This window comes from Trifolium pratense, linkage group LG1, assembly GCF_020283565.1.
Source record: "Trifolium pratense cultivar HEN17-A07 linkage group LG1, ARS_RC_1.1, whole genome shotgun sequence".
Classification (NCBI taxonomy): Eukaryota; Viridiplantae; Streptophyta; class Magnoliopsida; order Fabales; family Fabaceae; genus Trifolium; species Trifolium pratense.
This window is the reverse complement of record NC_060059.1, coordinates 3,017,811-3,159,914: the sequence shown is the minus strand read 5'-3', so window position 1 is coordinate 3,159,914 and position 142,104 is coordinate 3,017,811. Positions and strand designations below refer to the sequence as shown.

The 142,104-nt window shown below is 33.1% G+C and overlaps 16 protein-coding genes and 1 long non-coding RNA gene across 27 annotated transcripts; 6 read left to right on the top strand and 11 right to left on the bottom strand.

Annotated features, from left to right (window-relative positions):
- Positions 1-5,560: 5,560 nt before the first annotated feature.
- On the top strand, positions 5,561-18,887 carry LOC123903209 (DExH-box ATP-dependent RNA helicase DExH5, mitochondrial). 2 transcript variants are annotated; one of them, XM_045953137.1, is made up of 19 exons: positions 5,561-6,077; positions 6,168-6,322; positions 6,445-6,532; positions 6,740-6,985; positions 9,182-9,277; positions 11,602-11,790; positions 11,912-12,071; positions 12,155-12,285; positions 13,261-13,428; positions 13,516-13,788; positions 13,926-14,120; positions 15,247-15,450; positions 15,593-15,662; positions 15,758-15,906; positions 16,091-16,396; positions 17,239-17,298; positions 17,398-17,550; positions 17,674-17,784; positions 17,972-18,887. In XM_045953137.1, exons 1-19 carry the CDS (start codon positions 5,766-5,768, stop codon positions 18,431-18,433), a joined length of 3,528 nt encoding a protein of 1,175 aa, XP_045809093.1. In that variant the 5' UTR covers positions 5,561-5,765; the 3' UTR covers positions 18,434-18,887. The 2 variants fall into 2 exon arrangements, 1 of the variants encoding a protein (XP_045809093.1); XR_006807867.1 differs by having other exon boundaries at positions 5,663-6,077; positions 17,495-17,550; positions 17,972-18,112.
- Positions 18,888-19,550: 663 nt separating this feature from the next.
- On the top strand, positions 19,551-23,448 carry LOC123903208 (PKS-NRPS hybrid synthetase cheA-like). The gene is made up of 3 exons (XM_045953136.1): positions 19,551-19,888; positions 20,217-22,036; positions 22,139-23,448. The coding sequence occupies exons 1-3, from the start codon at positions 19,855-19,857 to the stop codon at positions 23,171-23,173; spliced, it is 2,889 nt and encodes a 962-aa protein (XP_045809092.1). The 5' UTR covers positions 19,551-19,854; the 3' UTR covers positions 23,174-23,448.
- Positions 23,449-24,785: 1,337 nt separating this feature from the next.
- LOC123911407 lies at positions 24,786-25,178 on the top strand. Its single transcript, XM_045962814.1, has one exon. It carries the CDS (start codon positions 24,786-24,788, stop codon positions 25,176-25,178), a length of 393 nt encoding a protein of 130 aa, XP_045818770.1.
- Positions 25,179-25,514: 336 nt separating this feature from the next.
- LOC123911397 lies at positions 25,515-31,801 on the bottom strand. Its single transcript, XM_045962803.1, has 8 exons — positions 31,669-31,801; positions 30,787-31,286; positions 29,977-30,696; positions 29,757-29,886; positions 29,229-29,636; positions 27,472-27,995; positions 26,671-27,393; positions 25,515-26,574 (listed from the first exon to the last, which is right to left on the bottom strand). Exons 2-8 carry the CDS (start codon positions 31,282-31,284, stop codon positions 25,786-25,788), a joined length of 3,792 nt encoding a protein of 1,263 aa, XP_045818759.1. The 5' UTR covers positions 31,285-31,286; positions 31,669-31,801; the 3' UTR covers positions 25,515-25,785.
- Positions 31,802-32,787: 986 nt separating this feature from the next.
- On the bottom strand, positions 32,788-36,020 carry LOC123907587 (fructose-bisphosphate aldolase 3, chloroplastic). Its single transcript, XM_045957908.1, has 6 exons — positions 35,704-36,020; positions 35,110-35,379; positions 34,636-34,745; positions 34,450-34,540; positions 33,761-34,030; positions 32,788-33,399 (listed from the first exon to the last, which is right to left on the bottom strand). Exons 1-6 carry the CDS (start codon positions 35,860-35,862, stop codon positions 33,121-33,123), a joined length of 1,179 nt encoding a protein of 392 aa, XP_045813864.1. The 5' UTR covers positions 35,863-36,020; the 3' UTR covers positions 32,788-33,120.
- Positions 36,021-37,714: 1,694 nt separating this feature from the next.
- Positions 37,715-44,424, top strand: LOC123907596 (2-oxoglutarate and iron-dependent oxygenase domain-containing protein CP2-like). Its single transcript, XM_045957922.1, has 9 exons — positions 37,715-38,117; positions 40,726-40,773; positions 41,046-41,222; positions 41,317-41,467; positions 41,559-41,645; positions 43,059-43,183; positions 43,346-43,464; positions 43,664-43,775; positions 44,211-44,424. Exons 1-9 carry the CDS (start codon positions 37,812-37,814, stop codon positions 44,244-44,246), a joined length of 1,161 nt encoding a protein of 386 aa, XP_045813878.1. The 5' UTR covers positions 37,715-37,811; the 3' UTR covers positions 44,247-44,424.
- A 10,655-nt stretch (positions 44,425-55,079) lies between these two features.
- On the top strand, positions 55,080-56,071 carry LOC123922465 (E3 ubiquitin-protein ligase RHA2A-like). Its single transcript, XM_045975185.1, has one exon. The coding sequence runs from the start codon at positions 55,237-55,239 to the stop codon at positions 55,729-55,731; it is 495 nt and encodes a 164-aa protein (XP_045831141.1). The 5' UTR covers positions 55,080-55,236; the 3' UTR covers positions 55,732-56,071.
- Positions 56,072-77,490: 21,419 nt separating this feature from the next.
- On the bottom strand, positions 77,491-81,027 carry LOC123902645 (zinc finger CCCH domain-containing protein 15). The gene is made up of 3 exons (XM_045952423.1): positions 80,819-81,027; positions 79,844-80,606; positions 77,491-78,221 (listed from the first exon to the last, which is right to left on the bottom strand). The coding sequence occupies exons 2-3, from the start codon at positions 80,585-80,587 to the stop codon at positions 77,895-77,897; spliced, it is 1,071 nt and encodes a 356-aa protein (XP_045808379.1). The 5' UTR covers positions 80,588-80,606; positions 80,819-81,027; the 3' UTR covers positions 77,491-77,894.
- Positions 81,028-83,168: 2,141 nt separating this feature from the next.
- On the bottom strand, positions 83,169-90,636 carry LOC123912986 (DEAD-box ATP-dependent RNA helicase 10-like). Of its 3 annotated transcripts, none has more exons than XM_045963585.1 (14): positions 90,348-90,636; positions 89,727-89,876; positions 89,441-89,564; positions 89,252-89,321; positions 89,026-89,088; positions 87,744-87,818; positions 87,226-87,345; positions 86,659-86,700; positions 86,054-86,128; positions 85,239-85,385; positions 84,932-85,069; positions 84,609-84,720; positions 84,425-84,513; positions 83,169-83,476 (listed from the first exon to the last, which is right to left on the bottom strand). In XM_045963585.1, the coding sequence occupies exons 2-14, from the start codon at positions 89,860-89,862 to the stop codon at positions 83,360-83,362; spliced, it is 1,308 nt and encodes a 435-aa protein (XP_045819541.1). In that variant the 5' UTR covers positions 89,863-89,876; positions 90,348-90,636; the 3' UTR covers positions 83,169-83,359. The 3 variants fall into 3 exon arrangements, with proteins under 3 accessions (XP_045819541.1, XP_045819550.1, XP_045819556.1); XM_045963594.1 differs by having other exon boundaries at positions 89,727-89,871; positions 90,348-90,571; XM_045963600.1 differs by having other exon boundaries at positions 90,390-90,571.
- Positions 90,637-92,756: 2,120 nt separating this feature from the next.
- Positions 92,757-96,169, bottom strand: LOC123912975 (putative zinc finger protein At1g68190). Its single transcript, XM_045963575.1, has 4 exons — positions 95,490-96,169; positions 94,014-94,618; positions 93,545-93,865; positions 92,757-93,283 (listed from the first exon to the last, which is right to left on the bottom strand). The coding sequence occupies exons 2-4, from the start codon at positions 94,503-94,505 to the stop codon at positions 93,047-93,049; spliced, it is 1,050 nt and encodes a 349-aa protein (XP_045819531.1). The 5' UTR covers positions 94,506-94,618; positions 95,490-96,169; the 3' UTR covers positions 92,757-93,046.
- A 999-nt stretch (positions 96,170-97,168) lies between these two features.
- On the bottom strand, positions 97,169-99,801 carry LOC123902973. Of its 6 annotated transcripts, XM_045952818.1 has the most exons (8): positions 99,757-99,801; positions 99,621-99,705; positions 99,462-99,531; positions 99,267-99,343; positions 99,000-99,163; positions 98,637-98,844; positions 98,221-98,393; positions 97,169-97,455 (listed from the first exon to the last, which is right to left on the bottom strand). In XM_045952818.1, exons 2-7 carry the CDS (start codon positions 99,624-99,626, stop codon positions 98,226-98,228), a joined length of 693 nt encoding a protein of 230 aa, XP_045808774.1. In that variant the 5' UTR covers positions 99,627-99,705; positions 99,757-99,801; the 3' UTR covers positions 97,169-97,455; positions 98,221-98,225. The 6 variants fall into 6 exon arrangements, with proteins under 6 accessions (XP_045808774.1, XP_045808772.1, XP_045808775.1 ...); XM_045952816.1 differs by lacking the exon at positions 99,757-99,801 and having other exon boundaries at positions 99,621-99,754; XM_045952819.1 differs by lacking the exon at positions 99,757-99,801 and having other exon boundaries at positions 99,267-99,340; positions 99,621-99,728.
- An 8,555-nt stretch (positions 99,802-108,356) lies between these two features.
- Positions 108,357-109,485, top strand: LOC123897365. Its single transcript, XR_006805001.1, has 3 exons — positions 108,357-108,621; positions 109,011-109,124; positions 109,364-109,485. It is a non-coding gene; the product is annotated as an uncharacterized LOC123897365 (long non-coding RNA).
- Positions 109,243-114,167, bottom strand: LOC123897356 (amino-acid permease BAT1 homolog). The gene is made up of 8 exons (XM_045947961.1): positions 113,886-114,167; positions 113,534-113,794; positions 111,140-111,158; positions 110,789-111,008; positions 110,502-110,683; positions 110,045-110,334; positions 109,818-109,947; positions 109,243-109,688 (listed from the first exon to the last, which is right to left on the bottom strand). The coding sequence occupies exons 1-8, from the start codon at positions 113,978-113,980 to the stop codon at positions 109,347-109,349; spliced, it is 1,539 nt and encodes a 512-aa protein (XP_045803917.1). The 5' UTR covers positions 113,981-114,167; the 3' UTR covers positions 109,243-109,346.
- A 2,883-nt stretch (positions 114,168-117,050) lies between these two features.
- LOC123912594 (amino-acid permease BAT1-like) lies at positions 117,051-121,089 on the bottom strand. The gene is made up of 9 exons (XM_045963232.1): positions 120,956-121,089; positions 120,097-120,245; positions 119,745-120,005; positions 119,573-119,591; positions 119,216-119,435; positions 118,811-118,992; positions 118,294-118,583; positions 118,070-118,199; positions 117,051-117,548 (listed from the first exon to the last, which is right to left on the bottom strand). Exons 2-9 carry the CDS (start codon positions 120,207-120,209, stop codon positions 117,201-117,203), a joined length of 1,563 nt encoding a protein of 520 aa, XP_045819188.1. The 5' UTR covers positions 120,210-120,245; positions 120,956-121,089; the 3' UTR covers positions 117,051-117,200.
- On the bottom strand, positions 120,677-126,800 carry LOC123912568 (amino-acid permease BAT1-like). 2 transcript variants are annotated; one of them, XM_045963230.1, is made up of 8 exons: positions 126,203-126,800; positions 125,851-126,111; positions 125,679-125,697; positions 125,327-125,546; positions 124,927-125,108; positions 124,410-124,699; positions 124,186-124,315; positions 120,677-123,561 (listed from the first exon to the last, which is right to left on the bottom strand). In XM_045963230.1, the coding sequence occupies exons 1-8, from the start codon at positions 126,313-126,315 to the stop codon at positions 123,214-123,216; spliced, it is 1,563 nt and encodes a 520-aa protein (XP_045819186.1). In that variant the 5' UTR covers positions 126,316-126,800; the 3' UTR covers positions 120,677-123,213. The 2 variants fall into 2 exon arrangements, with proteins under 2 accessions (XP_045819186.1, XP_045819187.1); XM_045963231.1 differs by having other exon boundaries at positions 123,114-123,472.
- A 194-nt stretch (positions 126,801-126,994) lies between these two features.
- On the bottom strand, positions 126,995-132,993 carry LOC123912610 (lipid phosphate phosphatase 2-like). Of its 2 annotated transcripts, none has more exons than XM_045963233.1 (8): positions 132,842-132,993; positions 129,988-130,219; positions 129,785-129,872; positions 129,587-129,696; positions 129,373-129,466; positions 128,483-128,671; positions 128,335-128,394; positions 126,995-127,461 (listed from the first exon to the last, which is right to left on the bottom strand). In XM_045963233.1, the coding sequence occupies exons 2-8, from the start codon at positions 130,201-130,203 to the stop codon at positions 127,247-127,249; spliced, it is 972 nt and encodes a 323-aa protein (XP_045819189.1). In that variant the 5' UTR covers positions 130,204-130,219; positions 132,842-132,993; the 3' UTR covers positions 126,995-127,246. The 2 variants fall into 2 exon arrangements, with proteins under 2 accessions (XP_045819189.1, XP_045819190.1); XM_045963234.1 differs by having other exon boundaries at positions 129,988-130,209; positions 132,842-132,992.
- Positions 132,994-136,898: 3,905 nt separating this feature from the next.
- Positions 136,899-141,701, bottom strand: LOC123897211 (lipid phosphate phosphatase 2-like). Its single transcript, XM_045947758.1, has 9 exons — positions 141,406-141,701; positions 141,174-141,250; positions 140,036-140,254; positions 139,480-139,567; positions 139,186-139,295; positions 138,887-138,977; positions 138,409-138,597; positions 138,267-138,326; positions 136,899-137,344 (listed from the first exon to the last, which is right to left on the bottom strand). The coding sequence occupies exons 2-9, from the start codon at positions 141,213-141,215 to the stop codon at positions 137,130-137,132; spliced, it is 1,014 nt and encodes a 337-aa protein (XP_045803714.1). The 5' UTR covers positions 141,216-141,250; positions 141,406-141,701; the 3' UTR covers positions 136,899-137,129.
- Between the last annotated feature and the right edge of the window lie 403 nt (positions 141,702-142,104).

Here is a 142,104-nt window from a genome sequence, read left to right as displayed (position 1 = left end):
TCTTTTCAAATTCATGTTATGGAGACTCGTCCTAGTGGGATCTCAAGTCTCCTTTTTGATGACATTTCCGAGGCTTGCATGCCTAGGAACATTCGTGTAATTGTTTAGTTTTCTTTTGGGCTTTGGTCCTCTTTCTTTACAAAAAAAAAAAAAAATATAACAATGCTTAATCATTTAGGAGAAAAACATCATGCCTCACCACCTTGAACAAAAGTTTAAAACAAAGTCAATATATATAGATTACACATAAAAAAATAACCACATCCGAACAATCAACTTCAATGATCACTGAACAATAATCACTAAAGCAAGAAGTTGAACCAAACAAGCCATGATTGTAGCTAGCAATAGCATGCATTACTTTTTTTTTTTGAAACAAGCAATAGCATTACTTAAATAGTGGTACTTATATTTTGTTACTAGTACACAAACACACTCGAGTCTTCATTATTTTGCATTGTAATCATTTTGTATATGATTTATTATATGAATTAGAGTACCCTTGTATTCCCATTAAAAAAACTAGTTCACAATGACACCAAAAAATTGTGAATCGCATCACAAGAAACATCAATTATATATTTATTCTGTATCTCTCTACTAGTCTAATGACTAAAATTTTACATTATAAGATAAATAAGTGGAACTACCAGGGTTTCAACCCTAATATTTGCATATTACACATAAATTGCAGTGCTGATAGTGATTTATATCCGCACAATATACTGAAAAGTAAGAAGAAGCTTATTAATATATTATGTATACATTTCTTTTGCTAATTTACCTTTAAGCATTTTTTGTAATTGATGTTAATGTATAGAGGCATCCAAAGAAGGAAGTAACAATATCCTCTATGATAGTTGTACAACCTACGAGTTTTTTTTTTTTTTTCTTTGTACAATACAACCTACGAGTTTATTTGGAACATATGTGGCTAGTCTCTCAACCGTTACAAACAAATGTATATACAGCTATCACAAGATTGGATATGGATAATAATTAATGAACCAGAAATTATTCTAGAATAATAATGTCCAGCTAGGGGAATATCATTTCGAGTTGTTGCACATAAATTAATTAGTTGCCATCGATCAACAAAAAGCCCCATGGTCCCAATTTTTTTATTGTATAAATTGATATTTTAAATAATTATTGGTCCCGCACCTCTTGTAATAAATCCAATTAATAATATTGTTTGTAAGTACAACTCATATAATAACCAACGAATTTTATGGAACTTGTGACTTAAATGAGATTTCGACTTTCATCGTAGCATGCTATAACCCGTGGACCTGGAGAAACAAAAAAAAAGTTTGAAGAAGATTTTCGGCGTCTAACTACTGACATTACTTATGTTATTCTCAAGATGGCTAAAAGAGATTGACAACTATTTCCATAATATGTGAGTGACAATCAATATGAAACTATCTTCATTTGGTGGAAAAGACCTAGGAAAGGGTGTGTGAATCTCAATTGTGATGGATCCAAAATGATAGGTTCGGGACTTGCTGGTTGAAGTGGTTTGTTGAGGAACTCATATGGCACTTGGCTAAAGGATTATTTGCAGATGCTAGGAATTTGTGATGCTCTTCACGGGGATGTGGGATATGTAGCTAGGATTAGACCTTATTCGGAGAGGGGATCATGTATCTTTATGTTAAAAGTGACTCTAAAATCTTGATTGATATGATAACAAATAAAACCAACTTAAAAAAACTTATAACCTCTATTGAGTTTGATGGACTCAAATGTATCATCCATCCATTTTTGAGGATTTTGTCCTCTATTTTACAATGTTAGAATGAAATATATCTAAAAATTAAAAATTTGAAACTAAGTAAACTTTAAAATTCTCTCTGATTTTTTATTTGTATATATGTATATTGAACAGTGATTAATACTACTACTACTACTATGATTCATGAATTTGACTTTAAAAATTATTGACACCAATCCAAATTACATCAATGATATAAGCTACTAGTTGAAAAGAACATTCTGATTCACTCACCTAATAATGAATGAGGACATGCCTCCAAATTAGACATGTTGAAGACAATAAATCACTCACTACCCCCAAATATTAGTGCGCCACTTTTTTCAGTCTTTCAAATTGCACGCTACTAAATTCTAACTCACATATATATGGGCCAATGTTTTCCCTAACCACAACCAACCAGCCCAATGCATGGCCCATCACACCGGCAACTAATTTATAGTCATACATTTTTTGTCACATTAATTCTTACCTTATAATTAAGACCACTGCATGCATATAAACCTTACAAAAATAATATTATAATATTTTCTAGTGGTTTCATTGAGCTTGAGTTGAGACAATAGCATAACAACAAAACACTAAACTCTAGTACCTAGCAATTATTAAGTGTTCCGATCTAACCTCAAGTTCACATTTTCGAAAGATTCACTGTTTTTGAGTTAACCCGTCACGATTTTGTTCTTTGTAAAAAAAGCGTCTCGGTGGTATGGAAGGTGTTGTATATAAATACTTCTTAGTCTTGATTACCAAACGATGTGAGACTAGTGTATCCTAAACGTTAAGATTTATTTTAATGTGTGATTCAAATATTTTCTTATGAAGTATTAGGGACACTAAAAAGGGGCACAGAGACCCCTACCCAGGCTGTCTCATACTTATCAACATGGTGGATTCCATTATTTTTGAAATTATTTACCTAATCTTAAAAGCATACCACGACAAATAATTCAATGTCTTATTTCAATATTTGTCTCCTCCTTGTATTTTTATAAATAAATAACACTGTCTACTTAAAATAAAATAAGTATAAACACTGATCCGACATCTATAATCACAGTTAGGACGTAGAAAATTTGTTTGTTCATTTCCTGACGGCAGCAGAAATTTGTATATAAAAAATGGATTTGATCTGGATGTTTTAAAATATTAAAATTTATATATTAATGTAATTTTTTTTTTTTTTTGATAATATATATTAATGTAATTTTTTTTTTTTTTTTTTGGTCAGGTAGCCTAGTGGCTTGAAATTCCACCTTTAAAGATGGATAAGTGGAGTGTCCAGGGTTCGAACCCTAGCTCCTGCATATAAAATGCTGATGTCCCAACCAATTGAGCTAAGCTCATGGGGACAAAATGTAATTTTAAATATAATGAAATGGCATTGGGAAAATAAATTCGTCATTATTATAAATTAAAATGGTCAATGAACCATTTCACCGCCATTACAATTGTCATTGTCACATGCCACATGCAACAAGTTTTCTTCAGGTTGTTTCTTTAACAGAACAAATAATTAATTTAAACTAAAATAAAAAAGAATATCAATTGTCATAATATGTTTTTCAGATCATGTTGTGGAGTATCTTTCATTATTGGGTCTTCTTAAATTGATTGGGATACAATTCGGGCAGCTTCTATTATGTACAAGTTGATCAAGTGGTGCATCGTCAATAACTTTATAACGAATACGAATTTTATAAAATTCATCGTTTGATAGAAAATTTATATCACATAGATCATGCATATAAATTTTAAAAAAAATTGAAAATCATTTTATGTATTATCGAGACATAACAAAATTAACGATATTTAATAAAAATTCATAAACCGTTAATCTTGATGAGTCTCAAAAACATATCAAATGATTTTCAATTTTTTTTAAAATTTATATGGATGGTCTATACGATATAAACTTTATATCCAACGGTGAATTTTATAAAATTCGTATTCGTTATATAGTTATCGACAACTGGTGCACCGTGCACCACTTGTCTAACTCTTTCATTTTAGCCAAAACCTACTATTTGTGCATTCATTGCATGGTGTTTCTTTTTTTCTTGATAGCAATAATTAAATTAAATTCTAAATTTTACTTGATAGTACTTAGATTAAACGACACAAATTTCTTCAATAACTCGACAGTTGAATGTAGTTATGGTTTCAGGGATTTTGGTTGGGAGAAGTAACTCGATAGTTGAATGTAGTTATGGTTTCAGGGATTTTGGTTGGGAGAAGTATCTCGTGTACTTATTCTACAAATGTGAGTACAATATTTTTTGTATTTTTTTTTATATGTTCGTTTGTACTTGTTCTAAATCATTCTCTTTGTTGTAAAAAAAAAAAAACTTCTAGCTTAAGCATGTAGCATTATTAAAATTCTTAGGGAGAGTTTGTCATTCATTTGGATCTTACAAAACTTAAGGGATTAGTTTCTTCAATTGCGCACAGAAGATACTCGATTTATGGAGAAAAAAAAATTAAATTCTAAATCTTATTAATTAAAGTAAAGAAAAAATTGGTCAAGAGAAAAATATAACTTAATATTTAATACTTTCCGACTATGAATGTGTTTGATTCGTAAAACAAAAAGTATTGTACATAACAATACAGAATACAACAAAAGTTGTCTAGTTTAATTCCTTACTATCTATTTTGTCTAATTATAAAATCAGTTTCTACTTCAAGCAGAGTACAATAAAAGTTGTCTAGTACAGTCCCCTATTTTTTAGCAGATTAAAAAAAAATTTCTGTCCTTGCTAAAAAAAATTGAATGTATTCTCCCAAAAAAATTTACCTTTGAAAATAACATTTTACGCTAGAAAATTTCGAAAAATATATTTCAAACTTTTATACAAGGGTAAAAAAATCTTTTTAGGGGGAAGTAAAGAGTCTTGGGGGAGAGATTTTTTCATGCGATTTTTGTTAAGCCCACAAAGTGAGGGTGTGAATGTAAGGCCCGTCTATACAAAGTTTGGAGCATACAAGTCTACATAGTAATTATGGACTTTGGCCATTTTACAAAAAATTTGAGGAAAAAAAATTTGAGGAAATAATGTGTATCTAGACGATTGACTTATAGATGTAAAATAATATTTAAGTTGAAAAATATGGAGAAAAGTTAATTAAGGGTTGCGATGTGAAAAATGAGAAAAATTGAGGAAAAAAAACTTGAGAGGATCCATTCTCATCTCACCATTTGATTTTTGTGTGCTCTTATGCAACTAAAATGTGAAATTGGTCAGTCTAAAACTTCAATTGTTGGGAATCACACAAGAAAACCCGCTTCATTTTCAATAAGAGAATTCTCTATTTTTAAAACTTTTAACCTGAGCCCCTTTCCATTAAGAAAGTGTTTTGGCAACCTCCATTAACTTAATGGATTAAATATAACAGTGATGACTTAGGTTCTCCTGTTTATTTGTTATAAGGTAAAAACTAAAGATTATCTTATAAATTACTTTTTTTTTTTTTTTGAAAACTTGGTATCCGGCCTTAGGACCGACTAATCTTATAAATTACTTAATATAAATTCAACCACTACAAATTAGTTTATCAATTATCAACAATTTTTACGAAATAAAACTAAACTACCGCACTCCAATTTATAAAAATTGCCATAAAATCATTCACAGTTAATGGACTTCAACCATCATATCAAGGAAAATTCTATTATAAACACAACCCCAAATCAATAATATTTAGACACACACATTAAAAAAATATTTTTTTAAAAAATAATTAAGTCACATAAATTAATATTAATCAATTATTTTATCTATTGTGGCAGTACTGTGACAGCGTCAGCCGTAAAGGCACGCACGCACGCACGCGCCATTAGAAGAGCGTGAAAGAGAGATCTCATCGTCTCTTTTCACTTGAGAGTTGTTTGAGTTTATTCTTCCGTTCCGTCACAGTTCAGTTCACACTGACACACACACGCACGCACAAAATCAATCGAAGACGACGCCGTTTTATCCAACCTTGCATGCTCTCAACTCCATCGTTTCCCAAAACCCTAAACCCCTCATTTCATCTTCCATTTCTCGCCATGAAGGACCGCCCTTCGCTGTCCTCCCATGGCGCCATCTATGTTCCTCCTCACCACCGTCTACGCTCCGTCATTACCTCCACCAACTCCACCGCTCCGGTTTCCGCCAAATTCCGCGAAAATCACACACCCGCCCCACCTACCACTCTTCAAACTCCCTTATCAGCAAATTCGCGCTTCGTTTCTGCTTACGATGACGTCATTTCCGAGGATTGGTCCCATCGTGAAATTGAGCTTCCTTCACTACCGGTGAGTCTATATTTTTCCTGAGAATTGAGACTTTGAGTTTGAGTTGGATGTTAATTTTTCTGTGTTAATTGTTCGAAATTTGTTTGGCAGAGTGGTTTTCCCAATGAGGTCATGGTGGAGTGGAAGAGGAAATTTACAATGCTATTAAATGATAAGAGTAAACAAGAGTTGATTTCTAGGGAGAAAAAAGATAGGCGTGATTTTGATGAAATATCAGTTTTGGCAACTAGAATGGGATTGTATAGGTGTGTTTTCTATTATCTGATTTCACTACTAATGTGTTTGAATTGAATTAATCACAAGTACTAGTATTGTTTGGTTTGGTATTGATTGTTTAATTCAATTCAATTGTACTTGTTTATGGCAGCCAAATGTACTCGAAGGTCGTTGTCTTCAGTAAGGCGCCACTTCCAAATTACAGATATGATTTGGACGAAAGACGGCCCCAGAGGGAGGTAGATATCTTGCTCTGTGATTTCTTTTCGCAACTTTCTTGTTTTATATGATTTTGGATATTATACAATAGTTTAGGGTTCCTTTAATATTTACCTTTCTACTCCAACCCCCTTTTATTATTCTTCTGCTTGAATGCATGTGAAGCATATGTATTTTAGATCAAATTTCATGAGAGACACCTTAGTAAAGCTTTCCGTAATTGATAGGTGAGCATGCCTATCACCGTGTTTACGCGGGTTGGTGCATATTTTGAAGAATACCTTAACCAAAAGTCCAGGATAAACAAAAGCTTTTCAGCTTTGTCTTTTGCAAGATCAAGCAGTGACGGCAGTCTTGGTACAGATGAAGGGCTTTTTGTGCAACCTGAGCCGCTAGCATCGACTAAGGCTGTTGTGGAGAAAATTTGCTGGCAGATAAGTTTACAAATGCGTGATCAACAACAAGCTCGGCAGGTTAGTTTAACTTGGATATAAAATAATGTCATGTCTTCCTTGTTCTGCACTGTGATATAGTTCGTCTGCACTTTTAATTTTTTCACATTTATATTGTTTCACAATATTGTTTCACAATTTAGATTCATAAGATATTGATATTAACTTCGTTACTACTTAGTAATTTTTATTCCATGTAAGATGCTACCCAAGGTGTTGCAACATTTTATTGGGGAAAAAGAAAAGAGAAGGTCTTTTCGTGTATAATCCTCTGTTTTCTTTGAACTTCAATTTTAAGAGATGGGGGCTTTGAAAATGGCTATTGTGGTCATGCCTAACTTATCTGGTAATAGGTTAAAAGAAAAAGTTTCGATGGTTCTTTGTGTTCATTAGTCATTGTTATTAAGATCACAACTTAGATAGTAGGATCAGGTGATTTTATGACCTACGACCACTAGGCGATATAACTCGCAAGATCTCACACGATCCCAAAAGTAAGTATGTGTGTGTGCGTGTATATATTGACAATAAATCTCATCCCTTTATTTCTGTTAAGCTAAAGGCTCACGTTATTTCACTAAAATCATCATGTGACCTCGTCTCTGCTCCACTTCACTAATAGAATTTCCGAAAAGTTTGCGCTCTTTGATGCTCTCCATCGGCACCATCATTGCCATTCTCGATCCTGCAGCAAAGATGATGAAGCAAGCACTTTTTCTTCTCCTCCCCCGTCATTTACTTTTTCCTTTAAGAATCTAATTTGTACTATCTTTTTTCCCATTGAATTAGTATTTTTGCGTGAAAGTGTTATAGGGATAAGCAGAATGAAACACGAAGAGGAATGAAAAAAGTAGAATTCAAAATTCACATTCTTAATGTTGTAAATCTTATTTCTGAAAATTATCCATGAGCAAATCTGCTAGTAGAATAAATGGCTATGGCTGAAAAAGACAGATGCAAAAGCATGTGAAATAATTCTTACATCCCAAAATAATAGAAATAAATAACATAAACAATTGTTTTATTCATATTGGTTTATGAAGTTTTTGGAAAGTTCATTTGTTGATATTAAAAAATGTCAAATAATTTTTATACCCCAAGATAATTAAAATCAACAATTGTTTTATTAATATTTATTTATAAAGTTTTTGGAAAGTTCATCTGTTGTTATTTAAAATATATGTGAATTGATTAAATTGATTGGGTACTTTCTCGTTCTTCATGTTCGTTTTTTAGGATTCTGGATTTTTATTTTTATCAGGAGCACACCGAACTCATGAAAGGGTTCTCGAGAACTTACTCGGTGGAAGAGAAAGAGGGATAACACTGATAGGGCACACAAGGAGGTAGGAAGATTAGGTCATCGTTTTTTTTTTTGGCGATTAAAAAAAATGAGGAAATTAAATGAAGAGATCATGTGAGCACTATAACCGTTGATTTAAGTGAAATAGACAGATGCGATTTGGTGTCACCGTGTTCTGGCCAGAAAGATGATGGAGACACTGGAGTATTAGTTACGCAGAGGAGTTTGGCATGCGTCTCACATTAGATAGTTGCATTCCACAGATTTCATTCAGAATGCTCTAGTCTTTTTGTGAACCCTGAATTTCTGTCTGAATCTTAATAGTAAATGGCTTTCTGGGGTTTTTGAGAGACACTCTAAAAAATTGTGTGCAATAGGATGCAATGGTGCCCACAACCACAACTGTTTTTATATATAGCATCTAGGATGTTTGGTTAACTTTTGAAAGAAAATTAACAAAAGAATCTGAAAATTTTCTAATTATTGTGAGAATATTTGGGTGTTAGAATACAGCATCTAGGGTCTAGGGTGTTTGATTAACTTTAGTAAGCTTTAGCTTGAGATAGTGTTAGAATATATGAAAAATATATTATAATATTTGGGTCATGTCTTGGACTAATCTAAGATATCTTAAATTTTCTCAGGATTAGTTTTGCTATTTTTGATATTTGATGAATATTTTCCTTATATAATTAGAATTAGTAGTTTAATGTTTGTTATAATTATTTTCCTTGTTTAATTAAGCATTACAATTTACAAGTGCTTAATCTTTTTATAAACCATGATTACAATTCAATTCAAAGTCTTTGTTCTTTCTCTTCTTCCATATTTAAATCCTTATAAATTAACACTTCAGAAACCATTTAGACAACAAAATAGCTTGAATGTTCTTGACACTTCTCTTTTCATTTCAGGAATTACCTGAAGGAAGAAAAATGCTAGAATTTCGTAGCAATCTCCCTGCTTATAAAGAGAGAGAAACAATATTATCAGTCATATCAAAGAATCAGGTTTGTTGAATAGTGGTATAAAGCATTTCATTGGGCTATTTATTTTATGGATTAAGCCTCTTTGGTTTATTAACTGCATTATAGGTTGAGTTGTGTATCCCAAAAATGACTTCTATAATATGTTCATGTCAGTCTTGCGATAGTAATGTTGAAAGGTCGATTCATGTTGGCCAATTTGACTGGCTTACATGCTGAACAGTTGTGAGTTGGTTCGGAGGTTAAATTCAACGCTTTTATGCAAACTGAAAACTTTATTGTGAAATTCACAAGTCTGAAAAAAATTTATTGGAGTTTTGGTGGTCAAAATTTCAAACCAACGATATCAGGTAAAATTATGGAGGCTATTCTTTTATTGGAGAATGAATGGTTTTAATATGTTGGTGGTATCGTTGAATTTCTGTAGCTGCTGCCTGCAGTTGTCATTAAAGAGGGGGTTGTTTTGGGGGGTAGAGGTTGGCTATTGGTAGAACTGTATCGTGGATTCATTGTCATATATATATATATATATATATATATATATATATATATATATATATATATATATATATATATATATATATATATATCAGGAATATGATCTGGATTTATTATTTTGTCCAGAAGATAAAAAAAATTCTATTAGATCAATTGATCTTGTTATTCTTTATCGGACACATAAGTGATAATGTGAGTCGTATAATCATGTCTTGTGGCATTGTGTCATCCTATGTGAAGGGGCAGCTGCCAAAGTGGTTTAAATGTGACCCAGATAGGAAATTAGGGTTCAGTGTTAATTTTCAACATTCTTTTACACTTGACCAAATTTGATTCACGGAAATGAAAATTGAAAAGAATCACATCCATAAGATTATCGTAAACTGTCCTAAAACACAATAGTTTATGATTTCAAAGTAAAAGAAAACAAAGTTAGAATAAAAAATGAAATGATCAAACCTTGATTAAACACAGTGGAGCTCTCTGCACCTGCACTAGAATAAGATATAAAATTAGAATTAATAAATAATGAAATGATCAAACCCTGATTGAACAAAGAAGCTCTCCGCAGGCGCACAGGCTCTGGAGTCCGACAAAGCCAACTTTCTGCCATCAGCTAGTGCTCCGGCTCAAGACATTATTTGCTTTGGATGATGTTGTTTGGTAGGATGTGGGAGAATATTGTGGTTTGTGTGGACTTTATTGGAAAGGATCTCTCGTGGGGAGTGAGCAGCATCTTTGGATGTGGAAGAAAAGTGTGATACTGGTAAAGGAGGCGGGGTTGTGAAACAATTATGGCACATCAAATTGCTGGTGGCTGGGTTATCAGTTTCACCATTGTTGTCGACGCAAGGGCTGATGTTTCAGGTATCATAAACTCAGTTCCTTCTCACTCTTTTTTCTGAGCCGCCATTCTTCTATTGATTATTACAGGTTGTGGGTTTTCGTGTAAGGAATTAGATTGATTTATGGAAATAGGAAGGTAGAAATGTTGGTTATTTTCATTTTACTTTTTCCATCAGAGGGAGAAACAAATGAGTAGAAAAGTTGGTTATTCTCTTCCCTCTTTAAAGATCAAGATATCTGCAGAGTACTTGCATTCATGGACAGCAAAGGTAAAAGTGAGGATGACGGCAGAAAGGAGGGAAATGTCTCTGTGGACTATGGCTGGCTGTGTGGGAAAGAAGGGTGTGGAGTGTGGTAGGCAGCGCCATTAGAAGTGTTGGAAAGAGGAAACTCGGTACATAAGGGTTGGAAGTAGAGAGGAAGATGACATTACACTTTAAGTAATTTTTTTCCACATTTTAGTCCATGCAAGATAAATTTGGACACGTGGCAACACTGACATGACATTCTCATCCGTACGTGGCAGACAAGGAAATATGTCAGCAAGTCAGAGGGAATAAAAGTCCCCACTCTAAAACACCGAGGGATCGAAATGGTAATAAATACTTCAGGACTAAACCAAATTATATTTAAAGTGACTAAAAAAATAATTAGTCTCTTTGAATGATATAGTTATGTCCTTGGCAGTATACGTGGGATCCTTGAGACCCTTGGAATTATACAAAATATTTTCATCTTTTATTTGCCACTGATAGTGTGACCAGAAATTCTTTTGCTGGGTGACCAATGTTTTATTGGGACAATAAATGATTTTATTAATAATAAATAAATTAAAATGTTGTATGCAGCTTGTTTAAATACTTTGTTATCCTATGTGTTGGCTTGTTGCTGCCAAATATATTTTTCAAGTAGTTCATAGTCTTAATTTCAAATTCTATTTTCAATCTTTTTGTAAATTGGCATCTATAACTCAATTGTCAATTACTGAAAGACATATTTTGCAGGTAGTCGTCATTTCAGGTGAAACAGGTTGTGGCAAGACAACACAAATTCCACAATTTATTTTGGAGTCTGAGATAGAATCAGTTCGTGGAGCTGCTTGTAATATTATATGCACACAGCCAAGACGCATTTCAGCCATGTCTGTTTCGGAAAGGGTTGCTTTTGAGAGAGGGGAGAAATTGGGCGAATCTGTGAGTTGGTCTGCCAATGACAATTACTTTCAATATAATATCTCAACTAATTACTGTGATATGAAAACTAAAAATTTTCTCTAATGGTGGCTCACGCGCACACACTCTTTTTCGTTGAAAGGTTGGATATAAAGTTCGTCTGGAGGGAATGAAAGGGAGGGATACCCATCTTCTCTTTTGCACCACAGGCATCTTATTAAGAAGATTACTAGCGGATAGAAACCTAAAAGGTGTAACTCATGTTATTGTGGATGAAATTCATGAACGTGGGATGAATGAAGGTTAAACTCTGAATCTAATCAAGTCTTTGACTTTCAAAAGATTTCTTCTGAATATTAATGTTCTTGCCCTTTTTATATAACAGATTTTCTGCTTATTGTCCTTAAAGAGCTCCTTCCCCATCGGCCCGAACTGAAACTGATTTTGATGAGTGCCACCCTAGATGCAGAGCTCTTCTCTTCGTACTTTAATGGGGCACCAATAGTGAACATACCGGTGTGTTTCAGAAACTAAATGATATTCATTATTTATGATGTAATGTGTGCTGGTGTGTCTTTTGGAATATCTTATGATCAATGGATCATGAATGTTGGAGTCAAACATACCATTGATCTGGTAGAATTGGGGTAGTTGTCTGATAGATTCTATAGTAAACTGGTCCATGGCAGGTTTTGTCGGGCCAAATATACCGTCGATCTAAAAATTGCTTTTAGAACTGTTGAACTGGCTGTATGATTGGTGAACTGTATAAACGGTCTTCCAGTCCTTAAACTGATTTAATGTTTTAAGTTGGAAAATCAGCGAATCGTTATTTTAGTCCCTTAAATTGTAGAGGTTAAGCAATTTGGTCACAAAATTAACAAAATTCCTAAGTGATCCCTGAAATTGAAAATCCTATCATATTTATCCTTTTGAGCCATCCAATCCTATCATTGATAATGTATTTCAATGCACTAATTTTTATAGAGAGTAAGCTATCATTTCCATGATGATTGTGTTTCAACAATCAACTACAAAATATTGCTAATCGGATGTGGTAACAAGATATTTTAGGGTTTTGAATTGATTGAAACAAAATAACAATGCAAATAAGATGTTTTGGGGGGTTGGTTTTAAAATATTGTTTGAAAGAGATAATAAAATTAGATGATTTGGAAGAAGATAGAAAATGGGTTTGTTGAGAGTTCCACACCTGATGTGATATGACCGGAAAAAGAGTTTATAAGCAGAAGACATTCCTCACTTTACGAGTAAGTTTTGTGAGGTTGAGTTAGGTCTATCCAAACTAAGTATAGATGGGAATGAAATTGCTCAAGAATTCCAAGTTGTTTCTATGTCAATTTTAAATTTTGACTACCTTTCTTAGAATAGATATTTTAAATATTTTCTGATGGAAAGGCTAATACTTTGGTGCCAAGGAATATAAGTTTCCCTTTTCTTATTGTTTCGGTTGATTTGCTTATTAATTAGGGATCTACACACCCTGTTAGAACACTTTTTTTGGAGAACATTCTTGAAATGACGGGCTATCAATTGACTCCTTCTAATCAAATTGATGATTATGGTCAAGAAAGGGCGTGGAAAATGAACAAACAGGCCCCAAGAAAGAGGAAAAGCCAAATTGTTTCTACTGTAGAGGTATGTAAGAAATTATGAGCTGCGGTTGCTTCAGTACTTGTTTAGTGTTTTCTTAATTTTCCTTCATTTTTCAAAATTTGTAACCAGGATGCAATTAGATCTGCTGATTTCAAAGAGTACAGCCTTCAGACACAGGAATCCTTGTCATGTTGGAATCCTGACTGTATTGGTTTTAATCTCATAGAATATCTCCTGTGTGATATTTGTAATAATAAAAGGCCTGGTGCTGTTTTGGTTTTCATGACGGGGTGGGATGATATAAGCTCTTTGAAAGAGAAGCTCCAAACACATACCGTCTTGGGAGATCCGAAGCGTGTTTTGTTGCTTACGTGTCATGGTTCGATGGCTAGTTCAGAGCAAGTAATCTTCTGTCTGTTGACTACTAAATGTTAAACTTTGCATTATTACCTAACCTATTAGACACTTAGTTAAGCAACAAAATTTGCAAAACCTTGTGCACCCAATATTTATATAAATTGTATATATGGGATATGCAGAAATTAATATTTGAAGAGCCTGAAGATGGAGTAAGAAAAATAGTGCTAGCAACCAATATTGCTGAAACGAGCATCACAATAGATGATGTTGTTTTTGTTCTGGACTGTGGAAAAGCAAAAGAAACATCATATGATGCACTGAATAACACACCTTGTTTGCTTCCTACATGGATCTCTAAGGCTTCTGCTCATCAAGTAATGTTATACTTGTGTTAATTATGCATCTGGCATTGATCACTTATATAATATGTTCAATGTTGCTGGACATTGTTTTCCATGCTGTCATTATGTTATATGTGTATGTATGTTTGTATATTGGTTAACTTTTTGCAAGTATTCTGCCTAGTTCCTATCAGTTTAGTTTGGCTGAATGCTATAGACTATTGACGATTGGAACCATTTTTACAATTTAGTAGGTTTGAGTTCGATTTTTGGTATGATAAATAACAATGCATATTTTGCATGATAAATCAGAAGTGGTTGTTAGAATATAAAATAAATCTCATAATATCTTGATTTTATATCTTGCTTTGTCTCTTAGGATCAGTTTTCAATCTTAGCATATCTTAGATTATCTCCTAGGATTGATTTCTATATTTTTATTATTATCTGTTTCCTGATTTCTCTACATATTTAGGATTGAGTTTATGTATCCCTACAAACAGGGTTATATAGGCTTTTGTATTAAGTCAATATCAAGTTAATATCAAACATATTTCACTTTTCACTATAATTATACTTCTTATTATTTCTCTCCTTTTACGTAAAATTTCACTGCTTCAACAATAGTAATAAAGGAAGAACATTATGTGGGTATTCAAAAGAAGATAGAAGTTGTAGACAGAAAAAATGAACTATAGGGCAGAACGCTTCAAACACCCTCAGTCCTCAGATATGAAGTTTTCTGGTCTTCCCTATAGAAGACTTATTATTATTACTACCAATAACTAGTATCCCGACCCTCCATTGCATATGTGTGATATAAACAACAATCATTTAAGTTCACTAAGAGGTTTCATGCTATTGACATGACTTTTTAAACTGATTGGTACAACGCCATTTGGCTGTGGTCCTTATACCATCATTTACACATTGAAGAGGCTAAGGACAATTTGAATACTTTTTTAGTTCGGGGAAGGGGGTTGGTGCATGATTACATGTCCAGGTTCAGTGCATTGTGAGAGTAAAGGTATTCAAATAGAAATTAATATTTTGTTCTCTAGGCTTTGTGTTTAGGGGGAATTTGTGTGAGGGTATTAATCATGAAACTGTTTGACGTTGAACATTAATATTATTCTGTTTTCCCTGTCCTTTTTTCTAGAGAAGAGGAAGAGCTGGCCGTGTTCAACCTGGAGAGTGTTACCATCTCTATCCTAGATGTGTATATGAGACTTTTGCAGAGTATCAATTGCCTGAAATTTTGAGAACACCTCTGCAGTCTCTCTGTTTACAAATCAAAAGTCTAAGACTTGGAAGTATATCAGACTTTTTGTCTAGGGCTTTGCAGTCTCCTGAGATACTCGCGGTAATGAAATATTTGATTAATTCTTTTGAAATCCATCAAATCGTGCTCACCTTTGTTTTTAATTAGCCAAGTTATTTTATTCATTTATTGTTGATTATTTTTATATAAATTGTACGTCATTTTTCTTTTATTATGTATTCAGGTACAAAATGCAGTTGAATATTTAAAAATAATTGGGGCTTTGGATGAGAATGAGAATCTGACTGTTCTAGGTAGGTTGATACTACCTTACTCAGTACTGGAAAATTTGGCTTATTAATTTTCCCTCAAAATGATGAAACCTTGTGCTTGGTTTTCCAATTGACAGGACGCTATTTGACAATGCTTCCTATGGAACCCAAACTTGGCAAGATGCTTATCTTAGGTGCCATATTCAATTGCTTGGACCCCATATTAACTATTGTTGCTGGACTTAGCGTAAGAGATCCTTTTCTAACACCACTGGATAAAAAAGATGTAAGTTGCTCCTGTTTCAGACGATTGACTAATGATTGAAAAGCTTTCTTTTTTTGAATCATAGGTTGCTTGAAATTTAATGTATTCCTCTCTTCCTAACTTCTTCCCTCTGTTCCTCTATTCCCTCTTATCTTTGTCCTGAACTTGATTTCATTATTTGAGTTCAAAGTTCTTTATTGTATAGCTTGCAGAGGCAGCAAAAGCTCAATTCTCGGGTGCATACAGTGACCACCTAGCACTTGTACGTGCTTATAAGGGTTGGAAAGATGCGGAGATAGACCTGCGTGGATATGAATATTGCTGGAAAAACTTTCTTTCTTTCCAATCCATGAAAGCCATTGATGCTCTTCGGAGGGAGTTCATAGGCCTGGTTACAGATATTGGATTAGTTGATAGCAACACAACCACCTGTGACACATGGAGCTATGATGTGAATCTCATCCGAGCAGTTGTTTGCTATGGTCTATATCCTGGAACTTGTTCTGTGGTGGTATGTCTTTTTATATGACACCTTAATATAAAAGTCATGTCCCCCCTTAATCAGTGTTTGATATATATTAGATCCAAGAGTAACACGCTTCTTCAGACCATCTCCTTTTTTCTTCAACATGGCATCCACTTTCTACATGTGCACTGCACGCACAAGATCTTTTTCCCTATTTCCCCCTTCCTTTATAATCTAATATTTGTTAAATCCAGATTGTCTTTTTCTAACAAGAGTCACAACTAAGTTCCATTAAAAAAAAGACAATTCTTGTATGAGGTCTGCTTCCATTGAGTTTCTGCACCCATCATTTTTTATTTTCACTTTAAGCTCACAAATTGGATATAAGTGGACTCAAACCACTGACATCTGCCACAGGGTAAACCACAACCTCTTAGGCCCCGGTTAATAAAAATTTACTTAAAATTAATGTTAACGACAATATCTTTTATCATTTTTCATATACCCTCAGAGGTTTTAGTATCACTTGTTCGGTAGTAGAAAAGTTTGAAATTTTTGTATTTCCAAATTTTCTTACTTGATTATATATAAAAAAGAATTAATTAAATATAATTTAAAATAAAAATAATTGGTGTTCTTACTATAAGTTGTGATACTTGATGATACTTTTTTAGATTTGAGTTAAATATGGAAATCATCGTGATTTAAACTGTTAATCATCAATTTCTCATTAAACTTTGCTCATCTGGAATTTTATTTTTTGTAACTGTTTTCAGAAAAATATTTTACTGCTTGGAGTTGTGCAATGTGTTAATTTAGTATATAGTATAATTAGCATATTCTTATGTTTTGGGACTGAAATAAGTAAGATGTAATTTCATTTGTAGCATAATGAGAAGTCATTCGCATTGAAAACAATGGAGGATGGTCAAGTGCTCTTATATTCGGTCAGTCCTTTAATCATTATAATTGCTGGTGGTTATGAAACTATTGACATACTCTTACCAAGGTTTTTATGCTGTCTTTTGATTCAATTTCCCTCCTAGAACTCGGTTAATGCTCGGGAAACTAAAATTCCATATCCGTGGTTAGTTTTTAATGAGAAGATAAAAGTGAACTCGGTTTTTCTTCGTGACTCAACAGCTGTGTCCGATTCAGTGCTGCTTTTGTTTGGTGGAAGCTTATCAAAAGGAGATGCTGTAAGTGCCATGTGATTTTTTATTGGTTCTTGTGAGTAATATATGTTCTATAAAATGTCATATTTTCAAATTGCAGTCTAAGTTTTAATTGTTATGGTTTCTGAATTCAATCTTTTCTATCAGGATAATCACTTAAAAATGTTAGGAGGGTATCTGGAGTTTTTCATGGAACCTACTGTTGCCGACATGTATCAGAGTATAAGGAGAGAACTTGATGACTTCATTCAAAGCAAAGTAGGTGCTCTTGCGCAAACTAGCTTTTCCTTGATATTTAAAAATTAAAGTTTGAATAGTCAGAACAAACTTGAACATAGTTTCTAATGCAAAAGGAAGTAGCATTGTTTTAGTGTCTATTCTCTTGGCCACATTACAGTAATGGTATGGACAATGATTTTTAATCTTATATTGTTGTGCTTGACAGCTACTTTCTCCAAGAATGAGCATACACTCATATCACAGCCTCCTATCTGCTGTACGGTTTCTGATTTCCAACGACCCATGTGAAGGCAGATTTGTATTTGGTCGCCAGGTCCTTAAACCATCAAAGAAATCTGTGATTGCCTCACACCCAGTATCATTGGTCTCAAGGACGGAGAGTGGACCTGGGGGTGATAATTCTAAAAGTCAGCTCCAAACTTTGCTTACAAGAGCAGGACATGCTGCACCCATCTACAAGACTAAACAGTTGAAGAACAACCAGTTTCGGACTACAGTTGAGTTCAACGGGGCGGAGATAATGGGCCAACCTTGTAACAATAAGAAGAGTGCAGAGAAAGATGCTGCAGCTGAAGCGCTGCAATGGTTGATGGGCAAGCAAGCTGGCTGTGAGTATATTGATCACATGTCGATGTTTCTTAAAAAAAGTAAGAAGAATCACAATTAAGTAATCAACGAGCTTAATGCCAAGGTAAAGGAACCCCAAGTATATACTTTACCTTAATCTCGTGGTTCCTACTCGTATTCTAGAGGGACAAGAAGGTTTGGTGGTGGCCTGTACGCAACTTCAGACTGGTTCAATTTGAAGTTGTAAGATCATCGATGAATATGAAGCAAGGAATTGCCCATCAAACCTTGAAGATATTTTCAGCGAGAAAATACTTAGTTAGCTGGTTAGTGGTAAGGTCAGTTTGCAACAGGAGGACATTTTACATGGCATTCATTTATTGGGCGATGTGCATATTCAGCTAGAAATTGATGCCGCAATTATAGTTCTGATATCTGAACTCATTTTTTGTACAGTACTCTGTTCTGCGTCTCGCAGTGAGTAATTCATAAAAGAAAAAGATTTAAAATGAATGACCATTTTAATTTCCAATCTAATATTATTTATTCTTGAATTGTTGTATCATATAATTAATACTATTTTTTCCACTCAAGAAATTTTTTAAAAACTGGATCGACAATTGAACTGGTGAAATCTTTGGGCCATTGTGAATCGGATAATAAATAAATAATAGATAAACAATAAATAAAATCTATATAGTCTAAATCTCAAATAAAAAACCTGGGCTATATTAATTTGCATATGTTGATGGGTTTCAGTGGGGATTATTTGTTCGGGGCAACAAAGTTGCAAGGATTTTTCCTGTTCTCTCGGGGATGGGAGAAAGATTTCGACCAAATGATTTAACTATCCTTAACTTATATAAAGTGATGATAAGTGATCTTTTATCAAAAAAAGTGATGATAAGTGATCATTCTATATTTCAATTCTTTTCTCTAATCCAACGTCCAACCCTAGGAAAATGTACCCCACATTCTATAGAAATTTTATTATTTTTTTATGTTCATGGATCTCCACGGATACCGTGTGGGTCGGACGGGATAGGGGAAAAAATCATTCAAAGTGGGGGACGGGAAACATATTCGAGGGCGGGAATCAGAGGAGCATCATCCGTGGAAAAATATTCGAGGGCGGGAATCAGAGGAGCATCATCCGATCATTCCTTGTCTCATTGACATCCCTAATGCAAACCACTCTTTTTTGTAAGGATTGTTGCTGGAAGTTTTCTCTCCCGACCCCCCTCATTTCTTTTATACCCCCCGAAAATCCCATTTTGCCCTTTGCGGTATAAAAAAATTTTGTCAAGAGACTTCGGTTTTTACGAACCGCAGGCCATGGACTTCGGTTTATATAAACCACTCGCTGAATTACTTCGGTTAATGTTAACCGAAGTGTTTCTATATATAAATACTCTGCTGTCAGTTCTTATTATTCACAAAACGAGAATTTGAAAAGCTTACGGAAAGAAGATCAACTTTTGACGCATTTGAGGCTTGAAATCGAGATTGAAGCATCATCTAATGGATTCAACACGCACCAAAGCACAAAACTCAGGTAACCACCGATTTAAATTCGTTTTTTCTTGCTATCATAGACTCTGTTCTCGCAAGGTTTCTGACAGTATTCCTTCGGGGAATATAAACCGAAGTCAGGTTATGTGACCTTCGGTTTATACGAACCGAAATGTTGATCATCTTTGTTAGGCTTAGGCTTGGCTTGACTTGACTTTATATTGACTTATAAACTGTACTTCATATTGACTTGGCTTTATTTTGGCTTCATATTGACTTCATAGTGTCCTATGTGTTTAATTAGTGTTGTAATAGGATTGTAAATATTATGTGTGGTTGATTGATTGTTTTTTCATTTGCGTATGCTGTAGTTACGGAAGGCGAAATTAACGAAGTTGTCGAAGTTAGGCGACCTGTTGTGCTTGGCCTTTTTGCAACGGGCATTGTTCCAGCTGGTCAACCAAGAAGTCCTCCTAATGTGCCGCAGCCGATAGAAATTGACACATCGTCTCATTTTGCGACTGATAGGGAAGAGAACGACAGAGATGAGTTGATCAAATGGGCTCGAAGCGTGTCGCAAAGTTTAAGGTTCGCAATTATAGTTAGGCGATCCGATTCGGGCGAGAAGAGAAAGGCTCAATTGGTGTTAGAGTGTGAACGTAGTGGGAAGTATGTTCCAGCCAAGAAGAAGTTGAAATCCGATACCTCCGGAACAAGAAAATGCGAATGTCCTTTCCGACTCCGTGGGTATTACAACAAGGCAACAAAACTATGGCGTTTGACTGTTGTCAACGGTATGCATAACCACGAGTTGGACAAAGGGCTTGAAGGGCATCTCGTGGCGGGGCGTTTGAAACCACAAGAGAAGGATTTTATGGACGAGATGACAAGGAATGCGGTGGCTCCAAAAAACATATTGTCCACATTAAAGGAGAGAGATCCGGAAAACAAGACCTCTGCAAAGCAAGTGTACAACGCTCGTCATAGGTACAGAGTTAAAATGAGGGCGTCCATGACTGAGATGCAACACTTATGCAAGAAGCTTGATGATAACAAGTACTACTACAAGTATCGGACGGTTGTTGAAAATGGAGTAGAACATCTTCAAGATATATTCTTTGCACATCCGAGGTCCATAACTTTATTCAACTCTTTTCATACTGTGCTGATGATGGACTCCACATACAAAACCAGCAAGTACAAAATGCCGCTGTTTGAGATAGTCGGATTCACTTCGACCGAGAAGACATTCAACGTTGCTTTTGCCTGGCTCAGTAACGAAAAGGAAGACAACTTTATATGGGCTCTGCAACAACTACGTTGTTTGTTAAGGCGTGAGACAAATTTGCCGAAGGTTATCTTGACGGATCGAGATTTAGCTTTGATGAATGCTATTCCGGCTGTGTTTCCAGAAGCGGCGGCGTTGGTTTGTCGGTTCCATGTTAAGAAGAATGTGAGGAGCAAGGCAGTCGAGCTGGTCAAGGTGAGGGATGGGGAAAAGGTCAAGGCGGCGGACATGAGGGAAAGAGTCTGTTTGGCGTTCGAGGATGTGTTAGATTCGTCTACTGAGGCCGAGTATACTGAAAATGTTATGGCTTTTAGGAAGTTATGTGAGAGGTGGCCAAAATTTGTTCGATACGTTGAAGAGACAATTTTGGACACCGACAAAGAGAAGCTCGTGAGTGCATGGGTGGACAAGCATATGCACATGGGCAACCATACGACAAATAGAGCCGAAAGCGCACACGGTGTTTTGAAAAGTTACTTGACCGACGGTCTCGGTGATTTGGTGAAGGGTTGGGAATCGATCCACAGAATGTTAGGCAATCAATTCACCCAAGTGCAAACTGAATTTGGCCAGAACATGTCTGTGTATGGACACACATACCGGAAGAAAACACTTTACTCGACTTTGATGTTTAAAATCTCTAGACGTGCAATGAGATACATCCACACTGAATCAAAAAGAGTCGAGTTTACTGGTATGGATAGCATGAAGTGTGGTTGTCTGATGAGGACTAACTACGGGCTGCCATGTGCGTGTTTGATTGCCAAGAAACTGCACCACAATAGGCCTATTAGACTCGATGAGGTTTACAAACATTGGAAGATAATTTGTTTCCAAGATGAAGAAGTTGGTGGTGACGTCGAGGACGATTATGCGTGCACGGCAGAGTGGCAAGCAATTCAGGTGCGTGTTTATTAAAGGCATAATACACTTATTTTACGATTTTACGATCATTATGCGTTGGTTTTTAATTTTTAATGGCATATTTTTTTTTGTTTGTTTTAGGAACGATTGAGGACAGCTGATGTAAGCATGAAAAATGAGATCCGAGATCAACTCCGCAAGATTGCGTATCCTACAACCACCGATGTGGAGCCTCCGAACACAAATGTAAAATCAAAAGGGGCTAAAAAGAAAAAGGTGGTCCGTGGAACAAGATCCACCAGCAGAGATAAGTCTCGATGGGAGCATGTTGAAGAATATTTCACGGAGACACAAGCGTCGCAATCGTCAAAGCCGTCTCCGTCAATTCCATCCCACTCAAGGCCATCATCATCACAACCTACCGCATCAAACCCTATGCCTACGGTGTCTGAAGCTCCGCTCACTGTGTCCAACCCATTGCCACTAACCTCATCATCTCAAATTTTTGGAATTAACCACATGCCAAAATTCATGCATCCCTTCATTGAAGATATCATCAACGTGGACGGCGACGGCTATTGTGGTTACCGTGCCGTTGCATTGGCTCAGAGAGGCAACGAAGATGATTTTGAACTGATACGGTGCAACATGAGCAGGGAGTTGCGATTGAATAAGGATATGTATGTTGCTATATTTGGTTGCGAGGAGCGTTACCAATATATCTGTGATGCACTACTCCCACCCCCGAGGACGAGACAACGTACTAGTATTAGGAATAGTGTTGCACCGATGGATAAATGGTTCACGTTGCCGGATATGGGACATATCGTGGCCACCATATTGGATAGAGTAGTTGTTCAGCTCTCCATACTTCAAAACGGCCCTTGTGAAACTTTTTTCCCATTGCGTTCCATTCCGTCACCAAACCCGTCTTCAAGGGTTATTTGCCTTGGCGCGTTACCGGATCACTATGTTTTGGTAAAGCTTAAAGTTGGGTGTCCGATACCCAAATCAAACAAGTCGTGGAAGCAATATTGTGCTAAACAAAGTTTGGGTTGGGAAGATTCATTCATAGCTGCGCAACATAGGTTCGAGGAGATGATGAGCACCGAGAACGTTGTCCCCATCCAAATAGTTGGTGCAGGCAGTAGAGAAACTCCATTGGTGATTGACTGATCATTTGGCCTATTTTAATGTATTTTACGTTGTTATATATTTTGATGTAAAGAACATCCATTTTGTAATGATATGAATCGAGATGTAATGACATCCATTTTGTAATGAAATATATTGAAGTGATTTGGTGTTGTGTAATTGTTTGTGTCAATATAATGATATTGGTTGAAGTAATCTTGATGTTGTGTAATTGTATGAATAATTTTTCCAATATGAATGTGTCTGGATGAACAGCATTAACAGTGGATTTCGCGTGGATGTCATTCCATGGAAGGTCGTGAGTTACAATATCATTGGTTGTCATGAAAATATATTTCGGTAACTAAGTACCGGAATTTACCCAGATTTCGGTAAATATCTGCCGAACCAGCCTATTTCCAGTGAACAACCGAAATTTTCGGTAGATTGGTACCGAAGTATGCTGTTCTTTCGGCAAATAGTTACCGAACGAAAATTTCGGTAAACATATGCCGAACCGTACAAATTCCAGTGAACCACTGAAATTTTCGGTAGATAGGTACCGAAATAAGGGGGTATGACAGTCAACTTCGGTGAATATTAACCGAACTCATAAACTTCGGGGAATGCGAACCGAAATGTGTTTAAATTTACAACTGTTTACTGGGGGTATAAAAGAAAATTGGGGGGTAGAAAAGATGTAAGCATATGCCTGAAAACTTGTTAAAAATCATATAAATAACTTAATCGATACGAACCCGTCAAATAATTTATATTTGAGATTACACCGACACTTTTTGTGGTTGAGATTGGACCGACAATTTTTATTTTTATTTAATTTTTTTTTTTGTGGTCAAGATTACACCGACGAAATTATGTGGCCGTAATTAGATTGAATGTAGTATAAAACCGCCGTATGTGTATAGTTGTGAAAAACACGTTTGAACAATTTCACAAAATGAGTGCTTCAAATCGGTCTGTTAATAACAATAGGGCGACATCTCATGCATTTTCAGTTAAGTTTCGCGGTAACAACGAGTTGTTCTGCGTTGACCTGTCGAACAATTTGACGACTATTCAAGCTCTTAAACGCCAGATCGAAGTCATGTATCGCTTCAAATACGGCAGACAAATCAAAATAGAAAAAATTGCGTATTACGAATCGACAATCGATCTGGCCAGTGATAATGTCGGTGGATATGATGAGCAACCCCGAAAATACGAGTGGAAGGAGTTGAAAAATGATGACGATGTGAACGACATGTTCAATGGGGTAGAAGTTGATCCGAAGTATCCACGTTTGTATGCTACCTTAGTAGTTACAAACTGAAATTTGGTTACTCATGTTGTTGAATTCTCAGTTATGTTGTCGTTGCATTTTCGTTTACGTTATCGCTTATTTTTCAGTTATGTTGATGTGACCTTTTAATTAATGAATGCTTTTATGTTGCACGTTTTTTATGCTCCATCTAAATTTTATAAACGCTCGCCAAACGAATCAACACCCACCTACCGCATTTAAGCCCACCTAACTCCGCTAACTACCAATCCACCTCATTAACGCTCACCTACCGCCATAATGTGCACCAAACCCATCTTTAAATTCACGTGTTTTGTTGAATTCAACACTCGACAGAAAAAAAATAACGGGAAAATGGATGTCTCACTCACACAACGAATGAGATCTACTCTTGCGGCAGTTTACTTCGGCGATGGAAAACCGCATTTGTTTCGAATCAATGACGGTGAAACGTTCGAAGGTCTGAAACAGCAGCTGTACCAACTGAATCGCACCGTCAACAACCCGAACGACAATAGAACGGTATCAAATCTCCTGTATCGAAAGCCATCAATTGGTTCTGACGGACGCGTTGCTTTCACTCGTATGGCTGTTGAAAACAACGATGATGTTGAAACTATGTTTTCAATCTTCGAGCAGTACTCCTCCACGGGACCTATCGAGCTAGATGCGACACTGACAAGATCAGTTGAAGCCATCCTTGCTTGTCTTGTTGGGCCGGAAGACCCAAATAGGCAAACTAAGTGATGCGACCGTGTTGTTATCGTTTTGTTTTTTAATTTGCCTAAGTGTGTTTTCCTTTTCATCTTTGTTGTGATTTTTAGTTTGCCTAAGTGTGTTTCATTTTCTTGAAGTTATAATTAATACTATTTCGGTAAAAGCATACCAAAGTTTTCCCAGATTTCGGTATTTAGGTACCGGAATTTTGACTCGGTCACTGGAAATATGTAATTTCGGCACAACTTTACCGAACTAGTAATTTCGGTAACTGCAACCCGAATATTACCCAGATTTCGGTAATATCCTCCCGAATTTTTGTCTGGCTCACTGTTTTAGTATGTTTCGGCAAAGTTTTACCGAAATATATCTTTTCCCAACAAATGACTTTAAACTATGTATCACCCGTGGGATCATATCCACGCGAAATCACCTGTTCGGATATAATCGTATTTCAAATGAAATTCATACATTCCAATCCAAATCCAATAAAAAAACAAATTAAATGGAAACCGCATTCAATATAAATCCATGTTCATACATCCCAAGCAAAACGAAATTATACGGACAAGTTGTTCCATTGTACACGGCAGGATTTAAAAAAAAATAAAACATAGCGAAAACAAAAAATAAAAAACTACAAGCTGCTTGTTCCGGCATCTTCCGTTGTTGTCTTCTTCTTCTTCTTCCTCTTCTTTGTTCCTTCACCCGAGTCTCTTTTCCTCTTCCGTCGCACCAAATATGCATCTACAGGCTCCAAATCAGTGTAGGCTTTTTCAATAACCACCAAAGCATCGGCCAAATTGAGTTGACCATCGAGCGCTTTCCTCAAATCCGCTCGAACCTTCTTAGTCACTTCAGACACGTCGCATTCACCACTCACGTTGTCCTCATCAAGGTTAGCATGTGTTGGTGGATCCGCTTCAACCGGTGGCAATATCTTCGGATGAGAAACACGGTATAACCATGGAATGTATCCGGGTACGGTATCAAATGCACGCACAACTTTTGGTCCTCGCATCTCCTCTGTCACATAGTTGGCAGTCAGGTAGGAAGCAAATGCATCAGCAATCGTAAACCGATTCATACCAGCCTTTGCAGATACATCAGGGTGCCTAGGGATAGACTGGACATGTCCAAATTGTCGGAGGACACGTTCTGGCAAGTGTGGATTGATAATAGCACTTCCACACATAATCCAACCAGTGTACCAACTGATATCTTGAAAGGGTCTGGTTTGCCGGTGCTCCTCATATGGGCAAAACACCACTTCATCCATGCGCATTGTATCCAATGCGGACCTATGCTGCCCTGGAAATTTTGGTCCTTTTAAAGGCAAAAATCTTGCCGCATAGGGATTGTCGTGGGTGTATCTCTCATCAACAAAACGTCCACCAAAAGTTTTGAAATGCGCCATAATCCAGGCCTATTGAAAACACATGATATGGGTAAGCAAAATATTTAATTATAACAACCGACATTCAGTTAAAAGGCAAAACGCATTTTGAGTTTGTATGTATACCTGAAATAGACAGTTATAACCACCATGATTTCCACATCTCGGGCGGCTTGCAGCATCCAAGTAGTTGTACAGATATGCCAGCCCAGAAGCACCCCAATTCCACGTGTTAACTAAACTGAGGTCTCGCAAGTAGGTAAGAAAAATGACGTCCACGTACTGCATACTTTTGTTGGTGAAAATGGTTGCACCGATCAAGTAGAGCAAATAGCATCTAATGGTGCATTCCCTGAGGAATTCCACATCTTCAGCAGGCTTCTTTAACCTTTCAGCTTTCAAGGCATCCTTCAAATTATCGAGATACAAATCCTTCAACGCCTTAAACCCTATATGTGCTCCTTTCATTTTTTGAAACTCTTTCTTGCACTTACTAATAGGGAAGTTCAGATACTCTACGCACATCTCTTCACCATCTTCCTTTGTACATGACGTTCCGTTGTGGTCGAGCATTTTTCCGGTAATCGGAATATGAAGCAATGAGGACACGTCGTCCAAGGTTATAGTCATCTCACCAATAGGAAGATGGAAAGTTCCGGTCTCAGGATGCCATCGCTCTGCAAATGCCGTCAACAGACCCCAATCGGTGTGATTGTAATTTGTCCGCCGCAGAGTTTCGAGTCCGGACGCATTAACGACATTCCAAAACCACGAGTACTCTTTCGGACATATCTTGAAATTGTTGATTTTTTTCCCGTTGTTCATTACCCTCAAATACCGGGATTGGAGCTGCAAAACATTACACTTCATTACACTTCATAACAATCGACATCGAAAATAAATAGTGTTATATGAATCGTAACTTACCTCTCCTTTCCACAACGGTACAGCAACATGTTTTCCAAATCCCGGCAACAAAGACAAGTCAGACGGACCACCATCATAACATGTAACTGGTGGTGGTTTTACTCGTGGTGGGTTCCTTCCTTGTGTTACTCGCGTAACCTTTTTCCGTGGTTTTTTAGGTTCTGGTGGTGGTTGTTCAGCCTCCTCTTCCTCCTCCATTTCCTCTTCCGCTTCCTCATCAACTTCTTCTTCCCCATCATCATCCCCCTCTTCATCCGCTTCCTCCGCTTCCTCATCCACTCCTTCCTCCCCTTCCTCCCCTTCCTCTTCCCCTTCTTCAGAAATATTTTCTTCCACGTCTTCATTCTCATCTTGCGATTCTGCATCCTCCGGTCGAGGCTCATCCATCGTGGTTGAAACTGCTTTCCCTTTAGCTCGACTTGGAATTTTATCTACATTGACCGCAGCCTGTCTACGTGCAGAGCTATGTGCTTTGCTTGCACCGCCACGTCTTGTTCGGCCAACTTTGTCGTCCGTCATGATTCCTACAAGAAAACAGTCACCATAAGTATCTACGAAATCAATATTCATCGGTTACTCATTCAAACAATTTTTATACATAAATCAATACTCATACAAGCATTTTGTCAAACACTTGGTGCACATAAACAAGAATACAAATCCAATTCATATGCCCTAAAATAAATTACCCTATACAAGTCCAATCATATACCCTAAATTAAAATACAACCCCAAATTTAGTGGAATCAAAACAATAATCACGAGCATTAACAAATCAAAATAAAAAAATAAAAAAAAAAGCAAGAAAATGAGAGAGTTGAGTTTGAAAACTTACTTGTAGAGATGAGCTTGGTGATTATCAGGGAGAAATTGAATGTTTAGAAGAGAGAAATTGTCGTTCTACTGGTGAAACCTTAAATTTGCGATTGAAACCTCCAAAATCGCCCTAGCCTCTGTTGCAAACCGTTTTGGCGCAAATGGTGAACGTTTAAAGTTTTTCCTAATATATTAGTTAATTTCGGTACATGCGAACCGAACTATAGCGTTTTCGGCGTTTGTGTACCGAATATCACCCAGATTTCGGTAATTAGTCCCCGGAATTTTCATTGGTTCACTGGACAGGACGTATTCGGCATAAATATACCGAAAGTTATTTCGGTTACAAGGTACCGAAATTTACCCAGATATCGGTACGTGGATACCGAAATTTTGTTTCGTTCACTGGAATATGATCTAATCGGCATAAATTTACCGAAATGTATATTCGGTTATCAGGTACCGAAATTTTACCATATATCGGTATCTGGATACCGAAATTTTCTTCGGTTCACTGGAATCAGGTTTATTCGGCATACATCTACCGAAATGTATATTCGGTTACCATATACCGAAATATACCCAGATATCGGTAACTGGATACCGAAATGAATTGCATAATTATCTTTTTTTTTTTTTGGGTCTTGCACGTTTATGTAACATCATAAACTATCATAACATAGCTGAGTATTAGACACATCACGTTAACGGAAATTTAAAAAAGGTAACGGGTAATTAAACGTAGTCAAATACACCAAATTGTTTGAATCAGACTACATCCAAATTCGACAAATTCAAATAATAATATTACATTAAACAACAACTGAGTTACAATATTAGCTAAGCCTACTCTCGAGTGTTGTACCGTCTCCCTCTACCCCGCTTAAGTCGCCGACACGTCAAAACAGGGTTAAGCAAATTCAAAATCCTCCGCAAAGTACCATGAACAGGAGTTCCTTCCACCGCCTCACCTTCGCGAAGTGACCTCTCCACCTCATCCCTAACACCACGGCATACCTGAAGCATGTTAGGGTCATTCCTTGCTTCCGCGGCCTCTATCAACACCTCTAAGTTAGGTGGCCTTGGTGGTGACGCCGGAGCTTGTACGGGTCGCATAACTGGATGCGACACTTTGTAAAACCATGTCATGTATCCAGGTTCATGGTCCCATGCGCTAACCACAGCCTGACCCCTCATCTCTTCAGCAATCATCCTCAAATCCAACTCCTCCATAAAAACACGATCAATCTCACATAGGCTCATCCCCGGAGTCGCAGACAAATCCGGTTTTCTAGGAATGCCTTGGACATGTTTAAATTGTCTAAGCACGCGTTCAGGCAAATGCTTTGCTTTCAAATTACCGCATCTCAACCATCCAGAAAACCAGCATGAATTTATCAAAGGACGGACGTGTCGGTGATCATCATATGGACTGAATACGCAGTCGTACGTCTAAATATTATCCAAACTGTTTCTATAGCTACTTGGTTCCCTATGTCCAGCTCCGGGAACAAACTTTGCATTTCGAGGCATGACCTCAGAATAGATAGGATCCTGCGCCCACACGCTAAGTCCCGGAAAATGAGAAATTATCCAGCCCTGAAAGCATGACAAACAAGTTTCATTATATTGACGGACATTACATATCATACATGTTGAATAATTTTCGTAAGCGCACGCTTGTGTTACCTGAAGCAAAGACATGTACCCAGCCATCTGATTCACTGTCACCAAACACGCATCATCCAGATAATGTTGCAAATGAACCAGAGCAGCAGCACCCCAATTCCATTCACGGACAGCCGACAAATCCTGAAAATACTGCAGGTATACTACGTCCACGTAGTAACTGCTTTTGTTGCTAAATATGGTACAACAGACCAAAAATAGCAAGAAAGCCCGTATGGACCTGTCCCTATACAGCTTAATCTCATGCGCCGACTTACCTTCAGCAACAGCTTTATCAGCTAATCCGTGGTTAACACTATAGATATCCTCCACGTCAGAATGCTTCAGATGGAGCCCGTTCATTTTGGCAAAATGACCCATAACAACATTCCGATCAACTCCTAGAAATGAATTAACCATGTCAGCCGCTTCATCCCTTGACATTTTGCCATGGTTCAGAAACTTTCCCTCGATCGGAATATGCAACAGACACTGGACATCGTCCAATGTGATGGCCAGCTCACCCAATGGAATGTGGAATGAACTCGTCTCCGTATGCCATCTTTCAACAAATGCCCAGAGGAGCCCGTAGTCAAGCACGCTAAAATTAGTCCGGGTAAGCGGCTCCAAACCCGATGCTTCAACCACATCCCAAAACCATCTGTCCGTGCGGCGGGACGGTTTTTGTATATTAATAACTTTTTTTCCGCTGGCGATGCAACGTAAATTTACCGCTAAAATCTGAAAAATTCAAATAACACAAAAAATTATCGAGCTAACGTAATCACAACATTTTTAATAAAATAATCGTCGTATTTTAAATTGGTTTACCTCTTTGTCATTTGGGTCTGCATACCATATCGGAATAGCCATATGCTTATCGTACTCCGTTAACAAGGACAAATCCGTCGGTCCTCCTCCAAAACCTACTTCATCATCATTACGTGAACACTTTGGTGGTTTTCGGCGTACTGGTTTGCGCCGTTGTTGTCGAGGTGGTTGTTGCGGTGGGTCTTGCGGTTCATCTTGCGGTGAGTGTTGCGGTGAGACTTGTGGTGAGACTTGTGGTGATCCAAGATCATCATAATCAAAACACGCATTTAAAAATTGGTCGGCATCAAATTCATCTTGCACCACCAATGATTGTCCTAGACGTGTCCGTCCACGTGTATGCGACCCACCCGCCTCGGCATCATGTGTACCTTGCCCCGGAGTTGGTCCTTTGCGACGACCTCGTTTGGACGGATGATTTGCAGCAAGCTCTCTACGAGCGGAAGCATGTGCATTGATTGCCTTTCCATGCCTACCCCTAGGTAGATTTTCTTCCATATCTATACATAGATAAATAAATTCACAGTCAATACAATACTTATAATTCAATCGAACACATGATTCTTGCAACAATGGAAACATAATTCAAATGGAAACATGCATTCATATTCACTCGTACATTTTGACAAACACTTAGAGTACACTATAACTCAATTAGCTACATATTCACATTTAACTCAATTAGCAACATTCATTCATGCTAGTATGTAACCAATCTAACAACTAACCAATAATCAACGATTCAAACAACATAATCAACAATTTAACTCAATAATCAGATATTGAAATTTTGGAATTTTTATACGGAAGAACAAAAAATGAATTTGAAATGTCATGGTGATGAGGAATGCATAGAATGACAAATAAAGGAAAGAAACTTACTTGATGAAATGTGATTTGAAGTTGGATGTTGAAGTTGGCCGCAAATGTGTAGAAGAAAGGAAGAGAGGAGTTTTGTGGTTTGTTTTTCAAAATAAAACGAACTTACTGAAATTGTTCATATGTAAGACAACTTTGGTTAATATCAACCGAATCAACCCTTCGGTTAATATCCACCGAAGCAACCCTACATTCGGTTCGTGGATACCGAACGATGTCAACACCACGTTCGGTTCGCAGTTACCGAAATGTTTCAAGATGTCAAAAGACTTCGGTTTTTATAAACCGCAGTACCCCCCAAGGGTAAAAACGGAAATTCAGGGGGTATAAAAGAAATGAGGGGGGTCGGGAGAGAAATGCTGTCCACTTAGTTGCTTCTTGGAGGCCCAAATCAAGTTCTAAATGATAAACTGCTTGTATTTTATTTCTTTTGCTCCTCTAAGTTTATACTTTTCATTTTAATTTGTGTGAAATTATCTAAAGAAACACACATTGTGAACAGAGGGAGTAGCAGTTTTTTTTTTTTTTTTTATAAGCGAGTAGCAGTTAATTTTGATATGATTCATTTGTTGAATCTCCTAGCATTTTGTTGTGTGAAGAACAAAATGGCATTGAAAATGAAGGTAAAAAGATTTGTATCAATAGTTTGGACTAAAGTGACAATTTGTGTGGTACATTAGGAGAATTTGGTTATAGCTTTTTTAAACTATTTTCTATTTTGAAAAATCTAATGCAGAAAAAAGAACATTGCTAAGCAGATGAATTATACTCCTTTATTACAGTCAACTCTCTAAAACTAAAGTTTCAATTTTCATTTTGACCATCATATGGATGTGGAGAGAGTGACGTTTTCAGAAATGATGAAAACGTGACTTTTTGCATTTTCAAAAATACTGATTTTGTATCTAATAAAGTTCACAATGACACATCCCCATGAGCTTATTTCAGTTGATAGGGACATCGCACTATATGTGCAGGAGCCCGGATTCGAACCCAAGACACTTCACTTATTCATCTTTAAGGTGGATTTTCTAGCCATTAGGCGACCAAAAAAGAAAGAAAAAAAAAGCAGTTCACAATGACACAGCCAAACAAACATTTTAAGAAATAAAATACAGGAAATGGCAAAATCTTCCAAACAAATAAATTTAAATGTAAGAAAGATTTTCAACTCAAGATATATATAACAAGGATTAATCATGCCAATATAAAGTCTCCCAACACTAGGGACGTAAAGAGCAAAATCTGCTAATTTCCTTTGATTTTTACTAATCCCGACTCGATTTTACCAGGAAAAACTCTCTTTCTAGCTTACTTTATTCAAACTCATTTGCTAGAATTAGGAAAAATAAGAACAAAAAAATATACTTAAAATTCACTGTCAGTGAGAAATGCTAAATAAATAGATAAAACAAAACAACCAAAGACCAAAAGCCACACGGGACACCTAAACTTCTAGTAGGTGTAGCCCTTGACGAACATTCCTTTCTTGGCTTCTTCATTTTCGCCTTCAGCGGAGTATCTTCCGAGCTGAGCCAAGGAATTGGCTTTGGCGCGGACCAAAAGAGACTTTTGAGCTGCTTCTACATTCTCAGGGCGACCTTGCCATGTCTTAAGAACAGTGTTCTGAAGGGCTCGTGCATATGAGAATGACACGTGCCATGGGTTGGGACTTTGGTTCATAGCATTAAGATTTAGTGTTGCTTCAACTTCTGATTGTCCACCGGACAAAAACTGAGAATACAAACATAACATAGTTTAGTTTCGGTGGTTCTCAGTTTCAAATTATTATGATAATGTAAATGCAATCTTGAAATGAAACTAATTTGGATATGCATGATACATCCAAATCCAAATTAGCTACAATCAAGAACACAACAGCATACATGCAATTGGTGATATAGATGTTTAAAGATTCTGAATTCGGGCAATCCCAAAAACAGTTTTTACATAAAACAAAATGCTGTGATATATGTACACACGTGATTGGTTGTAATATATTGACAGTGTGAAATTTTTGCACTGACAGTGTATCACAATTAAACTCATCGATTAATGTAAATAGGAAACAAACGGTGAAGTGCGATAATTGTACCATGATTCCGGGCACCGCAGGAGGAACTCTTCTTTTAAGCAGGTTTAATGTAAAATTGGCAATGGTTTCTGGGGAAGCCTTTTGCTTGTGCTCAGCACCAGGTGTAACCATGCTAGGCTTGAGCAAAATTCCCTCAAAAAGGACATTGTTTTGTGCCAAATAGAAGAAGACTTCTGACCATACCTTTTCGGCAACTTCCAGTGTCCTCTCAATTGGGTGGTCCCCATCAAGAAGAATTTCAGGCTCAACTATTGGAACAAGACCGTTGTCCTGCAATGGAACACAAATAGCATAAAAAAAATGAACCATCTTTACCTACTAGGCTATATTGTTTATATCAAAAAAGTTTAACCTAATAATGTTACAAAGCTAGAGGATGAGTGCATTGCACAAAACACCATGCCTGAGATAAACACCGTTCATATAACAGACATCAAGTATCAAGATTCAAAAATAAAAGATTCATTACATTGCAAATATTATATAATTACTATCAACCAACACCAAATTTCACAACCTAAGTGCTTAGATTTCTACTTTCAGTGTCACTGGACCAAATTAAACCCACAGCTAAATGAAAGAATACCCTTTTAAGACTGTACCAAAGAATAAACCGTGACAGTACATCCGCTATTCTAATGACGAGCTCATTCAACAAACAAACGAACATTCATTGAATGGGGGAATACCTGAGAGATAGCAGCATATCGTGCAAGTCCCCAAGCTGCTTCCTTAACAGCTAAGGCAGAAGGACCAGATGGAATGCTGACAACTGTACGCCTGTATATTTCAAAAGCAAACAACCATTTAAACTTAATTTCAATGCATCCTATCAACAACAAAGTTTCATTAAGAAGAAACAAATAATAGCTTACCACTTGGCAAATCGGGCACCTTGCTTGTAGTATTCAGCAGATCTGGAAGCCAATCCATCCAACCCTTGGCACCAAGATTCATTGTTTGACCCTGGTAGAGGAACCAAACCCTACAAAGAAAAAAAGGGATAAATATATAATTTCCCAGCTTGTTGTGATCAATCAATCATCGAGACCAACTCACAATCTTAGAACCTATTTGAATTGACTTATCTGAGCTTGTCTATTGACATAAACACTTGTGAGACTATTTGAGAAAGCTTATGGAAATAATTTATGACAAGTACATAAGCTGTTTTCAGCTTATTTCCATAAACTCTTCAAGATAGCTTATGAAAACAGTTTATTGCATATATGAAAACAGTTTGACATTATATTATCTTTTGATAGGTGTTTATACTACAAGCGCTTAATTACGTTGATCATCCAAACATGCCGTTATTCCTATATTACTCACAACAACAAACAACATACCTTATCAACTTTGATGCCAGGTACAATCTTCTCCTCGCGGAGAACATCCACAAACTTCTTCCCATCATTTGTTGACTGATAAAGTGTTTCCTCAAAAAGAATTGCACCAGAAATATATTCACCAAGACCGGGTGTTGTCAACAGAAGTTGCCTGTAAGCCTGGCGATTAACCTCAGTATTGTCCAATCCAATCGATGCCAAACGCTTCCCACAAGTTGCATTTGATTCATCAATTGCAAGAATTCCACGACCGCGAGATGCAACAGATTTCTATTCAACCAATCAACAAACAAACAAAAAAACCAAAGTAAATCAACAACATAATATAACAACAGACAACACCTCAAAAAATCTTCCAAACCAAAATCTAAAACATTCTACAGTGCTAGTAAAAAAGTGAAACTAATAAGCAAAATTGGTGATAAAAAATTGAATACGAAGATCAATAGGCAAAATCAAAGTCAACGAAATACGAAGAGAGTGAGTGACCCAACAGCAAAGATTAAAACTTTATAGCATGAATTTAAAAGTAGTGAAAGAGGGTCAGAAATAAATGTGATCTAAATAACAAAGAGAATAGAGAAAGATACTAACAGCGGTTTGAACAAGTTCATCGGAGTAAGAGGCGCGGATCCGAAGAGAGACACCGCGAGGGGCGGTGGAGATAGAGGAAGAAGAAGATCCACGGCGAGAAGAGAAAGGGTTGTTTGCGATCCATTGGGAAGAGAGAGAATTGAGTTTTACACAAGCCATGGATGAAGAATGAAGAAGAAGAACAACGACAAGAGAATAATGAAACTGGTTTGTACGATGTTGATGTTTTTCTTCTTCTCTCGTGTGTGTGTTGTGTTGTGTTGTGTTGTGTTATTATTGAAAAAGAGAGGGTTTTGTTTTGTTTTGTTTCTTCGTTAACTCCGTCTAAACGGTAGGTGGTAAACAAAGATAACTCAAGCGGCAATACCAAACTTCACCAACCCAATTTTTATTTTTACTTTTCAAGGATTGATTAACTGCAATTTATAGTGTGATTAGTATCAAAGTTTTGTGATTATAAGTGATAAGTTTTAGGGGTGTTTGTTTCGAGGTTTATTATTTTATCTTTTAAGTTGATGGTACTATAGGATAAGTCGAGTTTGTTACTTGAATAGCTAAATTTGTAGGAGTTTGTATTTATTTTGGATAATTAGATCATTTTATGGTGATAATCTCGAGTAGAAATATGTGTTTCGTTATTCTGTTGTTGAGATAATCTTAGATGATTTTGGACTTGAATTGTTTTTTTTTCCTACTAAAATAAAAATATTCATTTATTTAAATTGGTAGATAGGTATAAATTCAAGGTAATGTTAAACAGTGCATCTGATGTACTTATTAAGCATACCAAAAACAAAAATAAAACATAAAGTTAATGTTGAATCAAACAACTTTTTAGCTTGATGTATTGCATGCACGAGTTTCAAGACAAAATTTATGTGCATTGTTTAACATTTTCCTAAATTCAATGCCACTATTGTACAAAAATAAAAACAAAAAAAATAATCTTGAACTTTTTTTTGTAGAGAAATTAATCTTGAACTTCAACTTACTATTGGGTGATTTTACTCATTTTTTAAGTGGGCTTTCTTGTTTCTTGTTCGATAATCCATGAAATATCGAAAACTTCTCAATCCACCACAATATTTCTTCCCTATTTCCCAAAAAATTCGGAAACGTTTTTCGAATTTTTTATAGTGTAAATTTTACACTAAAAAACTCTTCGGAACATATATTCCGATTTTTTTTGCGAGCTAGGGAGGTAGATAAGAAATATTGTGGTGGATTGAGAAGTTTTCTAAAATAACTGAGTTGGACTTTTTAGACTCGTATCAATACAATAGTTGAGCACAATTTCACATTCACTCATTCACCCCCCTTTCTCTGGGAACTATGAACTAAGTGGTTGACATTGACACCAAAAAAAATAAAAAAAATAGAGTTTTTTTTTGTATCTCTTTATCTAATCTATAAGTATAGAAGTATAGATAAATTTGTTAATAAAAGTTTTTTGATATTAAAAAAAATAAAGGGTATTGTTGGTATTGTGAAAAGTCAACACCAAAACTCATGTATTCTCTTTATTTATTTATTTTTGAAGACTCATGTATTATCTTTATATATAGTATAAATATAGATATAGAAAGTATAAATATACTATAGATCACAATTATCTATTACTAATATATTAAAATCGATTACCACCAATTTCACTAAAAACACAATTTAGAAATATGATAATATGCTTAAAAATAGGAACAAAACAGAATCATCTATACATAAAAATAGGAAGAAAAAAAAAATAAAAAATAATAGAATCAAATTTACTATAAATTACACTAAAATATTCATAATAAATTTTTTAGTTTTTGATAAAAATATACACGAGACCATTATTTATCACTGAAATATAAAAAATTGAATAAATAAATAATTAACACAATAATTCAACTTATATTTTAACAATATTATATAACAAACTTTTAAATATTTAATTAAAAAATTTGGTGTAAAAAAAAATTATTTATTAAAAAATTATACATTTAAAAAAACAAACCTTATTATTCCACGTTCGTCTTCCCAATGGCTATAGTTATGAGCAGCAGAGACATGAGTTAAATTAAACCCTACGATACGATACAACACAACACACATCATCATAATCAATCATGTATCATCATCAAAATGGTTCTTTGGAGCGCAGAGCTCAAGCATCAAATGGAGACATTGCTACTAACAACGTTGTTACTGTTATTTCCAATTCAAATCCAATAACAACAAGACTTCTTGGAAGCCCTAGAAGTGATCACATGCCTGATAACTATGAAGATCTTCCTTTGGATTTCAACCCTCTTGTCTTCACTTCTCTTGAGAGACATCTTCCTCCTCATGTTATTAATCTCTCTAAAGATGTTAAAGCTCACTACATGTCTAACATTCTTCTCCGTTATTTGCCTCACTCTGAACGCACTCGGGTCAGTTTTTTTTTTAGTCTTTCTTCAGATATGCATGCCCACAAGGGTTTTTGAGTTTCAATGCCTTTTATTTTCACTTTTTTTGAATAAAAATTTGATTTTTATGTTGTCCTTAATCATTATGGTTAGTGGGTTATGTTATAGACTTATAGTTATCTCTACAAGTTTCTTGATTTTAAGAGAATTTAGGGGAAGATTGGAAATTAGGTTACAATTTAGACTCTTATAATTTTTTTTGTTGGTAAAGTATAGTGACTAGAAATTCCACCAAGTGAGCTGTCCAAACCCTGAAGTTGCATATAAAATGCGATGTCCCTCTCTTATAGTAATTTTTAGTGCTCAGTAGATGCATATACTGCCTGGTCTTTTTTCTTTCTTAAACAACCCAGATGTTAATTGTTAGTTTGTTAGTTTGAAAAATTTTGATTTTTATGTTGTCCTTAATCATTATGGTTAGTGGGTTATGTTGTAGTTTATATCTGCTAGTTTCCTGATTTTTAGAGAATTTAGGGTAAAATTGGAAATTAGGTTACAATCTGGATTCTCTTATCATGTTTATTGCTGAGTAGATGCCTTTACTGGCTGGTCTTTTTTTCTTTATGAAACTGACCTGATGTTAGTTGTTAGTTTGTTAGATGAGTGATGCTATTTAGTGCAAAGGGTTTTATCCCGAATGCTTTACGAATAGCTATTCATCCAATCAGATAGGGAGTTTGGTAGAAATTGCTGAAGCTGCATTGTATAGTAATGTTACACATTTAAATAACCCACTTTCGCAATGGCGTCGTGATATTAATTTTGTGATATTCAGCATTTGCCTTGTTAGACTAATAATATATTGGGTCATGTTACCACGTGCCGTTAAGAATCTCAAAAATAGCAAATATTTATTACATAAGTCAATATTTACACTTTTGAGAAATTGAATATACACTTTACAAGATAAAATTTCCATTTTTGATTCCTTAACATTTGCCATACGGGCATTTTCCTAATATATTTTCTCCTTCGCACAGGATTGAACCCAATACCTCAAACTCCTTTTAACCCTTAGCCTATACTGTTTGTGATGTCTGTTTATTGTTTAACCGGTTGGTCTTTTGTTAAGACATAGTATCAAATCATTTATGTTGTTAAACTTGTCTTCTTAGTTCATATACTAATGTCAATCTTGTCTTTAGAGCTTGTTTGGATTGACTTATTTCAGCTTATCTATTGGGATATGTACTAGTGATATTGTTTGGAAGAGCTAATGACATTTTTTTTTTGCCGGAAAAAATAGCTAATGACATGTCTATATGTTGTTTTCAACTTATTTTCACAAGCTCTAACAGTTAGTTTTTGAAAACCTATGTTGTTAATCCCAAATAGCGGCGCACAGCGCCAAACCCTAAAATTAAAATGCTATAGCAGGATGGCTGCTATTATGAAGACTTAAAAACAATGTACAAAGTAAACATAAATTCCAACGAGATGCACAAATACTCAAAATGCAAAAATACACAAAATTAATGGGACAAACCAATATGATCTTGTTCATCACTTGATTCAAACTCTTGTTCTTCCACCTCCAACTCCTCATCTCCATTAGGCACAACTTCAGTGAGCCTAGATTGCTATAGTAGTATAGCGGATAATGGGATTTCCACAATTTGTGGCTGCTACAACCGCCATTTCTGAAGGCGGCTCGCGGGGAAATGGCGTCCTGCCAAACCCTAACACTGCTATGCTATTCAGCTATAGTGCGCGATTGATAACATAGATGAAAACAGCTTAAAGGTTACATAAGCGGATATCATAGAATAAGTGCTTAACTAAGTTCTTTATTCCAAGCAGGACCTTAATTTGTATGCCTTTTGTTGTATAAAAGTACTTGTTTGTGTATTTTTCTAAACACGATACATCTGGTAATCACATTAATGGATTTTACCTGGAAACATAATGTTTATTTGCATGAGTCTATAAGTCTGAATTTGCTGCCTGCAACTGTTGCTGGGAACGTAATATTGTTTTTTGTCGTGACGGCATGGCTAGGTTGCATTTCCTAGAGCCACATGTGAAGTTCTTTTTCACTTTTCAAGTTATTCATTCTCTACATGTCTTGCAAACTGCCAAGAATTAAGGCATGTTTAAGAGCAAGTTTGTTACTCGAGAATGTGTGGGATGGGTGTTATTTAGAAGTGTCAAATTTAAGCTTTGTTGCGATCACTTATTTGCTCAAAGTTAGATGAAAACCAATGTTCAATCACCCTAAGATATAAAGCTCATCCTAGACTGTAGGAAATCATGAATAGTGAGTAGTGATTATGTTTTTTTATAAAATCAATTATCATGTAAATGAAAATAAAATAGCAGATTTGACATGTATGTGAGTGTGTGTAACAGCATATGTTAGTTTATTAATGTAATAAAAAGATCACTTGTTAAAGCTATATAGGCGATGACAACTGACGAATTTGCCTAACATCTGTTGTTTTGTGATTGTGAGTTTTTCTCCTAGCATGACAGTAAGGGTGGGGTTTGTCTTATCTTTTCTATTATTTTTTCTTTAGCTCGGTTTTTTTGTTCACTTTCTGAGGTTTTGGTTGTTCTATGTTGGATTGAACAGATGCAAAAGCAAAAGGAATACAGGCAAAAGATCATATTAAATTACCCTGTAAGTTTTCTATTGAATGTCAAATAAGTTTGTCCATTTGTAAACAGAAACTTCTGTTAGTTTCTTGGTATGATTCTTTTGGAAATCACGGGATAAACATGGTTTTGTTTTGAAGGGGGCATATTTCGTTAGTTGATTGTATATGAAAATCGGGAATTAGCAGAGTTTTATGACCTGAGAACAATCGTCTTGTCCCCTTTCTGCACTTAGCATTTATGTACAAATCACGGCCTATCTTACCAATTACTCACATAGTCACATTTGTTTTGTAGCCGCTACATAAGGAGATATATACCATGCATAGTGAAAACTTTTTTACACCCTCATTTCTCAGAGCTATGAAAGCAAATACAGCAGCGAGTTTTAGAAGTATTATGGCTGAACCCTCCAGAGGAATTTATACGTTTGAAATGCTTCAACCACATTTTTGTGAAATGTTGGTATCTGAGGTATCCCATTCCTTTTCTTTCCTTTTCATGCATATATCATTACATATGTTCTATATTAGTATTTGTGTTTTCTTATCAGGTTTTGATTGCTTAGGTAGATCATTTTGAAAGATGGGTCCATGAGACCAAATTCAGAATCATGCGACCTAATACAATGAATCAATATGGTGCTGTTCTTGATGATTTTGGCCTGGAAAACATGCTTGATAAATTGATGAATGATTTCATACGCCCTTTAGCTGGAGGTAATTTTTTATTTTTCTTAAGGAGGATGATTGAGAATATAGGACTCAAATAAAGAAACAATACTAACTTTCGCAATTTGATTTTTTGTAGTTTTCTTTTCTGAAATTGGTGGATCCACATTGGACTCTCATCATGGTTTTGTTGTTGAATATGGAACTAATAGGGATGTGGACCTTGGTAGGTTTTTCAAACTTCTGTCATAGTTATGCGACTTGTTATTGGTTGGAACCTGTATCAAAATTTTGAACTTGAATAGAGCTTAATGTTTTGAACATATCCAGTATATATCTACCTATGGATTTATTTTTACATCAATTTTTTTTCACCATTCTCTTTATTCTATTTACATTCAACTGTTATCTTGTATATTTCAATTGTTTTGTTTTGACTAAAAGAAAAGGATAAGCCAATAAGCGTGCATTGAAATTTTGATTGCCTGAAATACAGAGATATTGTTCAGTCATTTAATTTCTTTTTAGTAATCTAGTAGGATATTTTTATCTTCACCCCTGAGGATTTCTTTGGAATTGGAGGTCGGAAGGGAGGGTTAACTTTTCATTTCACATAAATATTTGCTGATTTAAGAGTTTTTCAGAAGGAATGGACTAAAATTATAGATTATCATGAAACCTTCCAATCATTCCTTATTGATTTTAATATATAGCTCCCTTCTTAAAATATTGAAAAGTTTACCCTATTCCAGTGTTGACAAACATCGGCCATTGCAGTGGCAGATTTTTTGCAACTGCCACAACCAATTTGTAAAGGATGGCAGCACCAGCATTTTATGGTGGATACTGGATATGGCAGCTCAAATAGCGAATTTTTAGTTTTCCGCAATAGATAACACTTCCCTATTCCCTCTCAAACTCTCAGTCTAAGTTATTTTAGTTCACTTATACTACATTATGGTGTCTTTGATTTTTTTTTAACTTCACTCCAACTTTCATGATTCTGTGATTATTTTGGTCTATCTGCTGCTAAATATGAATGTGTCTATCATAGGAATCAAATCCTCAAAGCCCCTAAAGCCTTTCGGATCTATACCTAAAGGCCTAAAAATAGTTCTTTTACTAAATTACCCTAATCAAGTATTGGTCTATTCGTACCATAAATGCAAAGTGGAAGATATTGACTTGGGAGTGATGCAAGTAGTCTTAGAGGATTTAATTGGGGTGTGTTAGTTAAAGGTGAGAGGAGAAGAAGGTTTGTTATATAAACAACCAGGGTGAGAGGGATAGGATATTCTGAAATATTAACTGAACTGTCAAGGGGCTGGAGACTCATTTATGAGCTTGGAGCTTCTGCTCTAAATTTTCCTTTTCTTTGATATGCAATATGGTATGAAATACAATTCCTGATAGCAGTTGCTGCCAGTCTATGCTCTTTCCGTTCAAAGAAAGATTGATTTTGTATGCCTTTCTCGTGCCCTAATGAATCGTAATAATTGGATCTCATGGATTTTATTCTACAATAAATCTGTTTCCTTCTTGTTTGCTTTACCTTTTTTTGCTACCTATTTCCTGTTTACCTCTAAACCCTTTAGCTTGATATGCTTTTGTTGGAATCTAAAAAGAATTCTTTTTACAGGGTTCCATGTGGATGATGCGGAAGTCACGTTAAATATTTGCTTGGGAACACAATTTTCTGGTGGCGAACTGTTCTTCCGAGGTGTTCGATGTGATGAACATGTGAATACCGAGACCCAGACAGGGGTATGTCTGCTATCTTTTTGTTAGAGGAAAAATATCTTTGGGCTCATTTGTATACATTATAGCAAACTAGAGATGATATTAAGAAAACATAAACATAGGTGATAAATATCTGAATTTCATGTGGACATTGTTTTTTTTCTAACTCCAAACATATCGTTGTAGGAGATATTCGATTATTCCCATGTTCCAGGACATGCAGTCCTTCATTCTGGTCGCCACCGTCATGGTGCTAGACCTACAATATCCGGAAATCGTATCAATTTAATTCTCTGGTGTAGAAGGTATTTACATAATTTTTCTCATACGTGTTGTAAATATAATGAATGGTGTTTTATTTTTATTTTTTATATTGGGCCTGAAATGAATGCGAGTCTCAACCTAAATGATCACTTATAATGAATGTTGATAATCACCTAAATGATCTCAACCTAAATGAATGAGTCTCAACGCTGATAATTATGGTCATCAATGTTCATGTAGTTCGGCGTTTAGAGAGATCAAGAAATATCAGAGAGAATTTCCTAACTGGTGTGGAGAATGCAGACGCAAGAAGAAGGAGAGAGAGCGTGTATCAATCGCTGCTACCAAAGAGGTAATGAATATATATATTTTTTTATATTATATAAATAGGGAAGAGGGAAGATTATTATTATTTATTTGAAGGGAGAGAGAGAGCCACAATACCACTATGCGGCACTAACACAAACGCGGGACCTGACACGTCGGCACCGGTAATAGTTTGAAAAAATAGAACTAATTGAATGTAATCATACGCGTCGCTTCGCTGATTTCTACGCGTACACATGTTGGACACCGGACACACCTTCAATTTGAACTTCAATCTGTAGTGTTAGTGCTGCATAGATAGACCATACATTCAACAATGAGGATTTGAATTCTAACCTTTTACAGTATATTACAAAGCTAGGCAGTTGTCACTGTGTTTGCGCTAACACTTACCGGATTTTTGAGATGAAAATATGGAACGATCAAGGTTGGTGTTAATGTTGTCATGTTCACTTTGCAGGAATTACTAAAGAGGGAACTTAAATCAGCCTCGTGAACTTGCGGCAGCACATGCAAATCTTACTTGGTACTGTATAGTTGACTTGATTCATGAGTGTCAACTTGAGATGTTGAAACTCCCCCTTGTCTTTGTGCCTTTTTCATGTTCTTAGATTCAGGACTATTCTTATTTCTTAGTGTAATGATATGTTATTTCAGTTTGTATGTTTTTTATATCCAAAGGGGGTTGAGCCATCCAAAAAGTAACTAAAAAGCTCCAGGAAAAGAACACACATGAAGCATCTCGAGTTAGATACATCTAACTCGAGACAAGCAAAACCATGTGCCAATGATTGGCTTCGCGCAACACATGACTCTGAATAATTCTTCCCTTAGTGGTAGATATGGTGGATAGGAGTTCCTTCAGGGACATCCGATAAAATTGGAAAAATATGGTGGATAGGAGAAGAATTATAGAAATTATCATTTTAATGTTTAAAATTTATCAAATGATAAATACGTAGCTCACTTTAGAGGAGATAAAAGTATTTTTTATTTTTTTTTACAGAGCAGAGGATCGAACCAATAATATTCAAACCCCTCACCACAAATTTAGAAACACAAATTTTGAGATCAATTTTATTTTATTCTTTTCTTATTTAACTTTGCTAATGATTTAACTTTTTCTATTAGTGATTCTTTTTATGAAACTTTTTTTAGCAGTGATGTTAACGGTTCTGATCATTTTCAGCACTTAATTATTTTTTGTTGCCTACCAGTTCAATGAATGATCATTCTTTCAATGAATAATATTTTAAGAATCTTCTTGACACTTTCCTAAAGTCCTTGTTTCACCCACTAATCCTTCTTGAAGCTTCATAGCTAATATCATCATATTATTTTAAACATTAGGTTAGTACTGTTTTAATATCATATCATTCCTTTAATGCTAGTAACTCGGTTAGTCTCACCTTAATTTAAGGCAAACAATTTGTCGACCAATGTCTTTGTCATTCTTTCTCCTCAAATTCTATCTCTCGACTCTTCTATGCTATGAATTCTGTGTATCTTTGGATATATTCTATGGATTTAATAAGTGTTACGTAACAAATGCAAAGAGGGATTAATCAATAAGAGAATATTAATCATATTATTACTATATTTTTTGGAGTATTCTTACCTTCCTCCATTTGGTTGTGTTTGCCATTACAGAACACTTTCTTTCTTTACCAAAATAACCAAGAGTATTTTCAAGGTCAAACAAGGTTGACATGTATAGTCATTGCACCTAAAATATGTTTGCAATTAACAGGAGATTATTGGGTAGTATTTTTTTTGGGTAGAGGGAGGAAATGACAAAGTTATGTATTTTGGATACCATCGAAGACTGTGTTGAATTGACTAATTCCGACAAATGAAGCGGCGTTAAGGACAAAGTTATTGTTGAAGTTACTATTTATCCGGTAACCTTATCCAGTAGTACTAACATACTTGATGTTAAGAAAAGATTAGCAAGTAGATTCCAGATCCAAGTAGTAGTTCCAGGTCCCTTAGCTACTGTTCTTGAGAAATGACTATGTCGAAAAGATTGAGAAACATAATCATTTGATTTGATTTGTTCTCAATAGCCACAAGATTCTTACACACATAGAGTTGGGGTTCAAACCCTAATCATGACATCCGGCCTAACAATTTCGATAATTTTTGTTAGTTGAGCTATGACTTGTAGATAACCACTTACAACTCAAACACAATTTTTTGGTCCTATATAAAAAATTGCCATACTTTGTCTGACATCGCATTATTATAGGCAGAGTCAGAGTTCGAATTCCGGATGTTTTACTTATTTACCTGTAAGATTAAATTTTTAGCCACTAAACTACTTGAAAAGAAAAAAAAAACCATTTTTAATTAATCTAAATTTTAATTTTTATATGAAAGAAAGAGTTGTTTGAAGGCAATATAATAGTGTGGGTCGGCAGATACGCGTATCATATTGGGCGGCGCGAATTGGACTTAAGTCAATACGGATGAGTTTTATCGTTAATTAATTTAATTATATTATTATTTTGCATTATCGGCTTTAATTATATAGTAATTAATTAGCTCTAAAATCTTAAATAATTTCGTTTACCGTTTTAAAATAGTTATGTCAGCAGTATGAACACAAGTCAGTAACCGACTCACCGCAGATCTCGGAAAATCTCTGTGTGCTGCAAATCTGGTGACAATTTTGTTTGGCCCTCTGTTGTTTAATTATAATAATATTCATAGTTACTTTATTATAATGAGGAGGGTTATATTGACTCCAAGAGTAAGTATTTTGAGTTACTCCACATCCTCACTCTTGATTTTGTATTAATCCAATGATCAATATTAATTCTAATTAATAATGGTGTGACCTCAACTTCCTTAATCATTCTCCCAATATTTACTGTTTCCTTTTATTACTCAATATTTACTCTTCCCTAAATCATAATTAATACTAATTGGTAAAAAAAAGGGAAGGAAAAAAAGAAGAAAAAAGCAATCCACATAATTCTTTCAACACTGATCCTCTGCAAGAATGATTTTGTAACCGTTTTAATTTGATGATAAACCATGAAAGTAAAATGAATGTCAAAGTTTGTCAAAAAAAAAAAAATGAATGTCAAAGTCATATTACATCTATATGTATAACCAGTTGAATAATTGAATTTGTTGATATTTTTTTTTTACAAATTTTTTGATGATTCTATATATAATAATCGATGTCATTCTTTGATAAAAAAAATCATCTTCCAATCGAACATGTAACCATTATCATCATCTTCCTAATGATTTTAATCTACATAGGGACAGATGAAAAAATAACAAGAATGCGTAATAAAAGGAAACCATCAATTTGGAAAATAACAAAAAAGGAAACCAAAATATTGTGAGGAAAAATCAAGGAAATTGAGGTGACACTATCATTAACTAGAATTAATATTGATCATTGGATTAAGACAATATCAAGAGTTAGGATGTGGAGTAACTCAAAAGAGTTACTCTTGGAGTCAATATAACCCTTCTCTATTATAATTACATTACATTTCTTTAAGTTAATCATTCCATTAATTGAGTTAGATGCATTCATTCATACATACCACGAGATTAAAGTTGTCAAAGTGACTCTTCTTAATTTTCAATTACAACTAACCAAACATGTCCTTAAATTAATCCAAATTGCACATACAAATTAAACTTATTATAGACAAGCATGATGAATAATTAGTCTTTGACAAATTAGTAACAAAATTTATTAGGAGTTTCATAGTAACATAGTATTCTCGTAGTTTGTGTTAATTAACTTGTTTTTTATTAGAAAAATACTGCATGGAATAAATCAGGCATATGGATTGCATATTCTTTACCACCTATAGTGCAGCATGTTTCTCCAATGTCTAGTGGCTAGCTATTGATATGTAATTAGGACTACTTATATAGGAACAAACATATTACTACATAATAGACAAATGAGAAAAGTATATTATAGTTTTAAGGTTGATTCTTCTAATAAGGTTATTGTTCTGGGCCGAGCATCGAGCTCGAGCATCAGAAGGTGTCGAACATACACGATCCGAGTAAGACTCCAACGGTCTGATACTCTTACGTATTGTAACGGCCGTAAACCGGAATGATGAGCATTTACTGCACATCAAGGCCTCCAAGCCGTTTTCCGGCAGCCACTTGATGGTCATTAATGCCATCAAGGGTCTTGGCCCAGCGCTGGGGGCTATATATATGTGACTCCACTTCATTTGCAAGGTACGCATTATTTTAGCCAAGAAAACCTTACACACAAACTGACTTGAGCGTCGGAGTGCCTGCAGGTACACAACCCCCCTCCGCTTCAACAGGGGTCTCAAACGCCCTCAACCACCGCAAACGCCGGCGAAGTCGCATCATTCTGGTCAACACGATCAGTTATTATTGGCAAGTTGACACAATTCTATTATTAGTTGATGATGTTAATACTGTTAATTGACCCTATTGTAAGATCTATTCAAATATTAAAGAAAATGTGGCTGCTATCGAAATGGACACATGGAGTACGTAAAAAATTGCAAAAGGTGCATGTAGAAATCTACATATAGTTCCTGATAACATATAACTCGGTTGATAAAGATATTATACTATTTAAGGGTTGAAGTTAAAAAAAAAAAGCACTTAGGTGAATCATATTTATTACTTCATTTGTTTTGTTATGAGTGTTTGAGTTAGAATCTTTTGACTTGGCCTGTTCTATTATGAGTGTTAGATTTGGTTACTTTCTTTTTTTTAGATAATTAGATTTGGTTACTTAATAAAATTTAAGTTATAAATAAAATTATGTAAATAACAATTTTATCAAAAATTCAAAATTAACATGCTTATTGGTAGGCATTGCAATAAAACCCATACCCGCGGGTACCCACCCAAACCAAACCTGCTTTGACGGGGAATACCCGAGTTAACTGGGATTGTGTTCGGGTTTGGGTTTTCCCCGATTTTAAAAGATGGGTTTGGGGCGGGTAATGGGTACATTGATACCCACCCCGAACCCGTCCCCGAACTCGTCCCGCTTATACTAAAAATTAGATTTCACCTCTTTTAAATTAGAAACGCTTAAACAATCTCTTAAATTAGGTTCATATATTTATTTTTTATTTTAATTTGAGTATTAAACAAACCATTTTCCCTATTTTTTTTCTTTATTTAAAAAAATATTGTTGAGAAAAAATAATTTTGGACATTTAACTTTTTTTTAATAAAAAAATACTAAAATATAATATAAATTCATGTGGAAAGAGGCGTAATGGGGATACCCGAAATCCGATGGGGATACCCGATCCCCGTTAGGTATGAGTTTGGGGTTATCATTTTTATCCCGCTCGAATTTGGGATGAGTTTGAGGAAACCCGAACTTTATGGGTTTGGGTTTGGGGAGGGCAAAACCCGTCCCCGCCCCGCCCCGCCCCATTGCCATGCCTACTTATTGGTGTATGCAGTATGCACTATTATTTCATATGTTTATTTATTTTACTTTTTTGACAAGTCATATGTTCATTTTATTTTATTTTAGAAAAGTAGAGCTTCGTAAGTTAAGATTGGGGAAGCAATTTATTTAATAAGATATGTCGAAGTATACAGATTATTCTATTCAAAGATCTTAAACACATTTAGAATTGCCTTTTTGAAATTGTGAATTTACGTATATGTAGTGGATCAAATCCATGAACATAATCTTAAAAGTAAACTAATAGATAGTTAGTGAAGACAAAGTAAAATGCTAAGCAAAGATTCTATACTTCTTTGACTAAAATTCATATCACTAGAGCATAGAATAAACCAAAACATAACAACTAATTGTTGCGTGAACATATTAAAGAATTAATCAATCATTTTTCAGATACATCCACCTTTTGTTAAGCTTGAATGAACTAAAATGAATACACTTTAAAAAGTGGAACAAGAAATTAGGCCCAATATCTCTGAAAGATTTGTGTGTTTCAGTTCATGTTTTAAAAGCAATACTTGTTCAATGTATGAAATAATAAGGATCACATGTCCATTTGCTAATTTAATTTGATTGCTTAAATTTTTAAATCATCACCAACCATTGACTCCATTTTCTATCAGGCCAATTATATGGCACACAACTTTGATAACCATCAACATTTGAAAATCACTTGAAACTCTATTAATGACTTATGGTACAAGTATAGATTAAAAGTTCACCCCTATTCCTTTTAATGAGTAAGATGATGACTTGATTGATGACGGTTTAAAATAACAAGGAGAGAAGAATTTGAGTTCTTCAAAGTTAAGCGCGCATTTACTTCCTTTACTTTTGTTGAACGGACACAAATCATGTCATTGTCTTGTCCATGAGAAAAATGATGGGCGTGAACTTCTAATAAATGAACGGCTGCTGGCAGTCGAGAAATCAAGACTTCTAATAGATGAACTTCTAAAAGGAAAATTTTATAAACAAGAACCGAGGAAACATAAAAAAATGAGAAAGTGGTTTTTCTTTTGGGTACAATAGAGGGCAAAGTTCAAGAAAGAAAAAAATTACTAGTAATAAATATATTTCTTTATGTTATTTCATATTTATATATATGCTAGTTTAATTGTTAATTTTACCTAATATTATAGATTCAATTAGTTATATGTTATTTTTGACAAATAAAATCAAAGTTGATTCTTATAAAATTAAACGGTATTAACTTCATATTTCTAGACATGGAAGTCTCATAAATATCATCAAATTTTTTTTGTTGCAGCTCACTCAGAGCAGTCTCCAAAATAATCAAATTTAAATGATCCACCATAGTGCTAGAGTTAGCAAGTCAATCAACACTCAGAGTTCCTTCGCGCCAATTATGGTTGATTCGCACATGTTAGTATATTTTAGCAGCTTCATTTTTTAATAGGTTGAAGCATTTAACGTGTCATTTTTAATCAAATAAAACAGGTTAAACAAATCGGTCCAATGGATCGAACGCGTTTTGCCACCCTACACACATGGCCCCGCGAAGGTTTGAAGATAGCCTATTAATGTCCCACTCTCGCGCTGTTGTCCCCAGTCCCCACCCTCCCCACCCGATAGCCCCTGCCCCCTGGGATACCTATTCCTCAATCCTTATGATGCAAACACACACAGCCATATAAACTTATTTTAAAACAACCATTCTAGTTGCAGGGCTTGCAGCTGAGTTACTGAATAACATTATAGTTGTATTGTTATATAAAAAATTTGTGTGCTTGAAAATTAATATAATGATGAAGATATCTAGGAATTCATAAAATTTTAAAAAAAATATACTCCGTAATTCTTATGAGCTTATGGCTTTGATGATGAAATTCCATTTTAAAAATTAAAATTCCATTAAATAAACTTTTTTATGGAAGCAAATGGAAATTATTAATATGGTATAAACTATATTTTGTGGTTGTCCTCACACATGCGCATTCGTCTCTAGTTCAACATACATCTAATTCAGGGTATACCGTACTTATACTTAGAAAAAATTAAAAGTTTTTTCAATTTTTTTTATCAATTTTTAAAAGTTTATTTAGTTGGAATTGTCAAACTTTAAATTATCTACAAAGCATATATATATATATATATATCGTTTTTTGAGAGACTATGTGCCTTCCTGATGAGTGGCAGTTTTAGAGTTAGATCTGCTATATTGATGAATGAGACTTATCTTTTGAAAATTAGTTGTTGTAATTAGGAGAAATTCTTAGGTGAGTCCTCACCTAAGCATTAATTATTAGGCACAACCAATCATAAAATTACAACTCATTAATATATTAAATAATTCTAAATAAATAATAGAGTATTAATAAGAGCAAATCTTAACATATCTTGAAAAATAAGGAAATAATAAAACTCAAGCACTAGGTTATGATTAGCAGTTTTATTCCCTCTAAATTGTCATGTTGCCGTCAAAACCAAAACAAGAAGAAAGTTAAACTGTTTTCCTTAGGGTACTTCTCTTTTTTATACATCATCTATATTATTGTTTCTATATGTTTTTTTCTATTTACATGATTGAATGTCCATATTCTTTTTCTTCTTTTTTATTGTTATAAACCGTACATATATTATTTCATCATAGAATTATACATCTATTTTCTTTCACACCATTTAAAATACATTTATATTATTTGTAGGAAAAATATGGAAATGGATGGATCTAAAGAAATTTTTTTTGGTCAAGTTGTGAATAATAAGGACGAGGCATACAACTTGTATCAAGAACATACCTTCAAAATGGGTTTTAGTGTACCGTGTACGTAAGGGGAGGGAGTTATATTATGATAATGAGAAGAAACAAACATGCTTAAAAGAATTTTATTGTTCTAAACAAGGGTTTAAGAACAATAATCTCGAAGGTGAAGTGTCTTATGAGAGAGCATATTCAAGAACAAATTGTAATGCTATGGTGAAATTTAATGTGAGCAAGGAAGGTTTATATAAAAATAAAAAAGTTGGCATAAGCTAATTCAACCGTTAATTTTATCGAACACCACAAATTAAATCAATTTTATTGTGTCACCACATCCACACATACAAATTGGGAGGGAATATAACTTACTAAAAATTTGGCGCAAAAACAAATCAAGTTGGCATGAGTTTTATTATTTCCTTATTTTCCAAAATCTGTTAAGATTTGCTCTTATTAATACTCTATTATTTATTTAGAATTATTTAATATATTAATGAGTTGTAATTTTATGATTGGTTGTGCCTAATAATTAATGCTTAGGTGAGAACTCATCTAAGAATTTCTCTGTAAGTAGTCTTAGTACAAATTAAGATACCCCAATATAGAAACTTAACATTTAATGATACAAGAAATTTAATGCATTACAAATTAAAATACACACATTAACATTTAGTAATTTCTATTTTTGCTTCCTTAACCGTGTCATTCTCCTCCTAGTACAAAAAAGTAGGAGTATACCTTATGGCCTGTGGGTGCAGGTGCTACGAACCAAATAAAAGTGTGAACATGATATTAGCCCATCCATAAATCATTTTTTTGTTTTGCAAATATTTATGGCTACCAAGTTTAGAGAGATTACGTAGATCTAATACTCACTCTTTAAATTAAATGATGTGGATAATTGCTTGCGGGTAAAAGATTTTTTGTTGTCTCCAAGTAAATGAAATTTTGATTTAATATAGGCATATATCAATGGTTATCTCCCGACATATTTAATGATTTCATAACTGTTCCTACTTCTTATGAAATTTTGACTTGTTCTAACGATGACAATTTTTCTACAAAAATTGCTTATATAGTCTTATTCGAGTTCACATTCCTCTGCCTTCTATAGGGATTGGGATTGAGTGCATTCATTTTCCTATGCAGTCATGCATTCAACATAATATCCACCACACATAAGTTGAAAATCCAAGTCACATGTTAAGTTGAATGCATGAAAATTGAATGCACTCAATCCAGAAAACGTGTATTTTACATGTTACTCATTTGACGTGTCGAATGGAGATTTCTTTAGACAAAAGAAATTGGTCACAACGATATTTTATCTCATCAAGCATAATGTCATATGTATGGTTTGGAAGTTGACACTTTACTTTATACATCCTAAATATGTTTGGCATGGAATGATCAATTTTATTGATCACATATTCTTTACTCGTACTAATCTAATTGAATAGTTGTGGGATCAGTACCGTATATATTGCACGACGGTCCTTTATGCAGCTCATTTGACTCGCTTGTGTTTGGATTATGTGGCATGAGAGAAATCACAGGTTGTTCAGGAACACGGCATCTTCTTTGCATCAAATGCTGGATAAGGTCAAATTGTTTTCATATTGGTGGCTTAAGTCGACAAATGTCACTTTATGATTGTTCAAGGCTCAATATGATAATCTCCAAAGCCCTTCATAATCCGACAAGTATAGTAGGCACTCTTTGGTTAAGGTGAAATGATTTTATTTTTAATCAAACTCCCTTGACTAATGGTACTTCAGCTATTATAGCTAAAGTTGTTTCTAACAAGCTTACAACTATATATATTTTTTTACAGAGGTACAACTATTTGTCTCTACATGTTCCACACAATATTATTACAAATCTTATTCACTCCATGAGTTGGTCTCTTTCCTTATTAATTCGATCAAAATTAATTGCAATGGTGTAGTGACTTAATATTTGGGTAAAACTAAAATTAATTGTAATGGTGCAGTGACTTAATATTTGAGTAAAACTTCTTATGGAGGTGTTATATGAGATTACCATGATATTTTTATTCCGTTTTTTTCCTGCAGTTTGGGTAAATATTCTATGACTTGCATTGAGTTATGAAGTATTTACCATGATCCTTTATCATCTAAGCAAACATGGTTTTCAACAAGTCACTGTATGGAGTGAATTACTTCACACCATTAAAATGCTTGAAGACGGTATAAGTGCTTCAAATATTTTTCATCATCTTCTATCTCAAATTAAGGCATTATGTCCTTTCATCTGATAGTCACTAGCAAAATATTTATTGCAAAACTAATTAAGAGGCTAATAACCTTGCCAAATACTTTCTTCAGCCTTAGTTTTCAATGAATCTAAAAAGTAAAACTTTGTTTATAATTAAAAATGTTTCATTTGCTTCTAAATTTCTCGTCCCTATTCATGTTGGAGGATTCAACTTGTATTTCTTTTTCAAGAATTTTAATTTCTTTTAAAAGTTATACTCGCATTTTTTTTACAAAAATACAATAAAATCAATCACTCAGTGGCAACTGCTAACATGGACCACTTAATAGGCGGTCTACTATTGATCAGTGTCAACAAATTATATATTTTTTTTAATAAATGTCAATCATACTCTTAAGAAAAAATAAAACTCACGACTCTGATTATTTTTACGACTTAAATGGTGATCTAATTCATGACGGTTCAATACAAAATGCATATTTATTGAGTAATGATATATGAACATCAATTTTTTGACAACAATTGACAACATGATTTAAATATAATATTTTTCACTTACTTTTTGCTTTTTTACTGTAGTCAGATGCAAAAAATGACTTTTGTATGCTGGTGCAGTTACAAAATTACCCCTATTGTCAAATTGTTGTCCAAAAAATGTTGTTCATATATCATTACTCTATTTATTTTCTGTTTTTTTGTTTTCCTACTTTCACCACGTTCTGAGTCAGTTATGACATCAAGTGATTTCAAATCCCTTCCGATCATAATTGCGAGGAATCAAATTGTGGTCCTCGATACCAAATTCAGCGTCAATCACTATTTGATAAAACACCTAATTGATTGATTAATATAGTATTATTATGAGATAAACTCTCCCTTGGCTTAATTAGAGTTTCCCACATCACATCAAAACATCGTTTATATACTCTCCGATAGAACCTCTTCTTCTCTCACAATCCACACAAAAACGACACCACACCATTTCACCGCTCTTCTTCTTCTTCTTATTCTCTCAAACTCACACTCTTTGTATTCACAAATACAAACTCAAAACCAAAAACAGAGATGGGTTTGCAAAATCAGCTGAACGACGTGTCGTCTGATTCAATTCCGTTACTAGTTCTGATGCACATAGCCACCTGCGTCAATTACATCCGTTCGATGCTTCTAACTTTCTTCCAATCCATCGGTCTCTCATGTCTCCAAACCGATCAGATCGTCGACGACCACTTCTTAGCCGCTGTTGGATCAGGACTCGCCGGACTCATCATGCTCTCCGATCAACTCACTCTCAACAACCAATTCTTCTACACATACCAAGATGCCGCTTCACCAGATAACCACCGCTGCGTCTTTTGCCAATCCAATTTCCAAAACGGCGATCATGTTCGGAAGCTTCCTTGCCGTCACGTCTTCCACCGTCACTGTCTCAACGGTTGGTTCCATCGGTACAACTTCAATTGTCCTTTATGCCGTTCATCGCTTATCTCCGATGAGCGCGTGGCTCTCACTGAACGCCGTGTCGGTCGCCAACTCATCTCATGGTTCACACTTCGCTGATGCGTCGTCGTTTCAGTCATACTCACCCTCCATTTTCCTCAAATCCCAATTTTACCCCTTCACTTTTTTACAGGGTCGCGGTTTTAATTTATTTATTTCATAGGGTAAATTAGGATAAATTTTTCATTTTATCTTTTTTTACAGTATTGAGTTTTTTTTTTATATATATATATATATATTCTGGTGATGGTATTTTTTGAAGGGGTGTCTCTGGTGTTTGAGAAACCCTTTTTTGGGCTGATGTAAATTTTGGGCACTTTGTGTTTATGGTTAATAATTGGAGACATGAGCAAGTTTCTACAAAATTTTCATAATGGAATAGATTAGACTTTCTTTTTTTTCAGTTCATGTGAAGTAAAATTCAAATGTTGAGAAAATTTTTACACTGTGTTTCTCACTACATTTTGAAGTGGATCGCACACGTTAGTTGTGGGCCGTTGTAGTAGATCATGTAAGTCGTCTGATTTTAAATTAATGGTAATTATTATTTAATATTTATTTTGAGAGTATATTGTGAATTTAATGAATCAATGACATGAATTTATTGTTGTGTATAACCATGACTTTTTATCGCAGAGAATTTTGATCTTCACATATGATCGAACTTAAAATCTCATTCATATTTTTATGTCAAAAATAATTATCTTTATGGTGACACTAACAATATTTTTATCTCTTTCACCTTTTTCAAATGTTCAAATTATAAAATAATTAATTTATTATTTGATACACTTTAAATAAGATTATATAAAATGAAAAGAAAAAAAAATTAAATTAATTTCGTTTCATTTTTTTTGGGTCATTTTTTAAGGGTTTAGTTTAAAAAAGGTAAAGAGAACATAAAAAATTTAAAATATGTCATGCTAGCACAATGTTTCTCTATATTAAACTCGACGATTCTATTTTCCTCTGCTATACATTAGAGAACAATCATTTGTGAGTATTCTCTCAAGATTCATATATAAGTTAATTTTTTTTATATAAATTTATTGAATAATTAATATATATAGTTTATATTATAAATCAAATATATTATTTATTCAATAAATAAAAAAAAATTGCTTATATACGAAAGCTGAAAGAGTAATACATAGTAATATTTATACACAATTAATCGAAAGTTTTAAATTTATTAAAAATTGAAGAAAAGAATGTAGAAACTTGCACTAAATTTTTCTAATTAACATTTTGTTGATATTTTATTTATTAATAATGTCTAATAGACTCTTTCCCTATGAAAATTAATTTCCATCAATTTTACCTTGAATGAAAGGGAACTAGAATGACATTGTCAATACACAGTCATTTGGATTTTTGTGGGATGGTGGAGATGTGGGGTGAGTGAAAATGGACATATGTTTATTTTGCAAGGACTTATTTTCCATCACGATCGATGATTTGTTTGGAAGCATGACAAAAAAAATGTTGAGGACAACGAGACAAAAATGAAGATTTTTATTTTGTTTATACTGAAGATTAAAAAAAATAAATAGCTGTAGTGATCATAAAGTTGAGATCCTTCAAAAAAAGAGAGCAAAAAATTTGAGGTAAAAAGATGTATCTTATATTTTGTTGGTGAAAAATACTTTTATATTTGATATTGAAGTCGTTAGAATATTGAAGTGTGATCACAATGATATGATGCTCATCAATATCGCGTTCTAATGCTATGGAATGTTGCAGAAGCATTACTATACGAGAGAATTCGACATAGCCGTTGAGGCTCTAAAGACAGAGAGTCTTTTGATGTATTTGTAGAGAAATTGAGTCTGAGACCAATTCAAAAAAAGAAAAAGATTTGTGGATTGGAGAAGAGTTAAGAAAAGTCGGAAAAATATATTTATTTATTTATTTGATAGAATAAAATAAAGCGTTAGCATTTACATAATATACACAGCTTCATCTATGCCTATCTCTAATAGATTAAGTTCATAAACAATTACTTTGAATTTTAGACAAAGAAAATGATAGTAGCCACATAAAATAACCTTATAACATATTGTCAAGTGGGCTAAAACAAATTGGTGGAGTACAAGGTCTCCTATACTGCCTACCTTCATCAAGCACTTCAACTCTACTTTTTTAATTAAATCATATAATTATAATTATTAGTCTTGTAATAAGGTGCAACTGAGGTGATAAAAGTTCAAAGACTTTAGAAACATTTTATGTCTTGTTGCACATGTTGAGCATGCAATGCTCCCACTTCTTTGCAATAAGTATGAAGTTGAATTTTCTATATTTGAGTTTTTTTTTAAATTTCTTACATTTAGAAAAAAGTTTATTAAAAAAAAAAATTGTATTGTAAGTGTATTTATGTATTGTAAGTGTATTTATGTGTGTATTAAAAACTAAAATATCTTAAAAGTTATGTAAAAAATGTAGAAAAAATTGACTTAAAAAAATCTAAATCTAAAAATTTGGCGTTCCATCACTACACTATTTTGATCACAATGTTCGTAAAACATAATTTCTCAATTAACTTTTAGGCTTTTCTTTTTTCTTATTTTTATTGGACAAAAACAATAGAGAGAGGAAAAGAAAGAGAAAAAGTAAAAATATAATGTGAGTGTATGAGAGAGAAAGTTGTCAAAAATTAGATGTTTAAATAACATTTCTCTTTTTTTATATAGACTCAAATGATTCACTTAGAAAAAATACATATTAGGATATTTGATCTATAAGATATCACAATTTTAAGTTTTTTCCTTTCGTTTTGTAAATTAAAAAAGTATCTCTTTGTGCAAGTACAAAGACTAAAAAATCATGAAGGTTAAAAGATAAAAATGAGGTTAAATAATACTCCTTCAGATCCTATATATACGAGATAATTTACTTTTTCATTAAAATTCTAATGTATCTAGACCATATTATGAATCAGTTACGTTAAATTCTTAATAAATCTAAAAAATAAATTTTTTTATTATATATAAAATCGGATGCAGTTTTATACTGAAATTAAACTTAATGCAGTTTTGCCACAAGAATAAATTTGACGAGTCCATGAGGACATCCAAGAGTGTTCTATAAAATGGTCCAATCAAAGTGCCTAGAGGCCTAGACTACAAGTACACAAGGACAAACAACTGTCTGGTTAGTGTTCTCCTCGATTCAAGTTCATCTATTTTTTTTTTCTTTATTACTATAGTTTTAAGATTTTTTAGAATGTATATTAAATAATTGAACGACCAAATGTTATATTAATGTATTTAAATTCTCAAAATTTTGATAATGGCAAAATAGAAAGAGCAAAAAAATAGAGAATAAATGTTTTGTTTTTTCTTTCATAATCAGTTTAATTTGGTTTAATTTAGCGGCCAGTTATGGCATCAAATAGTTTCAGCCCCCTTCAATCACAATTATAGAAATCAAACCATAATTCTCCCTATCAAGTTCACGGTAAATTTGAACCATTAGAGTAAGTAGTAGTAAGTATATTCTTACTAGAATAGTAGTAGTATTTTAGAATTTTTGAAAACCATTAGAGTAAAGGTAGTAAGTAAGTACTGTTAATGGGTCCAAATCTTGACTGGCCCATGATGTAAGCAACCTGAGTCTGATATCATGTGGAAGAGAAACAACAAATGGTAGATATTGTGAAGTGTGGAAAAATATAGGACCATTCAGCCACCATTGTTTTCTGTCCTAGCTGTACGTTGTTGTCTCTCTACAACATCAAAAGGTAAAGTTTCAAAGTACTCAAATTCCACATGCCCATTCAAAACTAGAAAAAAATGTCCTTATACATGCATGTTTTTTCATCATTCTACGGTGTACCTCTTTCATCAATGACCTTTCAGCATTTTTAAATTCTTTGATCAGACTCAAATGATATTTGTTGGTAGTATAAGTTCACATTCGTCAATATTGTTATCACCTATATTCATTTTTCTTTATTATTTTAATATTTAAATTAGAATGAATCATGTAATCATCTCACTCGTCTATGTATGGAATTTAAATTGATGTTCTTCTATATATGGAATTTATAGTTACTCGTCTATATTCATTTTTTCTTATTTTTTTTACTATGATATTTGTATGAAATTTTCACCGTCATTAGCGATCATTAATCTCCATCGGGAAATCTGTGGGATACACAAGGTGAGTCATCTCCTCCCAACCAAATTTTCTCCATATACATAAGCCAGAAATTAAATCGAATTCCTGATCACATGCTTAAGAAGACCAAAACCCTTATATCACTAAAACCAATTCATTGTTGGTTTTTTTCCTTATTATTTTAATTTTAATTTTAAATTAGAATGAATCATGTAATCATCTCACTCGTTCTAATTACGACAATTGCAAACTTCTACTTCTAACTTATATTATAAGTTAGTAGACTTTTGAGTAATTTATAGTGGTGACCACTTTGGAATTAATTACCTAATGTTCTTCTATATGTATTTTTCCAGTAGATAGATGAAAATATGAAATGACAAACCGTTAAAATTAAAGTTCTTACGTATATATAAATTCACCAAAAAAATTGTAAGATAAAACACGTGGTATATATATAAATTCTTATAGAATTTTATCTCTTTCTTATGTGGAGTTTTAGATTTTTTTTCTTGTGCATCTTTTCACACCGAATATTATTAGACTTGGCATGTGAATAAAAATTTAATCTACACATAAAAACAATATCAAATATAATTTATATTACAATTAATTCTTTGAAGCAACTTTTTGACAACAAGACAAGATGATTCATGGGCAGTAGAGGACCACAGATAAGAACTACTCTAAAAAATACATGGAAAAAAGTTTTTAAAATTATAATTTCAAATACTATAAAAAAAATGATAATTTAAATGAGTCAAAAAATAAAATTATAATTTCAAGTTTTTCGTTCTTTGACTGAAAAATCATAATTCAAAGTTATCAGTATGTACTATGTACTTTTATAATAATAATAATAATAATTATTATTATAATTTATCTAAGATTTAATTGGTAGCTAGCGTTAGTGGGTTGTGTCTTTTTGGATGAAAATTGGTGGTGTTGAAGCCACCAGAGTACTTGGATGGCAAGCTTCTTGATTTATTAACGTGCTTGTGTATCTTTATCGTGATGCACGTTCTAAAATACATCAACAAAATCAAATAAAATATGAAAAAAAATTAATATGCACTATAAAATAATTTTATACCATCAATTAATCATAATATATTTTATGTTACGCAACCACATTTAATTTTACACTGATAGTGACTTACATTATTGTATGGAGGGAGTAACGGTTGAATCATTATTATTGATTGTCAGTATCAAATTAATTTATACCGACCGTATGTATACTTTTAGACTCAAAATATTCTTTGCACCAAAAAAATATATTGTAAAACGCGTTTGTGTTTAAAAAATAATTCACTAACAAAAAAACACTCAATTGGAGGATGGTATAACACAATTTTAAGCTAAGTTAATAATAATTTAATAAATTCTTCATTCTTTTTTATTTTTTTTATATAATTTTACGAATCAAGTAGTTTAACAGTTAAAATTTCATCCTTTAAAAAAAAAAAGTGAGTATATCAAAGTTCAAATCTCGATCATGCATACAATGTGTCAAACGATCAATAATGCAATAAATGCAAAATACAGTGAGTGCGATATTTGAAGAGTTTGGTAGAATTATCGGATCTTCAATATAAAATGCATCCTTAATTTGTCATTCTCATATTTTGATTATGTTCTGTGTCGTTTTGAAATGGACCTAATGTTGCTTAAGTCACCGTTGGTTCTTGAGCTGTCGTGGAAGTAATGAACTTTCTTATAGTTCACCTTTTCATTTTTTCATCTAATTGCAATTTTGAATATCGTTCTTAATATATATAGTTCAATTTGGTCAATTTTTTCTTTACATATTTCCCTCTCATCGTGCGTATGTGCTTACAAAACTAAGGAGTTTATTGCCAACAAAACTTGTTAAAAATAATGAAATTTCACGAGTTAAGAAGTCTCACATCGGTTGCGAAATGATCTGAATACGTATTTAAAATAAGTAAGAGGCAATTTTCACTTTATAAGTCGATTTTATATGATTGAGTTGGGTCCAACACTCATTTCTAATTGGTATCAGAGTGTATCAAAGATCCGACTTGTTTAGTCCTGAATATGAGAGTGTGTATTAGAAATCTCACATTGATCAGAAATACGACATAGACATTGTAAATACTTGAGGGAGTGAGATGCCCACCCATGCTAACCAACAATTCAATGAGCTTGAGTGGATGACTCTTAAGCTAACTTTTGTGGTTGAGTTCCCAAATTCTAATATTTATTACCAACAAAACTTGTTAAAGATAATGAAATCCCACGAGTTATTATTGGGGGATCAATCATTCAAATTAAGTTAGATAATAATGTTGTGCCAATCATTGAAGTTCTTTTGAGACTTTAAAGTAAGTTAGGAAATTAAAGTGTTGTTTCATGTGGGATTTAATTTGTCCAAAAATGACTCTAGGCTACACCATCTCTTTTTGTTTTTTTTTTTTTGACTAAAAACACCATCTCTTCTTTTAAACACAAGTTAAAACTCAAGAATGGACCAATGCATTGCTTCAAGTGGTAAATGGAATCCCCTTAAGCACGTGATAAGAGATTTTGCTTGCATCACTCTATCTTCTGTATGTTGCTTGCAAGTGTGATGCCAGAAAAACCACATTGTCTAAAAATTGATCAATAAATTTATTGACCCATAAATTTAATGATAAGAAGAATGAAATAACTCATAAATTTAATGCATTAAGATTTTTAATGAAGATAATATATTAATTAAGAATATTTTTCTAAACATAAATCTAACTTATATATTAAAATTTGATTAAGATTAACCATATATAAGTGAGTTAAATAACAATACTAAAATATAATATATTAATTAAAAGTATTTGATGTACAAAAAAAAAAGTATTTGTTTTTTTTTTTACAGTTAATTAAAAGTATTTGTTATAAAACACAATTAATATCTTGTAATTTAAATAGAGATTTATAGTTGAAACAGATAAATTTTTAAAATGATACTTGCTTATATTTAAGGACAGTTGGAGTAATTTAGAAGAGATGGTTGAGAAATTTGCAAACAGAATACTCACAAAAATTGAATTAATTCAGATAGAAAGTATACTAGGCGTTGGAAAGGGTTAGCCCATTTTATAAAAAAAATAAAATATTGGGCCCAAAATAAAAATACTTTTATGTTTTTGGTTGAAACAATGGCCTTTTGTTGAATTTTTTTACCCACCCCACATTTGACCCTTCACCCCATACAAAGCATCAAATATTTTCATTTGACCCTTTTTATCTTTTGACTATCGGGCTGCATGTGTCTAACTTATGCCAAAAAAAAGAAAGATATGCCGGTTAGTTTGTTAATAAAAGAATTTTGCTGCTAAAAAATAAATAATATGCGCCTTATGTTATAGTGAGTTTATTAATAAAAGATTTTTGTTGCTACTAAAAAAAATCAAGGGTATTGTTGGTATTATGAAAAGTCCACACCAAATACACACAATTTTTTTTTGAAAACTTGAGTTAATATTTTTTGTAGTGAAAAAGTCAAACCGAAATACTTTGATAATAAGTTCAAAATTAAGTTTTCCAGTGGCAAAATTTTCAAATCAAAATAATTGAGAAAAGTTTTCCAAAAATACATTTTACAAACAGGAATAAATTATGAGGTTCATATATATTTTCCGGAAGAGCGACACAATGTGTTCCGATTTAATACTGGTCAACGGAACAATCCTCAAACGTATTCCGATGTGTTGGATGATAATTGATAACTAATATTAAACTTTTTTTTCTTAAAAAAACGAACAACCTTTTTTTTCTTTCTAGTTTCACAACAACAACGATCTCTTTAAGTGCAAACAAAATTAATCATGCACAGATTATTAGTTTCATAATTTTGAGTTTCACATTTGCTTAATGTCTAGCCACTAATCATGCAGCAATCGCTATAAGCGAAGTACCACTAACCATTTTTAGAGCAATCGCTTAAACTCATAAAATGTATTTCAGTTTATATTTACTATACTACTAATACTACATTATTATATTATATGATTTCCACTTATCAAATATCCAAATTTCTCCTTTAATCCTCATAGGATTCTTAGTTAAAAAGTCCATACAGCACCATTGAACAGTGTTCATCATGTGATTAAGGATAATCAATATAAAAAACTACTATTAATAAGTTATTTTGTTTAATAATGTTAGTGGTAATTATTGTTTAGTAAAGACACTTTCTCTTTTGCTTTTGAGAAGGCCAAACCAAATTCATCAACTTTACCTCTGTTTTCTAGTCTTGAAGAACAGTTAGTACAATTTGTCCCGGCAGGAAAGTCTATTCTTTTTATTCCTTTTCCAAATTGTAAAAATTAAACTAATAAATGTAATTATCCAATTATCCCATCTAATCAAAGAAGAAATTTTACCATGTCATAAACTTAATTACATTTATTTATTTTTACATAAATTCTATCAACTAAAATTAGTTTGCAATGTCGTGACTCGTAAAAGACTAATTCATTCCGCTAAATCCAACTCCGTTTGTACAAAAGTACATATTTAGTCTAAAGAAAAATAAGCTTAAATTATTAGCCAATGTATCTTTGAATTCATTTCTTGCCAATTATAGTAAATGCTGGAATATTCATTAATCATTTGTTTCACTAAAGAATAGTAGAAATCAAACAGTGATTAAGAACCAAAGTGTACAACAGCTTTTTTCACCAAAGGCATATTCTTCTTTTTCTGTTACTTTACCTCTTTCTAGTTTTTTTTTTTTTTTCATATTTAATTTCTTTTGTAGATTTGGTATCTTACCATTGTCTGCTTTGTATCACCCCATGGAAGGAAGAAAAATCACTCATAGAAAGCATTTTTTTTTATAAGCAATTTTAGTTGTTAGTATTACAATGTTAGTTTTTTCTCCTTTGTCATGACTTGAATCCTGGACCTTCTATTCTTTAACCCTTAGCTAAACTAGCTTAACCAGTTGAGTTACCGATCCCACCCGTAGAAAGCATATTATTAGAGGGATACAATTGAGAGAAGAAGAAGAAGAAAACCAAATTTCATTTTTTTATATATGAAATAAAACTCATAACAAAGCATAGTACATTGATGAGTGTAAGTGATGCATGCCAGAAGCATCAAGTACTAGTACCAAACCAGCAACCTCGTATGCATCTCTTACATCCCATGATTCCATCATAACATAAACACAATAAAAATATTATAAAAAAGAAAGAAAGAAAGAAAGAAAGAAAATTAGTGGCAAATACATAAAGAAAAGATGCAACATACAAAATTAAAAAAGGAAAAAAAGAAGAAGAAAGATGCTAGTAAAAGTCAAAGGTAATTCGGACCGCTACCCTCAATTCCCCGCAATGCAATATTCACGCTCTCCCAATTCTGATGAGCTAGAAATTCGGGAGAGTGTAATTGCAAAGCCTTTTTTGTGTTGATTCTTTCATCGTTAGCTAAAAAACAATATTTCCCGAATCATCCTTCCAATCTATACCGCCACCATGTTTGACGGAGCAACCATCCCTAGCGGCTGCTGCCATAACTTTCAAAGAAACAATCTTACGGGCCATTTTAATTTCTTGGGGTGGTATATATGATTGATAATGTAAATGGCCAAACTATAGAAGAAACACTTGAAAGTGGTAGTGAGTGAGAGCGAAGAAGCTTAGGGACAAGAGGTGACATAATGGGTGGTATATAAAGGCAAAATTTTAGCTTTTGGTTTAGCATTATTATTAATTTTATTGTTTTTAATTATTTATATTAATAGTACTAATGGGCATGTGAGGAAAGAAAAAAATGAAAAAAGCAAGAGTTGAAATTGTTGGTCTAATATGGTTAAGGGCATGTTTGTGGGGAATGGGAAAAACTCCACTAACTCGGTTTCCAAGGCTCTTGGAATTTTCATAATTCAATTTTTGATGGTTTGAAAGGGAAAAATTGTAGGGGTTTGATGGGGTTTGTTTGTCATTGTATTTGTATGTGAACATGGGTAGTAGAAAATTGTTGTTAAACTAAGTATTTCTCACTAAGCTCAACAAAGAAGCTTTTATGGGTAACTTTTTGGATTTATTACCTTATTATTGAATTGAAGGTTGTGTGTAGTGGGGCATTAACATAGATTGGAGTGAATGGATATGGGGTTCCGGTGATTGGCCCAAGATGCAGCTAACCCCACCAATTTTGGCACCCAATTTTACGCGGATGATTGAGTAATGAGCACCAAACTCACCCAACAAATTCTTCTATCATTATTCAAAATCTATGTACAATAAGTCAATAATTGGAAATTATAGTAGTCCTAGTAATACTAGTAGTATAAATCCTATCGGGTTAACCCAGTTTACAAAGACATTGCATTATATATATAGGGGATCGGAGTTCGAACTCCGATCATTCCACTTATTCACCTTAAGGGTGAAATTTTTAGTTATTGTACTATTTAAAAAAAATATATATCAGTAGTACAATATATTTTTAAAATAAAATAAGGTCATGTTATCATGTTTTAATTCTCCTATAAAAAGTTATTGAAGGGGGAAATATTTTATCTTGTGTCAACAATTCCTTTTTATTATATGAAAATTAATGTTAAACAGTGACTCGGGTATTCTTTAAACATCTTAAATAGTAAGTTTTTATTAAAATTTTATAGAAATGTGTGAATTCAATGCATTGAAAATTGAAATGTTTCACTTTTTTAATAAATTCTTCAAATGGAATATTTAAAGAGTGTCCCAGAACACTGTTTAGCAAAACCCTTTATTATAAAGGGTCCATACAACCAAAAACTTCTTATCTAAAATTTTGATTTACTTATTTGTGATATTGTCCATTTTTTTTTTGGGAAAAATTGAGAAATTGTCCATTACAATGCCTTCAAAACTTTTCTACTATTTTTTTTTTACTATTATAATGAATTTTGAGTACTCTTATATTCACACCAATATATTATGCTCATATTAGTCTCCGTTCAAACCACAATTTTTGTTTGAGTGGAATGAGTAGCTCAACTAGTTAAACACTTAAACTAGTTGAGCTAAGAGTTAAAAAACTGGAGGTTTAGAGTTCAAATCTTGACAAATGAGAAAAAACTAACATTGTTTATAAAAAAAAAAACACAATTTTTGTCTCCCATTTCAATTTTTTTTACCAATTTATCCATGATTTTGACCATAAAATTGCACTAAATTAAGTGACCAATTTTAATGACATGATTCCACTTGTCAGGTTTTAATGTTAGGTCATCTAATTTATATTTACTAACACATTATCAAATTGATGGTCAAATAATTAAATTGGTTAAAATTGCATTTAAGTCGAAAATGTGTACAAATTGTCTTTCATTCATATTTTACCTCCTCTACAAACCATTTGGGCTTAACTTGTACAAATTCAGCTACTACATGCTGATTTGATCAAGAAACAATTTTTCCTTTGTAAATATATGTCTTTTCTTTTCTAAACGTTCACAACTCACATCATGATTCATGAAAAAAAAAAAAAAAACTCACATCATGAGTGAATATGCGAACAACTTTTTTGTCATGACATTACTGAACAATTTTCCTAGTTGGTCCAACCTGCACTACTAGATGGGTTGATGTCTAGTGTGGAGTCCACAAGAAATGTCAACATTTTGAACTATAGGTTATCACAATTGCATGCGTATTTGAAATTTTAGGAGTAGTTGCTGTAAAAGGTGACACAAGGAGAAATATGCACACTTACAAATTCTACCCTTGGCTCATGCAATCTTCCATGGCTTTCTTTAATATTTTATTCCCTTGAAACATACAAATGGTACTCAAGATTAAATATTATGTTCAACTGTCAAACCAGTAGTAACGGTTAGATAAAAATCTACGGCCAAAATCAACTACAACGTGGAAACACTACATCAGTTAATCATGATCCTGCTCCGGCAATGTCAAACCACTACTAACTTACATAGCGGGTAATTTATGAGCAACTTTTAGTCATCACACTAACATATTTGAATAATAGTAGAAAGATAAATAAATTAAATAAAGTATTATTTTTAATATTATTAAATGATAGACAATTTATTGTGAATGTGACCAAATAATATCCACCTAAGTACTTTTTTTCGTAATTTATCACGTATAAGTTTGTATCACCCTTCGATAATAGTTATTCTCTTACGAGTTTATACCATTGTATATATCATAATTTAAGTAGTGTTTGAGTTTATATCATATTATTTTTGAAAATGAAGTAATTAAACTCAAACAGTTAATGAGTTTCCACATGATGAATTAATCATTTGAGAAACACGAGTTCGATCTATGGATGAATAATTTTTTGTCAAAATTTATAATTAAACATGTTTTCCAATTATTGCGTAATGATCGTATAGGGTTATTGAAAAAGGTTGAAAATTGTTTGTCTTCAAGCAAGGAACAAAATGGCATGCGAGTGGGATGAAAATGAAGTAGGGCATGAATTATAATGGACACCAAAGTCGTTGTCTACCACATTGCTGGCCATGGTTTGATAAAGATTAAATTTGAGACAAATAGAGACACACTTTTGATCACGATAGAGAAAGAACACACCTGTACTAACGAAAAATCACTTTACTACAGATTTGGCCACCATAGAAAAAAAAAAGCATATGAATAAGTCAGCGGTATAGATTCCTTCTTCTTCTTCCTCTTTTAGCTGTTTTCCAAAAATATTTTCTTTAATTTCTTTTAGGGTATATGTGGATCATGCTAAATATTGTCCTCGAGACACTAGTTAAGAATACGAAGAAAAAAATCGTATTGAACATAATATTATTTTTATATTTTTACAAATATTGGTTCTAGTGTAACTTTAATCTATAGTTTCCTTAACCATACTCTGAAAACACTAATTATCATTTTATTTCTTTTATCTAACTACTTGTCTTTGTTGGTTTGAAAATAAAAGCCGTTTTCTTCTAGAATAATGCAATAATGTTGATAAGATGTACTATACTTTTGTTTGGATTGAAGAGAGATCCCCAATGAGATGAATATAAGCAAAAACTAGGATATAGACGATAAACTTATAATCGATGTCGACTCTAAATATGTTTAGAGTGCGCGATTGTGCGACTCTAAACATTTATCTCCCTTTCCTTCTAAGCTCATAGTTAACAAAAGTTAAACTCTTTAACTCCCAATTTAATGTAACATAAGAGAGTCCAGAGTTGATAGAATCCTCTGTTAGCTCTTTTTCATCTCAAATTTTAGCTATTTAGAATATTACAATGATAGAATTTTACAATGAAATGAAGAGAGTCTAGAAGTGATGAGGAAACATATATCTAATGTGTTAAGGTTTTAATTTAAACTGTGATGTCCAACTCACTTATATAATTATTTTAAGTCGGATTTAAATAATCACCTACTACCCCTAGAAACCTAACAAGATGAAGTTTTTCTGTCCATCTAGACACAATGTAGATGTCTAGCTCTATTGGATTATTTATATTTTTTTGTCTTCTAATTTCTCTATATTTAGATAATTAGATTAATCCGATTAATCCAATAACTAAAATTTTGGAGGAGAAAGAAATAGACACGTATTGTACGTAGTATCACTTGCAGGTGATTGTGCAAAACTATACTCAGCATTACGTCATAATCATGTCAATAGGTCAGTTTTGTATACTCCTAATATACAACCGTAAATACACCAAAGTTAGCTAATTATAATTTTAGTCCCTATTTTCATCTCATGTTTTAAAATTATTCAGTTTTAGTTTCTCTATCACGTTTTTTTTAATTAAAATTGTGATTTAATATACCGTTAGATTAAATTAGTTGATAGCTAGATTCTATTATACATGACACCACATTGGATTCTTTCTATCATGTATGTATGTATGTATGTATGTATGTATGTATGTATCTGGTGATATCATATGTGTGTTGTTACTTGTTACTGTTACTGTTAGTGTTACATACAGTGTCCGAGGAAGGGTGAACAAAGAGCGGCGCGTGAGGCCTCGAAACTGTATATGAGGAGGCAAAGGCAACAACGATGTGGTGTAGTGTACTGTCTGTGGTCCCTTCTCTTATGCTATGAAAACATATTGGATCCCGCATGCTTAATCCTCTTTTTCTATTTACCTCTAAATTATTAAGAAATACTAGTATAAACCTCGCCTTTTATTTTTCACATTAATACACTCTAGATGTAGTATTTAAAAGGATTGATTTTACGATTCAAAAAAAATTAGCGACGTAGCTTGTTACTCATTTACTCTCCATTTAAATGTAATTATCTTACGTGTATGTGTGTGTATATATACTCTTGAAACTTTTTTTTTTTTTAAAAAGTTGATGGTTTATAAGTACCACCAACTTATTTACAAATTTATAAAAAAAATACTACAATTGCTGCTGCCAAGGATCGAACCCCTGACCAATAGCCTACACCCGCTCAGTCAGCAAGTGCCAACTGAGCAAGTGCCAACTAATAACAAATGTATATATACTCTTGAAACTTGGCCTATGAGCTCTTTTTCTTTTTTCACTTTAGCTTTTATACACATCATCAATCCTTTTAAGTAGACAAACGATTTGGGTAGTTTTAGGGTCATTTATTTCACCAAACCTTTTATTTTTTGAGATTTACATTTGTTATTTTATCGGTTATTTGTGTGTCATACGCGTTTTCCATTTTACCTTTATGTTACTTAAGTAGCGGACGTTGTAAGAATGAGAAACTTTGAAGAAAAAAATTTCTGCATGAAAATTCATTTTTATAACATCCCCTACTTAAGTATAGGCATGACAACATGGTGGGGACGAATTTTGCTCTCCCCAAACCAAAATCCATCCTAGTTTCAAGCGGGGATAAAAAAATATAACTTAAAACCCATACCAACGAAGATCAGGTATCCCCAACGGAGTTTGAGTATCCCATTACGCCTCTTTCCACATGAATTTTGATTGTATTTTGATTTTTTTATTAAAAAAAAGTTAAAAATCCAAAATTATTTTGTTTAAACAATATTTTTTTAAAAAAACATATAAATCAACTTTTTTTTGTTACAATGAGTTGGAGATCGAACCCAGGACTTTTAATATAAAACTCAAACCCCTTACCACTAGACCAAACCTAGTGGCTTAACAATATTTCTTTTTTAAATAAAGAAAATAAATAGAGAAAACAGTTTATTTATTATTCAAATTTAAAATAAAAAATAAACAATTGAATGTAACCTATGAGATTGTTTAAGAGTTTCTAATTTAAAAGAGGTAAAATATAATTTTAATATAAGTAGCGGTAACTTAGAGAACGGTAAAAATGAGATTTTTGTGAAAAAACACACTCTCCTACCGTGAAATTTTCAAGATTTTAAACGTAGAGTCCACTACTTAAGTAGCATACGGAAATATTTTGATAAATTCATAGGGCGCACGAGAAATGCAGTAGGTGACAAAAGTAGTTTTTTTTTTTTAACATTAATGCACTCTTGTAAGGTATATCTCAACCAAACCTAACCTCAAGTTCAAAATTTATTCTGATTGAAAGTTGAAGTGATTTTTGCAAATACAAACCGCTTTTACGTCACTGTAAGTAATATCCACTTTAGATTTCGGTCTTAACCTCTGCATCAGAGTATTCCTTTTCAATGATCAACCATTGTGAGTCTTCTTACTCGACCTTCGAGCTCCGTTCAAAATATATATTAAGATGTTTATTCATCACACCTAGAGCTGTAAAAAGTGCCTTAAGGGGCCGGCCCTTTAAGGGGCGGACCCACTTATTCCTGATTATTAATTTTATTTAAATTTTAAACAATTTTTCTAGTGTCGTGAACTTATTCTCTTTTTCTTCAATCAGCACTGTCCACGATCGGCACCCTAAAAAAACTGTGTTTAAAATTTAAATAAAATTAATAATCAGGAATAAGTGGGTCCGCCCCTTAAAGGGCCGGCCCCTTAAGGCCCTTTTTACAGCTCTACACCTTAGGTTAGAGTTGAAATATTCATTGTTTTGTGTTCCAGATTTCGAACAATTGCTCTTGCATGAAGACATGGATTGACCAAATTAGTTACTCGTGATAAAGATTTTGGACTTGAGAATTTTAGATTTTTCTTTTTTATATATAGGGGGGCCTAAGCCCAAGAATTTTAGATTTAAATATGAAAAATAGAAAGTAAAAAGATAAATAATAATAATAATAATAATAATAATAATAATAATAATAATAATAATGATGATGAATCTGACTTGTATACGAGATTTAGATTTTCTACATTCAAAAATTTGACTTGTATATGAATTAAATTATCTCAATATTAAAAGGTTATATACATAAAAGTCAAATTTGTTAAAAGGTGCAAACAAAATGTAATATAAAGTACCATCATAGATGAAGAATGTGTTAACTTTCAAGTTGTTAAGGAATAAGCTTTGGTAATATGAAATTTAATTGAGTGATAAATAAAATTTGTCAAAAATTATTCCTCTTATAATTTTAACTCAAATGTTTCTAAACGATTTATGTGGAGTTTAACTGAAATGTGGATCTTCTACTACTTTTTTTTCTCCTGCCCATTTTATATGTCTATCTCATAATTTTTTTCTCTTATGATCACTTTTATACTTATCTATTACTCTTTCATCATACACAAAAAAACCACGTATATAATTGTGCGAGGTGATCAACTTTCGTTCAACCATGCATCTTTAGTTTAATTTTCCATCTCAATCGGATTATTTTTCATCTAAAAGACTTAACCTAAAACTTTCTTAGAAAATTTAAGTCAATTTTTTCACTCGAACCAATATAACATGTTATGTACGAAAAAAAAAAGTGTTTATTTATTTGTGTTCAACAATAAACATTGTGCAACTTTCGTTTACCACTTTTTTATTATTATTATTATTATTATTATTATTATTATTATTATTATTATTATTATTATATATTTAATTTACCATTTCTATCGAACAAGTGTAGAAGTTTATGATTTTCCTTAATTTATACTTATTTCGTCTTATAATAATTGTCACATTTGCAAATATATATATATATATATATATATATATATATATATATATATATATATATATATATATATATATATATATATATATATATATATATATATATATATATATATATATATATATATATATATATATATATATATATATATATATTCAATGACAATATTTAATCAAACTTTGTATCACAATGAATATTTTCTTTTCTTTTTTTTTTTTTGTTACACAATGAGCATTTTCTTTTGGACAATATTTATGCAATTTTTTGGTGCAACGGGTCCTAAAGCCCAACAAGAAAGAAGACATATTTTGACCTGTTTAAGTCGGCAAATATTTTGATTGTTGTTACCTTTTTTTATTATCAAATTGTTGTTACTATATGACTACAAACAAGTTGAATTATGCTTCTTAAACTTAAGTATATATTGCTCTATGATTGTCTCCCAAGTAATATTCATAATATTGTTATGGGTAGTGATAGAATTGAGTATTGAGTCTAACTCATTTATTTTGAAAAAAAAATCCTTGAGATTTAGTTATTTCACAGTAGAAAATTGAGGGTTAGTTTGGTAAATTTGATTAAATGTTATGTACCCATTTGCTAATTTACACTCACATAATTATAAATATATGCAACTTAAGTAAACACATGACAACCTAGAAAATCAAAAAAAGGACAACATAAAAAAACATATACAATCCAAATTCATCTTCTTTTTCTAATTTTTTAACAAAAAAAAAAAACAATTTTATAATGTTAAGTAAATAGGCTTAATTAAAAGCCATTGATTTTTTAATTAAAACGTTAATTTTTCAAAACGTTAATATACGGGGTTGCTAATATATATAAATCAAAATGTATTAAAAAAAACTGGAGCATGAAAAAATGAGCATAGTATAAGTGAATTAATGGTTTTAATTAAGCCACTAACTCTTGTAAAAAAATAAAATAAAATTAAGCCACAAACTTTTTTTTTTGACGAAAGCCACGAACTTGAATATTCAGGTTTTTCTTTTTGGTAGATGAATTTTCTTGTTTATAACCACAAATAGCATAGGCTTAAATAAAATTAGAAAATAGATTTTTTGTTTAAAAAGAAAAATTGAATTTGGATGGTATATGTTTTTTCAAGTTGTCATTTTTTTATTTCTTAGGTTGTCAAGTGTTTATTTGGGTTGTATGTATTTATAATTGTTTGGTTGTAAATTAGCAAGTGGGTGCACATCATTTAATAAATTTTACCTAATTAACCCCCAATTTCTTAGTGTTAAATAAGTAAATATCAAGGGTTTTTATTGTCCAATTAAAAAATGTGTGCATTGCTAATTTATACCTTAATGTTTTTAAGTGCTTGTAAATTTGCAATCCCCTATATATATATATACATTTTTTTTTTTGTTAAATCTCGTTACATATTTAATAACAACGATTTTACTAAAATATTCTTGCATAATTTAATTTGCCTAGTATATTAGGAAGCTAGTGAGTGAATGTGCATAAGAATTTGCCGTAAAACACAGACATAGGTTTCTGGTAGCATTTAGGATGCTAAGTGTGTTTTCTGTAAGGGAACTAGAAGAAGGTGTATTGGCTCTAGTGAACATATCTCACTATGGGAAGAAAGGTGCCTCTTTGATGGATCGGTGATACCTAAGCCTGCCATTAACGGATTCGAGTTAGATAATTTGACTATAAGACTTTGTTTCCTAAACCTTAAAAGCTAGCTTTCAAACAACATCTTAGCAAAGCCGTTTCTAAGATTTTGGTGCCCTAAGGTCAGATTTACAATTTGGGCCCTAATTAATAATTATAGTATAAAAAATTTGAATTCTCAAAACATTAAACTTTTTATTTAATATCAAAATAGTCTTACAAAACAATTCCTACCACCATTTTTAAATGCAATCATGCAAAATCACTTATAACTTACATCAATATGTATATAAGAGAAAACTAGAGACGACTGATTAGTTGCAGACTTGTAGAGAGAAAAGTAGAGGAAGACGACGAGTGTGTGTTGATATGCAGCGAAATTGTGAGAAAAAAAAGAATTTGCATACGTGTAGTGATTAAAAAGTAGTACGAAAGCGATTTGACAAAGAATTTTATATTTGATATGAGTAAGAGATACATACACATAGAGAATTTGATCATTGATACTTACGTATCAATGTATCAATTCATTAATTATCAATCACATCAAATATCATTGTACCAAAATTCATAATTGATACTTGATACAATTATATGTTTCCCGAGAGAATAAGAAGCGACATACAAAACTAAGAAATTCGTATATATTTTTTGTTGGATCTATTAGTCCCCTAAAAAAATTATTTTGAATCCAAATTTTAGACTTATTTTTATGGGCTTAGGGTGGTCGCCCTCTTCACCCTCCCTCAAATACGGCCATGCATCTTAGCTAACATAGTGTAGAAAAATTTACTAGAGATTACCGTGAACACTTTTGACTTTGCTATTTGTTTGGATTCACAACAATTAATAATTTTCCGATTTAAGCCATCGGATAGTGATCCGATTTGACAAATCGATAATTCAAAATCTCAACCACTCAATTTTCATAACTCAAACATCCAATCTTCATCAACAACTTAAATGGTTGATTGTAGCGATTGAATGTTTAGTGTTTTCAAGAAGGGATGCTTAAAATCTAAAATCAGTAAGTTCCGTGAACATGATTAAAACTTTCAAGTCCCGTGAGTGGAAGCTTACTAAGTACCAACGCTCATCTGTAGACTGGATTTTTTTTATTTGCTGCAATACTCCAAAGTCAATATATTATTCCCTATTCAAAATTTTAGGGGCTTTCTCAATAATCATAGGTATTTGACACTAAAAGTTAAGCAAGTGACCATTAATGTCAAATATACATGGGCACAAGTATTAGGTACGCATTTGAAGGGTATGAGATATTCATAATTTGGTAAACCTACACTATGTTTTGTTATCCATTTTTCACTTGAACCAATGTGTTTAATTACTTATTTGTGTTCAACAAGAAACACTTTGCAACTTTCATTTATCACTTTCTTTTTATATTTCATTTACCATTTCTAGGGAACAAGTGTAGATGTTTACTCCATCTCATAATAATAATTGTCACATGTGTAACAAAAAAATTTCAATGCAATGTTAATTCTCTTTTTTCATTTTGCAATAAATAAATAAAATCTTTTTTCAATTCTATCATCAATTTTAATTCATTCTTATTTACTTGATAATTTGTAAGATGGCCATTTTTGTTTTCTTTTTTTTTTTTTGACGCAAGATGGCCATTTTTCTACTTCCTCTAAATTAAATATTGTATTTTTGTTAAGGGTATTGTCCATTAGATCTAGAAATTAGTACATAAATAAATTTAGCACATTAAAACTCCTTGAAACTGAAATAACGAGAACAGGAAAATTACTTACCAAAGTTCATAGTACACACACACTCCAGGAATGAATGAATGCATTGGAGAGGAGAGTGGAAAGAGAGGAACAAAAGGAAATAGTAGGAATGGGTGGGATCGGCAAAGAAAATATCCAAAAGATTCAGATTTTTTTTACCGATCCTCCCATATCCCATAACTTCCTCTAGCTCTTTCACCCTTTCCATGTCTCTCTCATTCTTATCTTATCTTCAATCTTCAATCAAAGATGAGAATTGAGATGAATGAACCATTTTGGAACACAGGCATCAAATAAATACTACTAGTAGCAGTATTAGATCCATTGGATCGTTGACGTGTGGAAACAGGGAAAGAGACATAGAAAGACAGCTAATGCTATACCCCACTGCACGTTATTTTCCACCACGTCTTTTACTAGTTCATTCCAACCTCTTTGAGGACATAATAATTTTGTAAAAAATAAATAATTCATACAAATTCAGAATATATAATAAATAAAAGATAGAATATTATATTTAACTATAGTTGTATTTTTATTATTATAGTATAGTAAAATAGAAAATAATTTAAAAACAATGTGCACAATATTAATTAGAATAGTACAATTGAAAAAAATAAATTAAAACTATATTAAATATAATGTAGACAAATGTTATTGTCATTATAAGACAGATGAAGGAGAAATAATTCTCTATATGTGATAATATTTTAATCAGAAAAAATAAAAAATAAAACTTGATTAATGATCAAGATGTAAAAATTGAAAGAGATAAAAATCAGAGATGAACATTCTCTAGAAAAAGCTATGTTCATTTAAGAAAGAAATCATTTTATAATAGAAGTTTAATTAGTTGGGTATACTTCTTAGAGTTCATTAGAGTCAGACAAGCTTCATCGTCCAAAAACCAACAACATATATGCTTTCAACTATTTAAGATTGAGATCCTTACGTTGACAATAAGAGTTGAAACATGATAAATATTAGTAATTTTCTTCCTCTAGTTGAGAACACTTAATTAGTGTGAGAATGAAGAATAATTGATTACATGTGTCTGATTAAAATTGGATTTTAACACAAGGCTAAGGTTTAAATAATCTAAATGCAAGTGAATATTAAAATACTAATTCTGGAAGAGCCAGAGGCACACATTGAACTTTTATATTTCATAAACTCTTTCCCTAAAACGAAAATAAAAAATTTTACTTGATAAACTATATACTATATATCTTAAAAGGAAAAGTATAGAAAATTGAAAAATAGACCACTAAGACATGCATATTTCAAGCACAATCAAAATGCATCATTTGCAAAGTATCGAACGAACATCATTACAAAACTACCAAAAAAATGTATTATTTGAAAGAGTGCTTTTCCCTTTTGTTCGTTGTGTTGGGATCAATATAGACGTATTTGTATGTAGTGTTCAAAAATCAAAATGCCAAAGTACTTATGGAGTAGAAAAAAGAAAGACATGACAACCATCCACATTCTCCTAAAGAATCATGCTCTAGACCTCAATTTGCTGGAGGCGTCCCTTGTTTTTTTTGTATTATTACTTTCTAGTGGAAAGTAATTATTTTTGCTCTCATGATTGGTCCCTGTTTGTAATTACACAATCAAGAGTAGAGTATTATTATGTACCATTGTATATGTTTCGAGTCAAAACAACTCCACCAGACTATTTATCTTTCCAGCTTCATTGATCTGGGCTTATGTTGTGATAAAGCTTTCTCTTGTTCAGTAAGTGCATGGCGGAAATGGCATCTATGGCCATACGGGCACACGACCCCAGCAAGGACCATCCTGCATACCTCAGTCTTGTAGCGTGGGTGGCGGATCACTGGGCGAAGCTCCCCAATGCCGTGAGCGAATTGGCAGTGATCTCCATAAGGGCAAGTGCCAGTTTCCTGCCATTTGTTACACAGCTCAGTCTTGAACATCCCCTGGTTGTACACAACCATCTCAAGAGGCTCTTCCTCTTTCTGCCCTCCTCGCACAAATACCTTTTGCTAGCAACATACACAAAGTTTCAACAATAATCAAATCTTCTGGATGTTAACAATCAAATCTATACATTGTTAGTACTAATAATCTATATATCATCCACACATTGTTATTAAATGATGCATCTACAGTCTAGATATAACCACATAATTGTGTTCAATTTTGAAATGATTTTATTGATTGGATGATCAACCATGCAAAATTGATTAGTGCTTCATAGAAAATAAGTCACGATCCCTTCCAAATTCACCCTTCCAAACAGATCCTAAAAGAATGCACATGATTGTTGAAGAGAACAGGCATAGGAAAGTTTGGACATGTACTTATTTTATTATATGAAATGATATGCGAGGATTTTGACACTGACAATGAAACCGGCCTACTGTAATTGGATGAGAAACCATGCAAAATTGATTATATTTTGGGATAATCTGGGTCCCAACCTAGTTATTAAATGAGCTTTGCATATACTATTCAAGAAACCAAATGACTTTTTACATCTTGATGTTTTTTTAACTAACTGATTCATCTCAAGGTGTTGACTGTTTTTAATCACTTTTTATTTTACAAATCAAATCATACATTATAGAGGCCAACCCCATGCCCACCCAAGATGTGCCCAAGGCTAACCAATGAAGATACAAATTGAATGCCATACATAGTATGCAATGAGTAAAAAAATACCAAACAACCAAATGATGACAAAACAAAGACTATAATAGATCTACTGAAAACTACACAAACAACAGCAGTAAGCAGAGATAAAAAAAAATTGGGATCAATTGAGTCACATATCCTGCATCCTCTGCATTACATGTAAAAACCAGTCCAACCATTTACCTACTTTCAACTTGCTAAGTTCAAGTTTGTTTTTGGCATCTAAAAGATGAAAATAAATACCACTAGCAGCAGCATATTCCATAGTCCATACACTCCTATCATAATTCATAACTGTTTTAAAAATTCAGAGGTATAGGGTAAACAAATCTGACTTTTTAAATATAATGACATTGTGTAAAACAGTATGACTCAATCAAAATTTAACTTGAGAGCATGATACCAAACTCCAAGCACGTAGCACATTGGCACAGAACACACAGGTTAAAAATGTCACAAAAAATCAAAATTTAACTTGAGCATGATACCAAACTCCAAGCACATAGCACATTGGCACATAACACACAGGTTAAAAATGTCACAAAAAGGCTTCAAAGTTTAATTCATCTATTTTTCCTAATAGCAACTAGAGCTAATTAATTGGTCCTGCGACACTTCTAACTAACTACTCATATAAACTAGAGTTGAACTTGCTTGCAAAAAGCTCACGCAAATGTAATAACAACCAAACTACTCTGTTAGTTGCAGCTACCAGGTAATGACACAGACAAGCAAAGTGTTACTTCATTTAGAAGGAAAGTAATTAATTACACTAGTTACTAACAAGCAGATCAAATTTGGTACTATAACACTATAAGCAATAATCGCACAATAAATTAAGCTAAGATGACATAACAATAACAACACTATAAATACAATAATATTAATTAATTATTATAATAAACAATAATATTAATAAATTAATAATAAATAAAATAAATGCAATTAATCATAACGTGCGTGTGCTTACAACTGTATCTGAAGCTTGAGCGGAGGAGGCGCGGGAGCGGTTAGCGCCCTTGGTGCGAACAGCAGTATTGGTAGTTGTGACGGCCGGAGGCTGAGCAACCTTCAAGTAGCCATTGGATCTCACAGAAATGCTCTTCGGCAGCGAAAACCTCTCCGTTTCAACACCGTTATTGTCTATCACGCTCGTTGGACTCTCATCTGAACCTTCCTGAAGCTCCTTGTTATTATTATTGATGTTATTGCTATTCCAATCAGCACAGTTTTCTTTTCCATCAGCAAGATTCAAGTTATGAAAACCGTGCATCAGATCAAACGGAATCGATTGCGTCTGGCCGGAGGATCCGCCACCGCCAAATCGATTCTCCAGCGAAGCTTGAATGAGAAGGTTCAGGTTCTTCTGCAATTCCTTATTCACGGCACGGAGTTGTCCGTTCTCCTTTTGCAGAGCTTCAACCTCTTTGGAAGTCTCCACGAGGCGACTGAGACACATGCTGTGACGATTCACCATATCCTGATGCTTCTGTATCATGCACGAGTCGTACTCTGTTCCAGAGTCAGAGTACTGATAAAGCGAAACGCCGCCGCCGTTGCTGCAGTTTCCGGCGAGCGATGGAAGATTTTCATTAGTCAGAGCAGAGTACAACGAAGCAAACGCGCCGGCGTTCGACTGCATGCGGCCGGCGGTGTTGATGCCGATGCCGAATCCACTTTTGGATGACGGAGAACAAACGTCCTTGTTATGCATTTTGATCGGTGAAGTAATCCTACAAAACGATAAATTAACGATTAAGAAACGGTTAACAGAAATTCAAGATTGATAAACAGATTAATACATTGCAAATCAAAGAAACGGTTACGGATAGAAGAAAAAGCAAAATAGAAAATCGATTCAAGAAATTAAACGATTGAAATTGATTACAATAACACATGCATACTGAAATTATTGAAAGAGCAGAGAAATTCACCGATGAAGAACCTCGATAGTAACAGAAGAGAGAATGAGTAAGGAAGAAAAGCTCCAACTTCAGAAGCAGAGCTTCTCCGGTGAGTGAGAGAGAGAGAATGCGGAAGTGAGTTTTGGGAAAAGAATGATGGTTGAAAGAGAGAGAGGTTGAAGAATGTGTTTATATAGTTGCAATGCCGAGTGTGCTTGTTTGGTGCGAGGGAAAACCGTCTTGAACACACTTTCTAGTTTCTAACAGAATTCATTTTCGAAGCTGGGGAATAGTTTTCCCTAACTACCCTTAGTAGTTACAAAACAACCGTGCGTTCTTTATGGGGTTATCTGGAAATTCAGTTTGGTGCTTAAATTTTCCATTTGTAATTGAACATATCTCGTGTGTATGATCATTGATATTTAATCAGATGGTGGAGAACAGAGGGTTAGTAGAAAAGCTCCTCTTATCAATTTTAGTTTTGCTATATGCTTTGTTTTATTTTTTTTGTTGTAAAAAGTCCTAAATGAAAATATTACATAGAGATTAAGTATGAGGTAGCGACCTTAGCATTGATTAATTTTACGATACGAATTTTAAATCACGATTTCTCAATCCATTTACATAAGACGACGAATTTTTTAAGTGTACTCCAGCACGAGTTGCTTACTTACGAATCAATACGATGCTCCATCAATTGAAATTCAAATCTCCTAACATACAATAATCTCTCTAAAACCGCCTGTTTTTTTTAATCCATTTGTATAAATGAAAATGTATGTAAATGATGTATATGCATAAGTGTTTTCTCATGTCAAATTCTTATGTAGTTACTCATACCATTGATTTAGACTCCTTCCCCCTTCTCATTGCTCTTAAGTTGTGGTAGCTCCATCTCGAAAACCAAAGGGACCTGCCCTACAAGGTCAGAGTGGGCTCAGTGGTCAACCCTCATTTGAATTCAGGGGTTGTCATTACTTAATAAAATAGGAATTGAGGTTTCAATTTTTTGAATTTTGTAAGTGTCAATAAAATGAGATAAATATACATATGTTTGTAAGTATTTTTTGAATTATAAGATATTTTCTATCATAGATGAAACAACATTCTTTATTGATAAAAAATAGTAATATTATTATTGTTTTTATTTTCATAAAAAAAGCATAGAGAGACTCTTATTTAAGATCTTGCCTTTTTTAGTACAAAATAATTTTTATAATAATAAAATATTAGGAATGGGAGAATACTTGAAAATATTTTATTAAAATTTATTAAAAATAGTAGTGTTCACATTTGGACCGGGTCCATACTATACTCCTCCTATTGAAACATCAATAAATTAGTTTTTTTTTTTATAGATAGGCGAAGTGATAATAATCATTAAAAACTTACATATACACATGTGGATTAGCCGGAATCCGGATCCCATAAATTAGTTTTTTATTAATTCATATAAATTAAATAATAATAATAATAAGCTTTTTTATCATTTCGATGTTAAATTAAAATTTTATCATTTGCGAGGGACAAACCAATATTCCAAATATATTTCAAAAACCAAATGAAAATTTACCAAGTCAACTTCAATGACTAAAAAAATAATATAAAATTTGAAAACCACACTCAATTTATCAAAAAAAAAAAAAAAAAAAACACGACACTCAAGTACCTCTAGTTGACAAACCGAATGATCTAATTCTACGTTGATCAAAATTCAATCACATCAAAATCCCATATCAACCAAAGAGGTCCACCATATGTTCTTTATATTATATTTTTATCTACATGGTACAAATAGTTTATATTATATTATTCCTTCTTTTGAAGTACTTGTGTTTGAAGAATTAATATAGTTTTTTGAGCTCTAATAAAAAAAAAATGAAAAGAATGCAAGAAAGTTTAGAGGGCGTATTCAAGGTGCATAGTTGCGGTTAGAATAGCATTTGATTACACATAATTGCTTGAATTTGAAGTTAGTTACTAGCTGGTGATCTTGACTTAGGTTTCCCATTTTTAAGGCACAAACTAGATTAAGACACTTAATATTTACGAATATAGAAAAACTCAATCATGGTCTTATTAGGAGGGAGAAGTTGTTTGCTTCTTTATCACATTTACAACAACCTCTTCGTCTAATCGCTACTCCATCAAAATCTTATATCAAAATGTTTGTTGAATAATATAAGACACACATACAAAGACTGATCCCCACATTAATTCATATTTCTCTCACAAAAGCCAATAGCTAAAGTCCTTTCCATGTGTGATGGTTGTTAAGTTAGCCATACAATTCTTCTCAAATATGGTCAGATTATATTTCATTTTCATTACAGCTTTGGTCATAATGCTATTATAGCTAAAAGTTGAATTAGCTGTAATTGAGTTTTATCATGGCCTAAGGAACATATTTCCCTTTTATTTGTCTCCAATATAAGTTAGAAGAATGCTTTTGTAATTATAAATACTCAAATAATAATTCGACTTTCTTAACACTATGTTAAGAAAACTAAATGAGAACAAATATACAATTTTACTCGGAAACAATGAACATGTATTATCTTTTTTTACGGAACAGAGAACATTTATTTTCTTCTAAACCTCTTAGAGGGTCTTCTATTTAGACCAAAGTATGTCTCAGCATCCTCTTCCTCTTCTGAATCAGACCAAAGTTTATTCTTCCCTCCAGTTGCCTTCATTTTCTACACAAAATAAAAAATACAAAGAATTAAATATTTAGAAAGTAATTAAATTGAAGCACGTAAGAATTGACTATTTTCATATTCTCCATGTCGATAACCCTAAGTTGGAAAGTTATATGGCTTGAATGGTGGTAGGAAGCAACACTCGCGCAATGAGCTATTGTTAGGGTTGAAAATTCTAAGACAGTATAAGAGTTCATCCTAAATTCATGGGACCATATGATATCGGCTCACTCGTGTGAAGCTCAAGATGTCTAATATTGAGTGCAATGTTGTCAATTTTCTCCCGTGGTGGCATTAAAGCAATTTTAGTACGGCAGATTTTGTGCTAGCAGCCATAGGCTGCAACGCCTTTTATATATCGGCAAAAAACCATGTATATATGGCAGAATTTTTGGCTTGGCCTACATTCGCCATGGCGCGATTGGACAGTAATATGGCCTAAGTAATGATCATAAGGGACGGGCATCCCTCAATTTATAAGTTGGTTTTGTGGTTGATTTAGGTCCAACTAAAATTCTAAAACTCCATAATTTACTAAATCCAATAATACAATCATAATCAAGTTTGAGAGTTGAGACCATCTCCATTTCTCAAGAAATAGAGGCCTGGATTTGGAGAATGAAAAACACAATATATGATGTTACAAATCTTTTTTAAAAATTAACGTGTCTTTCACTCTCTAAATAAAACCCTCAAATATGGAGATGATCTTAACCCATCATAATCTATGCATCTATTCATACATTCCTTTCTATCATCGTACTGCTAGTGGCCATTGGAAACATTACTACTACACAATGAAGATTTCAACTAGGGCGGGTAAATGAAAGGGCACCAAATTTCAATTCTCACAAAATCCCCTAACTTAATTAGATATTTAGAAACAGAAATGGATAGAAAGACTAAAAGTAGCCTAAAACAGCTAAGCTCAATGCAAAATTTTACCGTTACAGCTAATCTTTTGGCCTCACTAACACGCTTTTCCAAAAGCAAAACTTTCTGTTCTTGTGCAGGATACTCCAGTAGCTTCTTGCCTGAAAAACACTTGCATTTGTTATTTATTAAGAATTAAGAATAAGAATGTTTTGATCATTAAATAGTCACAGCAAAGAGAGAATATGCTCCCCACCTATAAGATTCTCTATCTGAATGTGCCACTCTAGCTCATGTTGGTTCACAAGGGAAATGGCAACCCCAGAACGCCCTGCCCGAGCAGTCCTTCCCACACGATGTATATAATCCTGTAGTTCACAAAACCATGAATCCAGTGAATACAAAAATTCTCTTACCATGATTTTTGTACTTCTTTTAATTAAGATGTATCATCCAAAAATAGCCATGCAGTTACTAACAAACTCCAATCATTACAATGAGCCAACTGTGAACTTTTGATTAATTATTACTGCAATGAAACGGGTAAAAAAAAAAAAGGTATTACATAGCACATCTTACTTTGGGGTTTGAGGGAATATCATAGTTAATCACCATATCTACTTCTGGAATATCCAGTCCCCTACTAACTACGTCTGTACAAAGGAGAATATTGCAATCCCCGGACTTGAACTTATTCAAGGCTCCAAGTCGCTTTAGCTGTCAAAAGAAAGATATTAGCATTGGCACACCTACAAACTCAAATAATGGAGTGAGATGCCAGAGAATCACTCCATCTACAACAGCATGCCCCTCCAATAACAAGGGGGGAAAAAAGGAAATTTTAAAACAAATTACAATTAAAATGCAGGATATCTAGTACAAGTACCTGATTCATATGACCATTAATTGGGATGGCTTTCAGACCGAGATTCCTAAGAAAAAAAGCAAGAAGCTGAGTTGCATCACATGTCCGAGTGAACACCATTGATGTACTTCCAACCATTTCAGTGAGAATGTATACAAGGTAGCAATCCTAGGAAAGAAGCAAGCAAATGATGAACACGATCATCAAAGGCATAAAAAGATAATAGTTGGGATTCAAGAAACACAAAATGAACGAAATTTTGTTAGTTTCACTCCAAATAGGTAATTTGTAAAAAGTGTTCAATACAAACATTTCCCTAATCACTGGATGGTCTCTCTTCTGCATCTAACAACCATAATCGTAATCTTATTTGGTGTTAGAATAAATAAAATAGTTCTACTTTGCTAATTCTTTTGTAGTTGTCCTGTGTAACCTTCACCATATGTCTCCAGTCTAAAATGAAGGAAAGCAGCAGATATTTTCTAAAGGAAAATGATACCACCTCATGAGATTCCTAATTCAATAGCATTTGGCACACAGAAAATGGAACTAGATAGCCTATATCAAAGGGTACTGCTTTGTAAGTCATACTCTGATCTACTTTTAATATAAACACCAAAAATCAAGCAAACTCATTTCCTAGGCCCTTGTTTGAACCAGGGCACTAATACATATTTTAGAAAAACATAAATGTAAGTGGCTATACATTTCAAACAATTTTTCCCTCAACATGTAGTATGTAGCCTTCATACAACCCAATAGTAAGAAATTCAACGAAAAATTGATAGCCCAAATAATTGAAATCCAACATTTTTTGGACAAGGGAGAACAGATACCTTGTGTTTTGCTGGCACGAAACGATATTGTTGCTTCAGTGTGTTCGCGGTAGAGTACTTGGTTGATGCTTCAATCTAAATTGAACGTAAAATTGTTAAAATAAAACTGTGTATATATACAGGTAACCACAGCTCCTTCCCAAGGAAGATTCTTAAATTACACTGTCCAAATTTAATAATAGACGTTTCTCTCCCCTAAGAGATGAAATAATGTTACATTATAGACCCTTTTAATGTAAATGAACCAATTAATGGTGGTACTGGTGAGAAAACCACCAAAGGACATTTTTTTCTTTGCAATTTCCAATGTCAGAGAACTCACTTCGAACACTTTATTGATTTTAAGACCAAATGAATTTTTAGAAAACCCATATCAGCTTTGGAGTTTCACCCAAAACCTTCAGTTTGTTTTCCACTAGTCTACGTCCCCAAAGTTGATAAATGAGGTTCAAAGTGAAACATCAATTACATTAAAATCCATGACAAAAATTGTCACTAAGAAGCAGTTAAAATAGACTAAACTGCAATAAATATTAATCTGTCAAGGTAGAGGAGTATAATTTTCTCCTTATGCATAAACATATTTGTAAATATTGTGGTTGTACCTTCACAGGATTTCTTAAACAAACCCTTTGGAGCTTCTCGACCTGAAATAGCAAGAATGCAACTTCTATTAAAACAGAAACATTAAAAATGAATAAATAACACAATCAAGCATTTATAGTATATAAGCAATGCATAAATTCAATATCCTTTGCACCATATGATCCTTAATGGAGCAATTGTGTGTTATTATACCAAAATGTAAGAGATTTGACCTGAATAATATGATCAATTACCTTTTAAAATCTATTCAAAAGTTAAAAAAATATATAAACCAACAACTAGATTCTATGTTCATTAGAGTTTGAATAATGTTAATTTATGTTCAACCAGAACTTAAGCATACAAATAAACTACTATACAGCTATGCAAAAGCTGTTACTTTTATAATGTTAGATGCAAAAAAGCTTTTATGAAGAGCCTATTATCTAATGATGTCAATAAATGGAAAGAAAAGGGCTTCATTGAATACTAAGATATGATGTCTGAGTGTCTGACTGATGACAAGAGGAAAAAAGGATAAAAATAATATATTAAGTTGACAGAAATTAATAAACCTACATATTTACCTTCTTTGTCATCGTAGCAGAAAAAAGGAATGTCCTACGCTTGCGAGGGATCATTCCTAAAATCTCATTAAGTGATTCCTCAAAATCCTCATTCAACAACCTGTCTGCTTCATCTAAGACCTGCTCAAAAGGAAGATAAATCAAACAAATCCAACTACACATAGGAATATACTTGAAGTGCAGTAAATCTAACAACATGCTCTCATTTCACACAAAAAAGTCAATATTGAATTAATTAAGGAAAATCAGGCTCATGAGAAATTTATAGTTTTGCATGCAAAACAATAGTATGCATGACCATAAAAAATATTCACATTAATATATCGAGAAAACATACAAAGAATAAAGCAATTTACAGGACAAACACATTAATACTGAAACCCCCTTTACGATGCAGAAAATAATGTCAATATATAAAAACATTAAATTTGGTTCACACTACACATGTATTCACTACTTAACCTTTGGATGTAAAAAACTAAACTCATGCTTACATCAAAATAATGAAGAAATCATACCAAGTATTTTAATTTACCAAGAGAAAATCCTTTGGTGTTTCTTAGGTGATCCAAGACACGTCCAGGAGTCCCAACCTTCAAGAGTAAGAAAGCAACATAAATAAATGATAAACAAAATACAAGACTGATGAAGTTAGAAGACTAAAATCAGCACTAAATCAATATACAGTCTCAAAAATAATCTTGTGTGTACAGAACCTGCATAAGTCCAGTTATCTCTTATCAATAGTATTAATCATTCTTTGCATCATTCATATGCAACATCGATAGGAGACCACCATTCATGTGAGTATATGTAAGAATAAATAAAAGTAAGATAGAGGCTGGGAGGGACTGAATTTTTATTACACAGTTAGGCAGTTAACTAACAGGTTATTGGACAGTTAGAGGGTGGACGGATAAAAATGGTGAAAAGGAATACCAGAGTAGGGGATCTGAAATTTTTCATTTAACAGAAAGGAGAGGAAGAGAGCCAAACTTCTATAATTCTCTGCTTGGGCTTCTTCATTAATGATCAAATTTCTTTATTCTAAGTAGAGCTAAGACAAGTACTATCATGTCTGTCTATCTACGTTTAATTGAAGGGAATGAAATAGTGGTTATAGTGCTTTAGAGCTTAGAGAGGCGGTGAGTGTTTAATGAGCCCATAGACTTTAATAACTTTGACCACTAATTGGTTTTAAATCTACAGAAGTTAATTTGAGGCATATCAAAAAAAAGATATAAGATCATACCAACATACTTTAACCCCATAACAAGACAATACTCTCAGCATATCTAAGTACTTCGAAATATTTAATCTTCAGAACATGCAAGGCATGGTATTTGATCCATCATTTACGTTATGCAGACAAGTGAAATGTTAGCATAGACAATATCTATACTCAGCAAGCAAATGTTAAAACAGATTCATAATATTTGAAGGAAAAACCAACAGAAAGGTTTATATGTGTGACCAGAACAGTACTTTTATTTTTAAAATATGATCACAGATAAATCCTATCTCTGTGCAAGATGAATCAAATCTTCAACAGAATGTTGATTAAAATTCCTGAATTCAGATCAGTAATGAGTTACATTACATAGGCTAATAATCAATCAAGAATTTAAGACATCAATAACAACAAAAACAGAGAACATTTCATTCAGTAAAACCCGAGTTAAAATTTTATCCACGCAAACAATAATAGATTTTGGGCATCACTCACCTATTACACTAATGCTCTTGACATAAAAGAAACAAATGAAATCAAAGCATGCCTACTACAGTAGTAACACTTACAATAATATGAGGCTTCGTTGCTAACGTAATGGATTGTTTTGCCATGGGAAGCCCTCCAACGAGCTATATAAAAAGGAAAAGATACCAATCAAATAATTAGTTTAGTATGTAAGTAAATAACCACCATATGATAAAAGTAAACAAAACAAACTTACGCTATATAGCGAACAGGAAGATAAAAAATCAATCACAACAAATTATGATGGAAAAATATATTATAACTCACCACAGCACACTTGACCTTAATTACAGAACCTAGAGCTTCAAACTGTTCAGAAATTTGAATAGCAAGCTCCCTAGATTAAAAAAAAGTTTAGAATTAGAACAGAAGAAATTTACTAGTAAAATATGAGTGAGACTGAGAATTAAAATTATATGAATGTTAAATCCATGATGAGTTATGATCATATCTAACCTTGTGGGAGACAAGACACAAGCAAAAAAAGGGTTTGGGTCTTCTAAGAGTGCATGCAATATAGGAAGGGCAAAAGCGGCAGTTTTACCAGAACCCGTTTGGGCAATTCCAATGACATCTTTTCCTGGGAAACACAATATAAAGAAGCAATTTAATACAGTTAAACTTTAACCATCATTAACTATGCCACCCTCCATAAAATACTATTGAAAACAATAATGCAATAACTTTGAAACTTTGTAAAAACTATAGTACTTCAAAATTTGAAGCATAGATGACATACAACCTCGGAGAGCCGGTGGAATTGCTTGTATTTGAATCTTTAGGGGAGTCTTCCAGCCCAATTTGTCACAAGCTTCGATCAATTCATCCGATAAGCCTAGATCCTTAAATGATTTAATTTCTTTATCCTTTTTCTCCATTCTCAGTGTCTAGCCTATGAATAAATTTCAACAACAAATTTAAAATGACTTATATATGTGATTAAATGGAACAAAAACACAAAAGCAATTAAACAAAGGTCTAATTGTCTAATACATATCAACCTACAATCTAAACAATAAAAATAGCAAATGTGTTTTTTAACAAGGGTCCGTTTGGATTAGCTTATTTTTTAGCTTATGCAAACTTATGCAATTTTTATGTATTACTATAAGTTTGTCAAGGTAGTTTGTGATAAAATAACTTATAAAAATACAATTTTTACTAGTGTGAACTTATAAAATAGCATAAAACCTAATTTATATTTCACAAGTTGTTTGCATAAACTCAAAAATAAGCTAATTCAAACAGACCCTAATTATCCAATATTATAGCAAGCTTAGAAAACGCATGAATAAAAATGAAAATTAACATAATGTTGCAATAATAATGCAGTAAGATACAATAATCAAACAGAACAAATCACCTATGTAAACCCTTAATATGAAGTCTAGCCCACTGTAAATACCACTAAAATAATGAAGGTGAGTCGGAGCGTCGTAAACGGGTGATGGAACGCGGTTCGGGTCCGGACCGGGTGAACACGGCCGGTACAGTCGTTTTTCTCTGTCTCGCCCGCGAGAGTGAAGAAGAAGAAAAAGAAGAGGAAGAAGCTGGCGGCGCTATATTGCGCTCATTGGGACTTATTTTTGTTTGTTATAAACTAATGTAAATAGGAGCAATAGTATAGACGGAGAAGAGAGAAAGAATAGTGTATGTTATTCATCACTAGGATTAGAGTTATAATATAGTGATACATAGTATATATATATATATGGCAAATGCTAAATAGTGCCCTAGGGGCACTCTTTAAGCCCTTAAATAGTAAGTTTTTTATTGAATTATTATGTAAATGCGTAAAGTCAACGCATTGGAAATTGGAGTATTTAATTTTTTGAATAAAAAGTTTCTTTTAATGGAATGCTTAAAGAGTGCCCCGGGGGCACTAGTTAGCAAGACCCTATATATATATATATAATTGGGCAATTACATGGGTCAGGACATCCATTAATAATATTCATACCATTGTTACAATTTTCTACTATTTTTTTAGAAAGTCGATTGCTAAGATTTATTAAAAATATAAAAAAAAAAAATTAAGATAATTTTATTATATTTAAGTTTTTATTTAAAATTATTTACACTAGTTTTCTTTTTTTGAAAAATTCTTCCTGCTACGCAATACTTCGTCTAACCCCTCGTAGACAAGACAATTGTTAACCTGAAAGTTGCTTGTAATAATGTAACTAAACTAACAAAATGGAAGGGGGGAACTCATGGGATAAGACCCATGAGAACTACGATGAGTGAGATGTTTGTTGACTTCTCGACTTCTTAGTATTCATTATCTTACTAACCTAGCTTGATTCTTTATAAAAGTCTAACAACAATGATTTTCTGCCTCTAGTAAGCTCGTTACGTTTAACAACCACTTACTTTAAAGCTCCTTGGTTTACGACTCTATAAATGAACATGAGAATTTGAGTCGTTACCTACAGAAGTTGTTGCCTTTATCTGGTCCGGATTTACCCGGTGAGGGTGGCGTTTGTGAGTCAAAGTTGAGACTTTCGATGTATGTTTGGTATCATGGGAGAGTAGTCCTAGGTACTCAAGTTACTCCCGGGTAGAGAAAGAAAGTGTTGGCATAAAGGAACTCTCAAAGCATGGGATTTTGCTGGGCGAAGCTCCTATCCCCAAACAAAGAAAGAAAGGTTGTTGTCGGCATTTCCGTTCTCGAGCTTCCTTAAACCACAACTATCGGCCGGCCAAATAGTTTGTTCAAAAAGCAAGGCCTCTAGATCGCATTTAAATGGCTTTCAAGGAAGCATGCAAAATACCTCAAGCTCAAGTCTTTGTTCGCTTAAGAAAATGTCTACCGGATCATATCTACTCTTGTGCCATGACAATCTCACTCGAATTACGGAGACTCAAGGAATAGAAAAAGACAATGAGAGCTCGGTGGACTCGTCGCTCAGACCTTATTAGTTTTTTTTTTTCTTTTATAAGAATGAATAACACTAGTTAGTATACTTTCCAATATATTATAAATTTATTATCTTTATAACTTTTTATTTACATTAAGAATACATATATTAATAATATATTTTCTAATATCAGTCTCTGCATCACTTAAATAGTGCCCTCCAGTGCTCTTCACTATCGTTCCGCTCTATTTTGGAGTTGCCATGTTGCGCCAAACTAAGGTTGTCAAAACTCAAATTCTAAGGAAACTCATTTTGCTTAAGTACAGTTTATATAATATTCGAAATTCTAAGTTTACTAAAAATATTTATACATGATATATATAATTATATAATACATAAAAAAAAAAATCAATTGCACAAAAATTCTAAATTTGAACACATTAAAAATTCAAAGATTTACTTTTAATATAAATTAAATTTCATCAATTTTTTTTTCTTCAAAAGAGTTTGATGGTGAAATTCATACATACAAAGTGTTAAAGGAGTGAAAATTTTCAAGTTGGAATCTAGTGTCACAATATATCAAATGTCGTTGCAGCTATCATCTGAATCATATTATCGGAACAAATTCCTTCAAAGTTTTTTTAAAGTTCAAAATAATATCGTAAGTTGTTTATTGTATTCAACACTCTTTGTCTCACCTTTTTCTTTTCTTCTTCACTTCTAACCCTTTTCTTCTTCTTAGTCTACCGGAGAGGGGTGATTTCAGGTCAGTCTAAAATCACTAAATGTGATTTTTCACATATTTGTTTTAATTTTCCGTCTTTAAACAATGTATTTTATTGTTCTGTTTTTGTGCGGTGTATTCCGTAAATATTTACTTGGTTACAAAGATATTTTACTTGGTTAGGTTGTGCGTGCCAAAAAATAATTTTATTGAATCTTTCTTTCTATAACATGAAACTGGCAACCGTTTCAAAGTAACATATTAGCATGGTTTCTGAATCTGGACTGCAACAATTTTTTGGTGGTATGTATGGTAACTTTTCTAAATGAAATTACATTTGAATGGTTTCCAAATAAATATTTGGCACGACCAATAATAATGGACAACAATATGAATTTATGTCAACATAATTCAATGTATAAACTCGTGGAGTTTCTTCAAATTTTCCTCTTGCTGAGAGGAAGTGAAAATGTGTTAAGTGAAGGTTGTTGAATTTCTGACCTCCATTGCACTTGGATTGTCAATATCATTCTCCAAAGAAGAGCAAGTGACATCTTTTCCACCAAACATTACTCCTCTAATTGGATCTTGCTCTCCTCCAAATAGTTCCTCGTAGTTTTGGAATGTTAAGTCAACATCCGGTATGTTAAAATCGTCTCCACAAACAAGTTCTTCGCATATTCCCAGGTCTTGAATATTTTGCGGCCACACCTGCAGACATCAACAACAACAAAATTCCACTTTGACCACAAGTAAAAAGTTAACTTAATGTTTCACACTGAACAATCAATATAATCAAGGCCAACACATCAAAATTAGAGTATTATGTAATAGGGAACTTAGGGATTAATTAATCAAACTAATTTCAGAAGTTAAGGTTTAGTTGATTGAGTCCTGAGATATCTTATCCTTAGCCAGATTACAGATTACTTGAGCCTTAAGTAAGTTTTAAGATTATTACATGGTTCTGACCTGATTACTTTGAAGTGAGCCTTTGCAAGTCCAAAATAACTCTCCATGCAAAGGAAGGTCCATAATTGAAGATGAAGACAAATTATCAAGTTGAGAAAATGCCGAAGAGAAAGTTTCGGGATTCAGCTCCGCAATAGTATTGTTTTCTCCCAGAAGATTAGTAGCAAAATTATGGGAATTTTGTACTTGCTGATTGAATTTGTCATCCACTTGTAGTCCATTTACCTTTGTAGAATGGTGAATCTCCTCATTTAGCTGAAACCGTTTTAAATCAACAATCTGTTGCAGAATAGTTTGCCGCTCTTGATCACGGTACAATACCTGCCACAAGAAATTAAACACTTAGAATTAGCAATTGTATGTGAGGACTGAAATAGCTATGACTGTGAATTTTCAAATGACTTAAATATAAAGTTTATAGATTTCATCCCTATGATAATGAGGCAATAAAACTTCCATATTTGCATACCTGGCCTTGTTGACTGCTGGATCCCTTATCAAGTTTAGTCGCAGATGCTGTCGAAGCGACCCTAGTTTGAATGCGATGATGCTTGATCACATTCACATCCGTAAAAACAGAAGAAATAGACGCAACTGCAAACTGATCCTTCCGACTGACATCACTCTTTTCAATCTCCTTAAACTCAAATCCCCAAAGTGCTGCAAACTCTTTAGCAGAAGGGCAGCCGATGAAAGTTTTGACAGCTCGTTTGCGATGCGGTGAAGAACTATCGTGCAACTTTTGATCACAGTCTCGACAGATTAACATTTTGTGATCCAAACACTGAACATAAGCAAGATCGCATCTGCACGAGTTACACACAAGGGTCCGGATGTGCCGGCCAGACAATTCATTTGCCCAATGAACTTTTGCATCACAGGATAGACAAAGATATGCTGCATCAGCATTACAGTAAACAAGTGGCCTTAGTGCTGTGCAGAATTCACAAACTTTCTCCATTTCTTTGGTTGCAAATTTTAAACATGAAAAAACCTCTGAAATTATGAAATCTCACAGTTGCTTGTAGAGGCCTTTTGTAGTAGGGGAAATACCATGTTATATATGAAGTTTTCCTGTTTAGGTTTATATGAATACATCAAAACTCATCAATGAGAAGTGGAGTTAATAGAATGTAAAAGCATAAAAAAGACAAAAAAACTTTTCAACAAATACAGTTGCACATGCTTGTGAAACCATACCAACAAGTATTAAAGACCGTTTTGAACAGTTCTAAACAGGAAAAAGTGATTCAAAAGTTCATCCAGCCCCTATAGTTTCATTTTAATGTGAAATTAATCTGAAATCTAAAAGGAATTGTTTAGAAAACTCTTTAATATGAACGAGTGATTAACAACTCTTGGTATTTTAAAAAATAAACAATAACACTTTGTATGTGTAATATTTCACATATTATGACTGTGTTCCTCGTTCATCATCTATGTAGCACCTTAAAGGTAGTAGTAGATAGAAATTTTCACCTTAAAGGTGAATGAGTAGAGTGTCCGGAGTTCAAACCTCGACTTCTACATAATATATGTCATGTCTCTATCAACTGAGTTAAGCTTACGGGGACTCAACATACACTCTTTATTACTAGTATATGTGTGTTAGAGAGGCGCTAATTATCATTTCTTGTACCATAAGTGGTTCACAATTTCCAATACGTTGACTTTACAAATTTTCATAAAAATTCTACTATAAAAATTTCCTATTTAAGGTCTTAAAGAGTGTCCCAGAGGCACTCGTTAGCATTTGCTTATATATATTGAAAATCTAACACATTGGAAATTTAGAAATAGGCCAGAACTCTTACCTCTCAAAAGAAAAAAACTATATATAACAAAGATCATAATTTTTAATTAACACCCCCCTACCCCTACTCACCCCAAAATAAAAACCCAACAACTAATTAACATGAAATAAATTGTGATTTGAGAGGCGTACCTATGATAGTTTACTAGTAATAAAATCAACAAGTGAGAGAGAGAGAGAGAGGGAATTGAATTGAATTGATCCAAAAGAGAAAGTAAACAAGTATTGTTTATCTTGTTTGGAAAGGAGATGATGATTTTTGCTTCTTTCTTCTTCTTCTACACATCTATTCTTATTCTTCCTATTATTGCAGTATGTATTGTACAATTAGATTCTGAAGCATGAGTCATGCATAGCTCTAGTTTTTACCCAATTGGGAAGATGACATGTACAATTGAGACATGGAACTTTCCAGCGTGGAACATTGATGTGGGGTCCATTTAGGACGTTATCCAACCAAAAGTGTAGCCTTACATGTGTCATGTGTGTATGTGGTTAAGAAATCCGAAAGTTTACCCGCGTTGGGCCAATCGGATTACGCCTGTTACATCTACCGGCATGGGCCAAACAGCTAGTCTGGGCCCACTATCTCGTGCTTCATGCGGAGGTGCCAACACTTTACTTATTGAGAATTTCTACTAAAATCACACATAATTATAGAGCAACTGAGAGTGAAGGAGAAAATTAAAAGAGATTTACATTGTAGATGATGCTTGCGATTATTTAGAAGAATGAACAAAATGATTAAGGCGTTTGGATGTGTAAGTTAGAGTAAAGGGGTTAATGAGTTTCTCTTGACATCAGAAAAATTCAAAGTTCAATTTTTAATGGAAGTAATTTTTTATAGACTTTATTTACATCGCGGTTGAAATTTAAAATATCAAACTCTTTTTTCATGAAAACCAAAGGGTGTGATCACTTCTAGCAGTTAGTTTATTTTAGAATTACGTTAATATTATGGATGACCCAATAAACACACAACATTCAATGTAGAAAAAAAAAAAACTACTATTTTCATTTCGAATATAAACAACAAAAATTCTTCTTCCCATTTCCTTTTAAATTTTTTTTTTAATCCTCTAGTTCCTAACGGAAGGGGACCCTAGTAGTCCAGAATTTGACCGCGAGGTAAGTAAAGTCTGGCCAAAAAATTGTTTCACCCGAGAATTAAACCCGGGTTCATATAAGAGAATTTTATCAACTAAAATTAATGTATTTAATCTTTAGACTAAATACATCAATTTTTATTGATCTAATTTTTTCTTATATTTAAAACTAGATACATTTGAAAGACGTCTACTTCCTTATGATACATGGTAGATGATCAACACACAATGACCCCCCTTCTTGTCAAGAACCATTTACAAGACATTACGTTAATTTTTTCTACAACTGTTGAGACCTCTAGAGAAAATTATTTCATTCTTGTTTTTAGAATAGCTCAAAGTACAATTCCAAATCAAAATTATTCCCTTCGCATCTTTTGCCTCTTGGGAAATATATATGCAAAAAATAAGTGAAATAAATCAGCAAGCATGGTAATAACTAATAAGAAATAACCATTCAAAACCACTTGCACACCTCTTATCAAACTGCAAAAGATAAATCACATAGCAAAGAAATGTATTTCTAATTCCTTCACATCTCAAAAGGAGCCAACTCTTCCAATTCTGTCTAAAGGAACATTTCTGACACTATTGCTAGGAATAACTAACAATAATTATAATGTTCTTGTTTGAATTTGAGTTTCTCCTAAACACGAAAGTTACGGAAAAAGAAAATAAAAACTGTTGAACAGTTGGTAACCAAAATGATTGCAAAAACCCAAAATTAATGCACATCAACAATAGAAGGGTTTATACATTTTCATAAACCTATCCCATACATCTAATAAACTTTTACCTAAAGAGTGTTCCATGTTCCAATACATTCCCTCAAAACATGTGCTGTACAATTAGGCCTGATATATTGTGAACAAATTAAAAACTGAAATTGTTTTTTTCACCAGTAAAAATTCATAAAAAAACAAAACTTGAAGGGTGATGTAAATCCAAAAACAAAGTGCCAAAATGTCAATCTCAGCTCCACGGTTGAAGATCTGCAGAAGAAATGTATTATTAGAAATCCAGAAAATTGACATATTTCCAAAAATGCACCACACATTTACCAACAGCATAATCAAGTGAAAAATTGACATGCTACTAGAGCAGAAGAGGGCACAAATGATACTTCTGAACTGCAGTGACAAATCAATGACAGAAAGAACAGTGCAACGATGCAATACTAGGAAAGGTGAAGGTAATGCTTTACCTCCACAATCACATAACAGAGTCTAATCAAAGAATGAATATTTTCCTCTAACTAAGATATGCTACCATCAGAAACAAGGTAGTTTATTTTCCAGTAGCAATAGACCCGAGGCTAAGAACAAACATGTCAATAATGTCTCCATACAATGACATTTACCACACCCTAAATGTGACCATTCATCATTTCAAACAACCTCATTGCACTTTATCATTGTTGAAAAATATGAAAATATTATCTTTAGCATTCCAAACAACCTAATTTGAAAATATTATCTTCCGGTGAATCAACATAATGTACCGAACTCTAGCATAAATCCACTTCTATTTCCATTGATGCTTAATGCCTCGGAGAAAGAAAGGACCTTAGTTTTCTTTCTTTAAAATACCAAACCCACCATGTCATCCTTTCTTTCCATACACTTGAATACAAATTCATCATCATGACAGATGTAAAGCTACATCGAGTCATTAAGTAGATAAAAACCACAGAATATCATGATGAGATGACAATAAATATAGAATTCTCAGAAGTGGGAGGCTAGAATATCTCTTACCTGAATTAACTTGATTTCACATGAATTTCAATCATATCATCGTCTTCCATTCCAAGGCTAGCAGGGGTTTCAGATGAACTAATTTTATCACCATCAAATGATAATACAATTTGTTTAAGATCACATTTCATTTTCTCTGCATATGTTTTAATAATCCTTTCAAAATTATCATCCTACAGAGAATTGAAAAAGGAGAGTAAGACATCAAGCTAGATAAAGTGACAAATACAATCATTCAATAGGTCCTAAAGAAATGCAGCTCTGATAAAGAAAGGAAAACGGCAGATCAGAAACGCAACACTTGTAACATTTCAAACAAACTACAACTAAATTTGACCTAAGTAATAATATTAACAACACCACAAAATATTAAGTACATTAACAACATAAAGTATATCAGATGAAGGAATTAGTACCATGAACATACGAATCTGCTTTGTCCCTTCCTTGTCTTGAACAGAGATGAGAATCTTTGCTCGTTCATAAGGTTTTGATGTTTTTTCACTTATATCATCCTTGGAAGTATGCAATGAATTCAAATTATCCATTTCTACGGAATCCTCAACACTTTTTAACAATTCTTTTGCTGACTCGGCAAAAGAGGCAAGCTCCTTCTTCTTCAATCTATACAAATAATGAACACCGTATAAGAAACTGTACTAATTATGATAACTAAAGATTATAAGCACATCAACATAATGATAAGAACATAAGAGTTGAGTAGCACGTTATTAAAGTTCCGAACCAAGAATAGCCTTAATTAGTAAAATGTTTTCAACCTCAAATTCTTCAAAGTTGAATCCTCCTCATCAGTCTTCTTCTTTTGGGCCTTCTTACTAGTGACCTTTGGTGGAGAAGGTAACCAATCATCATCCTCAAGGTCCACCACCGATGTCACCGGCACCGCTTCCACATTAGTCTTCTTCTCATTACCATTCTCAACCTAAACCCAAAAACATTTCCAAAAATTACAAAAACAGAAAAACCAAACATCACTTACTCTACAAAACAAAAGAACACAACTTTGGAACTAAAATACTCCTTACATGCTGAGATTGAGAATTCTTTTTTCTCTTCTTAGTGACAACACAAACAACATCATCATCATCATCATCATCATCATCTGGAATAACAATAATAATTCATCAAAATTATTGGGGTAAAAATAAAATTAAAAAAAAAAAAAAAACTTTGGGGATTCAATTTGAATAATCGAAATAGTGAATGAGAGAAGCTTTTACCGTCGAGGCATATGATCTTGGGTTGAACGCGACTGTAATCAAACAAGGGTTCGAGTTCTTCGGTTTCATCCTGCAAAGGGGGAAAACATAAATTGAAGAATTGAAATTGAAATTGAAAGACAAACCCTAATTATTTGAAATTGATTCAGAGAGCCTTACCACCATTGCCGCTATCTGGATATGGATGTTGAGATTTTTTTTACAATCACAAGTGAAGTGACTCTCCCGCTTCAAAATCAAAATTGAAATCGGTTGATTCTCACCTCCCTCTTTTATAAAATCTAAATTCCACTTTTAACCTCCAACTTTTGCAACCTTGTGATATTGATTTTTTCTTTTTTCTTTTTTATTAGGAATTGTGATATTGATCCTCTTGTTATATTTATATATATATTTATTTATTATTTATAAGTGTGTGTTAATTTGAGTGCGCGTTGATTTGATCAAAAAATTTATTTTTTAAATAGGCTGGTATGTGGTATCCATGATTAATATTTTTATGCATTTTAATTAAAATAGTTAAATTATTAAATTTGAATCCAAACTAATTACGAATAAAAAAATATAAATATGTAGGTCAAATTTTGGTTCTTTATAGACAATCACAATTAAAGTAAAAATTACTACTAATTACTTTGCACCTACAAAAATTAATTAGTTTATCCACTTAGTTTACTCTCGCTAAAAATGCTCTAATAATTTTTTTTATTAAATAAATAAAAATTCTTGCTAAAAATGCTCTAATAATATTTAATGTTTTTGAGAGTTGAATTCACAAACTTAACATTTAATGTTTACCACATTTATCTTCTTAACATGTGCATTCGGTGCACATGTTAACATTCTACTATAATCATGTTCAATCATTTAATGGATTTTGTGTTTTATGTTTTTCTTCCATCGTAACCGTTTCTTTGATGCATGGTGTTATTCAAATCGTTTTCAATGTTTAATTTCTTTAGTCGATTTGCTTTTTCTTGTGTTTCTTTGATTTTGTGTTTTGTGTTTTTCTTCCATTACGTACTCATTCTCTATCCGGAGAAGCTCTGCTTCTGAAGAAGTCAAGTTGTAGCTTCTCCTCTATTACTCATTCTCTCTATACTATTGAGGTTTTTCATCGGAGAAATTTTCTTCTCTTTGAATAATTTTTGCATGTGTTTGATTTTGTGTTTTGTGTTTTTCTTCCATTACTCATTCTCTTTTCGGAGAAGCTCTGCTTCTGAAGAAGTGAAGTTGTAGCTTCTCTTCCATTACTCATTATCTCTATACTATTGAGGTTCTTCATCGGAGAATTTTTCTTCACTTTGATTAATTTCTGCATGTGTTACTATAATCATGTTCAATCGTTTAATGGATTTTGTGTTTTATGTTTTTCTTCCATCGTAACCGTTTCTTTGATGCATGGTGTTATTCAAATCGTTTTCAATGTTTAATTTCTTTAGTCGATTTGCTTTTTCTTGTGTTTCTTTGATTTTGTGTTTTGTGTTTTTCTTCCATTACATACTCATTCTCTATCCGGAGAAGCTCTGCTTCTGAAGAAGTGAAGTTGTAGCTTCTCCTCTATTACTCATTCTCTCTATACTATTGAGGTTTTTCATCGGAGAAATTTTCTTCTCTTTGAATAATTTTTGCATGTGTTTGATTTTGTGTTTTTCTTCCACTACTCATTCTCTCTTCGGAGAAGCTCTGCTTCTGAAGAAGTGAAGTTGTAGCTTCTCTTCCATTACTCTATACTATTGAGGTTACTATAATCATTTTCAATGGTTTAATTGATTTTGTGTTTTGTGTTTTTCTTCCATCGTAACCGTTTCTTTGATGCATGGAGTTATTCAAATCGTTTTCGATGTTTAATTTATTTAGTCGATTTGCTTTTTCTTGTGTTTCTTTGATTTTGTGTTTTGTGTTTTTCTTCCATTACGTACTCACTCTCTCTCCGGAGAAGCTCTGCTTATGAAGAAGTGAAGTTGTAGCTTCTCCTATATTACTCATTCTCTCTGTTTAATCGACAATTTATTAGAAAATAGTTGATGGTGAAGTTTTGTTTGATATTTTGCTTTTTCTTCCATACGTAACCATTTCTTTGATTTTCAATTTATTAATCTGAAATTGTACAAATGATTGTTAATTTCTATTAATCAATCGTGAATTTTTGTTAATCGTTGAATCATATCGTTTTGCAAGAGTACTTCACCGATCAAAATGTCATCCAAAAGTGGTTTCAGCACCGGCATCAACACTGCCGATCAGGCGAACTCATACAAGCAGAATGACAATCTTCAACCATACTCCGACGCCGGAACGAACTTTGATGACCTAACCGTGATACAAGATAAAGAACAGCTTGGCGCCGTGACTCTTAATTCCACCGGTGACTCGGTAACTCGGTCGTTCCATTAATAAATACTAAAAAAAGTAATAAATAATAAATATGGGTCACAAAAAGTGAAAACACAATTAATTAATTAATTAATAATAAAATTTATTATTATTAATTAGTATTATTATCGCAAATTATTATTATCTACTATATAAGAAAATAAGATACTAATGAAATTCTCAATTTTTCCCCTTTTCATTTTTTGACACATAATCAAGAATAAAGAAGGTAACTCTACATGTGAATTTAATTTTTATGGTTAAGATAACCATACCATGTTTGCTTTTGATAAATAATTTGTCTTGGTGGTTTTATAGGAATATTTTATGAGTTTGCATGTCTATCAATCTCAAAATCGTGAATGAGTTACTTATTCAACAACGGAAAATTTAGGGAAGGTTACTGACTTTGTGATATTGCATGATAAGATATATGTTGTCACTATAAGGGTACTCAACTTGAATTATACAAATATGAAATTTCTAAAATTGAAGAGCCAGCACTCCTGATTATATATCATCATTACCCTTCAAGTTTAAGTTGGTTAATTGTGATGCACAACTTTTAGTGGTCGAATTAATTATCATGGACGAAATAAGAAATGTGTACAAGATAGACTCTTCAACAAATAGTTATGTCAGATTGAAATTTTTTGGTGACATTGCATTATTTTATGCTAAAGACAAACATTTTTATGCATTGAGCAACCTGAACATGTTGGGATATGAGAGCAACTCTGTATATGTGCTCGGTCCTTCATCTACAAAACATAGTGTGAATTCAATTTCAAGGGATGATAAAAGATTGCATAAAAACATTATGCTATCAACTCCTCTAGGACCAGGTCCCTTCATCAACCTGGATTGGTATTCTAGACATGTACAATATGAGGTAAATTATTCTCCAGTATATATTGTGCGCCGGGTTACTTTATGGTATTTGTGTTTCCACTTATTTCTTGTGATTGTTTGCTAGTAATAATTTGACTAGAGTATGAAAACCTTGCAATGGTTTATGGATTTTCAATATTAGACAAGTATTTAGATTTAGATAAAAGAAAGAGTTGAATACATCGATTAATTAATATGCGTATCAAAATTGAACGCGTTAAACATTAATAGTTTGTTTACTTCATGTTTTTAATTTTACTGATGAAATCAATATTTGAAAATGCAGTGTGGAAAATTTTGCACAATGCGTTTTAAAGAACAATAAAACAACTAAAGCCTAATGAAGGTGACTCTGGCATCATCCACAAAAAAAAAAAAAAAAAAACTAGAATAATATAAAATTAGCTATCGAACATTTGAACTACTTTAACTTTAAAAGTATGAAAAAAATGAAGTCTTAAGTTGACTAATAATGTAAAAAACTTCATCAGCATGTACACTTGTGCCGGCGCTAATTTTTTTCTTTGAGTTATCTTCTTCCTCTACTGGTTAGGGATGGTTTTAGGTCATTTTTAGTCTAAAATCACCTCTCCGCATATTTTTTCTTGCTTTTAATCTAAATAAGTGATTTTCACATTGAGTCTTTTAGTTGTTTTCTTTTTCTTTTGTATCTGTGATTTCGTTGTCTGAGTGCGGTGTTTGTGTTGGTCGTCGTCTTGGTACAGCGTTGTTTGATTTTCCGTCTTGTTGCGGTGTTTGTTTAGTTCTTATTGAAATATCATCTTCAATCAATTGTTGATTCAATCAATGATTTTGGCATCAAACATTACAAATCCGAAAGCATGAACATTCTGGTGACTATAAATTTGTCATATTATTTGTAGGCATTTTGCCCTTGAATTCAGTAAGTTTGTTCGCAAATTCATCTTTTTTATTTTTAGCGATGTTGAATTTGTATTTGCATCTGATATACTCTGTCAATTATTGAAATGAATGAATATTGCAATTTTTTGTAAAAAAAAACTACTTTAACTTTGACAAAGATAATAATAATGCTATTTTAGTATAATAATTGACACAAATAATAATTATAAAAAAATCGGATGTTTAGATGACATGACACATATCTCATCTAGCTTAATTAGATCTCTACCTTAGTCATACAGCAGAGTCAAAACTCTTAAGAAGAGTTTGCAACCTATTTGAATCACACAAAATTCAAGGGTTTAATCTCTTTAATTAGTTGCATGCAAATAATATCCAATTTAAAATTTAATATATATATATATATATATATATATATATATATATATATATATATATATATATATATGGAGAGAGATCAAATTACACCGGTGTAACATTTGAGTAATGTTACACCGCTCAATAACGCTTTAACGAATACAAATTTTACAAAATCCACCTTTGGATTGAAAACTTATATCGTATAGATCATCCATGTTGAATTGTATAAAAATCTAAAATCGTTTGATATGTTTTTGAGATAGATCAAGATTAATGGTTTATGCGTTTTTATTGAATACCGTCACGAGGAGATTTCCAAAGAGATTGAAGTTGTGCAGGGACAGCACCGCGCCGTGAACAAGGAGTTGCAGAAGACGACCCTGAACATTACCGAGAGGTTTGTTTCTCTACGTTTTCTCCTCTTTCTTTTAGTTACGATTGACTATTTTCATTGGTGAATTTTTGTTGACTATTTTTCGTTGGTGATTTTTGTTGTTGACTATTTTATTTATCATTGAATAATCAGCATTGCTATGGTACGAACAATACTTTAACGAAAAAAAGGCAATAACGTGTGCCTCTCACGTGCTGATTAACCCATGCTTTAAAAAAAAACAAGAAAAAAGACAAGGATGCTCCTTCTCCCGGTGTTAACATCTCAGGCCACGTGCAATCAAATGTGGCTCCCCAGAAGTTAACACCACGGCGAAATTCAAGTGTATGGACTAATGAAGCGGTGCAAATGCATAACAAGGATGTTAATTCTCCTGGTCTTAACATCTCAGGGACAAATGCGGCTCCCCTGTAACGTGCACCAAGGCAACAATCAAAAGGACAATCCTCGAAACAGTTGGGGCCTAAGACACCAAGGAGTTATTGGACTGCCGTAGAAAATGAAGCTTTTGCAAAGGCAAGATCAGAAATTAAAAATATAACAGCAACACAACTGAAGAAAAATGTTTCAGAATTGAAGGATAGACCTATAGACTCAATCAAAACAAAGATGAAAGAACATAAATGTGTGCCTCTGTCGGAAGCAATACATGGAGGAGAGCGTTGGACCTCTAATCAGGATAAAGAGCTTAAGGAAGCATACAAAATTCATGGGGAGGATTATAATAAATTAATGGAGGTTGTTAATGGTCGTACACGGAAAGCTGGGTACGATAGAATTCGAAAGTATGACAAAGAAAACAAAGTGGGTGAACAGAAGGGATCGAAGAAAGTGAGATCTCTGAAATGTCAAGTAAAAACGAAGGAAAAAAAGGTTGACAAAGAAAAACAACAGATGGGATTGGAGACGGCAGAGGCAGAGGCAGAGGCAGAGGCAGAGGCAGAGGGATCTGAGTTGGTGCCTGGGCAGAAGGGAACATTGGCTGTTTTGACGAAGGATTGCCTTGTTGCTGCGTTAAAACAATCGGAGGAAAATATTATAGTGAGAAGCCGTGATATGGTTAGAGATGTAGTCCGTGAAGAATTACAAAGTGAACCATTCAAAATTTTGATTTCCAACTCTATTGCTGAAGCTCGTGGTGGAGGGAGTACTAAGAGTGTGTTTGGATGGAGAAATTTTTTGAGGTAAAGTAATGTTTTGAGGGAATTCAAATGATTTGAGGTGAATTCCATTGTTTGGATGAAAATTTGAAGAATTTTCAAAATGCTGGAAATTTATGAAGTATTTTGTTCAAGTTAAATTTAGAGAATTTCAAAATGACACCTAAAACCAAAGAATTTGAAATTTCTTCTTCGCTATAAACTTTTAAAAATTACTAATTGATCGTAAAACCTAAAATTAGCCGAAAAACCTAAAATCGACGATAAACGCTAAATCGGCCGAAGATCCAAAAAATCGGCAGAAAAAACCTAAAATCGGTCAAAAGCCCAAAAATCGACTATAAACCCTAAAATCGGCTGAAAACCCAAAAAATCGACAGAAAAACCTAAAATCGGCAAAAATTCCAAAAATAAACCCTAAAATCGGCTGAAAACCCAAAAAATCGGCCGAAAATCTAAAATCGGCCAAAATCCAAAAAATCGACTATAAACCCTAAAATCGGCCGGCAACCCGAAAAATCGGCAGAAAAACCTAAAATCGGCCCAAATTCCAAAAATCGACTATAAACCCGAAAATCGGCTGAAAACCCAAAAAATCGGCCGAAAAACAAAAAATCGACCGAAAACCCAAAAAATCGGCCGAAACCCTAAAATCCGCCAAAATCCAAAAAATCGACTATAAAACCTAAAATCGGACGGCAACCCGAAAAATTGGCAGAAAAACCTAAAATCGGCCAAATTTCCAAAAATTGACTATAAACCCTAAAATCGGCCGAAAACCCAAAAAATTGGCCGAAAAACCAAAAATCGACCGAAAACCCAAAATCGGACAACATCCAAAAAATCGTCCGAAGAATCTAAAACCGTCCCTAAACCCAAAAAACTCGTCCGAAAACCTAAAATCGACCCAAAATCCTGAAATCGGCTATAAACCCCAAAATCGGCCGAAAAACCTAAAATCGACTATAAACCCATTTTTCGGCCGATATTAGGGCTTATAGTCGATTTTAGGGTTTATAGTCGATTTTTGGGTTTTTTGCCGATTTTAGGTTTTTCTGCTGATTTTTCGGGTTGCTGGCCGATTTTAGAGTTTATAGTCGATTTTTTGGATTTCGGCCGATTTTAGGTTTTCGGCCGATTTTTTGGTTTTCGGTCGATTTTTGGTTTTTCGGCCGATTTTAGGGTTTATTGTCGATTTTTGGAATTTTGGCCGATTTTAGGTTTTTCTGCCGATTTTTTGGGTTTTCGGCGATTTTAGGGTTTATATTCGATTTTTGGGCTTTTGGCCGATTTTAGGTTTTTGCTGCCGATTTTTTGGATTTTCGGCCGATTTAGCGTTTATCTTCGATTTTAACTTTTTCGGCTAATTTTAGGTTTATGGTCGCTTTTATTAAAATAAATAAAATTAAATGAAAGAAATTCAATGACATTATCCAAACAAAAAATTTTAGGATTAATGGAATTTCAACACTTTATCTAAAAACTGAAATTTGAAAATGAAGGGAAGTCAATTGAATCAATAAAATTGTCTAGTATTTAAAATCCCTTGAATTTCTAGAAACCCTCGTATAAACACACTCTAAAGAAAAAGGGACACAATGTAATCTGGGGAGCGAGGAAGTGAAAAAGATTAAAAGGGGATGATTGTTGGTTTTTCTTCTTCTTCTTTTCTTTTCGTTTGTGTTATCTGTCTACCGTGTGCAGGAGCTTAATCAATGTTGGGGTGTTTGAAGTTGGCTTTATGATATGGGTGGGGAGTGAGGAAGTGAAACAAGATTAAAAGGGGATGATTGTTGGTTTTTTCTTCTTCTTTTCTTTTCGTTTCTATTGATCTGTCTACCGTCTAAGTGCAGGAGTCTAATCAATGTTGGGTGTTTGAACTTGGATTTATGACAAGAACTTTTACCAAATAGAATTGAATATAGAATTTTCCTTGTTATTATATTTCAATATATAAATCATTACTTCCCATTCCTTCAAAAAAAAAAAACATTACTTCCCAAAGTAGTTTTAATTGGAAATTTCTCATCTTTGTGATTACATTTAGTGATAGGGTATTAATTAAAATTTGCTATAATCTATGTTTAAGTCAAATCCAATCTAATAAAGAAAAAGGAAAAATAAAGAATTAGAGAGAGGAAGAGAAAAGGTTTTGAAATGATTCTGGAATATGTCAACAAACGGTTGAAGCTGTAAAGCATGGAACTAGTCTCATGTACTTCTAACGGATACTTTGCTCCCTAAAGTTAAATTAATGATTGTGTATTACTAAATTTGTGTATCTTTTGTGGAAAAATGAAAAAAGTGAAGAGCACAAGTTTGATGTGATGTTGTTGTTCTGATTTTTTGTTTTGAATGTGATGGTGATTTTAAAAACCATATACTTATACTTGCCATTTCAAAGATAAATTCCTTACTTTTGTGTTATTAAATTTGTGCTTGATTTGGGAAAAGATGGTGATGAAGAATGTAAATTTGGTGTTTGTAATTTCATCAGCTCCGTTGGTTAAAGGGTCTGGAGAATATGGAGCCTTATTCTTGGCAGAGCCGCTTGATGCATGGCATGTACATAACTTACAAATAGAGCTATACAACTTCCGAATGATAGTTCACATTTTGGTATCTAATATTCAATGGAATGTGAAAGTGAAAAACTGTCTGTTTTACTCCAGAGAAGTGTTATTCTTTGGAATCATTTAAATTCTATAGTGGAAGAAATGCTATTCACGATAATTTCTTTTTGGATTGACTTCTGGTTTTCTTTATGTGTGCGCACACACATTTGAGTATTTTGATAATTTCTGACTCATGGTTTTTGAATTTCAGTGGCAGGAAATTCTGCTGGTATTAGAATACATGCGGTATTTGTATCTAAAACTTCGGGTGAAATACTAATGAAATACACTGGTTTGACTAATGTGGAAACATGGCTCATTCCAACTTTTGAAAACTCAGCATGGTCTATCATGGCGATTCCATCTATCTTCCTGATAGCTATGTCTGCAGTGTTGGCCACTTGTTTCTTCGTCCGCAGGCATCACGTAAGAAGAGAAAGGTCTCGAGCTTATTCTTATGTTTGTGAATTAATTTCATGGTATGAGTAGTCGCCGCCTAGTGTATCTTTGGTTTGATCTATCTTTGAATAACATTTATGTACGGTGTGCAATTGATTATTGGATCGATTGTTGTTACTGTGTTGAGACTTATGAAAGCCTTACACATGGTGTTAACTTCTAAAGTAAATGCTAGTTATCATTATCTGGCAAATGAGAATGTCTCTGTCATGAGGCAAATTATGTATGGTTATTTTCTGTACCTCCCCTTTACCCCTTTGATGAAATAAGGCCTTCCTAGTTTTTTCTTGTATTACTTTCTTTTATATTTTGCTATACACTTTCTAGCTATTGATCTGTTGTTTCAAAGTCTTTGCAGCTGTTTGAGTTAATACTTTATTGCGCATATTAAATTATGACATTGTTACAGATTATTCTAATTCAATTTTTTCCCGAGTGTCATGCTCCCTGTGTGGATTCTAGCTTCAAACATGAATTCACCGCGTTCCATCGGTTATCCATCTTTGTCATCTCTTAACTCAAGGTAATTGTCTTCACACATTTCAAGTCCAAGCAATGGTTTACGTCCAATTCTTAGTAATAAAATTGGCAATAGTAACGAGTGCAAACAAGATGGCTATAGTATTTATCCACAGCACAAATTTAAACATAAGATTATGACATGCACATTATGAATTGATAGAAAAAATAAATCTTAACAATGATTAAAATCCAATTGACTAAATATATATGCATAAGTTCACTTTTATATATTGGTTACAGGGCCTCTAAACCAACGCCTACCACTGATTATCCAATAAGAAAGTACAATAATGAGCAAACATCCAACAGCAACAGGTGTGTAGTTTAGTGTCTCAATGGTTATTGGATAGGAAACAGGCAATGAGAATAGTATAGAGATTATTGCCACCCAAAGAACTGCAATCCAACCAACAAGGACTCCGTAAATGCCCAAATTGAAAGGCCCTGGTACGAAACGCTTTCGCGCCAATGTCACTCTGAAGAATATAGGTAGTGCATAAGCAATGTAGAGACCAATCACTGCTATGGATACCATGGCTTCAAATGCCACTATGCTTCCAAGAGACTGTATGCAATAATAGAATAGAGTTTGAATTGAGTTATAGAATCATAGTTTTCCATTTTGCAACAGATCAGAGAACGTTTAAATTTGCAGCATGTATACTAAAAATGGAATCTGATAACAAATACATACCGTTAGTGCCATGCAAAACGATATTATAACGGAAAGCCAAACAGCATTTATGGGGACCTCCTGGCTGTTAACTTTATGCCACAATGATGACAATGGCATAGCCCCATCTCTTGAGAAAGCATAAGCCATTCTGTACAAATTTTAACCATCATAATTAATAAGTAACTAAACAAATTTAATCCCTCTTCTCTTATGGAAAATTCACTAAGAGCAGGTATTGTTGTTACCTTGAATTGGCTGTAACTGAACTCATACCACAGAAAAATATAGCAACAGCAACAATTCCTAAGCAAATAATGCCACCAAATCCATGGCCATATCTTCTCTTAAATGCAAGATAAAATACTTCTGCAATGGCGTATCCACCAGCTTCATTATTTTCATTCAAAAGGTAAGGGATATCGGTAACGGCAAAGGTAATTCCTAGTATGTAACCCCATCCAGCAATAACAGATATCCCAACAGCACTAATAATTCCTTTTGGTCCATTAATATCAGCGTCCTTGGTTTCCTCTGTCTGAATACAATTTACAAGTTTACATTAAACAAGAAATCTTAGTCTAAATCATTTAGTAACTTCAATCCATCAAAGAAAATGAATGGCACAAAAAGGAAATTTCTAAAACTTTTTCTAGACAATAAATTCTGGGAAAAGAAATTAAAAAGCAGAAAGGGATATTATACCATATGAGCTGATGCATCATATCCTGTTAGGGTGTACTGACTCATTAGAAGTCCCAAGAGAAATATATACGGCTTACTATTGATTCCTTCCCCGTTGTCGCTATTGAAATTAGTGAAAACAAACTTGGCACTCGCTCTTTCCGGTGCAACAGATGGAATGATAATCATAAGCACAAAAACACCTAAAAAATTGTCCATTCCAATTAGATATCCCACAAAAGGGTTACCTCAGAGTACTGAATTTTAAAAAAGAAAGCTTGAAAAGGAAGTTTTCTTTTTTTTCGTACCTAAAACATTCCAGAAAGCGGCCAACTGTCCTAAGAATGATAACCATGAGATTGGAAGGCTGTTCAATATACCATGTAGGACCAAAATTCCACCATGGAAAGCAATAGTTACATATTTGGATCCTTCATAACCACCGCCGTTTTTTCCACCAGTACTAAGAAGAATGATAACCTGAATGAGCTGTGCAAGTGAAAAATCTACACTTGTTGTCACTGCCCACTGCAAATGGAAAGAAATCAAAAGTTAGAGTGTAGATTGGGTTATAGAAATCTACATCACACACAAGTTTGACCTTGCAGTGAAAAGTGAAGGATGTTGAAATTCTAGAATATTTATCTTCACAAGAATACCTGACCAACAATATTGAACCTGCAAAAAATAGAGAAATCAGTCAACACAAATCAGAGAAGTCAGTTTAGGAAAGCAAATATAGCAGTGTATCTTACTATTAGTCTCGACATTGACACACTACGTAACCAATAACGCTTCATTTTCAAGATACAGTCATTGAGAGGAGCAACAAAATCAATCTGTATAACTCAGTAGTACATATGAAATGAAAAATTGTTTGTTGGTTATTGGTTAAAAGCATTGAAGTTTTAAAAATATCTGTTTGAACATTTTACCTTATAAAATTGGGAAGAATAGTGGAAAGGGAAGAAATGATTTAATGTCATGTGCCATATTATTATCGATAACTATCAGTTTTGCAAGTGAACTTGATAAAAGTTCCATCTTGTCGCTGATCTTATAATTATACTACTGAATAATTAAATAAAAAATATACAGTTCAAAATTTTGTGACTTTTTTACTCGGCATGTATACTGAAGTATGAATTCAACATGAAAATTGCTAATGGAAAATATTGAAAACAGGGGAGATTCTTCACCATTATCTTTCTATGACAAAATTTAGGTATCAATAATATCAATTCTTAGTTAGCAGATTGATTCATCTGCTGCACACAATAATTGGGCAACTTATGCAGGGCACACAAAATATTTAAAACTAAGCAGACCCAAGTAAAATCGTCTCATAATCATTCTTAGTCCACTTCTATTACAAATTTATGTACATTTTTTTGAGCAACAAATTTATGTACATAATCATTGAATGATATACTATAAAGAATGTTTCACCACTCAGCACCACAATTAGAACCTCGTTGGCACCAACGAAGTCACAATCATGGATAAAAACTAAAAAAGATCATCTTAATTACGATGGATTAGATATCACAACAGACATTACAATGTAATTTCAAATTTAGATGTTATCTCGGTGAATTGAATATGGAGTAATATACTTTTTTAAATGATTAAGACAGACTTTTGGTAAAGCACAAATGAAAAAATGAAGTCTGGTCCAATATTATTGACATTTTTAAACATCAAAGACTAATTTGACAGAAAGGAAGAAAAAAAAGAAGATAAATGATCTGTTTCAAACTTTAAATTAAATTACATAGTGCAGTTTTGCCTAGAATGCTAAGTTTTTCAATTTCCCAAGAAAACATTTACTCTTTCATTGAATGAATACTATATTGAGCACTTCAAGAGTGACTAGACCATGAAAGATACTAGCAAGCAGTACTGATATTACTTCAACTGGTCCACCAAGGGATGAGTTTGGTGGCATATTAATTAAGTACTACTACTTCAGTACAGTAAAGTTGAATATGCATTGCATTACAATAGTTAGTGTAGGATATTGCCCACTGTTATGAAAAACAATAGTTAGTGTCAAGGGTGAAGGTGAATTGCCACTACTAAGAACTTTGTTTATGTTTTGGGGGGATGGTTTCTTTGTATTGTTAGGCTTTAGGTGTTTCTTTCTTTATATGAAAGAAATCAGAATTGAGGGGAAAAAGAGGGAAAGAAAACCTGAAAAAGAGAAAATCTCTAATAGCGGCTTTATGATTAAAAAGATACAAACGAGAGAATTATACATTAACATCCAATTACTACAGTAGTACTACCTAACTGATACAAGTACTAACAACTAACAGAGTTAAGTAACAAAAACTGATTCCACCAATAAATTACTACAAATTGCATTGAGATTTGAGAAATCTAATCCAAACCCCAATAGTTATTTTCCCCCCTTCATATTAAGGTAAATTCTAGATAAGGAATTGTCTCATATAATCTACAGTAGACCCACGCTTGAAAATCATTCGGAATTCTATCCAAAAAAAATAAAAAATCAGTGTCTCAAAACTCAACTCATATTTATTTTATCTCGGGACCTGGGAGTGTGCTCCTCCTTAAGATCTCAGGTTCGATTATCTTTGGTGCCAATTTGGGTGGACTAATTTAGGTTCTTCAAAAAAAAAAATTATTTTATCTCGTTGAATCGACATCAATAACACCTCAGACACATAGAGGCGGAGGACACCCAAGTTCTACTTAAAGGTGACTACGTCATGTTTGGTATCACAGTGGATACACCAGAATTGCACTGATCCACTATGATCTCACATAAGCTACACTATGTAGCTTTTGAAAAGGAAAAAAAATCACAGTGGATCACGGTGATTCTGGATTCTGGCTTAGCCACCGTAATACCAAACATAGGCGCATACATCATTTGTCGTCAACATTTTCGTACGATTATCAAGCATCAAATCAACATAGACCACACATTAGTAATGTCCCAAATATCAATACTCCTATAGTATAGCATAGTAATATTGAAATAGGCCTAATCTAATGGTAATTAAAATGAAGTAGGAGTATAGTACCAGCCAGTAATCCAGGAAGCAAAAGGTGCCCAATTGGGACCAGCAAGTTTAGCACTCCAATAATAAAGACCACCAGAAGTTGGATAAGAAGAACAAATTTCAGCCATAGATAAAGCAACAAGCATGGTAAAAAAAGAAGCTATAAGCCATCCATATACAAGTGAAACAGGACCTCCATAGTTTAAACCAGTGTTGTAAAGTGTAGTTACTCCAGTTAATACTGATATTATTGAAAATGAAAACGCAAAATTTGAAAGTACCCTGAAAAACAATTTGAAGAAGAAAAAAAATGATTATTATCAAAACAAAAAAACAAAAAACAGTGAAATGAAATTGTTACTGTACAACTTACGAAAGGTCGCGTTTGAGTTCTTGTTTGTAACCAAGCTCGTGAAGACGAGATTGGCCAGAATCAGCATTGGTGAGAGATTCTCTGTCAACGGCCATTATTGGTTTTGAACGATTGAGATTGGCAAGAAGAATGCGATGTAAAAAGAAAGAGTGAGATTTGTCGCTTATCAGATTTGAGATGTGTTCGTTCGTTTCCCTCCTTCGTTCCCGGGGAGAGAGAGGATTCTAACAATCTTTTTTTTGTTTTTCAGTACTTTTTTTTACCAAACAATGTTTTTGTTTTTATTCTAACATTCTTTTTTTTTTAAGCAAACAATGTTTTCAATTCATTCATTAAGAGCATTTATTAAGAAAAAAAAAGGTGTTGAAAAATCATCTTTTGATGACATATTAGTACATGACTTTCAAGAAATTACAGTATTTTTTATTATCTCTATCTTAAAATATGAGTCACATATTGAGCATGGGTATTATTCAAATAACTTAATTTAATTATTATTTTTTATTAATATATAAATATAAATGTTAACATATAAAATAGGTAAATGTTAAATAGTATCCTAGAAACACTTGTTAAAAATTCAAATTTAAACTAAATAAACATGCATTTAAATTCTATAAACCAAAAAAAAAAAAAAAACCTGCATTTAAATTTTGTCCAATGTTTAAAACTGTATTAAACCAAATTTAAAATAATTTATTAGCATTGGATTAAACCAAATACAATTTTAAATTGTAACCAATAAACATGCATTTAAATTTTGTCCAATTTTAAATTAATTTTTTAGGTTCATTGAATAACTTATATATTATGTTTAATACATAGACTAAATATATCAGTTATTCAACGAATCTAAAATTTAAATATATCATTTATTCAATAAACCTAAAAATTGAATTTTTGCTATTTAAATGGCCATTAATGTAATTTAATAAGTCATTAATACTTCTTTTTCTTTTTTTAGGTACGTAGACGAAATGACAAGTCATTGGAAACTCACACACATAAAGTGGACGGATCGGGGATCGAACCCCGGTCATGGCGTCCGACACTAACAATTTCGGCATTTTTGCCAGTTGAGCTAGGATTCATGGACTTAATACTTCTTTTTCTATTATGTCTTTTACTACACTTTTTAGGTTCAATTAGTGATTAATGTATCCGATTTATACTATAGATCAGATACATTATTTATTTAATGAATCTAAAATGTTGATTCTTTATAAAAATGGACCGGAGGGAGCATTTATTACCCTATCTTTTTTCAAAAAATAAATAGTTTTTTTTTTTGTTTACTAAAATAAATAGAGTTTTATTATTTAGTTTTTTTTTCAATCCATTTAATTTATCTTTTTTATACCTTTAATAAATAGAGTTTTATTATTGAGTTTTTTTTTTTCAATTCATTTAATTTATCTTTTTTATACCTTTAATGAATAACATTTTTGTAAAGTAACTCTTAATTTTTTTTTTTTTTAAAGTTCAACTCTTAATTTTTTTTCATACACATTAACTGTATTTCTTAATTTATGTAAAATTATCAAAGTGGCATAATTTGAGGCGAAGGGTATTACTTCTTTTTTTATATAAAATCGTTGGGTATTACTTTTAAAAGATTATTCTTAAATTATTTAAAATTTGAATTTGTTAATATGAATTTAATCTAGAACAAGATATAATAAAATATGAGTTTCGTCAGTTTAACTCAGTTAGCATCATTGCGTTATATATGTAGGGGACTGGAATTCGAACATAGATCATAACACTTATCCATTTTATTTAAGGATTGAATTTCTAGTTACTATCCTATCCAATAAAAAAAATTAATGAATGGAAATAAGGTGGAAAGAGATATGATAGATTAGAGCAAAAAAAAGTGTTTCATTAGGCTCTTTGATGTCTCAATACATCAGTCCTTACGAGCATTATCAATGATCTAAATCTATCGGCTGAGTAAGGATTGATTTGAATTTGCTTATTACTGAGCTTATGCGAAATAATTTATATAAATAAATAAATTTGTATATATTACTAAAAGATATTTTTTATAAACATTATTATAACATTTTCAAGATAATTTATGAGAAAACAACTTATAAAGATGCAACTTTGTCAATGAAAACTTAATAATTAACATAAAAACTAATTTATTTGTGTAAACTATTTTTATAAGCTAAATAATAAGTAAAATTCAAGCGGACCCTAATTAGGTGAAGAAAGTCTTTTTACTCATCCATGTTACTCATAAGAAATATGAAAAGACTTATGACTGGTTTGAATTGACTTATTTTTAAGCTTATGCAGTAATGCAAATAAATAAATTTTTATATATTATATGTTTCCGTAAAAAAAATATTATTATATTTTTTTCAAGGTAGTTTATGAAACTCCAACTTATAAAAATACAATTTTTTTTATTAGTGAAAACTTATAAATTAACATAAAAGTTTATTTATTTGAATAAACTTTTTTCATAAGTTAAAAAATAAGTCAAATTCAAACGTGCAGAAAATTGATATCCACCTTATTTTTGTATTTTAATTTGATTTTATATTAGTAATAAACAAACTACTTTTAATAAGACAAATTGTATTTGTTAAATTTTATCTTATAAGAAAAAAGTGTATAAATATTATGATTTAGATGTGGTGTTTCGGTTTTTCCAACTCCAACTTATTCCACGCAACTTTGGAACAATGCATAAAGTCAGAGAACAACAATTGTCATCTATAATAAGCAGTCAAACAAGGCAACTGGCAACTTGATTATTATATTTTCCTAACTTTGTTTATTAGTAGTTTTGATTCTCAGTGTCAGATTCTTGGATCTTGACTATTGAGTAAATAAACTAAAAATGAAAGATTCTTATGAATGCCACGGTTCTTCATTCATATCAACACAAAATAGTTACTACTATTTCTCTCTATGGCCAAAAAAGTAAAGGTTATCAAATGAGTAGTAATTCAAAGTCCACGAGTTTTATCTCAATTGACAAAAAATGTCGAATTGTTAGGCCGAACGCCATAATCGATGTTTGAATCCCGATTCCTTTACTTGTGTGTGACTTTCTCATTTTGTCTATCCATAAAAAAGTAAAGAATTTTTTTTCTACACATGCATCAAATAACATTACTTTGTAAAGCCAGTGCAAATATCTCAAATAAATGAAAAAGTAAATTGAGACATGGTCACATAGATCATAAATAATATATATCCAGTAGTATATAACAGACAAAATAGATTGCATATATAGTTTTAAAAATAGTTTATATAAAAAATGTGCCCAATTTACTAAATATATATTGGGTACAAACTTCAGTCTTCTAAGTTGGTTATAGGTCCTTTAAACCAATGCCTACCACTGATTAGCCAATAAGAAAGTACAAGAATGGTCAAACATCCAAGTGCAACAGGTGTGTAGTTAAGTGTCTCAATTGTTATTGGGTATGCAACAGGCAATGAGAATAAAATGGATATGATCACCACCCAAATAACTGCAATCCAACCAACAATGATTCCATAACGACCCAAGTTGAATGGCCCTTGAACAAAAGACTTTCTTGCCAAGGTCACCCTAAAGAAGATAGGAAGGGCATAAGCAATGTATAGGTCAATCACTGCTATGGATACCATGGCTTGAAATGCCACTAAACTTCCAAGAGACTGCAGTATAAGTAGTTCAAATAGTGTTAGACATGTGACATAAATAAAATCAAAGCAATCATGTCTTTTAAGTTGTTTAATTGTATCAGATTAGTGCTTTAGATTTTATTTCTCCGACATATGTCGGTCTTTTAAGTCTCATTATGTGTACTCCATTACTCTTTTTCCCACATTATATTACAAAAATACACATGTGTCTTATATGTTATAAAAGTGTCGGAAACTTGTGACTAACCACTTATCCTATGTGTAGTCATTTCTCATCTCCTTCGTACATCTTGTCCATTTCAGAATTAGGTTAAACAATTTGGAGCGAATATTGTACAAGAGAATAGAAATTGTTTAACCTGATTATGTAATGTGCAAGAGATACACCTAGGAGATAGAAAATGAGTACAAGTATGATAAGTGGTGATCAACCCCGTTTCCGTAAAATGTACTTAAGAAGTGTTTTCACAAAGGAAACGGACATTTAATTTCCAGTTTATTTAAAAAGGGGTCTTGTATAATAAAACACATACCGTTAGGGCCATGCAAAATGATATAGAAACAGAAAGCCAAACTGCATATATGGGGACATCCTGCTTGTTAACTTTATGCCACAAATATGAAAATGGCATGGCCCCATCTCTTGAGAAAGCATAAGCCATCCTGAACAAATTTTAAGCATCATAAGTAACTATACAAAAATTTGATCCCTCATGTATGGAAAGCACACTGAGAGCACCTAAAGTGAGTTTGTTACCTTGAATTGCTGGTAACTGTGCTCATACCACAGAAAAAAATGGCAACAGCAATTATTCCCAAGCAAATAATACCCCCAACTCCATTTCCATATCTTGACTTGAATGCTTGATAAAATATCTCAGCAATTGCATACCCACCAGCATCATTATTTTCACTCAAAAGGGAAGGGATGTCAGTAACTGCATAGGTAATACCTATTATGTAACCCCATCCAACAATAATAGATATCCCAACAGCACTTATAATTCCTTTTGGTCCATTCTTATCAGCACCTTTAGTTTCCTCAGTCTGAAATGCAGAGGAAGCATTGTTGTTAAATAAGTGGTGATATATAGCTATAACCTAGCAGAACTCAAATATATTACTATTGTTCCACAAAACAGATATTTCGTACAAAATATTGTCAAATAGTGGTGCTATATCACTGTTGCATAGCGAAATTTGAACAAACTGTTATTTTCTTTGAAAAAGTGTCATGCAATTGAAAATGAAGAAAAAGTGTAAAAAAGGTTTACCATATGTGCTGATGCATCATAGCCAGTAAGGGTATACTGACTCATTAGAAGTCCCAAGAGAAACATGTAGGGTCTGCTATTGATTCCATCCTCATTATCAGCATTGAAATGAGTGAAAACAAATTTGGTACTAGCCCTTTCCGTTGCAACAGATGGAATGAGAATCATAAGTACAAAAACACCTAAAAAATACCCCATTCCTATTAGTAATTGAAAGAAGAAAAAAAAAAAGAGAGTCTTTGTCTCAATGCTTTAAAAATCGAACCAAACCGGTTGAACATTGACTTGATGAACCAACCTTTACTACGGTTCGGTTATTTAGACGGTTCAACCTTGCCAGTTTAATGTTTGATTCGGTTTTTAAAACATTGTTTTGTTCTAAAAATCAAAAATGGAATTTCTTACCTAAAACATTCCAGATAGCACTGAGTTGTCCCAAGAATGATAAGACGGAAACAGGAAGACTGTTTATTAAACCATGAAGAAGCAAAATCCCACCATGGAAAGCAAGAACTACATATTTAGATGCTACATATCCACCGCCATTTTTTCCACCAGTACTAAGGAGAATGATGACCTGAATGAGTTGTGCAAGTGAAAAATCTACACTTGTTGTCCCTGCCCACTGAAAATGAAAAGGAATACAAAATTACAGCTTCAAAATGATTATTAGAAATCTTAAATCCCACACATGTTTGACCAAGCAGTGAAAAATGGAGGATATTGAATTCTAATCTAGAACATTTGACTTCTCAACAATACCAGGCCAATAATATTGAACCTGCGCGAAAAGAGAAACAATGCAGGGTGCATCAGATAAATGAATGTAGGAAAACTATATGGAAGTATATCTTTTAATTAGACTTGCATTGTTTATTAAGGAATAAACTTAAGTTTCACGATATGTGGCTAAGAAACATTTGTGTTTGTTTACCATCCAGTAATCCAGGAGGCAAAAGGTGACCATTTGGGACCAGCAAGTTTGGCACTCCAATAGTAAAGACCACCAGAAGTTGGAAAAGCTGAACAAATTTCAGCCATTGAGAGTGCAACAAGCATGGTGAAAGCAGAAGCCAAAAACCAACCATATTGCATGGAAACTGGGCCACCATAGTTCAAACCAGTGTTGTAAAGGGTGGTAATACCAGTGAGCACTGATATAATAGAAAAAGAAAGTGCAAAATTCGAAACCACCCTGCATTGACAATCAACTCCAATGAATCCAAACCAAAAGTTAAAATGAAAGAATAAAGAAAGAAGGAAGGAAAAAAAGAGAGAATCTCTACGAGAGATCGCGCTTGAGTTCTTGTTTGTAACCAAGTTGAAGAAGACGGTTATGGCCAGAATCAAAGGAAGCATCTCCATTAGTAACCACATCTACATGAGATGGGAGTGTCATGTTTTGTATGTCAGAGCAAAATGCCTAGCTTTCTTGCTGTCAAGAAATAGGAGGCAAATAGTCAAGTGTCTTTCTTGTTTTCAAGAATGTTGTCTTATTTATTGATGAGTACATATTACATAATACTGTAAATCACTAAATCATAGTACTTGATTTATTCATCCATCATTTAAAAATTATTAGTTTTACACCGAGTTGCTTTCTATGAATTGTTTCATGTGTCCTAAAGTCCTAAATCTATCACACTCACACCAATATAGTCAAACCTACACTCAGCCGGCTTCACTATTAATCAATGTTTTATTAATTAATAATACGATATTATCAACCATCCATGCATTAATTAATATAGATGAACACTGACATGAGAGATATATGTTTTGAAAAAACTATAGTATGTAAAAGATTTCTGATCCAATTTTTTCAGACACAATCTAAGGAGTTTAGGAAAATCATGCACACTATCATGTTTTCTCAATCTTTTGATTCTTTTCTCGTGTAGCAAAATCATGCATACTTTGATCCCATTGGTTTGACTAAACATTCTCATAATCCGACTAAACATTCTCATCGTATACAGAACAGAACAAATGGATAAGAAACAGTACGTGACAACAAACAGATAAGTTGGCCGAAACGTAGACAACTATCAACAACCATCTAAGAACCAAGCCAGTTGACATTGAACTTGTCTTAACAGAAAATGATGCCAAAGTGTCAATTATCTGCAACTAAACCTCTCATACCCCTATAATTTTTACAGATTATGGACATCTGGTGCTCTTTCCTATGTCATTCCGGCAGTCAATGCATCCTTGCATTTTGTGATAACCCGCCATCTAACATGGGGCTTGAATCCCAGCTATTGCCTCGTGCATCTCCATCATGTTGAGATGGGATATACAAAGATACATTCTGAAGCTCTGCGGATTGCGCAAGTTGACTGTCATCGATAATGGGCGGCTGAGCACCATTACGAGATTCAGCTAACATCTGGAAATATGCATGAGGTCCCCAACCTACATATACGATGATAGTTTAATTAAGTGCTTATTAAATAAGTTATTGTAACAAACGTAATTAAGCGCTATTTCATTAGGTAATTCTGGTAGATTATGAAAATAAATTAGAAACAACTTATTGGAATGTTATAAGTAATTTTTACAAATATATCTAAACAGTAATTTAAGCACTTATGTCACTACACTCAAACAAGTTCTAAATAAGCTCTTCTAAATGATTCCTGACTTTTAATTTGAATGTCCAGAAGTTAATTAGTGTTACTCAGATGACAAGGAAGCATAGTAGCATAAAAAGAAAACCAATCTAGAATAGACTCTAAATTGATATATCTAAGGAAAGATTTGCATTCTGTTCCATGAACTTAACTTACGAAAAGTTCTACAGTTACAGGCTTTGGAAACCTTGTTACAATTTTGAAAGAAAAACACAATGCCCCCCTACTAGGAAAACCAATATTCTGATCACAGGCTGGGGTTTTGGTTGAAGCATTTGTAGCTTTGTTAGAAGCACTTGCATTTGTAGCTTGCAAGAGATTGATTAACTGGTTGTACTGGTCCTTGGTGAAGCCAAAAGAATCATTGCTACTATTGCCTTTAACACTCTTTGTATCATCAAGATCTTCCCTCTCCTAGCATTGACAAGGACTTTGGATTCATCCAAATGAGTCGAATTATACTGTCTTTTACTGAATAACCAACGAAAATATCTTGTTAATAGGTGGTAAAGGATTCATGAGCAATATTTGAGCACGCACAGGATCGAATTGCTCATTCAAGCCTGTGAGAAAACGAATTGAACGCGTCACTGCGTGTTGATTCTTTGCATTACGAACTCCAGATTCACATATGCACCTCATAGGGCAAGAACCATACAGGTGTAGGAATATAAGCCTCAAGCTCTTGCCATAAAGACTTGAGTGCAGTGAAAAACTCAAAAACTGAACGCGATTCTTGCTTAAGCGAAAAAATTTCACCTTGGGAGAACCTTTCTTTGAGTTCATTCCAAACATCCAAGGTATTTTCAAGGAAAATAACGCTTTGAGCAATTGAATCTTCAACTGAATTGAGGATCCAAGAATGGATCAAGTTGTTACAGCGATTCCAAGCTTTGAAATTCGGATCAAACTCAGTAGGAATTTCAATAGAACCGTCAACAAACTCGAATTTGTTCTTACCTCCAAGTGCTCGTCGCATAGATCGAGCCCAAACTTGATAGTTGGAATGTGTAAGAACTGGCTTCACCGAAATGCTGTTAGGACCATCGGAAGGATGCACATAGTAAATGTCGCCGGGATTATTGGACGGATCGGAGTAAAGCACGGTGGAAGAACCACCGGCAGTGTTGCTATGACCACCACGAGCCATGGCAAAGAGAAAGCGATGCGCAGCAGAGCTCAGAAGAGCTCTGATACCATCATGAAGTTATGGATGGTAGTGAAAAACAAACTCAACATTGTGAGGAAAAGAGAGAATAGAGAAAGATTAACTTTGATTATTGAATGAATGAATGAATGAAGAATCTGTTACATTCTACTATATATACAAGTAGCTAAACTCTAACAAACTGTAACTGAAGATTCTTATGAATGCCACAGTTCTTCATTCATATCAACACAAAATAATTACTACTATTTCTCTCTATGGCCAAAAAGTAAAGGATATAAAATAATTAATTTGTATACGTAAAACGTTTCTACACATGCATCCAATAACATCACTCCGTAATATCTCTTTGCAAATACTCAGTATATAAGTATTTATCATAGAGAGAAATTTTGATTAAATGCATGTGTAGAAGTATTTTAGACCATGTTGGCGCATATAAATTTATCTCGTAAACAAATTAACAAGTAAATTGATACATGGTCACAGAGATATCCAATAGCATATAATAGACAAAATAAATTGCATATATAATGTTTTAAAAATATTTTATAATTAAAATGTGTTCAATATACTAAAATATTAAGTATACACAACCTTCAGTGTTCTAAGTTGGTTATAGGTCCTTTAAACCAATGCCTACCACTGATGAACCAGTAAGAAAGTACAAGAATGGTCAAACATCCAAGTGCAACAGGTGTGTAGTTAAGTGTCTCAATTGTTATTGGGTATGCAACAGGCAATGAGAACAAAATGGAAATGATCACCACCCAAATAACTGCAATCCAACCAACAATGATTCCATAACGACCCAAGTTGAAAGGCCCTGGAACAAAAGACTTTCTTGCCAAGGTCACCCTAAAGAAGATAGGAAGGGCATAAGCAATGTATAGGTCAATTAATGCTATGGATACCATGGCTTGAAATGCCACTAAACTTCCAAGAGACTGCAGTATAAGTAGTTCAAATAGTGTTAGACATGTGACATAAATAAAATCAAGGCAATCATGTCTTTAAGTTGTTTAATTGTATCAGATTAGTGCTTTAGATTTCTCCGACATATGTCGGTCTTTTAAGTCTCATTATGTGTACTCCGTTACTCTTTTTCCCACATTATATTACAAAAATACACATGTGTCTGTAATGTTATAAAAGTGTCGGGAACTTGTGACTAACCACTTCTCCTATGTGTAGTCATTTTTCATCTCCTTCGTACATCTTGTCCATTTTAGAAATAGGTTAAACTATTTGGAGCAAATATTGTACAAGAGAATAGAAATTGACCTGTGTCTGAAAATCTCACAGAGCAATTTCCACCACTCTCCCAACGTATGAAAATCTCATAGGGAAATTCCCTCTCATTTCTTTCACACAATATTTGCTCTAAATTGTTTAACCTAATTATGTAATGTGCAAGAGGTGCACCTAGGAGATAGAAAATGAGTACAGGTATAATAAGTGGTGATCAACCTCGTTCCTGTGAAATGTAATTAAAAAGTGTTTCCACAAAGGAAACGGACGCTTAATTTCCAGTTTATTAAAAAAGAGATCTTATATAATAAAATACATACCGTTAGGGCCATGCAAAATGATATACAAACAGAAAGCCAAACTGCATATATGGGGACATCTTGCTTGTTAACTTTATGCCACAACAATGAAAATGGCATGGCCCCATCTCTTGAGAAAGCATAAGCCATCCTGTAAGAATTTTAACCATCATAAGTAACCATACAAAAATTTGATCCCTCATGTATGGAAAGCACACTGAGAGCACCTACAGTGAGTTTGTTACCTTGAATTGCTGGTAACTAAGCTCATACCGCAGAAAAAAATGGCAACAGCAATTATTCCCAAGCAAATAATACCCCCAACTCCATTTCCATATCTTGACTTGAATGCTTGATAAAATATCTCAGCAATTGCATACCCACCAGCATCATTATTTTCACTCAAAAGGGAAGGGATGTCAGTAACTGCATAGGTAATACCTATTATGTAACCCCATCCAACAATAATAGATATTCCAACAGCACTTATAATTCCTTTTGGTCCATTCTTATCAGCACCTTTAGTTTCCTCTGTCTGAAAATGCAGAGGAAGCGGTGTTGTTAAATAGTGGCTATAGTGGTGCTATAATGCTATTACATAGCGGAATTCAAATAAATCGCTATTGTTCCACAAAACAGATATTTCCTACAAAATATTGTAAAATAGCAATTACTGCATAGCGAAATTTGAAAAAAACTGTTATTTTCTCTGATATGCAATTGACAACACTTAAATGAAGAAAAAGTGTAAAAAGGATTTACCATATGAGCTGATGCATCATAGCCCGAAAGGGTATACTGACTCATTAGAAGTCCCAAGAGAAACATGTAGGGTCTGCTATTGATTCCATTCCCATTATCAGCATTGAAATGAGTGAAAACAAACTTGGTACTAGCCCTTTCAGTTGCAACAGATGGAATGAGAATCATAAGCACAAAAACACCTAAAAAATACCCCATTCCTATTAGTAATTGAAAAGAAAAAAAAGAGAGTCTTTGTCTCAATGCTTTAAAAATCGAACCAAACCGGTTGAACATTGACTCGATGAACCAACCTTTACTACTGTTCGGTTATTTAGATGGTTCAACCTTGCCAGTTTGATGTTTGATTCGGTTTTTAAAACATTGTTTTGTTCTAAAAATCAAAAATGGAATTTCTTACCTAAAACATTCCAGATAGCACTGAGTTGTCCCAAGAATGATAAGACCGAAACAGGAAGGCTGTTTATTAAACCATGAAGAAGCAAAATCCCACCATGGAAAGCAAGAACTACATATTTAGATGCTACATATCCACCGCCATTTTTTCCACCAGTACTAAGGAGAATGATGACCTGAATGAGTTGTGCAAGTGAAAAATCTACACTTGTTGTCCCTGCCCACTGAAAATGAAAAGGAATACAAAATTACAGCTTCAAAATGATTTTTAGCAATCTTAAATCCCACACATGTTTGACCACGCAATGAAAAATGGAGGATATTGAATTCTAGAACATTTGACTTCTCAACAATACCAGGCCAATAATATTGAACCTGCGAGAAAAGCAAAACAATGCAGGGTGCATCAGATAAATGAATGTAGAAAAGCTATATGGAAGTATATCTTTGAATTAAACTTGCATTGTTTATTAAGGAATAAACTTAAGTTTCAAGATATCTGGCTAAGAAAAATTTGAGTTTGTTTACCATCCAGTAATCCATGAGGCAAAAGGTGCCCATTTGGGACCAGCAAGTTTGGCACTCCAATAGTAAAGACCACCAGAAGTTGGAAAAGCTGAACAAATTTCAGCCATTGAAAGTGCAACAAGCATGGTGAAAGCAGAAGCCAAAAACCAACCATATTGCATGGAAACTGGGCCACCATAGTTCAAACCAGTGTTGTAAAGGGTGGTGATACCAGTTAGCACTGATAAAATAGAAAAAGAAAGTGCAAAATTTGAAACCAACCTGCATTGACAATCAACTCCAATGAATCCAAACCAAAAGTTAAAATGAAAGAATAAAGAAAGAAGGAAAGAAAAAAAGATAGAATCTCTACGAGAGATCGCGCTTGAGTTCTTGTTTGTAACCAAGTTGAAGAAGACGGTTATGGCCAGAATCAAAGGAAGCATCTCCATTAGTAACCACATCTACATGAGATGGGAGTGTCATGTTTTGTGTGTCAGAGCAAACCGTCTAGCTTTCTTGCTGTCAATAAATAGTAGGCAAATAGTCAAAGTGTCTTTCTTGTTTTCAAGAATGTTGTCTTATTTATAGATGAGTACATAATACTGTATAAATCATAGTAGTTGATTTATTCATCCAACATTTAAAAATTATTGATGAGTTGCTTTCTTTAAATTGTCTCTTTTGTCCTAAAGTCCTAAATCTATCATACTCACACCAATATAGTCAAACCTACACTCAGCTGCCTTCACTATGTCGGCACACTTAGCTTTTAATATAGCAGACATGAATTTCATTATAGAGATTAGCACTGCTCTACTATATAAACCTAATACAAATAAATATAAATAAATAGTAACTTAATCAATGTAAATAAATTGTACAGCTGCTTAATAATAATAAAATAAATATTATTTACATCAATACACTATTAAGCAATGTTTTATTAATTAATAATACGATATTATCAATCATCCATGCATTAATTAATATAGATGAACATTGACATAAAGGAGAAATATGTTTTGAAAAAAATATAGTATATAAAAAATTTCCGATCCAATTTTTTCAGACACAATCTAAGGAGTTTAGGAATCATGCACACTATCATGTTTTCTCAATCTTTTCTCGTGTAGCAAAATCATGCGTACTTTGATCTCATTGGTCCGACTAAACATTCTCGTGTATACAGAACAGAACAAATGGATAAGAAACAGTACGTGACAACAAACAGATAAGTTGGCCGAAACGTAAACAACTATCAACAACCATCTAAGAACCAAGCCAGTTGACATTGAACTTGTCTCAACAGAAAAAGATGCCAAAGTGTCGATTATCTCTGCAACTAAACCTCTCAAACCCCTATAATTTTTACAGATTATGGACACTGGTGTTCTTTCCTATGTCATTCCAGCAGTCAATGCATCCTTGCATTTTGTGATAACCCACCATCTAACATGGGGCTTGAATCCCAGCTATTGCCTCGTGCATCTCCATCATGTTGAGATGGGATATACAAAGATACATTCTGAAGCTCTGCGGATTGCGCAAGTTGACTGTCATCGATAATGGGCGGCTGAGCACCATTACGAGATTCAGCTAACATCTGGAAATATGCATGAGGTCCCCAACCTACATATACGATGATAGTTTAATTAAGTGCTTATTAAATAAGTTATTGTAACAAACGTAATTAAGCGCTATTTCATTAGGTAATTCTGGTAGATTATGAAAATAAATTAGAAACAACTTATTGGAATGTTATAAGTAATTTTTATAAATATATCTAAACAGTAATTTAAGCACTTATGTCACTACACTCAAATAGGTTCTAAATAAGCTCTTCTAAATGATTCCTGACTTTTAATTTGAATGTCCAGAAGTTAATTAGTGTTACTCAGATGACAAGGAAGCATAGTAGCATAAAAAGAAAGCCAATCTAGAATAAACTCTAAATTGATATATCTAAGGAAAGATTTGCATTCTGTTCCATGAATTTTAACTTACGAAAAGTTCTACAGTTACAGGCTTTGGAAACCTTGTTACAATTTTGAAAGAAAAACACAATGCCCCCCTACTAGGAAAACCAATATTCTGATCACAGGCTGGGGTTTTGGTTGAAAATTCAGTCTACAGGAATTGGTATAATCCAAGAAAATTCAGGACTAAGGCCATATCACAAAGTTTAAATTAAATTAAGTCTTAAAATCTGAAACTTCATTTTAGCATAAAAATGTACTTTAATACTACATATTAGGACACCAAACATTCAAACTTGTACAATATACTAGAAAAATGTTATGCAAAAGCACATGTTTTCTAGATTAAGGTAAAAAATTCACCAAATTGAGCCTAGCCAAAAGACCAAATCAATCCAGGCCGAAATATTCAGATATATACAGCATAGGGCGGATATGGCTTGGACAGGAATAAAAGCGAACTTGTCACAACAATATCAACATGCTATACAGGAATGATAGGATGAAGGGAACGATATTAACATACCATCACTGTCATATGGAGGTGGAAAGAATTGTAAGTAACAAAAGGAAGAAATTGTCGTCCCTGATAAAAAGAAGTTCAAGTAAGAACTTTGCCAAAAGGTTTTGGAAATATTTACTGAAATTTAATCAATCAGCTTCAATAAACAAACCTATAAGACCTCCAGCAAACACATCTTGCCAATGATGCCAATAATCATCAACACGAGAGACAGCAATTAAAGCTGCCGTGAGGAGGGGTAAGAGAACAAGACAGAGCTTTGCAACGTGGCCACTGCGATCAAACACCCTAACTTTTCCAGATAGATACCAAGAGAGATAAACAAGACCAGCGAAGGACCCTGCATACCCAGAAAATGATTTTATGAACTTACATTATGGCAGTTCATATACAACAGCTACTGGTAAATTAAAAGTTGAGAACAAACAATATAATCATAACATTTTCCATTTTCAACTTGATTCAATATTTTAAAGATTTATATATGAAATTTTGTTAATTTTTTTCAATATTTCTTGTACAATTTTTTTCACTATTTCTTGTACAATTTTTTTAAAACAAAAAGCAAAGTAAACACAAGATGATATTTTTATTATTATCAATTAAAATGAGAAATGGAAAAAGGAAAGAAAAAAAAATCAAAGCAAACAAGAGGTGGTGTTTTTCTCTTCTAAAAAAAGTGTCGTTTTAAATTTTAATCATTTCCTTCACAACATCTGAAAATCAACAGTTTGTTATTATAATTAGGAATGAAAACGTTTCAACTGAAAATGAAGGGTGATCAACCAAATGACACCTAAATATTTCTAAAAAACAACAAAATAAGGAGGCGCAAATATTCTTATAGCAGCTCCTTTCCTTTCAAACAAATCCCTAAACTTGTAATTCTATTATAATCCAGAACAACTTCATCCCCGCCCTGCCATACTGTATGATTGTCAATAGCATAGACATCATATGGCAACAATACTACTCAATAGATATAAAATGAAGAAACTGGGCAAGTTGCACACAAACCCTAAGTTTGTAAGGAGTACTTACAAGATGTATGCCCACTCGGGAAACTTTTGTGCCCTTCCTTTATAACACCTTTATCTCCAGTACACTGGACATCGCCTGTTACTTTATCAAACACCTGAACATTTCATGAAGCAGCACCATGTTTACTGAGCACATAACTACTTAATATAATTATGTAACACATGGCAATGATATTAATAGGACTATTTGGTAGTTGATAAAATTGAACACTCACCCCTGTTCCATTAGGGAAACAGCGCCAGAAGAAATCCGGCCGTGGCCGTCCAACACCATCTTTAATAGCATCAGTTATCACCGCAGTAATGAGTACGGAAAATAGAAGGCCTGATATGCATTTGGCAATAGAAACATTATGATGTATCACAGTGATGAAATAAGGACAGAAAAAACTTTATAAGGTTCAGAAATGCACCTAATACGGCATGGTGAAAGTCATAAACATCCTTTCGAATGATATAGTAAACAAGAAAGACGGCAAGTGGCAGCAATATTGCTATTATCTGTTCAGAAATTAAAACTCAAGAGATTATAATCTTCAGTGTTGAATATGTCAAGAGCAAACATAACATAATCTCAAATATCTAGTAAGATACAGTTATTGGAAGAAAAACATACCGGAACTGCCCAAAAGGGAATCGTGTTATCCTTCAGTGGGTATCTAAGGTCCGTTAACATCCCATCTCCAACAAAACGGTGAAATGGCTCTATTATATTCAAGACAGCATCAATTACCACAAGAAGCAAAAGAATCAACCAGTCATGCATATGTATCCTTGCGACTCTAGCTCCATGTGATCTGATAGTGTGTACACCCAACTGAATTTCTGGCATTTTTTGCTGCAAGTGACTAAAAGGTAGGATAGCAGGAATTATTATAAAATCAAAGCACCGCAGTTCGCAAATTTAAGGATATATAATATAGTTAGAGCAAAAACAGAAAGGAGAACAAAACAAAAAACACTGTCACAAACTTGGTGACAATCTACTGCTAAATATGTATTTGGTAGCGGATATTCAAGGAATCTGATAGACACCCAATAGTAAAGAGGTGTATGTGAGGGGAATAATAGAAGATAAGGAGGGAGCTCGCTGTAACTTGTAAATAGGCTGCATATATAAAATTATAAATAGACCGTTTGTAGTTAAGGAGTTAGTTGAGAACTCAGTAAGGCTTTTAGTTGATAGGTGCTCCTAAAAATCACCATACATTATATTCTCCTTGGTTGCATTGACCAGAGGCGACAGAATAATAATTCAGGGGGCCTATTATTGCCCTAGATTTCATCATCATGTATATTGGGCCGACAGAATAAAAAGGTATCCCTCTAATATTTGCTTTAGACCTACATATATATTGGGCGGCCTGATTAGACTTTGAGAAAGTGAAGATAATTTGGTATTTTTTCTCTGTCATGAGAAGAATGAGAAACTGGTTCGGACATGCTTAGGATGGAGCCATAAGAGGCTCAAAATAACTGCTGGATTACTAACACTAACTGAATAGCACAGCCAGTCACTTACAACAACTAGAAGCTATACTAACTACCAGATGCATTACCCACACGATGCTATACATAAATAACTGTACAAGAGCACATATACAATACTGAATCTATATCATATACCAACAGCCCCCTCTCAAACTCGGTTGTGGCCGAAGGCCAAGGTTGTTGAACAACCTGAGTTTGGAGTGAAGTTCACAAAATTTGTTAGTGGCTTAGTGCAGAGAGGCTTGGCAAAAGGATCGGGCAATTGATCATGTGCTAGAACATGAGCCAAGTCAAACTCAATATGCTTATTCTGAGTCTGCATAGCCATATTATGACATAGAGAAACTGCATTTTCAATGTTGATGTATAAGTAGCTATATGTACTCGTAATTCAGCAATAATGTTTGTTGTACTTCGATGTTCGTATGCAACTAATATTGTCGGAAACAACTTCTGGATCATGTACTATTGGTGGTTCAGCAAAATTGCAAATTTCAGGCCCAAGTAGAAGCTTTATATACCATATCAAACTTTGAAAGAATGCAAAATCAGAGAGAAAGAGGGTTTTCTGTTATGAGAAAATTATTCTGGCGTATTTCAGAAAGCACAATGAGACCTTAGGGACAGGACCTAAAAAGGCTTACAAGTAACCACTTGGTAATGAATATTAACAGAATATGTTGAGTAATGTTGACTCAACATATCCATTTACAAGAACTATCAACCGCAACTACTACCTACTACACTAGCTAATGGATGCTATAGATAAATGTTAACCTTAAAAGAGCATATACACGATACAGAAATACAGAATCTAAATATTATACAGACACTGTTTCAATAATTCCGTTGTATATTAAACATGAAGCTTATGTGTATATAATGTTTTAACTTTTACATTTTCCAGGTAGGAAGAAATCCTAGGCTCTTGATTCATAATCAATTTATTTATATTTCGACACATCTCAAAATGATGTCATAGATTCAAGCTTTTCTTAAACCTCATCAACGGCATAAAAACACCTCCCAAATCTAATATACACCTAATCTGAGTTAGCTTTTTGTTACGAGTTTCTCAATTAAAATAATTTTACGAAAAGGTCCTCACTAGATTGTAAGTATTAATGGAGAATTTCATTAAAAAACTACACATTGAGATGCAAAGTTAGTTCAACTTATATTCAAAGTTAATTCAACAAACTCATAACTGTAAGATTCATTTTAATTGGTTTTTTGAAAAGTGATTGTTAATAAGTTAATCGAATATTGGCTCTAATACACTAAAACAACAGGCCAATGCAAGATTCCTTAGCTCCCAAAATATCTCATACAAAAAGTCACACAACGATTTGAAGAACACATACTTCATTTCAGCCACAAAATTCATAACCGTCATTTAAGTTTGCTTCATAAATTCTTAACCGTCGTTTAAGTTTTCTTCGCACATTATCAATTATAACATTAACCATAAAAAATTCACCACTGAATCCATGAAATTAAACAAATCTTAATCCACACTTAGCATATACTAGTTTGCATGCATAGCAAGGGTTTCTAGTTTCTAGTACTTTTTCTTTTTCTTTAAAAAATCAGAAGCACAAATTCCGAACGAAGCAGCCACAACACAAAGCAATTGTAATCAACAGTAAAAATTGAATGAAGAAAAAACTCAAAAATCTCCGATCTAGTACAAATCAAAGACGAATTCAGAAATAATAGTGTCAAAGTAAATAAATCAAAATAATACAAATTAGTAACAGTTCAACAAGTTATATATAAAAATATCTGTGAAATTGTTGAACAATTATTTCTAACAAGTTGTTAAGCTTTTGTGGTTTTAATTCATAATGAAAAGAAATAAAGAAAAAAAAAAGAAGAAAAAGAAATGAAGCATGTGCAGTAGAGTGGTGAAAGACGGAAAGAGTGAAAAGTGAAAAAAAAGAATAAAGATGAATCAGAATGGGATAAGAGAGATGCACCTGCAACACTGTAACAGCACGTGCACGAGATTCGAGGCAACGGAGGGAGGAGGATGAAGAAGCTGAGAGAGAAGAGAATGAAATTATGATTGGTGACAGCAAGAAATAGAGAAAGTGAGTAGCGAAACAAAAGATGAATTCAAATAACGAACCAGAGAAGGCGCGTGGGATTATTTAATAAGTGTTTTTTTTTTTTACTGGAAATATTATTGAACGAAGTTGAGACGAAGGAACTCGTCAACGAGATAAATATGGAAAGAATTTATTAAACTTGTGTTGTATTTTTTTTATTAATGAAAATTTGGCATCCGGTCCTATAATTGATCAATTAAAGGGATTAATTTTACCATCTATTTGCGGGGTCTCATTTAAAATCATAGTTTTTTTTTCTGTATAGATTTAGCTCATCAAAATTGGTACTAGGAAAATCGAACTTGAGACCTTAAGAGGAGCATACTTCAAGGACTCAAGTCAACACCACTAGACCAAACTCAAGTGGGTTAACTTGTGTAGTATTTAATACTCTAAACATTAAATTTTTTGTATTATTAAATGTTATATTTATATTATAAAATGATTAAATTGTTGTGCACTATCAATGTAAAGTTATTTTACACATGCGTCCAATGATGTGTTGCCACATTATTTAATGAACATGACACATCAAGTGTTTTTAAAAATAATAGATGATGTGTTGATAATATTATTTTTTTTATTAGGAATATAAAACTTCTCATTTATTATCTGATAAGTGTAACTCAAATGAATGATTAAGATTCAAATATAAGATTCTACGATTCTACACATTTAAATGTGTTAGCCTTACATTAAACTACTTTGAAAATAAAAACAAAATTCTCTTCTTTTTTTTTATTTCACCACCAGTTGAATCTGGTTCGGGGGTCAGTTTTAACTTCTGACATCAAGTGGTTTCAGCCCCTCCCGATCACAATTGCGGGGGATCGAACCACAATCCTCTCTGTTAAGTTCAGCGTCTGGTTTTTCTTTGATAGGGAAATAGTAGTAATATGAATATATCAGATTTCGAATTTAAAGTTCTCCACTTTGACCTTAAAGGTAAAATTTAGACAAAACAAAACCATAAATTTGGAGATAAATTAATTTTATTCAAATATTTATATTTCTTTGCTAATTTGCTTCATTTCTCATTGTGTGCTCCAGCATATGGTAAAAAGCACACACAAACAAAAGAAAAAACAGCAATGCACTACAAATACAATGGTCCACAGGGTGGAGACATTCCTGAACTACGGTCTACGGTAATGTTTTATTTTCTTTTTGGATTTTTTTTTTATATTCATTCTTTTTGGATTTTAATGAAAAGGGAGATGAAATCACGAATATATAGTTAAAAATCTTAACACCTTTATTTATTATTTTTTACTTAAGTATTTTTTTATTTATTAAATTTTTTACTTAAATCTGAACACCTTTATTAGTACTCGTATTTATTTATTAATTTTTTCTTAAACATTTACATAAATGTTTTGAAACTACTGTAATTAGAATTTAGAAACAATCTTTGAAATTAGCTTCTTTTTTTATAGACCCTTACTTTTTCTCGTCTCCCTTTTCCTTTTGGCTTTTCCCTTTTTCCCTCCTTTTGACCACTCATGCATATTTTTAATTATTGATAATTATTTTTATAAAAAAGTTATTACTAGTAGTAGTATTAGTTCAGCTACCTTATATTAGAGGGTTAGTTACACATGTTTTTCTTGCATATAAGGGAGTGGTTACTTACTACTAGTAAAGTACTGTATATATTAGTTCAGCTACATTAAAATTTCTGAAAATTTGGTTGCCAATATTTTATTTACTTGGACTAATTGAAAAAAATATCAACATACTAGTACCAGTACCAGTGAGATAAAGACATATTTTCTTTAATTTTCTATTATCTCTAGCTAAATACCATTGTGAAAGGTACATGTTCTACTAAGCATATAAAATAATCAAAAGCCAAAAATTAAGCTTATTTGTGCTCAAGCCAAGCAGAAGATTGTCTTGTGCTAACCCCTTTATTTAAAGTAAGACATTGAAACTGCCACTTCGTCAAGGCTTAACATTGATACAATTATAAAAAATTTAGTCATGGCGTTTCTTGTGTGGTTTTTGTGCAAACTAGAAGACGATGTATTAAATTGAAGAATTACAATTTCAGAATTTGAAAGGGTACACGGTGTTTTGGCCAAATTTTAAGGCTAGGTGTGAACACTTCAACATGACATTACAGGCATTGATTGAAGACAAATTTAAGAAAAGTCGACACGTAGAAGAGAATAGAAATGGTCGACGTATCATCAAGCAACCATGAGTATAATTCGAAGCAAACATAGTCGAAATCAAATAGCTACATAACATGAACAAAGTCGATTGGCCAACACAAACAGTTGTTATTCAGCCTTTAGGGCGTCATCACTAGAAAACCGTTAACTTAGTCGGGATATTTACCTACTTTTATTTCCTTATAAATAGTAGTTCAAATGATGTAGATAAAGTCGGATACTTACGTTTTGAAGCTTACTCCTAAACTGAAAATGAACTCAAACTATTTGAATCTAAAAATGTTTTTCTATGTCTTTAAATTTCTTCTATACATTCAACAATTTGGATTTACGGTTCAAACATTTATTTTTTCACAATTTACCTTTCAGCAATTTACTTGAGTCTTTTAACTTTTTTAACTTTTAAGTATTTACATTTTTTTAGCCTTTAATTTCAAGCATTCTTATGTTTCGTTGCACTTTTTTTTACAATTTAAGTCAATTTACCTTCCTTGTCAATCTATATTCAATCATTTATATTATTGTCTTTAATTTTGCATGCAATTTTATTTTCGCTTTTGTGTCTTTGTTCGTTCTTTAAAATCCACAATCAACTCATCTTTTTTAATTAGTGTCATCCTGTGATACTAATTAAACATACGGTCGATTTGGCATATTTCACTATTATATTGTCGCACAAATTTGGCTTGTATAATACTAGTATATTGTCGCACTCGCTCCAATCTCTATATATATGCCATGACTCATTAGAAAAATTTATTTTTTGACAGAACATATATATTAGAAATTGATTACTCGTGAAAACTGATATCTTAGTCGAATACCTTGCGTGTTTGGAGGAATATATGAGTGGAAGAAGAAAGTTTCAGGATCAGCAAAGAAGGAAAGGCAAGAAAACGACTCAGAATAGAAATACTATAGATAAGTGCCACACCACAAAGGTACTATTGCCAAATAAATGAATTTAATCATTTTCTTTCTAAAAGAAAGAGTTCAATTGGTAATAATCAAACAAATATATAAAAAACAGAATTGACTTAGTACAGATATTACTTGTGCCAAAATAGGTATACTGAGTCAGCATGTAAGCCTACACTATATTATGCCTTCCCTAGACCCAACCATCCAAGTGAATATGATCACGACTACTTGTTTGAATATATGTGATCACAATTTAAATATAGAAACAAATTTCTATACAGTTCATTACTATCATACAAATCAAAACAAGTTTTAATGCTTGTTTGGCCAATAAAGACTTCTTAGCTCTTACTACGAAATAAAAAGAAATGAAGAAAACGAAAAATATAAAATGCCTCAGTTTCACTAATACCAAGATTTACTACTAATATTTATCTTAAGGGTCTTGCTAACGAGTGCCCCCGGGGCACTTTTTAAGTATTCTATTTAAAGAAACTTTTGATTAAAAAAGTTAAACACTACAATTTTCAATGCGTTGACTTTACGCATTCCGATAAAAATTCTATAAAAAACTTACTATTTAAGGGCTTAAAGAGTGCCCCGGGGCACTATTTAGCATTTGCCTTATCTTAATTAGTGGAAAGAAGTTGCGTATATTGCTTAGGTGAGATTACGCGAGCCTCTCATAGTTTAACGGGTTCAATCACGACAAAACTCTTAGGGGAGTTAGCTACACATTAAGGTTTGACAAACAAGAGTCGAGAAAATAGTGTATGTAATTGCGCACAAAAAAATATACAGTTTACAACAAAAAACTAGAGTTGTCGTGTAGAACTTCATTTTCATTTTAAATTATTATAAGTCACAAGGAATTAATTAGCCAGCTATGAGAGATATACTACATAAAAGATACTGCTAGTGAGAGATATTCTTGTGTGGTCATGAGACCAAAAAATTTGATTTAATCACAGACACAAAACACAACATATAATATAATTATTTAAAAAATATAATAGAATTTTACCACACAAGAATATCTCATGCTAGTGGTTATAAGATCATGATGATTTCACTTGTGGGTTATGTCCCATCTCCATGGCTTCCAAGGTTGGGCTAAGATAAGTGAAAGGGGTTAATGCATCACCATTTCTCCTTGGCACTTGATTTACAAGCCTACTTTCATCCATGGTTTGTACAGCAGGTAATTCCCGATTCAGACTTGCATTGTTTCTTGATTCCTCCATAGCCACAAAATATGCATATGGACCCCATCCTGAAAAATAATAAACAAGGTCAAAAGCAGCTCAAGGCTCAAAGGAATAATTACACTCTCTTTTTCACACCATACACTCATACGGAGGTGCAGGAATAAATCATAAGAATATGTGGTTTAACAAAGGCTGCCCAGCCTTTAGCCCTTGGCACAACTTAAAGACACCTATGTGGTTTTTGTTAAGAAGTTTCAGCAAGATGACCTGAATGTGTTAATAAGTGTGGCCAATTCTCATCTACAAGCCGGTTTTGTAGGATTGAGTTAGACTCAACTCTCAATTTTAAGAGCTTCTCTAGAAATGATGGGGAAATAATAGTAAATTAGTAGCACCGTTACAAAAGAAATTTGTTTTTATTCTATTGGAATTTTAGTTGGTTACTGACTATAACTTTGCTATAATCCTCAAATAACTTTCACCATAAGCATGCTACATGCAACTGGAAAATTGAGATTAAAAAGTTCTTCAAACTTCCAAAAACAAAAACTTGAGAATAATGACTTTGGACTGACTAACTAGCTTTTCAATAGAAAGTCAAGTTTAGCATTTAGATTGTTAATTTTTAGCCCATTCTTTTTTAATTTGGTAGTTCGACCGTGAAACTTCTTTGATTTTGTATTTCCGGAATACGAGTGTGAGTGAGGACAAGCATCTAATAACTTTAACTATGGGATGTGACAGGGCTAATTTTCTTTTCCATGTAGATTGTCACATTTATTAAGGCTAGCCTTTGGACAAAATCAACAACCAAAGAATGAGATAAGACAATAATATAGTAATATGCTAATTTACGAAAGCTTCCTGATAATTGCAACATAATAAGCTTCTGATATGTTTGCAAAAACAAACAATTGGACAAATCAAGATAAAAAGTATAAACAAAATTTGATATGATGCTGGCAAACAAAGAGATAGAGATGTTACCGTCATCGTTATAGGGAGGAGGGAAGAACTGTGAATAGCAAAATGTAGTAACAACTAGACCTGAAAGAAACACACAGAGTACTAATATGAGTTTCACTTTTAATTTGTTTTCTAAACGGATTTCTGATTTCAAAAGACAAACCTAGAAGACCTCCAGCAAACACATCTGTCCAATGGTGCCAATAGTCATCCACTCTAGAGATTCCAACCATGCAGGCAAAAAGTAGAGGTAAAAACACAATGCATAATTTCGCCACGTGCCCTTTACGATCAAAAACTTTAATCTTCCCGGATAGATACAAGGAGAGAAAACCAAGACCTGCAAAGGACCCTGCCAAACTAAATTTATCAGATCAAAGGACCATGTATAAGAAAAATACAATTGTGCTCAGATTCAACCTGTGTTTAGAATAACTCAAGCAGTTAAAAAGACGACTAAAACTGTGTTTAGAATCACACTGAATTTGACGAAATTATGGTGGTACGGTGATTTTGTTGAAGCTCTAAAGTGATAGTTTTTATCAAAATCACGATGGCACAATGCCACAATGTAGTTCTGCTAAATTCAACGTCAATCCAAACATACATAGACTAACAATAGAAAAAATATGGTTGCTCACATGATGTATGACCACTTGGAAAACTCTTATGTCCTTCTTTCATTTCATCAGCATTGCCATGGCAAACCACACCTCCGAATTTATCATACACCTATAAGTTCAATCAAACAAAGAGTTAATGACCATTTTCCTACATCAGTATATCAGCATATAAAATGATAGTTAATGAAAGCTCTCATATCCACATCATAAACAAAACCATCAAGTCAATGACAACAATAAAGATTAAGAAAAAACACAACCCACCAAATTAATGAAAATAAATAATATGAATATATGATATACTTGCATTTTCTTACCTGTACTCCATCAGGAAAGCAACGCCAAAAGAAGTCTGGTCGTGGCCGGCCAACAGCATCTTTAATTGAATCGGTCAACACCCCAGTTATCAGAATAGCATATAGGAGGCCTGTTGGTTAGCAATGAAATAAATTAACACAAATCAATATTTATTTTTTTATAAGAACACAAATCAATATTTAACAGAATATCAAATTACTACGAAATTACTTATTGTAAAAATGACTAAATTGCATGTATATGTTTGTAGATGTTAGCAAGCAATGTATGTAATCTGCTACTGCAAAGGTTACCTAGAACACTGTGGTGCAAATCATAAACATCTCTCCTACGCATATAGACGAAGAGGAACACAGTTATTGGCAACAGAACTGCATAAAGCTGATCATTGACCAGAGAAAAAATATATTAATTACAATCATTTGCATCAAATAAAAATATGCTATTAATTCAAAAGACGTGCAGTGCAGGAATCAAACAAAGTAGACCACCCTCTCATTTGTTCCACATCACTTTGAGGAAGACTTTATTTTCAGAAACATTTTACTTATAGTATATTCAACATTAGCTGTTAGCATTTTATACTGAATAAAGCTAGCAATTAAACATTAGCAATTAAACATAAAGCTAGCAATTAAACATTAGCAATTAGACTTTATTTTCACAAAAAATACATAAAGCTAGCAATTAAACATTTTACTTATAGTATATTCAACATTAGCTGTTAGCATTTTATACTGAATAATACAATACAGTTAAACATTTGAATGATGTGCAAGTAAAATGAACTCAGAAACAGGCGAAAAGGTCCCTTGATATGCAAGCAACCTAGAGAGTAAAGGAACTTACAGGAACAGTCCATATAGGCACAGTGTTTTTTTTCATTGGATACATAAGGTCTTCCATCATGTCCCTTCCCACAAAACGGTGAAATGGCTGAATTTTATTGAGGATAACCTCTATTATTATGAGAAGCACCAATATAATCCAATCATGAAGATGATTTCTTGCAACTGTGGCTCCATGAGACTTTATTGTATGTGCAGAAGGATCAATCTGTCTCCCTCCCTGTTTAAAAAATAATCAAAAAAATGTCTATCTAAACAAATTTTAATTTGGTAGGCTAAAGTTTAATACAAATTGGCACATTATCATATATTCTAGTTAACAAGGGGAAGAATACAAAATCATCAATTGAAAGCATTTCCTGCCGCATGCACGGACACTACTCGGATTCGGCATGTCCCAGTGTCGGACACGCGTTAGTGTCGAGCATTGACACGACACCACGACACCGGCACTTATAATTACATTGAATTGCGTCATATTCTCAAATTATTAGCAGTGTTGACGTGTCAGTTTCCGTGTCTGTGGTTCATAGGCCGCACTACATTATTGGCTTTGAGAACAAATATTGTTGATTACACACAAAACAAACTTACAAAAGGGCCATATTTAATTGAGGGATTCTGATTAATTCAGTTAACAGGAAATTAATGTTACGCAAATTTATAATTGATGATAAAAAGTAATTAACCATATCAAAGAAAATTTATGCTAACCATTCATACTGGCATGAAATATCAAATTATATGAGCGATCATTTAGCCAAGTGTTAAGGCTCAAGAAGTTATTAAGATACTCTTAGGATGAATTGTTTCGGAGAAACCAAGTTCATTTCTGAGAGGAACAATTTTTTACCAGACTTTATTATTTTTTGTTCGAACTTCAGATTAACACCAATAAAAAGTACCCTCTACCATCAATTAACCCTTAAAACTAAAAAACTGCCAATAATTATATACAAAAAATCATAGTTTACAAACCAATAAATAATTACAAACACAGTTACAGTTACTCTTTTGTTAGTAAATTTTTGGACTCATCCAGTAAAAAAAATCACACGTTAATTTGACTATATAAGAAATTATAGAGTGCAGGAAATTGGAAGGAAAGGCAAAGAAAATGAGAGAGAAATTGAACAAACCTGAAAGAATGTCCAAAATTTAGCAAAACCCCCTAACGCCATGTGAAGTAGCAGTAATTTTGCAGAATCACCAAAATCTTATCATTATTTATGCACACACGAAAGAAAGCGAGTGAGTGTGAATGAATTTAAGCCAATTAATAGCGAGAGATTTCAATTTCAATTTCAATTTTATGACAAACAGGAACAAGAAAAGAAAAAATCATGGAGAAATTATTGCTTGGTCTGTTACCTTTTGAAAAGACTCCAAATTCTACTCTTCTAGAATAAGTTCATTTTTAAAAATAAAATATACTAGTACTAGTATAAAAAGAAAATGAGATAATAATATTTTGTGAGAAAATTTGAAATATAATCCAAGAAAACCGTTTATGAAGAAGAAGAAGAAAACGGAAAAAGTTTGTAACCGAAAAAAAAAAACACGGAAGAAGTTAATTCTGCTTTGAAATTAAAAATGAATGGTTTGGCGCGTGGTAGGTGGTTCACTCTTTATCCAATTCGTTAGATCCAAGATAACCAACTTCTAATGATTGTTCCTTTCAAATTAAATTGCTTAAATAACCTCTTTTTTTTAAAAAAAAAAAAAACTTAGTATTTTCCGACCTTAGGACCGACTAATCGAAGACAATCAATCTCATCGCTCATTTGCGGGGACCCCATTTAAAACCAGAGTTTTTTTTGCTCTGTATGAACTTAGCCCACCGAAATTGACACTAAGGAAAAACGAATCTGAGATCTTGAGAGGAGCATACTCCAGGACCCAAACCAACATCACTAGACCAACCCAAGTGGATAATTGTTTAAATAACTTAAATAATAATTTATTTATTTTTTAAATAAATGGTAACCACTATTTACCTTTGAATTTAATATTGGTCCAAAAAATTATATTTTAATTGATATAAATTTTCACCATTAAAAATTGAGGTAC

Bases quoted from the DNA above. Each gene is read 5' to 3' on its own strand.
- LOC123912594 (XM_045963232.1), bottom strand. From the start codon at position 120,209: ATGACACTCCCATCTCATGTAGATGTGGTTACTAATGGAGATGCTTCC. The intron at 120,006-120,096 runs GTAGAGATTCTC...TTGTCAATGCAG, and splicing joins GAACTCAAGCGCGATCTCTC to GGTGGTTTCGAATTTTGCAC. The intron at 117,549-118,069 runs GTATGTGTTTTA...CTTATACTGCAG, and splicing joins CATTTTGCATGGCCCTAACG to TCTCTTGGAAGTTTAGTGGC.
- LOC123902973 (XM_045952818.1), bottom strand. The intron at 99,344-99,461 runs GTAAAAGCTTCT...TTGTTATTCCAG, and splicing joins CAAGATCATATGCCTCGACG to ATGATGATGATGATGATGAT. The intron at 98,845-98,999 runs GTTGAAAACATT...TTATTTGTATAG, and splicing joins TCAACTTTGAAGAATTTGAG to ATTGAAGAAGAAGGAGCTTG.
- LOC123903208 (XM_045953136.1), top strand. From the start codon at position 19,855: ATGGATTCAACACGCACCAAAGCACAAAACTCAG. The intron at 19,889-20,216 runs GTAACCACCGAT...CGTATGCTGTAG, and splicing joins CACCAAAGCACAAAACTCAG to TTACGGAAGGCGAAATTAAC. The intron at 22,037-22,138 runs GTGCGTGTTTAT...TGTTTGTTTTAG, and splicing joins CAGAGTGGCAAGCAATTCAG to GAACGATTGAGGACAGCTGA.
- LOC123911407 (XM_045962814.1), top strand. From the start codon at position 24,786: ATGGATGTCTCACTCACACAACGAATGAGATCTACTCTTGCGGCAGTT.
- LOC123912986 (XM_045963585.1), bottom strand. From the start codon at position 89,862: ATGGAGAAAAAGGATAAAGAAATTAAATCATTTAAGGATCTAGGCTTA. The intron at 87,819-89,025 runs GTAAGTGTTACT...TTACTCTTGAAG, and splicing joins CAACGAAGCCTCATATTATT to GTTGGGACTCCTGGACGTGT. The intron at 87,346-87,743 runs GTATGATTTCTT...CCTTTTGAGCAG, and splicing joins TTGGTAAATTAAAATACTTG to GTCTTAGATGAAGCAGACAG.
- LOC123907596 (XM_045957922.1), top strand. From the start codon at position 37,812: ATGTATCATCATCAAAATGGTTCTTTGGAGCGCAGAGCTCAAGCATCA. The intron at 41,223-41,316 runs GTATCCCATTCC...TTGATTGCTTAG, and splicing joins GTGAAATGTTGGTATCTGAG to GTAGATCATTTTGAAAGATG. The intron at 43,776-44,210 runs GTAATGAATATA...TTCACTTTGCAG, and splicing joins CAATCGCTGCTACCAAAGAG to GAATTACTAAAGAGGGAACT.
- LOC123897356 (XM_045947961.1), bottom strand. From the start codon at position 113,980: ATGGCCGTTGACAGAGAATCTCTCACCAATGCTGATTCTGGCCAATCT. The intron at 113,795-113,885 runs GTAAGTTGTACA...ATTGTTTTTCAG, and splicing joins GAACTCAAACGCGACCTTTC to GGTACTTTCAAATTTTGCGT. The intron at 109,689-109,817 runs GTATGTATTTGT...TATTGCATACAG, and splicing joins CGTTTTGCATGGCACTAACG to TCTCTTGGAAGCATAGTGGC.
- LOC123922465 (XM_045975185.1), top strand. From the start codon at position 55,237: ATGGGTTTGCAAAATCAGCTGAACGACGTGTCGTCTGATTCAATTCCG.
- LOC123897211 (XM_045947758.1), bottom strand. From the start codon at position 141,215: ATGGCGTTAGGGGGTTTTGCTAAATTTTGGACATTCTTTCAG. The intron at 139,568-140,035 runs GTAAGTTCCTTT...GTCAATGATCAG, and splicing joins TGCCTATATGGACTGTTCCT to CTTTATGCAGTTCTGTTGCC. The intron at 138,327-138,408 runs GTTTGTCTTTTG...TGTTTCTTTCAG, and splicing joins GTTTGCTGGAGGTCTTCTAG to GTCTAGTTGTTACTACATTT.
- LOC123912610 (XM_045963233.1), bottom strand. From the start codon at position 130,203: ATGCCAGAAATTCAGTTGGGTGTACACACTATCAGATCACATGGAGCT. The intron at 128,672-129,372 runs GTAAGTACTCCT...CTGGGTATGCAG, and splicing joins CCCGAGTGGGCATACATCTT to GGTCCTTCGCTGGTCTTGTT. The intron at 127,462-128,334 runs GTATGTTAATAT...TCGTATATGTAG, and splicing joins ACCTCCATATGACAGTGATG to GTTGGGGACCTCATGCATAT.
- LOC123912568 (XM_045963230.1), bottom strand. From the start codon at position 126,315: ATGACACTCCCATCTCATGTAGATGTGGTTACTAATGGAGATGCTTCC. The intron at 126,112-126,202 runs GTAGAGATTCTA...TTGTCAATGCAG, and splicing joins GAACTCAAGCGCGATCTCTC to GTTGGTTTCAAATTTTGCAC. The intron at 124,700-124,926 runs GTAAATCCTTTT...CTGCATTTTCAG, and splicing joins ATGATGCATCAGCTCATATG to ACAGAGGAAACTAAAGGTGC.
- LOC123903209 (XM_045953137.1), top strand. From the start codon at position 5,766: ATGCTCTCAACTCCATCGTTTCCCAAAACCCTAAACCCCTCATTTCAT. The intron at 6,323-6,444 runs GTGTGTTTTCTA...TGTTTATGGCAG, and splicing joins ACTAGAATGGGATTGTATAG to CCAAATGTACTCGAAGGTCG. The intron at 12,072-12,154 runs GTTAAACTCTGA...TTTATATAACAG, and splicing joins TGAACGTGGGATGAATGAAG to ATTTTCTGCTTATTGTCCTT.
- LOC123902645 (XM_045952423.1), bottom strand. From the start codon at position 80,587: ATGCATAACAAGGACGTTTGTTCTCCGTCATCCAAAAGTGGATTCGGC. The intron at 78,222-79,843 runs GTAAGCACACGC...GTATGTTGCTAG, and splicing joins CTCAAGCTTCAGATACAGTT to CAAAAGGTATTTGTGCGAGG.
- LOC123907587 (XM_045957908.1), bottom strand. From the start codon at position 35,862: ATGGCTTGTGTAAAACTCAATTCTCTCTCTTCCCAATGGATCGCAAAC. The intron at 34,541-34,635 runs GTAAGCTATTAT...TGAAATATACAG, and splicing joins GGTGCCCGATTTGCCAAGTG to GCGTACAGTTGTCAGCATTC. The intron at 33,400-33,760 runs GTACAATTATCG...TTGTATTCTCAG, and splicing joins CTGCGGTGCCCGGAATCATG to TTTTTGTCCGGTGGACAATC.
- LOC123911397 (XM_045962803.1), bottom strand. From the start codon at position 31,284: ATGGAAGAAAATCTACCTAGGGGTAGGCATGGAAAGGCAATCAATGCA. The intron at 29,637-29,756 runs GTTTGGATAATA...GTAATTTGAAAG, and splicing joins ACCAAGTAGCTATAGAAACA to CAAAGCATTTGCCTGAACGC. The intron at 26,575-26,670 runs GTATACATACAA...TGTTTTCAATAG, and splicing joins GTTATAACTGTCTATTTCAG to GCCTGGATTATGGCGCATTT.
- LOC123912975 (XM_045963575.1), bottom strand. From the start codon at position 94,505: ATGGAGAAAGTTTGTGAATTCTGCACAGCACTAAGGCCACTTGTTTAC. The intron at 93,866-94,013 runs GTATGCAAATAT...TTCTTGTGGCAG, and splicing joins CCAGCAGTCAACAAGGCCAG to GTATTGTACCGTGATCAAGA. The intron at 93,284-93,544 runs GTCAGAACCATG...TGATGTCTGCAG, and splicing joins GCTCACTTCAAAGTAATCAG to GTGTGGCCGCAAAATATTCA.